Raw genomic sequence first — 137399 nt, 5'->3', positions numbered from 1 at the left:
TGGCCAGAACAGAGCCACGAGCTGAAATGCCACAAAGAAGGCGATGACCTCGTGCAGAAGGGCTGCAAGGAGGGGTCAGCTCTGCCCCTCTGCCTGTGCCCAGCCTTTCGAGGCACTTGGCAGCGTTTGGGGTGTCTGTGACACCCAGGCAGTGCCCACCTCTCCCTCGAGAGCTGCCAGCACACAACAGCAGTCCGTGTCTTACACTGAAAAACTGGCACATCCCTGGGAAAAAAGAGCCTTCTCCAAGTCTCTTTGTCTCCATGTAATTAAGCTCAATACAACAAAGCATCCAATTGGGGGAGCGTTTTGGAGGCTCTCAAGAGCCACAGTCACGTTTGTAGCACAGGAAGGTCTGTGTAAAACTATTGATCACCCATCCTGTGATTTATATTTCCCCACAAATATTGCCCCTCACGTTCCCAGATGCATAACGGGTGTCAAGTGTAAGAACTTTGGAAAATAAATGGAAAAAGTTACACTAGCAAATGGCTTGTTTATGCCATAATTGGTATTAGGCAATTAATGGTGGGATGAAACATCACAGTGCTGCTGAAAACAAAAAGCAATGCTGGGTAAAGAGCATCTAATGAGCACGTTTTATGTCGTCCTCAGCAAGTTTACTGCCAAGCCACAAAAGACATTTATACACACTCCCTTTTGTCTCTAATGAAAGGGTCAGGGCTACTCGCTTCTGGGGAGATTCATGAGTTTAAAAAAAAAAAAAAAAAAGAGCATAAATGTAATGTTTTAAACTGGAAATTCACCCCCTCGAAGGAGCAGTTGTTTTAGGTGGGAGAGGTTTCCTGGGCAGGGCCAGTGCCAGCACAACCAGGTGCAGATCAAACACCTTCCCACAGAAAGATGGGGCTCAGTGACAGCCAGCCAGAGGGACCTATTGTACAGCTCCAATAGCCAGATATGCCAAATATCTGACATTCCAAAATCTCCACTATTAATGAGGTGAGATCCTGAGCAACTGGGGGAAAAGGAGGCTGAAATAATGTATATTTTTGCCAGGAGTCACTACTCTGCTGTGCAATCCAGGGCAGGTTCCCAGCCTGTACAGAGGGGGATAATGCCTAAATCATTTTAAACCAGAAAAATTACCTGGTCTGCTGCTTCCCAAAACTCATTTTCTACATCTGTTTCTCCTGGGTATTTCAAACACCCCCCACTCTCTGCTGAATATTGGGAAAGGCCAAAGCCAATGCAGCATTTCCAACCATGGAATGTGCCAGGATGGTGGCATGGAAGGGACAGGGTCAAACACATTCCAGGTCTTTTCCCCTCTCCTTTCCTGCATCTCTGCCACAAGAGCCCATGGAATGCTCCCCACCTTCCTCCTCTTCATCCAGACCCAGCCCCAAGGCAAGGCCAGCACAGAGCCACGGGAAGTGCTCAGGAAAGGGAGCTGTTGTCCTTGTTTTCCTTATAATGAATCTTGCTTTTAGGTTTGAAAAAAATAAAAAAGACATTTCAGGCCATTTCTAGAAGGGAGCTTGCTAAAGTTCTCTGTCTGGGAGATACAGGCAGGAAGGAATGAGCTGCCAAGGGCCTGGAAAATGGTGTCTTCACAGAACTCCACAAGTGAGGTATCAAACACATGGGACCTCACAGAAACCTCAGATTCCTGCTGAAGAAAAGTCTGGGTAAAGTGTGAACATTTTCCTAATGAATTTATCCCTAACCCAGAGCATTCTGTATTCCTGTTTTTTTAACCATTTCTTCAGTTTAGGAACACACATTTTTTAGGAGCATATCCTGTTGCACCAGAGACCACAAAGTGAAAAGCCATGTCTTCTTCTCACATAAGTACAAAACCATCTCCAGCATTCTTCCAGTAAAATCCTTGGAGTTTGCTGGGGATTCATTTTGCAAGTTAAATATAAAATGCAATTTTATGGGCAAGTTTATCAAGGCAAACCCTCACCGAGCTCCTGCAAAAATACAAATCAACACAGAATGCCTGATTTTGCCACACGTGACTGGTCTGGGCTGCAGAAATCCAGCTAAAGAGCAGGCTGACAACATCTGAGATGGCAGGAAATAGCAGGAATTCAAGCTTCTCCCGGTGAAAACAGCAGAGGAAGCGATGGACAATTTGCAGCTGGTGAGGAGAGGTATCCTCTAATGACACACATCTGGCATCCATCGCGGGGCTGAAACCCAACACCCCTCACACAGCACAATGGCACGCCAAGGAAAGGCACAGCATCCCCGGATCCTCTTCAACTGCTGGGAACCCTCCTGGCCCTTCCTCCACTGCCTTTCTTACACCGGCTCGGTTATTTTGGCCCTTTGATCTCTGACAGTCACATCAGGACCATGAATCACAGAACTGACTCCCATTATCCCTGATTCGAAACAGCTCCTGGCCAGGGGAGCTCGGTTGGACCTCTGGGAATGGTCTAGCCAGTCTTTAAGCAAGCCACATAAATTTCTAAAGGGAAAGAATCCCTATTTTAACTGGCAAACGTGGGTTATTCTGCTTCTTTTTGCATCTGCAGCGGCGTCCCACCTCAAACCAAGGCTCTGCCACCTACAAGACCTCGTGGAGATGCCATGCTTGAAGAAAGGCAGACTTCCTTAGGGGGGTGAAAACCACCAAAAACTGTTGCAGCTGAAATAGCTGCTAATAAAGTCCAGGGTAAGGAAGCCAAAAGGGCTTTTGCATGGTGGAGGGATTTGGGCATGCCTTGTCCTTCTTTCTTCTTCTTAGCCTCCATCTTCTGGGTGATGTTGGCAGTTTTGGATTGGTTTAGAGTAGAAGCTCACTGTCTAATATAGGTGATAGGTATTAGAAAGTAATTGTAAATATTGTACACGTAGTTTTTCAGCATAAAAAGATAACACCACCCTGAGGACAGGCAGAGTGCCTCTGTCTGACCTGCTGAATGGACCTCGGCAGGCCAGAGAAATAATTTTATAGATAACAAACAATGAACAACCTTGAGAACGAGAACTGAAGAGTTCTGACTCCTTCTTCGACCACCAGGCTGGGAAAAGAGACTTTGTGACACATCTTGGGGTCACTGTGAGCAGCAGAAGCCCCAAGAGTCGTGGAGTCTGTTTATTCTGCCTAAAGAATAATTCAGCGGTGCCCGGACAGCTGCAGCGTGCCGGCTTTCCAGCCAACCCCCAGTGCTAAATGGAAAGTGAAACACAAAGGAATGGCTTCAGAGAGCAGCTCGGGGCCAGCAGCCTCAGCACCCAGCCCGTGAGCTCGCTTGGCCTCTTGGCATCCCGTGCTGGGCCTGCTGCTGCAGTGGGGAGTGGAAGATTTCCAGATCCAGGGTTTTATTGGCTTGGAGAGGCGGGAAGACAGGCAGTCAATATCCATTAATGTGCCGCAAACTAGAAACACCTGTTGGCCTCCAGAGCTGGGTTTTGGCTGGTTTACAGACAGCAAGGGTGGAACAGGTGCCCCTGTGGCCAGCAGGAACGTTGAGGGGGTGCAGAGGCCCCACAAATATGGAATCATGGAAGGGAAAAGCGTTCCACGCAGCACATGTGTCACCGTCTGCAAGCTGAGCCACGGGAAACTGCAGCCCCATAAAATTAAGTGTGTCTGGGAGGAAACCAGCCATGCTGGGGCTGGGGAATCTCAGCCCAGAATGGTGAGGGTCCCCTGGACTCTCCTTTCAGTCTAGAGATTCCTCTGCTGAGGAGTGTGCAGGGAGAACCAGTCCCAGGGCCACGGCTCCAGCCCCAGCACAGCTTTGATGGTCCTTGTGAGTCCCTGCCAACCCAGGATGCTCTGTAATTCTGTAATAATTCTATAATTCTGTAATTCCATGATAAAGAAGCTGCAGAGGAGCAAATTCCCTGAGCTGGTGCTTTGATCCTGGTGCTACTGTTGCAAGAGGAGTCCCATTTTCCAAGGCAACATTTTCCATTTGAACTTTGTAGAACAGTAAAAAGTGACCATAAAAAACTCCTTCACTGGCTGGTGCCACCTGGATTTCTCTGTGAGGGTGGTTAGTGGGAGATTTTCTTCCTTCTCCACTACCAGTCAACTTAGTTGGAATCCAGGCTGCCCAGAATATCAAGCTCCAGCTCAAGGGAAAAACACAACGGGAACATGCATGCACTGAAACCTGGATCAAGAACGTGTGGAAAGTGTCCTCCTCTCCTCACATAACTCACATGGATTAGACCTCTGGGGAGGGAACCCTCTGAGCATCTTCCCAGAAAAAGAAAAAGGTATTTGTAACGACTGGAATCTCCACATGTGGTTTTTTTCTGAATTATTGAACCCATTATTGTGTTGTGCTGAGCCCATGCAGCATGGGAGACAAAACAGAAACACAACAAACAGGGAAAAAATGAAAAGCAAACCTGTTGCTGAGGTGGGGAGAGGCTGCTTGAAAGATGTTATCACCTGCCAGAGAACAGGGCTTTCAAACGATGCCCCAGAGAAAGCAGCACTTAATGAATTAAAAAAATGTTTTCTCCAGCCTTTCCAAGCCCAGAAACGGAAAGCATAACATACCAAGGATTTATTGCAGAGTGGGCTGTGTGTTTAAGCATAAATTAATTCTACAAATTCCAGGCAGCTTTGCAGCAATGCTCCTTGTTCCTGCTGTTGCACTCACTCCTCATCTCCCTCTCCAACCCTCCTATTTCACTTGGAACCTGGCCCTTGTGCCCATGGCTAGTGTGGCTCCCACATCACTGATTTGCAGCAGATCCTTTGAAAACAGGGGAAGGTTTGGTGAATGATTGGATTTTATGGCCTTAAAGGTCTTTTGCAAACTAAAGGATTTGATGGTTCTGTCATAGTCAGGGAGTCAAGCTGTTTCCAGTAATTTTTCTTTTGTGAATCCACTGAAGACCTGAATATTTTAGCCTCTCACTCACAATCGTATTCTCTCTCATTGCAAGAAACCAGTAATTGGTGAGGAACTGTGAGCTTGGAATGGTCCTTGGCTACCTGACCAGGGGGATGGGCTCAGTCCTCTCCAGAAACAATCCAAGAATTCAGCTTTAATTCAGTCTCCTTTGCATTTGTGTAACAAATCCTTCTTATTACCAATTACACGATGGGATCCCAGCGGTCCAGTTACACTGGAGCATTTCACATTGCCTGGAAAATAATCCATTCTCCTCCATAAATGTCCCTTGACTCACCTTTGAGCTCACAAGCCTGGCTTTCCCTGGGTGATTTACAGGAAGAAAACACCTCGGGCAGACTCTGCCACTCTCAGAGCCATAAACTCTGCCCAGCCCTCACCCAGCTGGGGTTTTGCAGCCCTGGCCCCTGTTTAATTGGTCACAGCTGGCTGGGAATCTCCTTGCAGGGCGATTAGAGCAGGGGCTGTGGCAGAGGAGGGATCACGGGAGGCGCTGGGAGCTCCAGCCCTCACTGAAGGGGATGCAGAGCTTTGAGGATGCCATCCAGCACTTCACATGACTTGGCCCAAGGTACCCATCCCTCACAACAAAGCAGGGGTTTTGTCTTCTTCAAGTGGCTCAATGAGTCATTTCCTCCCAAGTTTTCTTACCCTTGGCAGATCTTAACATGAGGAGCAGTAAAGATCTGTGTGAACGTTTCAAATCAGTGGAAAAGATTCCACTCTGATTTATTTGCCAAAATCTAAGCAGAGGGCTACAACTCATCCAAAGGACTTGAGCCGTATATTTTCTTCATCCCAATATGATAATCTCTTTTAAATGATCATGAAATCCTTAATTCTTGAGCTCAGCCCAAGGAAAGCCTGAAAAGAACAAAGCCAGCCATATTTCAAATCCACCAGATTTGAGCTCTGCTTCACCCACTATCGTGTTCCTTTAAACAAATGGCCAGCAATACTTTTGCCTCCCCGCTCTCCATCACTCACCAATGGAGCTGGACAACATCACACACATCCAAAAGGCTGTGGGTGTACTCCAGTTCACCTTTAGAAGCTCAAATCATAGGAACCACTCAGTTATTCACAGAGTTATTGCCCTGCAGGAGGTGGTGCTGGGTGTGATGAACAGTGCCGTGTTTGACCAGCACACCTCAGTGAAGGGCTCTAGACCTTCACCCTGCAGGTACAAGTCCCAGGACACTTCTTTTGCAGGTACAACAACAGGCATTCCCCTGGCTCCAGCACACTCCCTCTTTTCTTCCAAACTGCCTTTACAAAAGCTGGTTTTTAGCTGAATAAGCCCCTGCATCGCCTTGGCTTGTTTCCTCTCACAGATTTCTTCAAAGAGCTCAGCCCTACCTGTTTGCCAGCTCTTAAATACCATGCTTGGCTGATGGACAAGCCGATAGCACAGGACGTGGCCAAGCTCTGCACAAGCTGCCCTTGTTCCACTGCCTTCCTGAGCCAAAATACAAGAAAATCCCAGCAGGAATCTCCTCTGGCCTCGCACTCCTCTCCCCTCCCCAGCAGAAGGCTAACCTTGTGAATCAGGAGGCTGCTTATAAATAAAAGTATTCGGACTTCTTGGCTGCTGGAAGAAGTGCTCTGCTTAATTTAGCCCTGGTATTATTAACCGTGGATTCTCTCCAATGAGCTGACAGCTGAAGAACAATTGCAGCCATTTAATTCCACAAAACGGATTTTACATTGGCCTCATGCACTGGAAGCATCGATCACAGGCTCTTGCTACCGTCACTCTGAGCTCTGCACCGGGCTCTGCTTGGGCTGGGGAAGTCACCTGAGTCTGAACTGGCGCTGTCACACGAGTCTCTCTGTCTTGGAAAGAGCATCTGGCTCCTGGATCCAAGAAAATACTGCCTGTGCTTTCCTTTGCTTCCAAAGGCTAAACCCTTCCCGTTTCAGCTTCCAGCACCTCGGAGTGTTTCGCAGTCCCACGTTGCTCTGGCCTCCAGCAAACCCCTCTCTCCCACCCCTAACACAGCCAAAGGCTTCCAAGTGAACAGCTCCAGAGAGATTAGCAGGAGACATCAGGTCCTCAGTCAATCAAACTGCACCTCAAAGGCTGGGCAAATGAGGGCAGTGCTGTAAGAGAGAGGGACAATACTGGTCTCCTGAAGCAGGGTTGTAGGAAAGGCATTCTGTGCTGTTCTTGTGAGCCAGCAAAGGCTTCCTGAAGATAAGGAAAGCCCCGTATCTCTCTCGAGGAAGACACCAAGGTTGTCACCATGGAGTCGTGATGAAGGAGAGAAAGTTAAAAACTCTATGTGGCTCACAGGGTGACGTGACTCCTTGATCACCTATTGAGAACTTTGTTTCTTTCTCATGACTAATGGGCAGTGAATGTGTCTGTTAAGTGAATGTAAATATCTTGTGTTGGGGAAGGTGAAACAGGAAAGCCTTATAAATATGATTGTCTGGCAAAAGATTTTGAGGATATAGAAACTATAAGCGAGTTTGAAATGAAAGCAAGCTCTGAGATCCCTCAGTTACTGAACAACGGGAAAACAATGGTGTGGCTGGCTGAAGGTAATCCCCTTGTGATCAAACAACACCCTCTGCTTGCAGGCAGGTCCAGGGGTCAGAGCAGACCCTGCTGGCTTGGCAGAAGGGCCCAAAGAGGAGTTTTTAGGGTTTAAAATGTAACACAGTGTGGTAATGTAATGATTCTTATAGGCTGTATGTAAATGCTGTAGGATTTGTATCTTGGACTAGATTGGTTAGTGAGAATTGGAATATTCAGCACAGAAGAAGATTTATGGTATTGTAACGGGAACCTCGCTCTCTTACCCTCTTACACCCTTATCCTCTCATCCTCTCTCTCTCTCATCCTCTTTCCCACTCTCTTTACCTCTCTCTGTCTTTTTGACCCTGCTCTGAGCTGTGGCTGGCAGCTCCCAGCAGGGCCCTGCACCCAGGCCCTTTGCAATGAACCCCAAGTTCCACGACCTGGCTGCAGAGATCTCTCATCTCTGTCCTTCCCTACCATCCTACCCCCTGACACTCCTACAATCTTGAAAAAGTATAAAAGCAACATGTTGCTCTAATAAATCCCTCTTATGCACCCTTCTGAAGGAGTCTTGGTGCTTTGTGCTGTGTCACTCACGGGGTGACAAAGCCACCCAAGCAGGCCTCCAGGCACAGGCACTGATCACAGCCCTGCTGCCACAGCTGACCTCTCCTTTGTGCCAGCAAAAGGAGGTTTGGGCTGGCCCATGCTTCAAAACACAGCCTGGCTAATTAGGAACAGCACAGTTCCCCCATCAGAGCCCCGGGAGCCTGAGTGTTGCTGAAACAACCCACTCTGCTGGGAGGCTCCAGGGAGTGAAGGGTGAAGCCCAGCAGCTGATTTCCAGCAGGACACACCAGTAAATCACACCAGTAACACCCACCTTCCCAGCCCCAGCACACACAGGTCCTGTCCTGCTGCACTCACTGGGGTCTGATGGGCTCACCACCCCAGACCCCAGAGCACTGGGTGGTCCAAGGATTCCCAGGAAGGCTGGGCAGGCTTGGAGCAGAGCCCAGGCTCCCTGACACCCCCTCCCTGCAGCAATGAGCCTGCACTGAAAGGTCATTTACATCCACCCCCCAAAAAGGAGCTCTAAAGGGAGCCTCACCCCAAACTTTGAATGCTCCATTTACAACCCTTTCATCCATCAAGGATGGAAGACACCAAAGGAGTCTCGGCTCTCAGGACAACTCAGGACACTCGGGACAACTCGGCTGCTTCCTCATCTGTGGTCACTGTAATATTCACAGAATTCACAGAATCCCCAGGGTGGAAGAGACCTTCAAGATCATCGAGTCCAACCCAGCCCCAACACCTCTGCTCAACCCTGGCACCCAGTGCCACATCCAGACTTTGTTAAACACACCCAGGGATGGGGACTGCACCACTTCCCTGGGAGCCATTCCAGAACTTTATCACCTTTCTGTAAAAACCTTTCCCTAATATCCAACCTCTATTTCCCATGGTGCAACTTGAGACTGGACTATTGTCCAGCTCAACCTCTGCTGCAGTTTGCTGCAAAGCAAATCTCACCTGATGGCAGGTGGACAGGCAGAGCAGGGAAAAAAACTATCAATTTCTACACTGACAGGATCAAAAAGCCACTAAGAGGCAGCAGAAGAGGTGTTGAAACCTGGACAGGCACATGGAGGGCTTCCTGCAAGAGCTCACACAGCCCCTTTCTGTAAAAAACTTTTCCCTAATATCCAACCTCTATTTCCCTTGGTGCAACTTGAGATTGGACTATTGTCCAGCTCAACCTCTGCAGCAAAGCAAAGCTCACCTGATGGCAGGTGGACAAGCAGAGCAGGGAAAAAAACATCAATTTCTACTCTGACAGGATCAAAAAGCCACTAAGAAGCAGCAGAAAAGGTGTTGAAACCTGGACAGGCACATGCAGAGGTTCCTGCAAGAGCTCACACAGCCCCAGCAAGGGCTGTGCCTTCACCACAGGGTGATTGAACCCAGAGGATGAGTGAATGTTCTGCCTGTCAGCAGCTCAGGAGAGCAGGAAGGACAGCACCTCACCCTGGAAGGAGAGCACTGGGGAGCTGCTGGCTGCCCAGCCAGGGTAAACACCCAGCTGCTGCTGCTCGGGGCTGGCCAGCAAAAATATCCCGTGCTGAAAGCTCTGATAGGAGTCTGGCCAGGACAGGGAGCGTCCTGCCTCTAAAGAAAACACATCTGTATTTCTTTCCAGGCAAGGAAAAATGGTTCCACTCGGATCAGACCCGGATTTCTTGGGGATGAGTGAGGCATGGAGTAGCACAGCTCTGCTCACATGGGTTATTTTCATGTCCTTTCACCAAAGATCCTTGGTCCTGCCCACATGCAGAGCCACTCCAGCCCAGTACTCACTCCATCCTTTCTCAAGGAGGAACCATCGTCTCACACAGCAGGATAGCTCCTCTGACAGGTGGCAGATAAGGAAAGAATGAGTCACTGATGAGGGGTCCCTCCCCATGGCAGCCTCTCATCCTATTAGGAAAATCCAGCACAAATGTTGACTGATGAGCAAAGCCAACCACCCAGAGCACTTTTAACAGTGAAAGAGAAGATGAAAATCCAGACAATTTGGTATTTCACCAGAAATTTGTCCAAAAAAAGTATCATTTTTGGAGTATCTTTTTAAAAGAATCTTTATTTGTCCAAAAAAAGTTCTCTTTTACCAAAGAGAACCATTGACAGGAGCCAGTAAGAAATTAAGATGAAGGGAAGGATGATCTTGTGACTGGGGCCTTCCTGTATCCTAAATCAGCACATTCTCTGTGGCAAGGACTGTGAGGTTTGAAAAATGCTACAAATAACCAAAGGCATCAAGAAAAAGAAAAAAAATAACACTAATTTTCTGCAAGCTAAGGCTAACACAGCTGTTTCATTTGTCTTTTGGAATTTTTCAGGGGCAACATCTCTTTAAAAGCAGGATGGAAACCACAGTTAAAATGAAACTGGAAAATCAGGAAAGCTGTCTGAAGGTCCTTGCAAAATGATCACTGTCCCCAGTCCCCTGTGCCCCTATCTGTCCTTCACCTGCAGGCAATGAAAATGCTCCAACCTTTACAAATGATAGGCCTGGGAAAGAGCAAAGTGTTGTCAGGCAGAAGGGGGTGGCAGGGGGTCATCTCTGCCCTGGGTGTGAAATATAAATCACCCTGGAATGAAAATAATTTGAGGTTGCAAATGCAGAGGAATGCTCCTGGTTCAGCTGAGCTTTCCTCTGCCAGAAGGCAACAGGGCAATTAATGCTTTACAAACTCAGGACAAGCTGCACAAAGAATGATTTATCCCCTCCACTTCACATTCTTGCCTGTTCCTTGTAATTAGTTCACTCCAAAACACCAGGGTTTGGACTGCTTACTGCCTTTAACTTCAGGTAGCAGAGCCATAATTTGTGTCCTCGTGTCTCCTTGGACATCCCTTTTTCACAGCCCATTCCCACCACTCTGCCAAAATGGTGACAGTGGGATCTGACAACAGATATTCAGGATCTCAGACTTTAATTTAAAATATTCTATTTAAAATATTTCCACCACTCTGCCAAAATGGTGACAGTGGGATCTGACAACAGATATTCAGGATCTCAGACCCTTATTTAAAATATGATACCCAAAGCCCCAACTTCAGGTCCCTTGTGCAAGGTGAGTAACATCAGTGCCACTCCAGTTTTTTCCTCTCCTCCAAATCAAGCCAACCACTCCAATCAAGCTGATCCTTCTTCACCTTCTTCTCTATGGGTTTGGGTGGTTTTGTGCAATTGGATTAAAAAGTCTGCATTGGGGGGCATGAGTGGATGGTTATTGGGTTAAAAGTACAAATAATTTAGGTGTCATTTCTTAATTAGACAGTTTATCCTTTAAAAACCTTGTAGAAAAAGAGATACAGCTCCATTTTGAGTTTGTTAGAGTGAAGTGCTGTAGAACTCCCAGTTTGTAAGACTGTAATATCGATAAAAACTAATAAACATCTGAGTCCCAACAAAAAATACCATCTCACACATTTAATCTCAACCCTAATTAAAAAAAAAAAGATAAAACACTGCACTGGAACTTGCAGACTCAGCAGTGAGAGGGAGGAGAGAGACAACCATGTGTCCCTGCAGCCCAAGGAACAAGTTCTCAGCCCAAGGAATATTCCAGCTTTTAGGGGTTGTTTGCTGTGGACTATCATGTTCCCAACCCAGAACATCTGTGAGCCACCAAACACAGGAACCTTAATAACCTTCAAGAGGGAGCTTGTATATCTCACAAAGGTTAATTAAATAAAGCTTAGCAGCCCCAAAATGCAGCCTGGCCAAAGAGATGAAGTTCCTTTCCGAGGTGGCCACGCTGCCCTGGGCTAGCTCACCCCACAGGCTGTGACCCCGCGGTTCCTTTGTTTGACCCAACTTTAATCAGCTTCCTTCTCTGATTCCAGCAAATCCCGCCACGGATGGCAGCCAGGAATAAAGGCTATTGTACAGCACGGAGCTGTGTTTCACAGCAAGCCATGATAAGTATTTCCTTTCCAAACATCCAAGCTCCCCAAGCACCACAAAAGCCAAGAGGAGATTGTTGGAGTTTTGCAGATAAAACAACGGCGACGGTTAAACGTAAATAAATCAGGGCATCCCTCGCTCCAAAGCCTCTCCTCTTCCAGCTCGGAATTAAAGGAGGAATTTGGCAGGGCTGCTTACTGTGCTGGCAGTGAGGGCCCTGGAAGCCAGAGGAGCAGTGACAGAGCTGCAAGGATCCCTCTTGGCAACTCCCACCCTTGAGACAAACACCGTAACCACAGGTGGCTGCAAGGAGGAGGATGAGGATGATCCCACACTCACCATCAGAAGGGCAAACACCCCATCCCTGGTGATATGCCCAAAGCCCCAGAGAACACTGGAATAGTCATTAAAAACACTGTTTAACTGTTGTTGGAGCCCTGGTCACTGAGAATTTCAGACTTTCTGTGCTGGCAGGCACTGACCCCCAGGAGAACACTGCATTTGACCTGAGGCTGTGAAGAAGGCTTCCAAAATTGATTGATAGCACTGGGATTGTGGGTGTGGAGTTTGAACAGATGTGTGCAATATCACAGGGTGGAAAACTTAAGAGTTTGGGGTTTTAGAATATAGGAATACATATAAAACAAGATGGAGGTTTTAGGGTGGAGGCTGGTCCTTCTTCTTCACCTTCTCTACTTCTTCACCTTCTTCTTCTCCTTCTTCTTCCCCTTCACTTTCTTCTCCACGGGTTTGGGTGGTTTTGTGGAATTGGATAAAAAAGTTCACATTGCAAGCATGGGTGGTTGGTTATTGGGTTAAAAGTACAAATAATTTAGGTGTCATTTCCTAATTGGACAGTTTATCCTTAAAAGGCCTTGTAGAGAGAGATACAGCTCCATTTTTACTTTGTTTGAGTGAAGTGCTGCAGAACTCAGGGTTTGTGAGACTGTAACATAGATAAGAACTAATAAACATCTGAGTCCCAACAAGAAATACCATCTCACACATTTAATCCTGACCCTGGCAAAAAGAAGTTAAGACTTGACATTTAACCATTTTGGAAAGTTGATTTTTTCTTTTGCTTGACAGCGCGGTGCTCAATGCACAAAGTCTCAAAATTTAGGATAGGAAGGAAATTTCCTCAGGGAATGCCCAAGAGCTTTCCTTGAGAATCACAGGAAAACATCAGGGCTGTGGTGAAATGATGCTTTTCCAGCCAACAAGTGGGTGAAACAGTCAGAAAACAACTCATGCAAGATCTCGAGGCAACAAACACAAGTTACTTGTGCTGAAACTGGAGGGATCTTTCTAGAACAGTCCACTGGGAGCTGCTCCCACCTCTGCACTGAGCTTCCCTGGGAGCTGACTGCCCCATCGTGGCGTCACCTTCGGGCAGCCCAGAGGGTGAAATGGAGCTAAACTGTAAGTAAGGCTGAGCAGCCACGTTTCTCTGTTCTCACCCAGCCGAGTGTAAAATGGACACGGAGACACAGAATGCTCAATTAGGCTTCTGAAATCCACCTTTCCAAATGGTCCCCATAAACCCACTAACAAGGTTGTGGTTCCTCCAGGGGAGTGTGTGCTTCTCATAACTCATGACATGCAGACCATGGTTTATATTTCCCACTGGGGAATGCTGATGTCAAAAGCAGAAACGTTGTGAACAGGGGCACTGTCATGTGTGTGGTGCTTTGTTGGGGGGTAAGGACGCAGAACAAGCATCCATCTTCCTCTCTAAATCTGTTTAAAGATTTGCACAATGAAATTTTCTCTCTGTTCACTGATCTGGACAGAGCTGTGGTGGCGGCCAGCTCCTCTCTTCATTCCTTTCCCCTCACCTCCTCTTTTCCTCCCACTTTTCACTGAAGAAACTGCTCCAAGCTCCAAGAGCAATGGGACTGGTAGGAATACATCTCACAAAAACCTGGCAAACCTGGGGCAAAGAGCATCAACTGATGACACAGAGCAAGATACACAGTGGTGGCCCCTGGTCCAGCAGCTCCCTCTCACCCATCCTAACCCTCTGCTGAGCCCAGGACTGTGGAGAGCCTTGGGCTAAGAGAAGCCACGGGGACCAATCTATTCCAACTGATGCATCCCAGGAAGGAGCACACTGCAGCCACCAATGGTGTCACAGGGCCTTCAGGTCAGTTACCAACTAAACATTCAGAGCTGTGATTAAATTACAGCCCTTGTACAATCTGGGACCACCTGGCAACAATTACAGCAGCACTGGCTGAACCGAGGGTCCCCCATGCACGTGGGCTGTGCTGGCTGCAGCTTCTCCCTCCTGCTTGCAAGTTGGGAGCCCCCCTGGCTTCTCTTCCCATTCCAGCTAAAGCTGTAACTAATTAGTGACAGAAAAAGCAGGTCTGTGATTACACATTTCATTTCGTGTCATTATAACTGGCACCCCGTGCAGGCTTCCAAAATGGCTCCAAAATTCTTGGCACAAAACCGCCCACGCCGGCTCCAAAACACTGATTGTGCACTCAGAGAAAAAGGGATCACAGATGGAAACAGTGCAAGGCAGGCATTGCAGTTTTGGGGCAGGACAGCTTGTGCACGCCAGGAGATAAATCTGCAAAGTTATCAATTGTCAAAGGCAACTCAAAAGTCTGAGGCAGCCACACAAAATCCAAGCTGGGAATGGGCAGGAATTACCTTCCCAAAAGGACCCCAGAGCTGGTGGGTGTCAGCTTGTCACGCCTGAAAAATCAGTTCTAACCCACTGTACATGGAAATTTAATAACCATGTTACTGTGTTCCCACTATTGAATCTCCCATACATCGAATATTGGCTCTGTTTTTTCCTACAGGAACACAATCAACTTCCTGATTTCTCCTCCTTGCTAAATCCTGCTCCTGGCTCACACAACACCTTCTGCCAAGGCTGCACTGACTGGGGAAGTTGTGATTAGGGAGGGTTTGTGATTAGGGAGGGTTTGTGATTAGGGAGGTTTGTGATTAGGGAGGTTTGGTGAGGGTTTAGGTGAATGTGCCGTTCTCCAATATTCCCATTTGCCATCAAAACACACCATCCTGCCAGACCTGCTTAAAGGGCCTTTCTTCAATCAATTCTTTCACCACACAGGGACACCCTGGGTTAGGCCAAGCCCCGCAAACTTTGCACCTCTGATGCCCTAGAGCTGAAATCCAGGAGCCTCAGCATTGGCTCTTTTAAGGACATGATGATTTTTCAAACCCCCTCCCTCCAGAAGAGAAGATTATTTACAACACAAAGGTAGCATTGAAGCCCAAACACTCTCTCCTGGAACTAATGAGCCCGTGATGAAATGCTGCTTCACAAAGCCAGTTATCTTCTCATCTGACACCTCAGTTGCTTTCCATGGCCACTATCCCTGGGGACTGCAGTGATCCCAGACCAATCCCCTGCTGGCAGAGCACTGGAACTTGGGAAGCTCTTGCCAAGCATCCTGCTCATCCTGATGCCTGTGGGTTGCAAATGCTTCCTTGCACAGCGAGGCAGGAACAACTTCCCATCTCCAGGTGTGTGCCAAGCTGTTCCAGGGCTGCAGTCTCCAGGTTTTCCCAGCTCTGCTCATGCAAGAGGGGCTGGTATTTCTCTTAGTCCTTTCCTTCAGGCACCGTAAGAGGGAATGGGTTGCCCAAGCTCTGCCTGCACACCAGCGGACAAAGCTGCACACTTCCTCCTTCATGCCACTCCTGGGAGCAGCTGACCATAAAAAAGGCATTAAAAAGGAGAAAAATCTCCTGCCCGTATTCATTTCACTTCACAAAGCCAGTTATCTTCTCATCTGACACCTCAGTTGCTTTCCATGGCCACAGATCCCTGGGGACTGCAGTGATCCCAGATCAATCCCCTGCTGGCAGAGCACTGGAACTTGGGAAGCTCTTTGCCAAGCATCCTGCTCATCCTGATGCCTGTGGGGTGCAAATATTTCCCTGCACAACAACTTCCCATCTCCAGGTGTGTGCCAAGCTGTTCCAGGGCTGCAGCCTCCAGGTTTTCCCAGCTTTGATCATGCAAGAGGGGCTGGTATTTCTTTTAGTCCTTTCCTTCAGGCACCGTAAGAGGGAATAGGTTGCCTGGCCAAATTACACAGTGGTTTGGTTTTTCCTGAATCTTTCACCTTAAACACCTAAAAACCATATTTTCATCAGGGTCCCAGCAGAGCCAGAACTGGCTCCAAGGGAGCCCAACTCACCAGCAGCACTCAGCTCCCAGAGCAGCTCAGCGAGACCCAAAGCACAACAATGGAAAATATTAGAAGCAATTTCAGCGACACAAATCAGGGGTTAGAAGACAGGGGTGTTATTCTTGGCAGTGCCCCAGATTTCCTGAATGAGCTGGACAATTCCCTGCTCTGTGCTGCAGGCTGGCACATACCGAGTGGAAATCATAATAACCTACTTCCCAGCCCGGGGGTGGGTGGGGGCTGCGGGTCTCCCCCTCTGTGCCCTCCAGGCCTCCTGCAAACGAGCTCCTAATTCAGAGCGACAGAGTTTAATGTGATGAAATTTGGGGAAAGGGTAATGACACTGTTCAGAGAAAGAATAAATTATGGGAAGCATCACCGCCTTCTGCTCAGAGGCCAGGCTGTGTCCTTTGTGAGAGCTCAGCCAGGCAGGATCCAAGGGAAGTCGGAGACATGAGACTGATTTAGGAGGAAGAGCCATGAAGAAAAGCAATGTTTGGGCTCCCCGAGGTACAGCCCCCTGCCTGGGCAGAGATGTGCTCCCAGGGGAGCTCAGGATGGACTTTACCCAGCACTGAGCTCCATCTCGGGTGAGAGGTTCAGGAGTTCAGCACAACCTTTCAGCTGACTAAACAAAGAGCCTGCAGCAGCCAGGAGGTGATGGACAAAGCAAAGCTGCCTCTCAGGGAAATTAAACTGCCAGCTGGACACATTTCCTGCCGAGCTTCCAACCTGCAGCACAACCTGAGCTGCCACCCCGTGATGGTGCACATGGCTGGGCTCTGGGGCTGTGCTGGGCTACAGGGTTGTGTTGGGCTTCAGGGCTGTGCCAGGCTCCAGGGCTGTGCCAGGCTCCAGGGCCATGCCAGGCTCCAGGGCCATGCCAGGCTCCAGGGCCGTGCCAGGCTCCAGGGCCGTGCCAGGCTCCAGAGTTGTGCTGAGCTCCAGGGTCATGCCAAGCTCCAGGATTGTGCTGGGCTCCAGAGCTGTGCCAGCCTCCACGGTTGTGCCAGGCTCCAGGGCTGTGTCCAGCTCCAGGGACAAGCCAGGAGGCAGGGACATGCCAGGTTCCAGGGCTGTGCCAGGCTCTCGGACAGAGCCAGGCTTCTAGGCTGTGCCAGGCTCTGGGGTTGTGCCAGTCATGAGTGCTGTGCCAGGCTCCAGAGTTGTGTCAGGCTCCAGGGCCATGCCAAGTTCCAGGGCTGTGTCAGGCTCCAAGACATGCCAGGTTCCAGAGCTCTCTCAGGTTCCAGAGCTGTCACAGGCTCCAGGGTTGTGCCCAGCTCCATGGACATGCCAGGCTCCAGGGACATGCCAGGCTCCAGGACATGCCAAGTTCCAGAGCTGTGTCAGGTTCCAGGGTTTTGCCAGGCTCCAGAGCCATGTCAGCTCCAGGGCTGTGCCAGACTCCAGGACATGCCAGGGTCCAGGGCTGTGTCAGGTTCCAGGCTGTGCCAGGTCTGAGCACCCTGTCAGGTTCCAGGGACAAGCCAGGCTCCATAACATGCCAGGCTCCAGGGCTGTGCCAGGTCTGAGCACCCTGTCAGGCTCCAGGGCTGTGCCAGGCTCCGTGGTTGTGCCAGTGGAACAAGGACAGCAGATCCCCAGGAGCACTCCTCCTGCTCACCAGGTGATGGGTGAAAACCCAGTGGAGTTGGCAGAAACAAACCCAGTCCAGTGTGGGGAAACTCACTCTGGAGCCTTTGAACAGGCCATTTGTGACTAACAGAAGCTTTTATTTTAATGGGGGGATTACAATTCAGCTGCTTTCTGCTCAGCCTAGGGATGATCCCACGGCTTCTCATCATGTCTCAGACTGATGCCTCCTCAAATGAGCATTAATTCTACTTCCTAGCTAGGAGGGAGGAGAATTAGGGCCAGGTTTTACCTCTACCTGAGCTGAAAATCAGAAGACAGCAGGACCTCACCTGGATAAAAACTTGATTTCAGGACAACTTTGACCAGCTTGAGACCAGCAGCTCAGGCTGAGCTTCTCCAGGCCACACAGTGACAGTGACACCCACACCAAATCTAGTCATGTTTTTTTCCTCTTGAGGCTCTCCACAGCTCTCCTTGGTGCCTTTGTGCCTCACCATGCCCTTTTTGAAGGTGCCAGGGGCTGGCCCAAGAGCACAGACAGGCTGGGGGGTGGCTGAGCTCCAGCTCCTCCACGCACATCAAGAGTTCCAGACTCAGCTTTTCAACATCTCCAGCTGAAAGTGGAGATCACAGAGCTTAGCAGACATGCAGGCCCCTCACCTAATCACTGAGGGCTTTACCTGAGTTATTGAACCCAGGTGGAATTTAAGCAGCATCTCAGAGGCCACTTGAAAGCAGGCAGCTCAGTCTGAGAGTTAAACTATCAGTGATCAGGCAGGGAAAGAACCTGATGCCATCCCAAAAATGCAAAGGGTGCCTTGACTCCTGCCCCTTCTCCTTCCCAAAGAGATGAACTGAGGACAATGGAACAGGACAGAGGGCAATGCAAGGCAGCAAATCCTCACCCTCTGCTACCACCAGAAGAGAAGGGACAAAAGACAAAACCCTGCCAGGGTGAGGGCTCCCTGCCTTCCCCTCTGACAGCCCTGGGGGTGGCAGGAGCAGGGCTGGGTGTCACCATTTCAGAGGGCACAGAGGAGAGGAGCAAATCCAAATATTCTGTGAGACCAGCCAGGTCTCTGTGTCATTTTCCATCTGTTTCTGAGCTCTTTGCTCCGTGCAGAGCCCACAGTCTCCCAGTACTGTTCTGGGGACGTTTCTTCACCTGTAAGAGCTCAGAGACACAAATTGCACCTGAGGAAGGGCAGGACAGCCCAGTCCTGCTTCAGCCAGCCTCCAACCTGTGCTAACAGTGAACACCCCCAGTGCAGGGGCTGCAACAAGGCAAATTCCTCTTCCAGGCACCAGGAGAGCTCTGAGAGCCCCCACAGCTCCCCTGAGCTGGGACAGGGTGCTGGGACCTCCCATCCCTAGTGCATAGGGTCACCATCAATGTCAGACAGCCACGAGCTCAAACAAGGGCTGGCACAGGGGGGTTACACACCAGCCTGCAGTGCTGAAAACTTCCCCTCACGTGGGCTGGGGTGTCACTGCCACCCTCAGAAATGAAGGGATGGGACTACTTTGGGGCTAAGAACAATTTATTGCTCAGATCAACATCAGTCTCAGAGGCTGTGATATTTTAGAGGAGCAAGCACTCGGCCATAGAAGCTCAAAAGCAGTCACAAGGTTTTTGTTACAACACAATATAGAACTTTCTAACCCAATTCAGCTACCACAGAATTTATTTTGCTTTTCTAACACATCACCTTTACTTACTTCTGCTGCACTGTGGATACTTTTGTCCAATGGCTTCTGTCTCACTTGCACAGAGTTATATAACTATATAACTCTATATATATATACACATATATATAGAGTTATAGTTATATATATATAGTTTTATATATATAGTTATCTATATATAGTTTTATATATATACATATATATATGTTTGTGTATATATATACACATATATACATATATATGTGTGTGTGTTATATATATGTTATATATATTAAAAACATATATATCTATATAAATAGATAAAAAAAACATATATATCTATATACATAGATAAAAACACATATATATCTATATACATTATATATATATATATATATATATGTTATATATAAAAGATGCTTCTGTTTATAACTTCTAAACTTTTAGCTTATTCCACACAACCACACCCTTACATTACAAACCCTTCACCACTTTACCAATACAGTTTCCCACTTTCTTAAGGCATATTCTTTCTTACAACTACAGAACATAAATTTATGATTTTTCTGCCTAATGTCTGTGTATTGTGTTTTCACATCACCCCAAGCTTCTTCCAAGGCTGCAGCTCAAACCCTTCAGTGTCTGTGGAAGTTTCTGTTTTTCCCATTCCCACACTGGGGTATTTTTATTTTGAAGGAGAATGGATGGCCAGCAAAGAGCAAACAGAACCCTGCAGTGAGGAGATGCCAGTCCCCAAGGGAGAGCAAGATGTCCCCACTGGAGAGATTCCACTGCCCAGCAGCCCTAATTAAACTGTCAGCCCTTCCCCTGCTCCATCCTGGAACACCACCAATGATCTCTGCAGGCAGAGAGGGAGGGCCACAGATCCTGCTGACATGTTCTGGCACAGCTCTGTGGCATTCAGCAGGGCCACAGCAGCAAGCACAGCCTGACCCCAGACTCCACACACCAACCAGAGGAGCTTCCAGCACCCATAAATGCAGGAATAAATGCAGGAATAAATGCACACAGCCCTGCCCCAGCACCTCCCTGATGGTCACAATTCCCTCCCAGACCTTCCTCCACCTCCTCTGCTCCACAAGGGCACACTGAGGAGGCCAAAGCCACCAGCAGGAAAAGCCATCACACCCCTGCAAACGCACAGCCTGGGATGAGGGTTTAGTTACACAGAGCCCAGGCACGCTCCCTGACGTGGGAAATAGAAATAAAATCTTTTAAAACACTCTCAGTTATCTTGTCTCTGTAAAGCTGGGAACAATCCCTGCACCTGGGGGCACCTGCAGGGGCCAGGCATATTGGATTTGTGGGGTGCAGGAATGATGAATCTGACTCCAAGTGCTCAGAAGGCTAATATTATATATTATATTATATTATATTATATTATATTATATTATATTATATTATATTATATTATTTATATTATATTATATTATATTATATTATATTATATTATATTATATTATATTATATTATATTATATTATATTATATTATATTATATTATATTATATTATATTATATTATATTATATTATATTATATATTACTAAAGAATACAGAAATGATACTTAATGAATGCTAAAAGATAATAATGAAAACTCCTGACTCTCTCCAGAATCCACACACAGCCTGGCCCTGATTGGCCAAAGAGTCAAAAACAACTCACACCAGAATCCAATGAAACAATCACCTGTGGGTGAACAATCTCCAAACACATTCCAAAGCAGCAAAACACAGGAGAACCAAATCAGATAATTATTGTTTTCATTTTCCTCTGAGGCTTCTCAGCTTCCCAGGAGAAAAATCCTGGGCGAAGGGATTTTTCCAGAGAATGTGAATGCCACAGAGGTAGAGCTGTCCCGTCTGCCCATGGGATGCTCCTCCAGCTGCTGCCTGTGGGGGTCTGGAAGCAGAGAGCACAATTCCCACCTGAGCCCTACTGGTGAGGTGGGAATTCCCCCCAGCTAACCTGCTGGCTGCTCTGCTGCTGCTCTCAGGGGCTCAGAAGATGATTCACAGAACAATATAATTTTATTTTATGCCCTCTGCCTGTGCTGAGGGCTGGCAGAGATCAGCTCCCTGTTGTGCCTGCAGCACTGAGGTACATAAATACATATTTTTGTGTTCCAGGAACAAGGTTACAGCATGTCCTGGGTGGGAACCCAGGGGTATCCAGTTGGGTTTGAAGGGCTGAGTGGGGACTGTGCTCACTGTCTCCAGGTCATGATCCAGCTCAACCTCCCAGCAGCAACTCCTGCAGGAGTTTTTGGGCTGGTGTCACTCTGCTTTTGTCCCTCTCTTCTCCCCTCCAGCCCAGCCCTGCCGTGAGCAGCCCCTGAGGACCACTCCCAGCCCTGCTGGTGGGAAGGATGAGTTCAGAGCATGCCCTGAGCAGCTCTATTTCCTTTTCTCTGCTTCCTTCCTGCATGGAATTACTCACTTCCTTGGCAGGAAAACTCATTACAGAAGGTGCTTCTCTGAGTTCAGCTGAGGTTATTATCTGCTCACTGACAGGGGTTACAAGGCACCTGTGGAGCTTCCTCTCCCCTGTGGGTTGTTCTCCTGTGCCACAGCTTGGAATAGGAAGAATAAAGCCTGGTTGTTTGACACACCTTTTTATCCTTTTTTTTTTTTTTTAAATAAAAAAGCTTTGCTACAAGCATCAAAGCCCAGGGAAGGCACAGTCAGCCTCTGCACAGAGCAAAAGGCAAGCAGCTGTGAGAGACACCTTCCTGCCTTGGAGGTCAATCCCAACCCTGAGTGCCTCCACAAGGAGCTGGCTCTGATTCCCCCCATGGCAGGGCAGGCCAGACCCCAAAATGCTCTGCTGCTTCTCCTGCCTAGCACTCAAATCACTAAAATCACTAAAATCCAAAGCTGCTTTTCTGGGGGAAGGTGGAGACCACCTCCAAGGTGTAAATCAGAGAAGAACCAGGCACTGAGGTTGTATGGAATAAGCTAAAAGTTGAGAAGTTATAACAGAAGCATCTGTGTGCAAGTGAGACAGCAGCCACTGGATGAAAATATCCAGAGTGCAGCAGAAGGAAGTGAAGGTGATGGGTTAGAAAAGCAAAATAATTGATCCCACAGCACCAGGAGGGTGCAGGGCTCTGCACAAGGCAACATTTGGTGCTGCACATAAGTTTGGTTCAGTTCAGGAGGTTTTTCCTTGCTCTCAACACCTCAGAAGTGGTTCCCACTGAAATGTTTCCCCAGCTGGACGTGGCTGCAGGGTCTGGGGGATGCCACAGCAGCTGCCTCCTGTGTCAGACAGAGAATCTGGAGGGAAATGGGGAACGTGGGACCCGCGGGGATAAAGCTGCCTCTGTCTTCCTCAACAACAGCAGAAAATCGTCTTACAGGCTGATATTTGCACATCCCCATCATGTGCAAACCTGAATTCATCTCACAGCCCCCCCCCACAGCTGGGGAGGACACGCTCCCCTGCCTGTCTGGCAGGGAATTGCCCTGGAAGAGAGCAGGAATCCAGCCACAGAATCCCAAAGCCCCAAGTTCTGGGTCTCCACACCAGTGCCACCCCTCCCCTGTGGCTGTGTCCCCTCCTCCAGGCTACCACTGCCCTGGAATCACCAGAACCACCACCCTGAGCCCAGCTCTGGATCCAGGAGGGAGCAGGCAAAGGGAGGATGCAGAGATCCCAAACCTCTCTCGGGGACAGCTGCAACTCAGCCAGCCCTAAAATAACAAACCCAGCCCCTGAGAAACCTTCTCAAAGCAGCTTCCAGAGCTTCTGCCAGTGGCACCATTGGAAACACCAATTTGGCCTTGATTTTAAACATTTAGCAGCATTTGGCAAGGGGATGAATGGCTGGGACACTCTGAATGTAAAAATTCCCAGGAATGGAAAGCACTGCACAGTGCTTCCCAGGAAGCCAGAGCAGCATCCTTGTGATGCAAGAAAATAATAATAATAATAATAATAATAATAATAATAATAATAATAATAATAATAATAATAATAAATTGATGTTTATAATATAATATAATATAATGTAATGTAATACAATAGAATAGAATATAATATAATGTAATATAATATATCATCATATGATATCATATCAACAATAATAATTTTATAATTATTGCTAATATTAACAATAATAATAATTTTATAATTATTGCTAATACTAACACTGTCACTTATTCATTATTACTATTATTAAATTATTAATAAAATTATTAAATTTATTATTGTTGTTGTTGTTGTTGTTGTTGTTACACCAGGAAAAAAAACTAATAAAACCCCATGACAGTTATTTTTCAGCACATTTTTAAAGACATTTAAAGACATTTTTAGAGCATTTCCTGCAGGCACAGGACTTGAAATGAGCCAGACCCCAGGAAGTTGAGCAGAGCAGAGTGACACTTACTGTGCAGGCAGCCAGCATCCCCTGCCAGCTGGGACCATCCTGGGCAGCACCTGTAGGTGGTCTGGGACCTCAGCTGGTACACCTGCCTGTAGCCTGTGTAATACACAACCCTGAAACACAAAAACCCAGCCAAAGTCAGCTCCTGCAGGGCAGGGAAAACGGGAAGAACAATAAAAGGAGGTTTGCAAAAGTGCTGCCATTGTTTTCCACGTGGCCTGGCAGTGATCACTGATGCTAAGAAAATACTCCTAATTTACTCTAATTAGGAACACAAGGGACAACACCCAGGTTTTCACAACACCCCAAATTATTTTTTTTTCTCCTTTTCTAGACTATTCACAGCTCTGAGCTCCTCCCTTACACTGCTTGCTCTCAAAGGAAATGTAAATTTTAAGAACAGGTGTTTCTGCCTTAGTGAGGAGGAGCAGGTGTCTCTAAGGGGCTGCTGAGCTAAAAAATCAACATAATCCTGCTGGCTACACCAAGCTACTCCAGGAGTTGTGCTGGACACAGCAAGGCTCCACAGCTTGGCAGGGAACACTGAGGGTCCCTTTAACACTCCCAGGAGCTCCCTCCAGGGTGGGAGCTGGGGGAGTAAAGCAGGGACTGATCTGAAGCGTAAATAAATAAAAGCGACACATTTTTTGCCCAGGAAATTTGGTGTTGTGTGTTTGTGAGAATTGAAACACAGATAATACTTCTGAAGCTGATTTTTAAAAAGCTCCCTTGGCAGAACATGAAACTGCTCCACCAAATCGAATCAGGCAAACAACAACAAATATTTGGCACGACAGATGTGTTGTGCATGTCCACTGAAAATATTTATCCTAACTCAGACGACTTGTTTGATTTTGTCTGGATGTTCCTACAAAAAAAAAAAAAAAAAAAAAACAAATAACAGTGAACCTTTAATCCCTGGGAAGGAAACCTTCAGCAACTCCTGCGTGCCAAGCAGCACGTGGAAACACAGCTGAGAAAAATAAAAGCAGATATCATTTTTTTTTGTTTGTTTGTTTTCTATGAGCTGTTAACAAATTATGAAGGAAATTGTTGTGTTCCAGAAGCAGCTGAGAAAGCATTTCACAGGCACCAGGCTCCAGCCCACTGAGATCCTCCTGGTACCAGGAGCTCTCTCCAGCCCAGCCCAGGAAGGAGAAGGGGAGATGTTGGATGCAGGGTGGTGTGAACATGACAAAGATGGGGAGGAAAAGCTCAAAATGGTGATGTGGGACAGCTCAGGGCTCCCTGTGCCCCAGCAGTGCCCTAAGCAGCCACATCCCACCCTCCTGGGTGGCTCTGTTGGACACTCCAGACCCCTCAGGACAGGCAAATATTGTGACAGCCTCAGTGCCTCTGGGTATCTGGGTGCTGCAGACGGGAAAGAGCCACACAGGAGATACTTCACCTTCAGTGTTTCTCTCTTCTTTTGTGTTTTAAGGAGTCCCTGGCACAGAAAACGGGGAATGAGCCAGAACTAATGGAACCCAGGGAATCCTGCTGTGTCCTGCTGCTGGAAAATCCCCTTCCAGTCCCTCTGGGATAGCACTGGGATTCCTTCAAGCTTGGTTATGGAGGGCTGAGCAAAGCTACCTGCTGTCATTACTCGCTGGGAAGCTGCACAAAGGGATGCACAAACACCCCTTCCCCAGGAACACAGCTCGAGGATGCTCCAGCTGAGCAGATGCTGCTTTTCCCAGTCACCTCCAGGAACTCAAAGGCCAGTTTCAGGCCAGATCCTGGAGTTGTGAATGCACTTCCTGAGCTGCCAGAGCTGGGTCCAGCTGGAGCAGCTCCAGCATCCCTGCGAGCGCCGACACCACACGCTCTGCTGCCCGGCACAAGGGAGCTTGGCAGGACAGCTCCCAGCTCCTGGAAAAGCTTGCTGCAATGGGAACTCCCAGTTTAGAGAGAGCAGATCTGGGACAAAACCTTGCCCAGGGAATGTTCTGCTGATAGTCTTTTCCCTGTCTGGATTTCACAACTCCTCAGGTGAGATCCCTCAGTGGCTTCCCTTCTGTGCTTCCATCAGGATCAGTTTTAGCACTGGATTGTTCTGGTATTTGTAATGCAGCAGAACTGAAAGTTATTTCATTTCAGTCCCTTGATTTGTGATGTCAAGCCCATCCTTTAAGGAGCTGAAGGGACTGCTAGGGCTGAAGACTCCCAGCCTTTGAAGTGGAAGCAGACAGGGCACCCATCCTTTCAAAGCCTTCCCTGCAAACACAGCCAAGAGTCAGACTCTGTTTGCTCCTTTGTTACCAGGACACAGATCTCATCACCAGGGTAATTACTGGCAATTACAGGTTAGGAGGAATTCCTAAAGACAGGACTTAAAAGCTGTCTTGAGTCCAAGATGTTTCTTTGAAACGACAACTATCATTTTTATTCTGCAAAGGCTTGTAACTCCCTAATGAGGCCGGAAGAGCAGGTGGAGGGTGGAAGCAGCTTGGGCACGTTGTCGTTTGGCTGCTTGCTGCACAGGTAAGAAAAGTTCCTTTTTATTGTATTTGCAGGGTGCCCGTGGCAGGGAGGAAGGATGAATCTGATTCCATGTTCTCAGTAGGCTAATTTATTACTTTATGATACTATGTTATATTAAATACTATACTAAAGAATACAGAAAAGATACTTATTCAATGCTAAAAAGATAATAATGAAAACTTGTGGCTCTCTCCAGAGTCCCCACACAACTTGGCCCTGATTGGCCATTCAGGGGCTTTCTGCTACTAGAGATTTATTATTTATTATTTTATTATTCATTATTATTATTTACTACCTCTCATTATCATAGGCAGTTAACGTTTTAGAATCACTCCCTTTTCCCTCAGCGTTAAGAAAAAACCCACAACTTTATAGTACTAAGACTCTTCTAAGAGAAATCCTTAATGTTTTGGAAGCACCTCTGGAAGTTTCCATCCCTCCATCTCCCAGCAGGAGCAGGGAGGAGCACCCACCTGCGCTCGTAGCCCGCGCACCAGCGGCGGCCCCCGCAGTCCTGCTGCCACACACGGGCGGCGCGGCTCAGCGCCTGCACGCACGGCTGCCGCAGCCCCACCACCCCCAGCTGCTGCTCTGCACACACGTTCGGCCTGGAAAAGAGAAATGCAGGGGTGTCAGGGATGCAGGGGAGCCAGAGGGATGCAGGGGGTCACAGCTGCCGCAGCCTCATGACCCCCAGCTGCTGCTCTGCACACACGTTCAGCCTAGAATACAGAAATGCAGGGGTGCCAGGGATGCAGAAAATCCAGAGGGATGCAGGGGAACCAGAGAGGTGCAGGGGGTCAGAGTTGTGAGGGGCTGCCACAGCCTCACGACCCCCAGCTCCTGCTCTGCACACACATTCAGCCTGGAATACAAAAATGCAGGGGTGCCAGGGATGCAGAAAACCCGGAGGGATGCAGGGGAACCAGAGAGTTGCAGGCAATCCAGAGGGATGCAGGGGATCCAGAGGGATGCAGGGGGTTAGAGCTGTGAGGGGCTGCCACAACCCCACGACCCCCAGCTGCTGCTCTGCACATACATTTGGCCTGGAACACAAAAATGCAGGGATGGGAGGGATGCAGGGGATCCAGAGGGGTCCAGGGAATCCAGAGGGATGCAGGGGATCCAGAGGGGTCCAGGGAATCCAGAGGGATGCAGGGGATCCAGAGGGGTCCAGGGAATCCAGAGGGATGCAGGGGATCCAGAGGGGTCCAGGGAATCCAGAGGGATGCAGGGGATCCAGAGGGACGCAGGGGGTTAGAGCTGTGAGGGGCTGCCACAACCCCACGACCCCCAGCTGCTGCTCTGCACACACATTTGGCCAGGAACACAAAAATGCAGGGATGGGAGGGATGCAGGGGATCCAGAGGGGTCCAGGGAATCCAGAGGGATGCAGGGGATTGAGAGGGGTCCAGGGAATCCAGAGGGATGCAGGGGATCCAGAGGCGTCCAGGGAATCCAGAGAGGTGCAGGGGATCCAGAGGGATAGAGGGGATCACAGCTGTGAGGGGCTGCCACAGCCCCACGACCCCCAGCTGCTGCTCTGCACACACATTTGGCAGGAACACAAAAATGCAGGGATGGGAGGGATGCAGGGGATGCAGAGGGATGCAGAGAGTGCCTCAGGTTTAGCTGGGAGATCTCTTCTGTCCATGGCCACTGAGTGTCCCTGCAGGGCTGATCAAATTCCACCATCCCATGGGGAGATGCTCCGCCAGGGGAGGAGCCAAGCATTCCTACCTGGATACAATCTGACCTGGGAACAGCACAGCAGCCTTTGCCCACTGCATTCCCAGAGGAGCAGCTTTCTCCTGCCCTGCATTCCCAGAGGGAGAGCAGGCCCATCTCCAGCAGCCCTGGAGCTCCAGAGGAAAACTCCCCCCTTGTGCAGGATCCCTGCTCCAGCAGAACCACAGCTGGCACTGCAGGAGGGCTGAGCCACCATGGAATGGTACTGCTGCCACCACCCTGACACACAGGGTCAGCTCCTGCTCTGACTCTGCCAGTGATTTGTTTTCCTTTTTTTTTTTTTTTTTTTTTTTTTTGGTACTATTGCATTTGTATTTTTAATTTTCCTAGTAAAGAACTGTTTATCCTATTCCCATATCTTTGCCTGAGAGCCCCTTAATTTCAAAATTATAATATTTCAGAGGGAGGGGGTTTGCATTTTCCATTTCAAGGAAGGCTCCTGCCTTCCTTAGCAGACACCTGTCTTTTCAAACCAAGACAGGGGTCACAGCTGTGAGGGCTGCAGTGTTCCCACTGCCTGGATTTCCTGCTGGCAGGGCAGGAAGGGCTTGGGCAACCTCCTGCATCCACCCCCTCAAGGAGTTAATCACTGCAGGGAAAAGAAATAGTGCCAGGCCCACCAGCCACAGGGGTGGTTTCATGCTCATTCAGAGCTAAGAGCTGTGAGGCTATTCCAATAAATCAAAGAAATGTACTTTGTTTCTTCTCTAATCCCAACTCCTTCTCCAAGCACAAGTCAGTGGGTTTAACAAAGGATGAAGAGTGAGACATTTGTCCCTGACTCCATGAGCCACTTGGTATTTGGGGCTGATTCTGCCGCTTCCAACGGGACCCAGAGTTTTCTTAGAGAAACTTTCTATTAAAAAAAAAGTGAAAATAACTCATTTGGACGTGGTGAAGCTTAGAGGTCACAGCTGGCATCTGACTTCTCCAGGCTGCTCAATTCCAACCCTGGCGTGCTGGCACAGGGCTCTGCTCCAGTGCCCCGTCCAAGAAGTCCTGAAAGTAACTGCCAGGGCAGGAGCACAAAACCCTGACGTGGGGAGAAAAAGCTGCTTCTTCCTAAACCTTTATCTTGTAAAGGACATGCTTTTTTGTAAAGAATTAAACCCCTCAGGGAGGGCGGCTTGGAGTCTGCACCCCTCACCATGGACAAAGGGAATTACAGTGATCCCCTGGCTCTGAGAGACCATCTTCTGGCAGGAGGCCAAATTTGCAAGGAAGTCTTCCAGAGTAGCCAAATGATTAACACCAAACTGTAACTGTAAAATGTAATTAAAAAGAGCAGCCTACGTGCTGCTGGAGAAACAGCAGCAGGCAGGGAGGAACGTGGAATAAGAAAGATTCGTGAAGTGAAATAAAAGCAGCAGGTCTTGGAAGAAAGGGCAAAGTATTCACACAGGAATCATTTCTTGCACTCAGACAAGTTTCAGCTAAACCAAGGAGTTCCCTCTTACAAGAAAAGACTATCTACATTTACAATTTTCTATTCCCCTTTCTGCACATCTAGAAGAAAATAAAGAAACCCACAACAGCTTCCTCCCCACTGCCCCTTCACTCTCTGATTTGAAAACTGCATTTGGCTCCTGCTTTTCCACTCCCTGCCCGACAAAGCCCCTCCGGAGCTCTTTTCTTCCTACTCACATGTGGGGCTGCAGTTTGCTGCCAGCAGCCAGCGGGGACATTCGCAGCGCCACGATGAGTGACAGTGCCACGGCAGGAAACTCCATCGCAGCTGCTGCTCTCCCTCCAGGTGCTTCCAGCGGTTATCCCGGGAATCCCGCAGCCTCTTCCAGCACAGCTCCACGGTTCCCCCTCCCCACACAGGCTCCTGCTCCCAACGTGCCAGTGTCCGTCTGTCCCTGCAGAGGACAAAGCTGTGGGAGCACAGGGGAGTCCTGGCAGGAGGAGAGCGGATTTATCCTTCCTGGATGCTTCCTCCCTCTCGGGTTCCGCTCAGCGACTTTCTTCACTCCACTGGAAATTACAGCGCAGGTTGCAGATGGATTTTTCCCCAAACCAAGCCTGGCTTCTCACGCTCGTTTGCTCGCAGGGAAATGCACTGAAGTGACTTTTCCTCCTGGGATTTCCTTCCTGACAAAGCCCGAGGATCTGGGGGCTCACAGGACCTGGGTTGTGCCCAGCAGAGCAGCCCCATGCGAGCTGAGCTGCTCCGGAGCTGCCATCCCCTTCGCGAGGCACTTTGAAATCCAGCCCTTGGCAAGGGGAAGGAGAAGGAGGAAGGAGGGGTGTTCTTCTGGCAGGAGAATCTCACCTCGCAGGGGCTCTTCCCGAAGCAGGCAGGGTGATCCCTCACTGCATCCAGAGAGGTGCGGGCATCCTCCTGCCGCAGCTCCGGAGCCGGGGGAGAGGAACTCCGCACACACACACGCACCAGAGCAGCTTGCCTGCGGGTCAGGGCAGTAACAAAACTTCCCCCTGCCTTTCCCAGGTCCAGCTCCTTTCCCTCACATGCTCTCCTGCCTCTTTCCTCGCTGTCAGTCAGAAATCCCTCCCACGAGCTGTGCCCAGCCCCAGCAGAGGAGGGGGAGGATGCAGCGATGGAGCAGCGGTGCCTCGGGGCTGCTTCTCCACACGCAGCTCTCCTCCACTACCCAAGGCTGTGTGCCCAAATCCCTTTCCCAGAAGCTCGAGAAACATCCCACAGTGATTCAATCTTGCCCATGCACTCCAACAGATAACTGATTGCTTCCCAAGGAAATTCTGCTGGCAGGGACACCTCCAACTGCACACAGCAGCTGGCACAGCAGGATGGGGAGGAGGAGAGCAGGGGTGCTGCACTAAACATCTCAAGCACCTGCCAGCAAACCCTCCCCAAGGGCCAGGAGGAACCAGAGCAGCAGCCTGGCACCTCTGAGCTGCCCCAGGGCCCTCCAGAGCTCACTTGGCCTGGGGCAGGTGCTGATTTCCATCAGAGAAGCAGGATAAGAAGGAGGAAGGCTGGGATAGTTTCATGGACAAATTTTGTGCCTGAAGGACAGCCATTAATCAAGACTAAAGTCTCCAAGGGCCATGCCCAAAAGCTGCTGGCTCTTGGAAAGAACTGAAGCAGCTGCTCCTTACACCAGAACCCTCCCAAGGTCACAGCAGTGCCATAAATCCTCAAGTAAGAGAAAAGAGCAGGTGAGGGGGGTTAATGCTTCCACTTAGCAGTAAAATGTCAGCCAAGCCTAACGGATGGGAAGAAAACATCATTCATTCTTCCTTGAGAAGAAAGGCAGCTACATAAAGATGTTTTATAACAACAGAGAGAGCTCCAGGATACAATAAATCCAAGGCCTCTCTTTTTCTGTCTGGGATTAAAAAGTTAGAACTTTCTTACAGTAGGAAACAGGCTGCTCCCAGTTAGACTTCCAGGGATTGCTCCCAGTGGGCAGGGACTGGGCAGAGCTGGGAGTCGGGCTCCCTCTCCAGGACACGGCTCGAGGCCAAGGATGGGGAGTGATTGGTCCAGCCACAGCTCCCACGCTGCCCCAGGTGACAATCCTGGCTGTCACACAGGTGGGACACAACTCACTGCAGGGGCCTGGCTGGCCACTCTTCCAGCCACAGCCACCGCAGCCAGGCTGCCTGCAGGGAGAAGGGGAAAGTCCAATGGGAAGAGCTGCACTTTGAGGGGTGACCCAGCACAAACTCAGCTCTGCAGTCCTTTTAAAGTCCCTTTCAAGCCAGGAGTGAGGTTTCCCACCTAAAGAGGCCCATGTGAGCAAGGGCTGTGAAGAGCTGGGGATTCATGGGACACATGTGAAAGACAGATATCTGAAACCCTACCCTGTCTGTGAAGTCAATTTAGCATGTTTTCAATTTTATATCATTTCCCAGCACAGCCGCCCGCCGAGGATGTCATCCTCTGTCTCTGTGAAAAACAGCCCTGAAAGTGGTCCAAGATATGATACAGCTCCATAAATACTGATGATAATATCTGCAGTCATGCCAGAGACCACAGAAACTGAAACATTAACGTGCCGTTCATTCCCCAGCATTATTTAATCTTTGCTATCAGTGTGCTGGATGTGATATGGGCGCCAGGGCTCTCCATGCACAATCCTGTCCCTATCCCACCCTCCTGTGGTACCTTCCTGAGCTCTGTCCTGATGATATTTAAGGACCGTGCACATCTGACCCAGATCTGCTTCCCAGCAGCTCTGCCTGAGCTCTGTAGACCCAACATCTTGTTCCTTTTTGGGTATACGAGAGTCTTATCCAGACCACCTGGGCAGAGCAGAGCAGAATTTTGGCTGAGCTCAGGGCCTCCCACTGTACACTGTGTGATGTGTGTGGGTTCTTGTCCTAGCCCTGAAAATCCACAGCAGGGCTGAGACATGCCTCAAACACCTCTGGGTGCGCAACCATGGTGGCACGTGGGACCACATACAGCCCCAGGTGTGTGACAGCAATGACACCTGGTACCTGATACAGCTCTGGACATGGGATGTGACAGCACCCACCACCCGGTACAGCCCCGGGTTTGTGATGGTGACAGCGCCCAGTACCTGGTGCAGTCCCAGTGTGTGACAGTGATGGCATCTGGTACCTAACCCAGCTCTGAGCAGCAATAGTGACAGCACCCACCGCCTGGTATAGCCCTGCCGTGCGATGGTGACAGCACCTGACACCTTGTACAACCCAAGCGTCCGATGGTCACAGCACCTGACACAGCCCAGGCCATGTGACAGTGACGGTACCTGGTACCTAATCAGCTCTGAGTAAGGAACACTGACAGCGCCCACCGCTTTGTACAGCCCCGGGTGTGCGATGGCGACGGTCCCGGCAGCCGCCGGTATGTGACGATGACAATACCGACACCAGGGCCTCATCGCGCATCCCATCCCTAGCCGGGTCCCGGCGAGCATGCCGGGCGGGGCTGCAGTGCCGCCTCCCGGCCCTGCGCGGAGCGAGAGGCGGCTCCGGCCGCTCCGCCCGCCCCGCTCCGCCCCGGAAGGCTCCGAGCGCCCGCCCGGCGCCGCCGCGATGCTGCAGCTGCGGGACGCGGACGAGTCCGGCCCGGCCGGCGGCCCCGGCAGCCCCGGCAGCCCCGGGGCCGCCACGCTGGTGCCGGGGGGGGCCGGGCCGCCCTTCGAGCCGGCGGCGCCGCCGGCCCGGCAGACGCTGCGGCCGCTCAGTGTCCGCACCGCGGGCCGCGCCGGCCGCCTCCGCCAGTACTTCGTGTTCCGGGTGCGCGCCGGGAGGGGCGCGGGGGCGGCCGCGGGCACCGCCCGCACGCCCTGACCTCTGCCTTGTCCCCCTGCAGCCCGGCACCATCGAGCAGGCGGTGAGCGAGATCCGCGTGGTCGTGCTGCCCGCCGAGGACGGGGAGGTGCAGAGCGTGTGGCTGCTCACCGAGTGAGTTCCGCGGCCGGACGGGACGGGACGGGCGCTGCGGGAGGGGGAGAGGAGAGCCAGGGCAGCCTCGGCCCCGCGGGGCTGGTCCAGAGCCGCACAGCCCACAGCGCTTGTTCTGTATTAAACCTGATGAATATTAACGTGCGCACAAGGCCCGGAATAGCCCAAGCTGGCTGCAGCCATCATTATTTCATTATTTCTTTATAACCCTGCCCTCCAGATCAACACTCTAGAGTTAACCCCTTACCAAATCCAGTCCCATAGAGAACCCACTGCTGCAGTAAAGCACGGGCATAGCGTTACCAAACTGACCCAAAGCCCCGTGTGTGCAGCAGGGCACAGACCCTCAGCCCTGCAGATACAAAGTGACAGAAAATACAGCGGCACCAAGACTGCAGATTTATTCTCCTCAGCAATTCTCCTTTCTGCCAAGCTCTGGATTGTTCCTAGCCAGGAGTCAAAACCACTTAAAGCTCAGTGGTGTTCTCTCTCCAGAATCGATCACTGGAACAACGAGAAGGAGCGCCTTGTCCTCATCACAGACTGGTCCCTCCTGGTCTGCAAGTACAACTTCATCAGCCTGCAGTGCCAGCACGTCACCAGGATTGCCCTCAGTGCCGTGGACACCATCTCCGTCGGGGAGTTTGTGTTCCCACCCAAATCTCTCAACAAGTAAGCAGCCACAGGTTATTGGGAACAGATTGAGCTGTCAGCCTGACCACTGGAGTGGTCTGAGAATTCTTCCTTTTGTTTGCTTAACTTTGCAAACAATTCCTGAAGCTTTACTATTAGTCCTCAGGGTAGCTGCTGGTTTGCTGGGGTAGTAAGTAGTTGTACTAACAGCAAGTTGCTCAAGGATTTTCAAGATAAGAGGAGTAGATTTGGGAGCAGAAACTCATCACCATTACAGAATGCAGTAAGTAGTAGTAACACCACCTCAGCATGAGTAGAAAGCTGTGAGTGGCAGGTCCCCACCTCAGCATGAGTAGAAAGCTGTGAGTGGCAGGTCCCCTGCACACAGGGGCTGTCACAGGCTGTGAAGGATGGCCAGGGTGTCTCAAGTGCTTCACCTTCTTGCTCTCAGCTCCTAACAATGTCCCTTTGGACATTCTAGGGCCTGAATTATTGCATTTCTTTCCTTCAGTAAAATTTACTATCACTTGTATTTCAAGATAGCTTCTGGTTCCAAGTAGATTGTTTTCAGACAAACATTTTTAGTTTTAGTTTAGACAGAACATTTTTTAGTTTTCAGACAGAACATTTTAACCTTGCTCAAAGCCAAGTTTTACCCTGTTCATTCTGCACTGTCAGGAGGGAAGGTGTCGGTATCCGCATCCAGTGGGACAAGCAAAGCCGAGCCTCCTTCATCAACAGGTGGAACCCCTGGTCCACCAACATCCCCTACGTGACCTTCACCGAGCACCCCATGGCAGATGCTGACGAGAAGATCTCGTCCCTGTGCCGGGTAAGGAGCTGCTCCAGGCAGCTCACTGAGCTCGTAGGGTACACAACTTCAACACAACACATCAGTTGATCAAACAAAATCAGTTACATCAGAGGTGGAACTGGGAGCTCCATCTCTCCAGTCTCCAAATTTTGATTTGCAAGGTGGCCCCACTGCCCACTTTTGCCAGCCACCCATAACTGGATGAAACACAGAGGAAGCCAAAACTTCCAAAGGTGCAGAGTCCTGTAAAGCCCAAAAGAAAATGGATCTTGGGCTGTTTCTGCTCTTACTTACCTGATAGGCTGATGGACTTTTCATCTAAGACTGCCAGCTAATTAAAAGACAGTTTAATTGCTCACTGAAAACCTTCACTGAGGTGGTTCTCTGTTCTTTTTGTAATAGTGCTTCCCTCTGAAGGTTTGCCTAAAATTAGAAGACTGTTAAGCACAACACATCAGTGAGCAGGGCAGAACCAATCAGAAATAAGCATCTGGTCACTGATAAATCTTTACCCTGTTTAAGTCACCCATCAGCAGTGTCCTGTGTGAAATATCATAGCCCATAGAGCCCTGACAGTTACAGCTTTAATGCTAATCCTTCACCATTCCCTATCTGCTTAGTAGCTTGTAAAACAATGCCAAAGCAAGGTGATTTCTTTTCTTCCAGCTGGAAAACTTTCAAACACAGCTGATCCAGGCTGTGAAGAAAGCCCACAAGGAGGGCCCAGTGCCAGGAAGTGCTAACGGGGTGTTGGTGCTGGAGCGGCCCATCCTCATCGAGACCTACCTGGGACTGATGTCCTTCATCAACAACGAGGCCAAGCTGGGCTACTCCATGACAAGAGGCAAAATTGGATTTTAAACCCCCTTGTGTGTCACCTGTTCAAGGGCAAGTGAGTTGCTGCTGGTGGTGCCCTGGGGAGAGGGTGCTGAGGGCAGAGCACGTGATAAAGTGCAGTTGTCAGTGGAAGGAAAGGAAAAGAAAGGAAAGGGGGACGTTGTAAGACAGTTCCCAGGTTGTTTGGGGAATGCACAGGCTGGATTTGAAGCAGACACAGGGTGGTGTCAGCCTTGTATTTTGTACCTGATTTACAGCCCTCACTGGTCCTTATGCAGGGTGAATGAGCCGTGGTGTGTTCTGTGTCCCAGAGCCTGCTCTTCCCAGTCCATCAAGTGCCACTGGAACCTGCTGAAACCCCCAGAGCACAGCAGAACCTTGGTGCCACAGCCCTGCTGTATCCCTGTGTACGCTGTCAAATCCTGTTGTGTGCTTGGGACTCCCTTGTGTTGTTTAGGAGGAACTGCTGTTCCAATCACCATGATCTCAGAGCTCTGATTAATGCCTGTTAGGAATTTTCAAAGCTGTCAGTCAGTCTTTAACAGTACTTGCTAGCTTTTGCTAAAGCTGCACTGTTCCACCTGCTCAGCAGCAGTTTGTGAACTCAATATGCATTTCTGAGCTTCTTGTAAAAATCCCTCTAAGAACCTACTGGAACTTCCTCTCTACTTCTGTTTCTTTGCTGCAGCCACAGAATGAAGACTGTTGTGAGAGAACATTGCCAAAAGCCTCACAAACACATTTGCCTTCAAAGCTGTTCTTTGTAGAACTGAAAAGGAATTCTATTTTGGTTAGATTGATACTCTTAGCCATTTTTTCTTAAATCTACTCTAGTTTGGGCCAGGACTTTTTAATGGAGACAGAGAAAACTTTCAGCACTGTGTGTCAGCCTTAGTTCATACATTCCTGCACTGAACCTCTCATCCAGGGATGAAATTCAGAAGAGATTACAGCTGTAATTGCTCAGGAGGTGACTCTAACAAGCGTTTTCCTTGTGCATGACCTTCTCTCCAAGCCCTTTCATCAGAGCTGGATGAACACTGTGCCACAGTGGTGGGGTTTTTTGATCTTAATGTAGGTGAGTGTTTGTGAAACTCCTGTTGCAGTCAGTCCTGACTCCAGCTTTCCAAGCTTCTCCATGCATTTTCTAAGTTACCTGTTCAATTTTCATTAACCTTGCATTAAAGTTAAAATTTCAACTCTTACTTGGTATTTGTTCTTCATTTTCTGGAGACTGAGGCTGTGAAATTGGGTAACAAAAGAAAAAACGTCCAGTAAATTCCTAGACAAGAGGTTCCCTCCTTGGAAGGACACAGGGGAAAAGAAGGAAGGATATCCAACAGCTCTTTCCCTGCCAAACCATCCACTCCTGTTTGGCACCAGAGCTGGGACAAAAACTCCCATTTCAGTTACTTGTAATTCAGCATCTTGAAGTGTCAAATTGTGATGCCTCTGGCAAAGATTCCATGTAATAAATGCACGGTGGCCCAGGCACAGTTACTGTCACCCAAAATTATTTGTGTGCAAGTAACAGTTTCCTTGTGCTGGGATAAATCACTACATCATCACATCACTGATCACACTGAAACAGACTTCCAAGTGCAGAGGTGCAGGTTTATAGTTTGTAACTATCAAAATATTTATTGGAAATAGAAAATTTAAATAATAGCTATACATTATATATACACAGAGCTACAGATTTAAAAAATAAGGGTTCAGAGTTGAAAAAGATCAACTCCCTCAATATTCAGGTTTTCTTGCAATAAACACTCATTCCTTACATTTCACTTGCTACATCACTTCATTCAAATGCAGTCACAGTATTTCACACACTGAGCTTGGAGCTCCTTCAAATAAATAACTTATAAATACAAACACTTCAGACTGGGCAACAGGTTTTCACTCCTTTCCTCTTTCTTCCTCAGACTTGGGAGCAGTTTTAATGCATTTTAGTTCTTTTATTTTACCTCTTCTCTTTCCAAGTAACACACACAGAAGTGGTCCTTACTCAGGAGCAGCATGGAGTCCCCACTGGAATGCCAGGAGAGAGACACGATCTGGAAGTCACCTGCAGGAAGAGATCAGTGTGTCAGCCAGGAGCTGGCAGCCCATCCTCCTGCTGGAGGAAAAGGCAGCTGGAATCAGCCACACAAATCCCTGCTGGCCCTGTGCTGTCCCTGAGACATTTCCTGTGTCTCACTATGAGCTCCTCTTTCCCTGAGGGTGAAAACACCTGTTTTTAAGCAGCTCCAACAACACACCTGAGCTGTTTCCAGGATAGCACTCAGATCAATTTATAAATTGAATAATATTTTTCATTGAGTCCAGATTCTTTACTTCTTTTCTGTCAGGGTCAGGATTAAATGTGTGAGGTGGTGTTTCTTGTTGGGACTCAGATGTTTATTAGTTCTTATCTATATTACAGTCTCACAAACCATGAGTTCTACAGCACTTCACTCTAACAAACTAAAAACAGAGCTCTATCTCTTCCTCTACAAGGCCTTTTAAGGAAAAACTGTCCAATTAAGAAATGACACCTAAATTATTTTTACTTTTAACCCAATAACCAACCACCCATGGCCCTAAATGCAGAGTTTTATATCTAATTCCACTAAACCTGAGAAAGGAGGAAAGGAGGAGCCTCCACTCTAAAACCTCCATCTTGCTTTATATATATCACTATATTCTAAAACCTTAAACTCTTCAGTTTTCCACCCTGTAATATTACACATTTCTATTCAAACTCCACACACACAATCCCACTTCTATCATTCCATTTTGGAAGCCTTCTCCACGGCCTCATGTCAGATGCAGTGTTCTCTTGAGGAGAAACTTTTTCCAGCACAGAAAGTCTGAAATTCTCAGCACCCAGGGTTCCAACAACTGAGCAGCTGCTGAGAGGTTGTGTGCTTACCTTCCCCAGGCACCTTCACAACGACACAGCCAGCTGGGGACCAGAGGTACACTCTGCTGCTGCCCGTGCACACAGCCAGGCGGGGCTGGCAGGGGTCCCACTGGAAGCACTGGATCGTGTACAGCTGCTCCAACACCACTGCCAGCTTCAGCTTCCTGATGTCCCAGATCCACACAGCGTTGGGGATGTTATCTGCAGAGGAAGCAGCAATTGTGTGATAGCTGGAGGATTAAAGGGTCACATGTGGTTTTTCTAAATGCACAGGAATAAACAAATTTGTACGACACAAACCTTTAGGTACACCCTAGGGTTAGCACCACTTGAGTTTTGCCAAGCAGAGCCTTCAGGAAATATTGCAAAAAAAGGTAAAAGTGATCTAGTCCATCTCCCAGACCTCCCCTGGGTTTTATCACATTTGTCTGTCTGATGGGTTTTGCACCTGACCCAGAGCTTTGGCATCCAGGCACAAACAGCCCCTCAGGACCAAAGGGAAAAATGGAACATTAATTCCATGAGTTTCACTATTCAGGAAGTCAGAATTCCTCCTGCTATAGGTTGTGCAGAGTTCTGCCTTTTAGGAGACCCAGGCTGTAAGTGGGAAGATTTGTTTCATTTTCAGTACAATGTGCTCATACAAACTTGAAGAAATATAAAACCCCACTATTTTCATTAAATACAGAGCCAAGGCTGAGTTCATGCCCTGATCAGCAGTTCTGGCAGCTCACAACAGTTAACACACACTAGGAAACAGGCTGGGATTCCTCTGTAGTTACACATCTCACAACAGAGCTGATTTTACAGGGCCATGACTCTTTTTATAGTGCAAAGGATCATTTCTGCTAAGGAAAGCCCCACATGCCCCACATGGTTTCCCCTCTAAGGCAGGGCAGTCGGAACTTACCATTTTTGGTTGCCAGGAAACAGTTATCTGCACTGAAGGCCAACATCCCAACTCCCACTTTGGGATTTGCCTTGTCAGCAACTGGTTTGATGTAGTGTAAAGAAACTGGCACTTGGCAAATGTCATCTGGAACAGGAAATAAAAGTATTTCACTAAGTGAGCCTGGATGGACCATGCATTTATATCCAACTGCTAAAACCCCTCATCTCTGAAGTGACAGGACCACATTTTACTCTTCTCCAAGATATTCCAATCAAAATTTCAATTGCTTTAAGATACTACATCTTCACACAGCCACCCTACTACTATTCCTGCCCTCCTACAGAAAAGGAAAGGCTGGAAATTCAGGCAAGACTGAGATTAAATCAGGAAAATGAGGAGAGATTAATTTTTCAATTACCTTTTAACTAGTATTTCAAACACTGTTAATCAAAGGTGATTTACAGTGCCACAAAGACTAAGACTGATTTTTACTGCACTAGAGAACATCCAGGGGATCTGTTCCACCATCCAAGGGGCAGAGTTCACCTACAATGTTTATTTAAAGACTTCCCAAGGCAAACTCAAGTGTCTGGTTTGAGTAAACTTTGGCTTACATTTACTCTGTGTGCTGAAGAGAGAACTAGCCAATGCTCTTGTTGGAGGGAAAGAAAGTCTCTCTGGGTCAAGAGTTGGGGATTTCTCCACTTCTTTATACACAATCTACAAAGAAACAAGTGAGAGCTCTACAGAAGGGCCTTGGAGAGTTTGAACATGGGCTGTTACCAAATACCCACATCCCACTGGCTCATTTGCACATTTAGTACACCTCAGCATCCCCTGGTTGATCCACAGAGGAAAGGGCTTCAGTAGGCAGATCTGGAATCCAGCATTCCCAGTGAATCATGGGCCATTTGGAACCTTGATCAGGAAAAACACTCCAGAGAATAAGCCCCAAGGAGTGCACCTCGTTCATTATTTCTGACAGCAAATTAAATCATCCCCATTACAGCAGGAACATGAATCTCATTTTTACAACCCAAAATCTTTAATCTGATTCTGTCACAAACAAAGTGCAGCACTGCAGAAGGAAAATAGCAAAAATATTTTAGTGTGCCTGCAACATATTCCTGAACACAAGCACCAGGATAAAACACAGCAACTGCAATTCCTGTCTGTGTAGTGGAGATTAACAGAGCTATTTCCATTTGTTTTCCATGACATATTTTACACCTAACTGGAAGTTAAGGCATTTTTCAGCCGTGAGAAGCTTTGCTGAGGTGCTTTAATGGCTCGTGCCTGGCTTCTGGCTAAGAGGCAGAGTCATGTGAATATTGCAGCCTTACAATCCACACACAAACTCTTCCAGGAGGTCTGTTAAGTCCCTCTGCAATGGCAAACAGCACCACACACTGTTCTCATTACCTCCAGGGATGAGATCAGCTCGGGATTTTGGGAACAGCAGCTCTGCACCTGCTGCCAACAGCCCAGAATCTGTCAGGCCTTGCAGGTACAGGTATAAAGGATAAAAATCAATGCTGACAGATGTTCCAGGAAATGCCCTTTAGGTGAGCTGGATAAGCCTGTCCACACAGGATGGAAAATCTGAACACAATCCAGTTCCAGCACTGTTTAAAGGTAGGAATTGTACAAAGCTGAGACAAATCTCTCCTGTTCAGTTTTCCAGTTTGCCATCGGCTGCACACCCAAATCTGTAATGCAGCCACCACCTACACCCAAATTACATTGGCATGTGACAGGAGCATCTGAGAATCTATTACTGCTCAAGAGAGATAATCACAGACACGTACTCCATCAAATTTGAAAGGATTCCCACTTTTTTGTTACATTCCCAGGTTGCCATGCAATTTCCCAAGCCCTGGCAAGAAAAAAAAAAGTCTCCAGAATTAAATGGATTCAGCAGCATCCTTCAGATACAAACAGCAGCACCCAAGCTCTGCTAAGGACTCCATGGATTTGGGATCCACACTTACAGTCTTTTTGCTGGTAATGACTGCTGGATGCTCAAGCTCTGTGATCTTCTTCCAGGTCACATGGTTCAGGATACGCACCTGGCTCAGGAAGTGTGGCAAGGGGAGACTGTTAGGGCAAAGTTCTTCAAATGGTTTAGATAAAAGAGGCAGGAAACATTTCTCACCTTTTCATCAAAGCTGCCAATGGCCAGGAACTGGCTGCTGGGACTCCAGGCAATTGATTTGATGCCCAGGGGCCACTCGTAGGCACGGTAGGAGGAGAGCAGCCGCCCATCCAGGGAGTACAGCAGCACCTTGTACTGAAACACAGCACAGCCACTCTGAATTCAGCAATGCTGATAAAAACCACAGGCAGGCAAATCATCCTGCCAAACTCTGCCTGTTTATCATGCAAGTTAAATGCAAAGGTACAAATGGTCTCTTATCTATGAGTAAAGAGGCTTCGTTGCTCTCTTTTTGAATGAGTGCTTTCAGTAACTGTAAAATCACTGTGCAGTGCAATGTCAGTAAAGCTGCAGAAAACTCTTACACTCTTCCATTGTTCTTTCATTATTTCAATAGCAGCTTCTGCAATGTTTACAATTTTTTTTACAAGATAAATTAGAAATAATTTGCTGTCACTGAAGGTTTAAAGAACAGCAACATGCACTTGCAAGGACACCCATCCCCAGCACAAGTGTAATATTTAACAAAAGCTGGACTCACATCCTTTTATGTTCAAAAGAAACATTTTAAACACTAATTATTTTAGTCACTGCTTTATACATGATGGCCAAAGACCAGCTTGAGCGCTTCAAGAAAATAATCTGCTTTTCCTCTTACCTCCAGGCATGAGTCCCATGCTGCCAGCACACAGCCATTGGGAGCCCATTCAATCCCAAACAGATCCTGGGTTTCAGTGTCAAAATGCTGCCCACAAAAGAGAAACCACAAAACCATTTGAAACATGTCAACAAATCTTGTTGCATCTAAGCTGACAGAATGTTCAGTTTTAACCTTTCAAGGGCTGCCACAAACACAAAAGAGCTTTTTGGATGCCAGAGTAGCAACAAAAATATTTCCTCTTGTAATACATGCTGCATTCAGTGGATCTTTGATCCCCTCTACAGAAAAGCTGAAAGTTTCTATACCTTCAAAGGAACAGCATTTCATAAGACAATTAGATTAGTTACACTGAATCAGTCAAAAATCCAGGAAACCTAATTCCTTGTCTTAAAGCCCAGTACAGGACTACATAATTCCAGAACAGTCTGAGCTGGAAGGGACCTTACAGCTCATCTCATCCTATGGGCAGGGACACTTTCCACTATCCCAGGTTGCTCCAAGCTCCATCCAACCTGGCCTTGGACACTTCCAAGGATGGGACAGCCACAGCTTCCTCTCCAAGGTTCATTAGGGAAGAGCTCAGGAACATGACAAACATTTAAGGGTATTTCCCAAATTTTCTCTCAGCTTCTGGTGAGGCTCAGAATTCCCAAATTAGAGGTGACACAAGATACAGACAAGTTCTTAGTGAGGTTTAATTGCCCAGATCCAGCCCGTGGCCAATGCCACCCTCCATGGACTGATCCCATGTGTGAACAGTTTATATCACATGTCCCAAGTACCAAGCATGGAGTGGTGTGCAGTATGTGCAGGTAGCTCCAGAGCAGAGGGGGAGCAGAGGCAGTGCTTACCCTGAGGAGCTGCCAGTTTCTGCACACGAAGATGCTGATGAAATCCTTGCAGTCGCGGCGCTCCGCCACGGCCATGTAGCGCCCGTCCTTGGTGAAAGCCACTCCTGCCATGGGACAGATTAATTGAAACTGGCTTAAATTGAAATCAGACAACAAGGCAGAAGAGCTGATGAGTCTCCAGCGAGGCACAGTTACTCCCAATTCAAAGCAGAATTAAAAGAGGAGACAGAATCTCTTCACAGAAGGTCACATTAATCAAGGCAAAGCACAGTGTTACTGATTCATTGTGTCAGCAATTTTTAAGCTCAGAATGTACAATTTCTCAGGATGCAGAGCTCCAGTGTGCTTCAAAACACATCTAACCACTGACAGTTGTTATATAAACCCAACAGATTTCAAATAACCACTTCATTTAGCCTGGCTAAATGGATCAGTTATGCAACTATCAGGTCTCCACCAACTCCCAGGCATTGCTCCCCATCCTCCTGGATTTTACATGGAATACATAATTGTCTTTGTCATCTCTGGGATACAAGCCTTGGGCAGGAAACTGCTCACCACAGCCATGTGGTCTGACAGCCCTGACACAAGCTTCCCTTTCCAGCCTTTCCATATGCAGAAGATGACAAAAGTCACTTTGGATTAATGTTTTTCATCACGAGCACGTCCAGCATAATTTAATGTCTTAAAGGATCCTTCAGAGGCAAGCACAACATAGATGCACATGTGAAGAGCAGGCACATGGATGAGCTGGAATCCTTCACTCAGACACCACAACCTGGCTGCAGGTGCTGCTCAGAAGGGTCAGGACCAGACCCCGTTCCCAAAAATGGGGTTTGTCATCACATTAAAGTCATTTTCCCTTTCTGCCACATTAAAGAACCATTCCCAGCCAGGTGTGTGACACTTACCTTGCTGGCATGCTTTGGGGTACTTGATGTAAGACACAGACTTGGTGCACAAGGACCACACCGTGATTCGCAGCTGGCACAGAGACAGGGAGCAGTTTTGGTTATTTGTGTACATTAAAAAAAAAAAAATTAACAGGAAAACATCAACCTAATTCAGCAACACAAAGTGGATCAATGAAACTTTTGTGATTAATCAATTCTGCAGCTATTTGGTATAACACAATGACCTGGGAAGCAGCTATGAGGAATTCTTTCCCCATTTCTGGCAGTTAGCAGGGAGTTTACCCAATCTTACACGAGTACTCTAGATGGGGATACAAAATTCACATCACTGATATGGAGAAAACCTCTTCACAAACACTGAAGTTCCTGACATTAACACAAACATCTTCCCAATCTATTTCCCAGAGTAACTGTGCAGTTGGAAAAACAGAATCTGGAGGAGAGATGGGGAGTTTCCTGCCTTTATGAATGGATGACAAGTTACAGCCCCTGTATCCCTTGGGAAAAGGCTATCAAGTATGAACATTGAGCTGGATTTTACAACATTTAGAAACCCTCAGCTTCGATGGCTGATTTGTGTTTTGCTCTTCCCTCCTCAGGCACAAAGAAGGAGGCAGCCTTACAGAATTACTGAAAAATTCAGACACCCAAAACCTGCTATGCAAAGCAAGGCTTTACACTGGTGTTTGGGGGATTTCTGGAGAACTGTGCCTCCACAAGCACCAAGGCAGACCCAGCCTCCCCAGAGCTCCCCAAGGTCACAGCTGCACTGCAGGCCCTGCCTTGCCATCTGCACATTACCCAATTAAAAACAAATACTCCTTCTCCCTTAGCAACGGCAGCCCCAGACACATGGGCATTCACCAGGATGGCACGTGAACCTTTGCATTTGGAGCTGGAGCAAGGAATGATTCCAGGCTCAGGTTTTGAACTTGTGTTTTCCTGCATTTTACTGCACCAAGGAACAGCTACAGGTAGGACTTTTTCTAGTGAAGCACCTCTATCACAAAACTTCCCCTGAATTATTGAACACCAGAATTAATTCTGATCCATTATGTAAAACACCAGCATTGTGCCCATTTTCTCCTCCTCCCACAGGCCACACAGCCCAGCAGCACCCCAGCAGCCTCAGGAGGAAGGTTCTCCTACACCTTTTTGCAGGTATGTCCTCAACACTGCTTTCCCTTCCCTGAAGTACCTGGCACTGCCCAATGGTGACAAAGGATGCTGAGGGAGCAGCAGGATGTGCTTCACTGGTAACGCTGCAGGCTCTGTGTTGCAACAGAAGTTGGAGGTTTTTCCCTTGCTGACACGATCAGTTTTGGTGGGAAGCAGAATTTGAGGGATTTACAGGGTTCAAACCAAGCCTCAGAACCCCAATAAACACTGCCTCCCCCACCAGAGATCCATGAAATCCCAAACAGACCCTCCTGCCTTACACATCAGGAAACTTCTGGGATTTGAATAAATAACACAGAAATCTTTTTCCATAGAATCACAGAATGATTTGGGCTGGAAGGGACCTTAAAGTTCATCTTGTCCCAGCCTCTGCCATGGACACAGACACCTTCCAGTAGACCAAGTTGCTCCAAGCCCTGGCCAACCTCAGAGGAAAGGATTTCTTCCCAGTATCTCACCTAACTCAGCCCTCTGTCAGTAGCCTTGCCCTGTCACTCCAGGCCCTTGGAAAGTGTCTCTCTCCATCTTTCCTGTAAGTTCCCTTCAGGCACTGGAAGGCCACAATGAGGTCACCCCAAAGCTTCTCCTCTGCAGGCTGGACAATCCCAGCTCTCCCAGCAGAGCTGCTCCATCCCTCTGATCACCCTGGGCCCTCCTCTGCAGGAGCTCCAGTCCTTCCTATGCTGGGACCCCAGGGCTGGAGGCAGCTCTGCAGGTGGGGTCTCACCTGGGCAGGGCAGAGGGACAGAACCTCCTCCTCCTCTAAGTTCAGCAGCTCCTGGAGGAACCCACGAGATGAACATTAATCAACTTTTACTGATTAATGACCCTGGGGCTGCTCACTTCCGGCCACCCAAATCCAGCGCTGTCAGTCTGCTCCTCAGGCAAGATTTACTTTAAAAATACCAACACAATGCCTCCACACATTCCTCTGCAGCAACTGCAGCACTGAAATGCTGCTGGGGACTATTAATTGCATCCCTAAATGCACTGGCTGCCCTGCCTCCCCTGAGCAAAACACACAGCACACATTCTCCAACCACTTAATACAAGCTTAGCAGCTGCAGGCTTCGAATGCTCAGGGCTGGATCATCATTTTTCCTGACAAAGGCATCTGAGTGCTGCTACTCAGCCTCATGAACAGCTCCCCTGGCCTGCTGGGCATCAAACACACTCCCATCCTGGACCACACTGCCTGCTCCAAGCCTCAGGGGGCCAGCACACATTTCGTGGCACAGTCACACACACAAAAATACACCCGCAAAAACCCAGACTACAACTAAACGAGATTCCTCTAAGTGTCTGAAAAGCAAAGCCCTCATCTTCACTCCATCTGTCAGCCACAACACACCCTTAACCATCTAACAAGATCACAGAATCACAGCCAGGAAGGGACCTTAAAGATCATCTTGTTTCAAATCCTCTATTCACAGATTCATTGAGGTTGGAAAAGACCACCAGGACTATCAAGTCCAATCCAACCTGTGCCTGATCCTCACCTTGTCACCCAGCCCAGAGCAGCAAGTACCACCTCCAGGGATGGGGACTCCACCACCCATCGCCCTGGGCAGCACCTTCCAATGCCTGACCACCTTTTCCATGAAGAAATTCCTGCTGATGTCCAACCTGACCCTCCCCCGGCAGAGCTTGAGGCTGTTTCCTCTCATCCTGTTGTTGTGTGTTCCACTCTCTCCCCTGCAAGGGCTGCAGGCTCAGAGGGAAGCACACAGATACAATGGAATTATAGAATGTTACTTCTCATCCAACTCACACAACTGGATGGTTTGGTCTAGTGCTAGGAACATTCAAAACCAAATAATTTTGCTTCCTGAAAGTAGGATCCTTTTCTGTTGTTCCATTTGTGCCCACTCAGACATTCCTACACAGAAACTCACATTATGTGCTTAATGTATGGATTTCACACCCCCTTCCCTTAACGTTGTGTTTACAAGTGAATTGTGACAGAAAGGGAAAACCTTCATATTCCCACCTGGAACATTCCACAGTCTCATTTAAGTTGCCAACATAAATGAGATGAAGAAGATTAGAAGGATTATGCCACAGCTTGAAGACAGGATCAGGAGCAACAGAAACAGCAAACACAGAGGGTGAGAAAAGAAATCAAACACTTCAAAAATGACAGGAAATTTCCATTGCTGCTCGTTGCCTTTCTCAGGGAATTCATGGAGAAGGGACAATTGTTTTTATAGAAGGAGAACAGCCCATGATTAGGTAAGTCTACAGCAAGCCCTTGTCCACTGCTCCTTTTGGGGATACTTTCTCTTCAGCATAGATGACTCAATTGAGTGGAGTTGTCAAACTCAAATCCTCACAATAATGGTGTCTGAAAAGTTTTCAGCTGTTGTTTTGCAGTGGAAAAACAAACCAAAAGCAGAAGCATTTTTAAAATAGCCTAAAAACAGCTGAGAAATAAAAAGTATTTAGATGGTAACGTGATAAACAGTGGCCCAGGACCACGGCCCGATGTTGACAGCTCCAGGCAGGTGTAAGACTGGTGATTTTCAGCAGACAAAAACACACTTTTAAACAACCTACAGCTCAAATGACTGTCAACTCTTGTCCCAGACTTGACTGGGTCACTCAGCCCCCTTACATAGCAGTGTCTGTCAGCACTGGATTTCAGAAGATTATTCAGAGTACATTCCTCGCCAGGAAGCATTTTTCAGCCAACGCAGCCACGCACAGTTACTAAGGATTAGCTGGGATACACACAGAAACACACACTTCTCCCTGCTGCTGGAGCTCCAAAGAAGCTCCTTAATGCTTAATGACTTGACATGGAATGAGACAAAGTACCAAGTATGTCCTTTGTAAGCACAGCTCTTCAGAGAAACACTCCAGAACATCTTCACACTATTTATCCCAAAATGTGAGGGTCATGAGGAAGCAGAGAATCCCAGGATGGCTTGGGTTGGAAGGGACCTTACAGCTCATCTTCTCTCACCCCTGCCATGGGCAGGGACACCTTCCACTAGGCCAGGCTGCTCCAAGTCCTGTCCCCTGGCTTTGAGCACTTTCAGAAATGTGAAGAGAATCCATTTGCTTTCCTTCAGATCCTTTACCTGCAGCTGTTGGTTAAGCTCTACCTGTGCCTGTAAATTTTGGCATTGGAAGGAGTCACACGGGGTTCAACACCTTCCACCAGACACATTGATAATGTGGAACTGCCTCCCAGAGTGGATTTCAGTAGAGGAGGAACACAAAGAAACACTACAAATTAGGTGATGAATTCCAAGTGTCAAAGGATGGTGCCAGACTCCTTTTTTAGGTGCCAGTGACAGGACAAGGAGTAATGGCCATAAACTAAAACATGAGTTTTCTATCTCAACCTGAGGAAGAATTTCTTTCCATGGAGGGTGGCAGAGCACTGGAACATCTTCCCAGGGAGGGCAGGGAATCTCCCTCTCTGGAGACATTCCAAACCCACCTGGATGCATTTCTGTGTCACCTGCTCCACGTGACCCTGCCTTGGCAGGGGGGTTGGACTGGATGATCTCCAGAGAGCCCTCCCAACTCCAACTATTCTGGGATTCTGTAATGATTTTTCTGAGACTCTGGTAAGTACAGATTGCTAGAAAAAAATTAGCCTAACCATAAACTTTAAAAAACTCAGGGAATAAGAAAGTTCCTTGTGAGCTCTCAGTGGAGCTCACACATTGACCTGAGGAATAACAAGTGGTTACTTGGTGCTGTTTGGAAGTGACCAAAGCCCAGCTGAGCTGGCTGACAGGGAACCCCCAAACCCTCCAGGCAATCAGTGGATTTGATAAGACACTGATATTAAATATCCTGAGCACTGCCCACATCCATCCCCCAGACTGTGGATTTAGGAGGGAGAGAATAAACACAGCTCCAACCACGGCCTGGCCCTGGCAGCTGTCTGACAACAGCTAATTTAGCAACCTGTTTACAGCTGGAAAGGAAACTTATCCCAGCACAGATGCCAACTTGGCAAAGGCTTAATGAAATCCTCTAAGGTCAAACTGAGTTCTGTTGGGAGGCAATAAATCCTCCCTGGTCCACCCCCACATGCACGTGCCACGAGATCTTCTCTGGGAGCCTCACACAGCCCCAGCCTGCAGTTCTGCCTCCTCTGCTGCTGGCTGACCAGCAGGGATGGCTGCTCTGCCTCCAGGCTGGAATTCTGGCCTTGGTTTTAATTTTTATTGCTGCTATCAGGGTAATTCACACCTGGGAAAACCAAGGCCTAAACTTATCACTACTATCTAGAGGGATGGGGGAGTGGATCTGAACACATACACACACTGCTGTCCACAGCCAGCACTGCAGCATGTGAATTCTGTGCTAAGCAGTGTTATGGCACAAGATCCTGTCATCTAAAACCCTTCCTCAGGTTTGGAAAGAGTAAACACAAAAAGAAAGTTTCTCACATGCTGTTCTTGGCTATTTTCTGACCCTTCATCGTTGTACTCAATAACAGGAATCATCAGCTCTAATCCAAAAGGTGGAAAAGTCAGAATCCACAAGCCTTCCAACAAACTGACCACCCACAAACCAATTTGGATTCTACATTAGTAGCATTCCCCAATATGGGTCTTAACAAGCATTAAAGGTGTTATGATTTTAATTTCAAAAGTGGTTCCACCAGCAGTCTGGCTCCTGTGTGTCAAATCAAACAACTGGGAAAATATTTTCAGGATCTGGATCTAAATCTCATCTCACAGATCAATAAGCCTAGAAGTTTTAATTTAAAAACACTCTGAAATGTTTATGGTTTGGGTTTTTAACTAGAAATCCTGGGCTTCTCTCACCATGCAACAACATATTGGATTTCTAAGACTGCTGAGATGAATGCCATCAAAATCAAAAACATCAGGATATGTTCTAAACCACACTATTTTACCTTCAAACTTAAGTCTCCATTTTCTACCTTCTCACCAGAAGCAAGAGGACAAAATGTTAGTGGAACAACCAACATCTAACCTGGAACAAACCCGAGTTACACACAGGAGTACAGAGCTGCATCCGTGCTCTCCACCACCTCTGCAGCTTTAAGGGCTCTGGGTTATTTTAGGAGGCAAAGGGCAGACAGTAACATCTGACACCGAGGGGAGCAAGCCTGCCTGCACACTCACATGGAACTCGGTGGTGTTGAGGATGTGACGCCCGTCCGGACTCCAGCATGAGGCCACCAATCCCGCGGAGCCCTCGTCGATCTTACAGTGCCACTCCGACTGCTCCAGGGACCAGACCTGGGACAGGGAGCAACCACACAGTGCAGGAGCATCAGCTCAGCCAAACCTCTGCTCAGGAGGATTCCCTGCAGCTGGCAACAGGCTCCTGCATCCCAGCTCAGGGAGCTCAGCAACGCCCAACCATCCGCAGCCATGAAGGACTGGCGCTGGATCCCACTGCAAAAGTGAGTCCCATACCTCTGGGTGGGCATGGAAATGGCAAATGATGTGGGGTTGGATTTTTTCTGTGATAAATATACTGAATATCCAATATTTAAACAGGTTTAGTCTATTTAACAAGTTTGCATGCTGTTTATTTCCGTAAAATAATCTCTGATTCTGATCTGTTTTGATAGATTTTTTTATCCTAAATATTCTTTCTCAAACTAAGATTTTTGTTGTGCCTTTCAAAACCCTGGCGTGCTGGGTTATCCTCAAACTACTATCAATAACATCAGGTGCTTCAGCAAAGCCTCAGACTAGTGCTGGCTGTTAAGCTCTCACTCACATCTCACCCAAACCCCAGCAGGACACACGCCCTGTGCTGCTTTCATCCTCACCTGGACAATGCCCCGCTTGTACATGGCACACAGGATGAACAGGGAGTCCGAGGACCACTCGATGTACTGGATCTGATCCACGCAGCTGTAGAGCTGGAGGATCTGCAGGGAGCTGGCATCCCGAACCACCAAGCGGTGCTGCACACACGAGGCCTGGGGGGGACAGGGACAGGGCTGAGCTGGGGCAGGATCCTGGATGGAACCACCAGGGCTGTCCCTGCCAGGCTCGCTGTGATGGCAGGTTTAGTTCAGAGAGGGTCAATGTTGTGTTTAAAAAAGAAAAATTCCTCCCTGTGGGTGGTGAGCCACTGGCACAGGGTGCCCAGAGAAGCTGTGGCTGCCCCATCCCTGGAAATGTCCAAGGTCAGGCTGGACAGGGCTTGCAGCAACCTGGGATAGTAGAAGGTGTCCCTGCATGGGACTGGATGAGCTTTAAAGTTCCTTGCACTCCAAACCAGTCTAGGATTCTGTATTCTATTCTATCCTACAGTTTGAGCTCCACTGCAAACTACAGTGAGAACTAACCCGGGGGAAAGGGGGTTTTAAAGCAGTAAATAGAATCCTCAACTCCATCACTGCTGGGCAAGTAATGCCAGTTTTAAAACATTACTTTCTGTCCTATAACTTATTTTATTTCATAGAATCCCTTAATGGTTTGGGTTGGGAGGGACCTTAAAGCCCATCCAGGGACACCTTCCAATACCCCAGGCTGCTCTAAGCCCTGTCCAACCTTGCCGTGAGCACTTCCAGGGATCCAGGAACATCCACAGCTTCTCTGGGCACCCTGTGCCAGGGCCTGCCCATCCTCACAGAGAATTCCTTCCCAATATCCCACCTAACCCTGCCCTTTGGCAGTTTGAAGCTGTTTTCCCTGTCTCGCCTCTCCAAACCGTTGTAAAAGGTCCCTCTCGCATGTTCACCGTAGGCTCCCTTCAAGTACTACTTAATTTAAAGTACTAATTCATCTAACCGATTGAGGTTAATTTAACCTAACTCAGGTCTCCGGTATTGACCCTTCGTGCCTCAAAGCCTCTCGGCAGCAGCCTCTGAGCTCAGGCCCGCAAGCTCCGGGGCTCCATCGCTGCCCCGGAGCGTCTGCCCTCAGCCCGGCCGGGCCCGGGGCCCCGCGCAGCGGCCGCTCGGGGGCCGCGCCAACCGCCCCGTCCCGGGCCGCACGGCCCCGCTGAGCGCTGCCGGCACTCACCAGGCATTTTCCGTCGGGGGAGAAGCGGCCCAGGAGCCCCGAGAGCTTGAAGAGCTCCGAGAAGTTCATGGCGGGCGCGGCGCCGCCGGGATTCGAACCCGCCGCGCTCCGCCCGCCCCGCTCCGCTCCGCCGGGGCCCGCCGGAACGGGCGGGGCCGCGCGGGAGGGGCCGCCCCGGGGCACGCCGGGAGTTGTGGTTCCCGCGCCGGCCCGGCAGGGGGCGCCAAGCGGCGGGAAGCGCGCGGGAAAGGCGCCGCGCGAGCCGCATTGGTATGCAAATGAGCCGCTAATGAGCCGGGTAATGACGCGGTTAATGAGCTGAGGAGCGCGCTCCCCCTCCTCTCCCTGTCCTCAGGGATCCCTCCCTTATCTGGCGCCTTTCCGCGGGCAGCGTCCCGCGCCCGGAATAGCCCCGACTAATTAACCGGCCCTTCTGGCTGATTATTCAACCCTTCGGGCTAATCACTACTGCCGGCTAATTACCGACAGCAGTGGGAGCACAGGTGGGATGTCCCGCCAGATTCCCCGGAGAGGACAGAGGAATTAATAATTGGAATAGAGATACCCCAGAAAAAGGATGTGAACTGACTGGAACCAATCAGTCAATCAATCAATTAATTAATTAATTAATTAATATAGGTACTCTAGCGGTAGATCCCAGATAACCCCTCTCAGGGGGCATATGCCTTTGGGAAACAGCCCCCTCCCTTCCTGAAGGGAGGCTGTACACAGGTGGGGTCGGTCTCTCCCACCGGGCAGCACTGACAGAACCAGAGGACACAGTCTCAAGCTACCTCAGGGAAGAGGTAGGTTGGATATTAGGAAGAAATTTTTCACCAAAAGAACAGTAAAATACTAGAATGCTCTTCCCAGGGAGGTGGTAGAATCACCATCTCTGGATGTGTTTAAAAAAAGCCTGGCCATGGCACTTGGTGCTACAGTCTGGGTGAGGTGTTAGGGCACAGGTTGGACTCGATGATCTTGGAGGTCTCTTCCAACCTCATCATTCTGTGATTGGGTTTGCAGCAACCTGGGACAGTGAAAAGTGTCCCTGCCACGGCAGGGGTGGAACCAGACGATCTTTGAGCACCTCTCTGACCCAAACCATGCCCAGACTCTGTGGCTGACTAAAGCCCAGTGCTGCTGCCGGGTTGGGGGTGTCCCACTTGGGTTTCTCTGGGTCTGGATTGAAGGCACTTGAGACAGTAATTCATCTTTGGACTCAGGTGTTCATTATTTCTTATCGGTCAAACAGTCTCACTGCTGTGAGTTGGGCAGCTTTTCTTTACAAGGCACAAAATGCCCAACAATCTCTTGTTCCAAGGGCTTTTATGGCTAAATTATCCAATTAAGAGCTGACACCTGGATTATTTCCCCTTTTAACCCAAGAACTGATCACACAGAGCTGCAGTGCAGACTTTTCTGCCCAGTTACAAAATGCCACCCAAACCCATGGAGAATGAGGAAGAAGAAGCATGAAGAAGAAACCCAGGACAACACCCTGTGCCCTCCACCTTGCTTCCATCCACAACATCCTAAAAATCCCAAACCCTCAATTTCTCACCCAGTGACACACCTGCACTGCTCTCTATAATCTATTTCACACTTTTGTGGGTTCCAGTCTCTCTTGAAGTCTGGGAAACTTTCTCCATGGACGAGGGTCAGAGTCAGTGCTGCCCTGGGGGTCAGGGCACCCCAGAGCAGACACAGAAATATCCCCAGTGCCCTGGGTTCCCACACCGGGTGGCCTCACTCCTGCATCCCGCACAGCCCAGCTTGCCCCAGCGTCCCTCTGGCGCTGGTGACCAGCTCTAATTCCCTGGCACGCTTGGCTGAGCACTCCCCACCCCCTTCGCAGCTGCCTCCTATGGCAGGAAGGAGCGCAGGAGCTTTTGCCTCACTTCTCACTCAGCATTCAGCGGCTCCAATGTCATTGCCTTGGCGACCGGGACGCTACTCCCGTGCAGGGCAGTAAATAACGTAGATCCTCAATCCCAGGCCACTCCTGCCTCCGGGAGACCTCCGGGGGAACTCAAAACTCAGGTAGGAGGAAAAAAAAAAAAAAAAAAAAAGCCTACAAAAGGAAGCCCCTGGCTCTGGGGGTGTGTGAGTTTCTCGGTAATGCAGCTGGAGGGGGATTTGTGGCGGGGTTGTGACACAATATTGAAGTGATTCTCTCTACTGAAACTTTTCTATTAGTTTGCCTTCTTTAAAGTTTCTATTTCATGCTCTTTTCCCTCTTGCTTTTACAAATGAAAAGCAAGCCATGCTTCTATCTTTTAAGGGAAAAAACTCCAGGTACCAACTGGACTGGTGCTTTTTCTGGAAAACTTTTTTGGAAAGTTTGCTCCCAAGTGCCTTAACTCTGGAGTGAGAGCACTTTTGGAGGAGCCTTGAATGGGAGAAGCAGTGGAGGGGCTGGATGCTGGTGGGATGCAGGCGCTGGCTGGCCCAGGGCCCTGTGCAGGGCTGCCAGGGAGGGAGGGGGAGCAGCAGCCTCAGCCTCCTGCCCCATCACGAGAGGATTTCTGCCTCCAGCTCGGGAGAAACTTGTTGAGAAGCTGGTGGACCCCATGGAAGGGCCCTGAGATTCAGGGTGTACTGCAGGAAAGCTCCCTGGCTCTCCATTGCTTTTACAAACTTCATTTTGAATTTCCAGTCTGGGACAAATGAATGATAGCACAGGGCAGCCTTGGCACCGTGGGACTGGCAGCATTTTTTTCAGGCATTAAATTGTTTGCTGTGGGCTGGATGAGCCTGATGGGTCTCCTTGTGAGGATGAGAGAAAGGCCAGGGCCAGTTCCCAAGTCATGGAGCAGCTCCATGTCAGAGGTGGAAACAGCTCTCAGAATTCCTGCTCTCCCAAAGGGTCCTTAGGAATTAGTTATAACCCTGTTATATTGGGTTTGTGCATTTATCTCCCCTTCAGGTGGCTGCAAAATGCTGTCATGTTTCCTTCTGGCCTGTTGGAGTGGTGGGATAGCAGTGAATAACAAATTCTGAGCATTTCTGGTGCTAAACCTGAGCCCTGAAGTTGACAGTGAGCTCAGAAATGCTCCTTCCAGAGAGAGCAGAAACTCAGTGGGCAAACCCAGCCAGTTCCCAGCAAGGCTGAGAGCCCACAGTGCCCTTCACCTCATTGTGATGAAACACATGGCTTATAATCATTCCAATAATCTATTAGACCTTATTAATCATTCTAATATTTATTAGAATTTCTATTTTATTTATTGTGTGACCTCTGTGGTCGCAACAATGAGTGAGGCATGGTTGGATGGACTGAGGTTCATCTCTGCTTCTCCAGGGAGTTGTTCTCCAACACTGGGGTGGCTGTAGGGACCTTGCTCCCTGCTTTTCCTTCTCCCTCTGTCTCTGGGGCTGGGTTTCAGCAGCACCGTGCAATCTGAGCACGTGGAGCTTTTCCATACTAATCTTTGGACATTATTTCAGTGGCCATTCACAGGGAAGCTCCACGGGCAGAGGGAAGCAGAGCTCCCGCATCCCGGGGCTGAGCCGGGTCCCACGGGGCCCAGAGGTGGGGCATCGCCTCTTGGCAGGTTTTCTCTCCCCGCTGCCGGGCTCTTTTCCCGTGTGCAGCCTCCCTGCAATGCCCTGACTAGCAACAGAGGGAAGCAGCAACCCAGGGAACGCTGGAGCACAGCTCTCCCGATGAATGCCGGCAAATCCCACCGGCAGCCCTGGAGCCCAGCACCAACCCCTGGTTTGCACTTTTCGGTCTGTTTTTCCCTTAGAAACCCGCAATAAATCCAGTGCAGGTCCCTCCCGAGCTGTGCCAGCCGTGCCAAGCATCCCTCACTGCCTCCTTGGCACATTGAGGTAGGAGGGATGGAGAATCTTTCCTTGCTGGAATTCTCCTTGCTGCACCCTTTTCCTGGGAGAGGAGATCCCCACTTTAATGAGCAGTTTGGGGTCTCTGCAGGTGATAATCCTCCTGGGGGAGTCTGGCTGGAGAGCTCTTGCTGGAAGAAGTGAGGATGACCCCCCCCAGGTGTTCCCTCTGGTGACAGCAGGGAGCTGAGCTGGGCTGTGGCTGCTCCTGAGCTCAGCCCCAGGTGCCATCTGCCCAGCCTTGGGCACAGGAATTGCATCCCAGCCACCAGGAATTCTTCCAGAGCTATGCAGGATTAGGCTCTAAGGCTCCTCCCAATTTACCTTCGATTTTGGTGCTGCACAAAGCTCCCACTGCTTCCCACAGAGTGACTTTACCTTCTGCAGCACCTCACCATCACATCACTATTTTAACATTTATTTATCACATTTATTTATCGCATCACAGTGCTTTCCCAGCTTCCCAAACGTGAATGCCTCCACCAATCCCTGAAACGGGGCTCTACATGGCACCTCCTTTCAGAGGGAATTAGATCGGCACCAGACAAATTTTGGGGAACCCTATTTGTAGGTAAATTGGTTGGCAAATTCTTTACCAACCCGGGTGCTTGCTGCTGGGCTGTCACTCTTGCTGCAGAGGTGATGAGCAGGGATCAGAGCAGCACGGATGGCTTTAACAGCACCCACCCCCCTCAACTTCCCCTTGTACCCCTCAGTTCGGAGCTCAAACACAAGAAGAAGCTGGCCTGGCTTTGCACAGCCACACTGTGCTTTGAAAGAGTGAAAGGGAACTTCCGAAACGCCCTTAAAACAGTCAGATTTCTTCCCTTCTGAAAACGAGAGCAGCCACGTGGTTAGAGCTGGTGTCACCCGTGATGACCGCACAGCCGGGGCGGTGCAGAGGTGCTTTCTCCTCGGGAGGAAAAGGCCTGGCTACTTCCTGAAGCTGCTCTGGGCCAGGAAAGGCAGCATGGAAGAAGGGTAAGAGCGCCAGCAGTCCTGTTCTGTCACCTGCATCTGTTCTGGGCTTCTCTCAGAGCTGCCCGTGGCTCCTTTCATTTCCCTCTGTGTGTCACACATGGGGTGAGGAGGGACGGGAGGGCATCAGACTCTGCTTTTAGCTGTCCCTGACATGGGACCCGTGGGGAACGAGCCCTCCTGTGCCCTCCTGTGCCCTCCTGTGTCCTCCTGTGCCCTCGTGTGCCATGGGAATTCCTCCAGGCAGGGTGGCTGCGGATGCTGTGCTTTGTCAAAACTGATGGGGAAAACTTCCCTGCTTTCATTTTAACTCCCTCCCCTGCAGCCAGCAGGTCCCCAGCTGAGTCCCAGGGGCTCCACCCGAGCATCCCATGCTCAGGGAGCAGCTGCCCTGCAGTGGAGCATCCCTGGCTCAGGGAGCAGCTGCCCTGCACTCTCCCCAAGCATCCCTGGCTCAGGGAGCATCCCTGGCTCAGGGAGCAGCTGCCCTGCACTCTCCCCAAGCATCCCTGGCTCAGCCCTGCACTCAGCAGCTCCCGCCCAAGGAGGGAAGGCAGGAAGTGTCAGGTTTTCACTATGAGATGGGATGCCAACACCAGCGTGGGGAAAAGGGACAGCCAGCTGTGCCTGGGGGTGTCAGCCAGGGCAGGGAACAGGTCCTGCTGCTTGCAGGGAGAGGCTGAGGGAGGAGGATGATGTTGCCCAGAGAAGGCAGCACGAGGCTCAAGATGGCTCCGTGAAACTTCCGGCTGCAGCTGCTGGGTCTGAGAGGCTCTGGGCACTCGGGGAGAGCTGGGCTGGGCTGCTTTGCTCCAAGAATCCTCCTGCAGGGACAAAGGGAATGGACTGGACTGAGCGTGGCTCTGGTTATGACTGTGCAGCAGCGTCCAGGAGGCTTTGGGTGAAAAACAGATTAATTCAGCTGAGCTTGGCTCATCCCTGCCTGCTGCCCTGGCCTGCGCTGCTGGGCTGTGGGCACTGTCCCCCACCATGGGCCACGGGGGTGCCCAGTGCTGTGGTCACTCAGGATGGGCTCTGGGGGGCTCTGCTCCTAAGTGTCCCTATGATGGTTCTGGGGGAATGTGGTGCTGGGTGTCCTCCATGATGGTTCTGGGGGTCTTTGATTCTCTGTGTCTCCATGATGGCTCTGAGGGTCTCTGTTCCTGGGTGTCCTTCACATTGGGCTCTGGAGGGCTCTGGTCCTGAGTGTCCCCATGATGGCTCTGAGGGCCTCCCGTCCTGGGTGTCCCCCACATTGGGCTGTGGAGGTCTCTGGTCCTGAGTGTCCTTCACGATGGCCCCTGGGGGTCTTTGGTGCTCTGTGTCCCCATGATGGCTCTGAGGGCCTCTGGTCCTGAGTGTCCCCATGATGGTTCTGGGGGCTCTGGTCTTGTGTGTCCCCTACAAGGGACCCTGGGGTCCCTGGTCTGTGTGTCCCCTGCCATGAGCTCTGGGTCTCTCTGCTCCCTGCTGTGCTGCTGGGAGGGAGTTGGGATTGAGGGATTCCTTTGAGAGCTGCTTTGCTGGAGTGAGATGTCACAGCACAGCATGGCACAGCACAGCATGGCACAGCACAGCACAGCATGGAACAGCACAGAGTGGCACTCTGGCAGCACTAACCCTTCTGTTTCCCTTGCCCCCAGGGTGATCTATCCTCTCTCAGACTCCCCTGCTGTGAAGATGTCCCAGCCATCCCCAGCTGATGAAGGCCCCACCTTCGAGCACCTCTGGAGCTCACTGTAAGTGGGGTGGGCTCATTCCCCATGGGGGGTGCTCAGAGGCAGCAGTGGCTCTTTGACAAAGACAAATTTCCTTTTGCATCCTCTCCTTTCCACAGACACCTTTGCCACCTGGCAGATTTTGGCTCCCTGGTTTCAGACTCTGCTCATGGCATTCCATTTGCCACATCTGTCCCATGGGTAGCAATGCTCCAGGGCAGCATGGGGACAGTGCCAGGGTCCGAGCAGAGCTTCCCTCAAGCTGGGACCCTTAATACCAAAATTAAACATCTTCCAGCCCCACCAAGAGGTTTGCAAGTCTTCTGGCATGCTCTAATCCAGCAAGGGAGAAGGATTGTGCTTCATTTAATCTTCCTTCCTTGGTGCTCTCACGTAAAGACACCCCAAGGTGACAGATATGCTGGAGTAGCTGGGTGGATGCAGAATTTCCTACGTCTACATCTCTGCCAGGTGGAAATAAAAGCAGAGGATGGAGGAAGGAGTTGGGAAAGGGACAAGGTTTGGGAAAGGGACGAGGTTTGAGGGGACTGTGAGTTTCTGGGGGGGTGGTGGTGGTGGCACAGGCTGTGCTGGAGAGCTGGGAGATGACTGTGCCCTCACCTCCTGCTCAGGGAACCAGACAGCACCTACTTCGACCTGCCTCCAGCCAACCCCAACAGCAGCAATGAGGTCTCCAACAGCACAGAGGTCACGATGGACGTGTTCCAGATGAGAGGCATGACTGACTCGGTGATGGTGAGTGTGCTCACACGGCAGGGATGGGGACCTGAGCCAGGCATACACTGGAATTCCCTGCAGAGGTGGGCTGGGGGCTCTGGGGGAGAAACCAACCTTGCTGGTGCAGCACTGCTGGCACTGGTGGAGGGTTAATCAATGGCACAAGGGTCAGTAAAACCGGCTATTTACTGTTAGATAGCATCAGTGCAGGCAGCAGCGGGGCCCCGGAGCCCTCGGGGAGTACCAGGACAGCAGCGGAGTGTCATTCGCTCCATCGGAGTGTCATTCGCTCCGGGACAAAAGCCACTGCGGAGGTAGAGCTGCTGGGGGGGCACTCCATGCTCCCAGCACAGCCCCAGGTCCGTGCCGCTGCCTTTCCTGCCAGAAGCCTTTACTTCTGTCTGAGACAAAGTCTTGGAAAAGCATCGCAGCCGTGCGAGACATCCCGGCCGCTTGGGCGTGTTCGGCGATGCCCGGGAGCATCCCCGAGGCTGCCTCGGCTGTTGGCTGCATCTCCCTGCGGGGAGACGCTCTTTCCCTCCAGAAAGTCGCTCTTTCCCTCCAGAAAGTCGCTCTTTCCCTCGCCGACAGCTTGCGTCCCCTCCCCCAGCCCCTTTTCCCTCGCTTTCCGCTCGCTTTCCCTCCCTTCCCCGGCCTTTCACAGCGGGCAGGAGCAGGGCAGAGTGCTGCTAATTGTGCCTGTGCCCCTCGCTGAGCGAGCCTCGCCTTTCCCCTCACTCCTGCTGTAAGCAAAGCCGAGCCCGGCGGGGCCGGAGCAGCCTGGGGTGCGTGACAAGAAGGGCTCTGGACAAGAAGGGCTCTGGACAAGAAGGGCTCTGGACAAGAAGGGCTCTGGTAACGGGATACCAACAGCCTGAGGGGAAGGCAGGAGAGGGGAGGGACCACTCAGTCCATGCTGATTCCCGCTGCTCTTGGCACACATCGGTGCCACAGTGGTGCTGGTGCTCAGTGGCACTGAGCAGGTCACCCCAATGCTCTGTCAGGCATCTGTCCCTAACTATTGCTGTCTGTCCCTCTAGACCATCCATCCATCCATCCATCCATCCATCCATCCATCCATCCATCCATCCATCCATCCATCCATCCATCCATCCATCCATCCAAAGACAACTCCACATCTCCCAGACACGGAGCTCTCACAGAGCCACTGCCCTGCCTGCTCAGTGCCAGGGTGGGCACCTCATTGTGCTGGTGACAGCTGCCAGCCCAGCAGGTCTCCAGCCCCGTGTGGCTGGAAGAAGCTTTGGGGAATGGGATCCGGGCAGGTTTGGTGGTGGAGCTGGACCCCTGCTCTCCCTGCAGTGGGAATGGTTGGTATCGCCCAGTCCATCACTGGGCAAGCTGGGGCCTGCCCTGTGCTTTAATGAATAGTCATGAGGGACAGAAGGGGTGGGCCCCGTTTTGTTGTTGGATGCAGCGAGTTGACAGAACTAAGGGAGATGAAAAAAGCAAAAAAGCCAACAGACGGCGGCACACGGACGGGTGGCCAGCGCAGCATCCCTGGCGCTGCCCGCCCGGCCCCGCTCCCGCTCTCCTTCCTCCCCCTCCACCCCTCCCCGGCGGCCGGCCCGACCCCATGACTCCCGTGGCAGGAGGCTGCCCCGCGCTCCGTGAGCCCCGAGACAACTAAAATGCTCTACATCAGCGACCCGATGCAGCATTACACCACGGTAGGTGCTGCTTGCAGCGGGTGGGCTTTGCTTGATGCTCTTCTTAGAATTATCCTCCACTTCTGCTCTGGCTCTGCTCGCCCAGCCTGGTGCTGGATGCTCCAGGGGTTGTCCCAGTGCACTCCTGTCCCTGTCCTGCAGCTGCTGGAGGAGCTGGAGCTGGTCCAGCCCTGCTCGTGTTGGTGCAGGATGCTGCAGCCTCGGCAGGCAGTCGCTGCTGCTCTTGCTTTGCTCCATCTGCCTCTTGCAGAGCCCAAGGTGTGAGTTAAAGCTCAGCTGCTGGGGGTGCAGCGTCCCTTAGCTCTGTGTGCACAGGTGGGAAGGGGGTCAGCCACAGCATCCATCCAAGGAGCACCGGGAGGTGCTGGACACCTCCAACACCACTTTGTCATCCACTGGGGACCTCCTCAGCTGAGCCCACAGGCACACCTGCCTCCCCAGGCAGGCTTTCTCTCCCTGGTGGAAATCCCTGGGAGGGCAGGGCAGGTGATGCTGTACCTGTGCTGCAGGTAATACATTTCCAGCCCTGTCCTCAAGTGCTGAGATTGTTTCCTTAGGGAAAAGGGGTTGTGTCTGTCCCTGGGATTCAGAACAGTCCAGCACAGGCACAGAGGGAGTTGGAGATAGAAGGAAATCCCTTCATTCCTGGTTTTACCTTAAGTGTGTTGGTACCAAGCCCGTGTGTCCCATTGTTGGGGCTGTTCCACGGGAGGTCGTTGCTGCAGTTGTGTGAATAATTATCCCTGTGTGTGTATGTACATATTTACACACAGACACAAAGACACTCCTGCCTTCATCTTTTAGGGGAATTTTTCCACAATTTCATCAATTTTGAACAGCAAGTCTGTGGTTTTGCCCACGCACCTGACTCTGGGGGTCTCTGCCAGCAGATTCCCAAAGTCTGGGCACTCAGGGTGCTGCCTCCTGCTTTGTGCTAAGGCAGTCCAGCCTGGCAGAGGTGACACCCTGGTTCTCACATCTCACCATTCTTCCTGGGGGAAGGTTTTCTCCCACACAGAGCTCGGGATGCTCCATTCTGTGGTGGGTCCCCCTTCACCTGCCCATTCACAGCCACAGGCTGCAGCCATGAGCGCTCCTGTCTCTGAGCATGGGAGCAAAACAGCTCAGCCCTGATACTCCTGGATCAGCTGGGCTGTGAGCAGCTCCATCCAGCAGCAATCCTTTTTCCCTTGCTGCTGTTCTCCTGGTTGATCCCTCAGCTTTGCCTGTGCCACCTCAGTGGCTCTGCCCTGCCCGCGATCCCTGCAGCAGCTGCATTTCCCAGTTGGATGGAAAGAGCTTTCCTAACGTGCCTGTTTTGCCTGAGTTTCTCATAAGTTTTTCTCCAGGTGAAGCCTGGATTAAGGAGAGCTTGGCTTGTCTTTGGCTGGGCTATTTATAGAGCTGTGAGGAGGAATAGAGGGATTTAGGCACATATTTTAGGGGAGAAAATGGCTGGATGTGTAAAAGCAAGCCAGATCTTGTTCAGCATTCCTCCAGTTAGTCACAGGCTCCAACGACCTTGTGAGAGATGCAGGCAACAGGAGAACTTCCCTGGAGAAGGATGATTGCCTTTAAACCATTCCACATCGAAGAGGGTTGGGTGAGGTTGGGATCCCAAGTTAAAACATGTCTCCTGATTCCTGAGCCGTGAGCCTTGCAGCCCTTTGGAGAAGGCTGAGCCTGCTGGCTGTGCCCACGGCTGCTTCCACAGCTCTTGGCTTCCCAGAGCTGCCCCAGAGGGTGCTGGGGACAGGGACAGTCCCCAGCACCCTCTGGGGCATGAGGGCAGTCCAGAGGGGCTGTGTCCCTGCTCCAATGCCAGGAGCCAGGATGACACACGGCAATGCATCCAACACTCTGTATGGTCACCAGCACTGCCATTGCTTCTGGGGCTGTAGGGTGAGAGCAATTGCAGATTTCTGGGGAGAAAAAAGCCATCCCCTGATCTGTTTGGAAATTGCAGATTTCTGGGGGGAAAAACCCATCCCCTGAGCAATTTGGGAATTGCAGATTTCTGGGGGGAAGAAACCCATCCCCTGAGCAATTCGGGAATTGCAGATATCTAGGGAGAAAAAACCCATCCCACTTGCTCTGAGAAACAGTTGTCTTTGAGTCTGATTTTCTAAGGAAATACTAAGATTTCTTTAGCCACAGAGCTCTTGGGAATGTCACCGTGTTTGGGCTGTGCCTGTGGGTAAATGAGCTGCCAGCTCTTATTGGAAGAATCTGACAGTAATTGGTCAGAAGAGAAATAAGGAAAAAATTGTAAAAAGTCATTATTTGGTCCAACAGGTCTGCAATAAGAGCCAGGACCTGCCTAAGTGAGTCCATTTGCCCTGTGACTTTGCAGCAGTGCTGTGCATCGCAGCCTCCTGCTTTGTAGGTTTGAGGTTCTCCCCAAATTAGAGCAGCATCAGGCACTGGGAGCAGCCATCCCGCTGGGAAACCAGCTACAAACCACTCCCGGGAGTGGTGTGGGGAGGTGTAAGTGACCAGTGAACACACCAGGGACAGGCTGGAAAAGAGGTCGGAAAACGGGACGGTCGCTGGGAATCGCCGTGGTGATGGAGCGATGTCATCGCCAGGGACTGCTGCTCACCTTGACAGGGTGGCTTCCCCGAGCTGTGCCGCTCTGGCTGCTGGAAGGGACAGCGGGGAGCAGAGCCCTGCGTGCAGGACAGGGCTGTCACTCCCCACCTGCAGCGGAACATTTCCCACAGCTGAGCAAACCCCACCACACGCCTGCCTTCTCCCCACTGCCAGAAGCGTGGCTTTCCCGAGGCAGGTGCTCTAGAAATCCGGGACTGGGGTACCTCGCTGCCTCCAGCGAGGACGGAGCAGCTCGAGAGGGGTGATTTAAGCACACGAATTTCATCCCTCACACAAGTGGCGACCTGTCAGAAAAGCCAAGCCACCCAGACCAGCTCCTTTGACTCCCCTCCCGCACGCTGGCCCTTTAAGGAGGCTGTAACAGGACACCCCAGCCCTGGAGAAAGGTGGCTGAGGTTTCCCAGTCTCTAAACTGGCTGGTGTTTTCTTTTTTCCCTCCTCCCCTTTTCCCTTCCTCCAGTCCCAGTTCAATTTGCTGAACAACAGCATGGATCAGAGCATCGGCAGCAGAGCAGCCTCCACCAGCCCCTACAGCTCCGAGCACACCTCCAATGTCCCAACGCACTCGCCCTACTCGCAGCCCAGCTCTACCTTCGACGCCATGTCCCCGGCCCCCGTCATCCCCTCCAACACCGACTACCCTGGTCCCCACCACTTCGAGGTGACCTTCCAGCAATCCAGCACCGCCAAATCAGCCACCTGGACAGTAAGTTGTGTTCTTCTACCTTGGCTGGGGAGATGCTCAGCACGGCCGAGCGCGTCCTCACCGCCAGCACCCAGGGTGGTGGTGGTGGGGAGGTGGCACAGGGCAGCTGCGGGATGCAGCCACCACTGATGGGGACTTCACCGGCACAGGTGGTGGCCCTGGGAAGGGAAGTAGCTGGAAACATCCCTGCTTGCTTTCCAGGGGGTTTCTCCCAAAGGGGTGTGAAGCACAGCGGATGGAATGTCACTTCTCTCGTGGAGGTTCCCTAAATTGTGGGTAAATGTCCTCCGAAAAGGAATGTCCTGGGGAAGTACCTGCCTTGTTCTCACGGTGCTTCCCGGCGTATTTGCCAGCGGGTGCTGTCAGAGGCGAGGCCGAGGACGAGAGGGACCTTTGCTCGTGTCTGCCGGCACCGTCCCCAGCTGTGCTGTGCTGTAAAATGTCATTTACAGTCCTTCTTCATCCCGTAAGAGAGGAGTAACTTAATCCCTCCAAGTCACAGCAAATAACAGAGCAGGATTTTAAGCGCAGAGGTTTTGATGCCCGGAGGGGTGGCTGCACAGCCCCTGCTGTCGCTCGGGAGCCGGGATGCAGGTTTGCTCCACGGCTGCTCCTGCTGCCCGGCACGGGGCAGCTCTGCAAGCAGGGACCCAGGGGCCGGGCAGAGCGCACGGGAAATGCTTTGCTTTTTGTGACAAAAAACCCTAAATTCTCAGCCCTGCTGCTGGCTCAGTGCGGCGTTTTTAAGGAGAGCCAGCACTTGTGGCCAGTGGCACAAGTGTCAATCCTGCAGCACAGCGGTGCCTCTGAGGGAGCAGCTGACCATGCTGGAGCCGGGCGGGTTTTCTCCTCCGGGAAGCACTGGCAGAGCAGGAAGGTTGGGATGGGACCGCTGACACCCCGCAGGAGCAGCAGAGCTCCCTCCGGGCTGCGGTTTGACATTGCCATGGAACGGGCAGAGCAGCCCCGAGGTATTTAAACCCAGGCTGTGAAAATGACCTTTGTTTGCGGAAGGTGACGTGTTTAATTGCCAAGACAGTCCCTCCTGCGGGAGACACAAAGCATCCTCGGATGCGGTCGTGCAGGGACACCCCGGGCAGCTGCCGACGGGTTGCTCCCGGCTGTCCTGGGGAGGATTCAGGACGGGACGGGCTCCGCAGCGCTGGGGCTGCGTCCTGCCGAAGCCAGTGGGTGCCTGCAGTGGGAAAGCAGCAGCGATCGGGTGATTGAAAGCAGCCGAATTGCGCCTGGTGCAGTCCAGCAGCTTCTCCGCGGGCGGTGGCTGCTGCTTCACAGGACCGGGGACTCGGGACAGCGCTGTGGTTGAGCGCCCTGCCCTCGCAGGGGTGGTTAAATCTCCACTCTTTCCACTTTCTTCCCTTGCGGCATTTCATTAGGAAGTGAGTAAAGCGGAGGTCCTGGGCCAGGATGTGATTCCAGCTCCTGTCCCTGCTGGGAGATAACTCCTGTCAGCCGCAGGTAAAAGGACCTGCCCAGGGAAGGGAGGCATTCCTGTCCTAAAACGTCCCGGTGGAAACCGAAACACGGCACTGCAGCGTGTCCTGTCCCGGCACGTAGGGATGGGGGCCAGAACGTGTCCAGTGCTCGTTTGCCACTGTCCCCAGCTAGGAGTGGGATGGCTTTGGGGTGGAGCAGACCCAGCGCAGCAGGGCTCCCCTCCTGGAAGCCATCCCATTCCCCGGGGTCTTTCCTCAGCTCTAACTAAAGGGAGCTCAGGCTGTCTCGCATCACTCTGTGCTGACCATTCTCCTCTAGCTGTGTCTCACTGGGAGCTCGGCTCACCAGGACAGGTTGTGGCTGTTTTTCCCAAGCCTTTGTGGGAGTCCAGGGCAGGCAGTGCCACACGATGCCCTCCCAGCCCCGGGGGAGCAGCTGGACCCGGGAGCTGCCCGGAGAACGGGCTCATTCCAGGGGTGGCTGGGAGCATCTGTGGAGGATGCATCCACCAGCTAGAGATGGGAGCCACCCACGGCTGCAAGGAGGGGTCCTGGGAAGGGTCCAGAGTGAGGATTTGAATGCCTGAAGTGACTTTAACACTTGGGAAGACACTCAGTGAGAGGTGTATGGTCCTCTGAGCCACAATGCTGAGGTGGCTGCACCCCCCAGAGCAGGTTGGCTGCAGGGCCAGTGCCCACCTGCGCTGGAGCTGAGCCTCATGGAGAGCAGCAGTGGGTTGGCAGCATCTGGCACCCTGGAGAGCACAGGGGATGTTTCGTTTGCAGCAGTGATTCCTGCAGGATTGCCAAGGCGGGTGGAGCATGCCACGGTGCCACCTGAGAAATGGTCCTGCTGCAGTGACACCTGGTGTCACTCCCTGTCCTCCTGGTGTCCTCCTGGTGTCCTCCTGGCTGTGGCTGTCACAGGCATGGTCAGTGCTGGAAGATGAGGCCACTGCCTTCCTCCAACTCATTGTGAGCTCTGCAGTGCCACTGCCACACCTGAGAGCTCCTGCTTTAGTGGGGAAAGGAGCTCAGCAAAACAAATGTGTTCTGTGTTATCAATGAACTCACAAATAACTCTGTGTGAGCCTCCCCATGAGCTGGGAACACACACCTAAGGTAAGGAAAAGCCATTGGGGAATGCAGACACTTGGGAAGGGAAGGTGAATGTCTGGTCAGTTGGGCTGGGGACAGAAGGGGACATCTGACAGAGCAGTGATGGCCACACCATGCCCAACAGCACCAACCATCCTGGTGCTCTGCTTTGGGGCAGCACTTGGGAAGAACCAACCCAGCCTGTTCCTCCTGGGGAAGCCTCCTGGCTTTTGGATACTCTGAGCTTTACTGCACCCAATAATCCATGCCAGGATGGTTGATCAATTGCCACCAAGCACTGACCACAAGCTCAGCAGAGCCAACATGCTGGGCAGCATTTTGGAGCAGCAAGGGGTCTGCTGCACTGGAAGGAGCCTCAGCTGAAAGTCTCCTGCAATCTGGGGTTGAATCATGGAGGATCTGGCCACAGAGGAAAGGACAGCTGGTGAGCAGGCAATGCCAAAACAAATGGTTTGTGTGAGTCATCTTGTCAAAAGATTTGGCATCATTTTTTGATATAGTCACGAGCTTTGGTTGATGGAAGTGTGTAGCCCAGTGGCCTCCTGGTTTTGAAGGGTTTTGACTTGAACCTCTCTGGGAGATGTGGCATTACCCATTCTCCCTCACTTAGAGCTCCTGAGGACCAGGTGAGCTGGCCCCTGTAGAGTGCTGCACAAGCCCTTGCTCTGCAGGGCTGGCAAATCAGTGTCACCAGGGCAGGGGTGTCCCCAAGCCCTGTCCACACATGGTGCTCCTGCCTACACTTTAAACCCTCTATTGACAAAACAGCCATGGCCTGAGAGGGAGATGTGAAGAAAATGAATAGTTTGGAACAGATGCCTTGTAAAGCAATACCACAGAAACGTTCTGCATGGAAGATCCCCCCAAGAAGAGCAAGGGGGCTCGATCGAGGTGTGCCCAGGAGATGGTTCCTGATAGCAGCCAGCTCTTTAATCTAATAGCAAAAGAAATAATGAGATCCAGCACTTGGAAGCTGAAGCCAGGCAAATTCAGACTAGAAACAAGGAGGCATATTTTTTTTTTAGCAGTGAGGATAATTAACCATAGGAACTATTTACTAAGGAATGTGGTGGATTCTCCCAACTCCTGAAGGATTCAAATGAGGAGTCTGCATATCTCTCCAGAGATAAGACGTGCTTTAGCAGACACCCCTGACTCAATGCAGGAGGAAGAGGAAGGGGTCTGAAGGTAGCAGTCTGGGCAGTGGGACCAGAACATCATCAGCTGCTCTCTCTTGTTTCAAAATGCTGATTTCCTAATTTTAGAAAAGAGGTGAATGGAGAAGGGTGAAGCCTTGGGACTGACATTACCCAGCTCTGTCCTGGCAGAAGGACTCTGGGCAGTGATGGGTGACACTGGTGTCCCCACCCCCGGGTACCCAGCTCTGTCCTGGCAGAAGGACTCTGGGCAGTGATGGGTGACACTGGTGTCCCCACCCCCGGGTACCCAGCTCTGTCCTGGCAGAGGGACTCTGGGCAGTGATGGGTGATACTGGTGTCCTGACCCTCGGGTACCCAGCTCTGTCCTGGCAGAGGGACTCTGGGCAGTGATGGGTGACACTGGTGTCCCCACCTCCGGGTACCCAGCTCTGTCCTGGCAGAGGGACTCTGGGCAGTGATGGGTGACACTGGTGTCCCCACCCCCGAGCTGAGCTCTGCCCAGCCCTGGACAGCAGCAGCCGCGCCCGCCCGTCCTGTGGGAAGCCCTCCAAGCTGCTTCCACCTCTCTTTTCATTTTTAATGGCCTTCTTATCGCAGAGAGCAACGGCCAGATGCCGAAAATAAGCTTTTCCCTGCGGGTTGGAAGCCCCCCTCCGGCAGGCAGAGCACCGGGAGCTGCGGCACGGCAAGACGGGGCACGCCGGCATCCTGCCCGGCCCCGGCGGCACCGCGGCTCCGCTGCCCGGAGCTGCCCGGACACGCTGCAGCCGCAGCCCATCGCCGTGGTTTTCTCGCCGCAGCCCCTCGCCACGCCAGCCAGCTGGTAACTGGCGGATAATTAGGATTTTTCTCAAGTCGGGTTGGCGGCGGAGCGGGGCTCCCTCCAGGCCGGACGCTGTCGCATGTGCCAGAGCTGCGGAGGTGTTAATGGGGTCTTTGGCCTCCCGCGGCCGGGCTGCAAAGGGACGTGGGGGCTCCAGCTCGGTGTGGGGCTCACACGGAGCCCCTGGAGCCGGGGGGAGATGGACAAACCTCCGAGCAAGCAGGGAGGGGAGTCTCTGATACAGCCATGGAGGGTCTGAACCACACCCAGGGTTGTGTTGCTGTTTTGGGGAGCAAAGAGCCTGGAGAGGAAGGCTGGACAGGAGGAGAGCTGCTCCTGCTTCCATGGATGGCTGTCCAGCAGTCACCCACAGCAAACCAGTCTGCATCCCAGTGCTCAGCCAGTGGGAGATGGCAGCGTGGAGCTGGTTCCATTTGCTTGATAGATCTTGCAGCAGGAGCATGAGCGCTGGGGAGCTGAAATGTTTTCTCTGGTCCTGACTGAATGAGGAGGATGGTGGGAGTGTGCTGGGAGGCAGGCTCTCCCTTGCTGGTAACTGTCTGTGGCCTTTTGGGGTAGAAGCAGGTATGAAGAGGAGGGAAAATACTTCAGGAGCATCTCTGTACTACTGATCCTCTCTGCAAACTCTGGCACCTTCCCATATCCCAGGGAGGTTGCTGTCCAACAGTCACGGCCTGGAGATGATTTGGGCAGAAACAGCTGAGGACAGCTGTGCAGATGAGTGTGGATATTTTGGCATGCCAGAAGTAGGAAAGCAACCTCAGCACCAGCCTGCTCCAGAGCCCATCGAAGCCAACCACTGGAGGCTTTCCATGAGCTCTCTCAGGGTGTGGATGAGGCTCCAGGAGCTCCAGACACAATGGAATTAAGAAAAAAGGCAAAGGAATTCGGTGTGTGATGTTCCAACACGATCCTGCTATCAGTTCCACTATCTTGAACGTGTCTGGTATGCACAGGTCAAGGGAATGGCTTCCTGGCAGTGCTGCTCCGTGGGGAAGGCAAAGCTCCCTGGCAGGAGAGGTGGGAGAGGGCTGGGAGCCCTGATCTCTGCTGCATGGGAGGGGGAAAGGATGCTGGTGTGCCCTTGGCAAACCCACACACTGTCCATGCCCACCCCAGGCAGTGGCTGAGAGAGAGCAGAGGAGCAGCCCCTCCTGCATAGCACAGCCCTGGTGTGCTCCAGAGCCTGTGATTTCCCCCTAAATCCTGCTCTTGCTGTGCTGGTTTTCACATTTCCTTCCCAGCAGCAATTCCCAAGGCCAGCTCAGCCTCCTTTTCCCTTCCCTCACCTCCCAGCCTGCTCCCTGCGTCCTTGGCAGTGTGAAGTAACCTCCTTGCTGGATTTGTGGCTTCCTTTTTTGAGTGGGAGGGAGCTCTGGGCTGGCTTGGACAGGGGATCTGAGTATCCACCACACAGAGGGAGTCAGACCTACCAGAAGAGATTAAACCCTCTGAGTGCCAGCGTTGGATCAGCAGTGAGTGAGAGAGATCCCCGCTGGAAGTTATTTTAAGGATGTGCTCACTGGGGAAGGCAGGGAGAGGAGTCCTTTGGGGATGAACCAAGGAATTTTAATTAGCAATAATGGCATGCTAATTAAGGTAGAAGAACAGAGGCTGGAGCACAGGGAGCCTCCCTGTGCTGCTCTGCTGCAGGGCCCTGAGACCTCAGCGGTCTGTAGGGCTGGGAGACCTGTGGGGGACAGAGGTTCCCTGCAGCTGATGATGGCTGGGATGATCAGTGGGCTCTGCTGAGGGCCTTGAGACCCCCTGTGCTGGGCACAGCTGGTGGTGGCTTGGTGTCACCCCAAGGCATTACTGCCATGGTACTGGGACCACAGGGAGGTGAGTGTTGGGCATCCCTTATGGCCATCACTTAAACCCATCATTATTGTAGCACAGGGAATGGAGGCACAAGAAGATGGGTTTGGGGGCATTCTTCATGGCCATCACCCCAATCCATCACTGCTGTGGTGCAGGGAATGGAGCCATGGGGAGGTGAGTGTTGGGGCATCCCTATGGCCATCACTTCAATCCATCAGCACTGTGATGCAGGAACTGGAGGCACAGGGAGGTGGGTTTTGAGGCATACCTTATGGCCATCATCCCAATCTATCACTGCTGTGATGCAGGGAATTGAGACATGGGGAGATGGATTTTGGGGCATCCCTATGGCCATCACTTCAATCCATCAGCATTGTGATGCAGGGACTGGCTCACAGGGCACCAGGGTACCTCTTACAGCCATCCCCAGGGCAATATCCCTATGTTCAGCCCACCTGTGTGCTGGACAGGTACCTCAGGCCCCACTGGACACTCCCCTCTCCTCTCAGCCACCGGTTGTACTCAAACCTGGCTCATAGTAAATGAGCAACAAAGTAGCTTGGGGAGGAATTTCCAGCTCAGTGAGGAGTTTACAGGCCGGTGATTAAAAAATAGTTATTAAAAAAAAATTAGAGAGAAAAAAAAATTAGCTGTGCCGCCGGCACGTCTTCCAGGATCTGTCGTAACAGATTCGTCCGAGCCGGTTAACGGTATTTGCGGTTTGCAAGATGCTACATGTCTGGGGAAGATGACAGACACGTTATTATCACCTCTCGCCTGAGATCTGCCCCAACCTGTCCCAGGATGCAGCTCTGCAGCTGCTTGCTGGGGAGTGCAAGGAAATTAGCAGCCGGAGGCAGCACTTTTCTTCTCTCTCCCTTGCCAGGCCAGTGGCTTTATTGGGGATCCATTGACTGCAGTCCTGGACACGTCCTGAGTAAAGCTAATGAGAAGCCTGGAATGTAGGAGAAGAGGAGGAGGAGGAGGGGAGGATTTGTGGAAAAAGCAATTGTTGAGCAAATCATTTCCTTCTAGAGGGAAAGGAGGCCTTGGCTGCGCCTTCCCCAACAGGCAAGTCTAGACGCTTAGGTGTCAACAGTTGAAGATAAATAAGATTTTATCAGCTCCAAATCTGTTGGGACACATCCTCCTAGCGGTTCTGCTGCCCAAGGACGGCCGGGCGAGATGGACTTGGCCAGGAAGTCTTTCCAGCCGAGGACTTAGGTTATTTTTTGTGTGAGGCTGTCAGCATCCATGGGGAAAACCACCTCTCCCTGCTCATTTCCTGCCTGGGGAGGCAGCCCTGGGGCTGAGCAGCCTCTGGAGCCATCTCCTGGTGCTCTCTCAGGGTGGGCAGTGATGGATGCTGAGACTCCATGTCAGCACTGCATCCAGGAGCCACTGTGGGCATTCACTCAGTGGAATCTTGTGGTGTCCAGAAGATTTCCTTGGGCCAGCAGCACCAGGATAACCATGGTGAAGCCTCACAGTGGCTGGTGGCACCATGGGGTGACTGGTGGCACCATGGGGTGACTGGTTTTTGTCCTGGCACCAGTCCTGGTGACTGGTTTATGTCCTGTTCCATCTGGCAGTGGTGCAGCATGGTCTCATCTCACCAAAAAGCAGCTGCATTTCAAACACATCCAAAGACCCTTTGTGGTACCAAGCTCTTGGGGAAACAGAGCTTAGAGATGATATGTTGCAAGGAGTTAAATAATTTGTTTTTTCCATTTTTTTGCTTATTCCTAGTACTCTGGACAGACAGCAGTAGCTGGGAAGGGACAGAGACAAAGCTGGCATCACAGTATCAGCCCAGAAGTTGAGGGTGACACTGAAAGCTGCATGAAATCCCAAAGGAATAGAGGTTTTGTGTGTTTCCATAGGCGCCAGGGGAGACTGTCAGTGCTGCTGCTGCTCTGTGCTGGTTCAAGCAACCCAGCCTCCACAAGCCACAGAAACCATTTGTGTTCCTCAAACACATGGCAATACTCAATAACAGACGTCTCCAATGTTTTCCAAGAACAGAGATGACCTGAGTCCTAATGTAACCATGGAGACAGACACCAGTGGTCCCCAGGGTAGAAGAGGGTGTGGAGACACAGACAGGAGATGCCCAGGTCAGAACATACCCTGGCTTCTTTGTAGGTGGAAAAGGAATCCTGGAGCTGAGGTCTTGACATGCCAGGATGGGGTTCAGGTGCCCCAGCAATGTTGTTTCTATGCTCAGCAGCAAGCTGGCCCCAGCTCAAGTGACCTGAGCTTTGGCTGTGACCCAGCTGCCACATGTGGCCAGTCTTGAGAGGTCAGTTTGTCTAAACACTGCAGAATGGGAAGGAAGTGAACAGACTGAGGTTCCCCTGTGCAGGTGGCAGGAATGCAGCCATGGCACACAGAGAGCCAAGCAGCAGTGCTGGTTTGAGATTAAATCCCAGCATTTTGATCTCTGGGTTCTGCTCTGCCACTGTCACACTTGAGGAGCACATGATACCTGTGGTCCCTGCAGGGTGCTGTGCAGGGTATGGATGTGCTGGGAGGTACCAGGACCTCAGGTTATGCAGCACAGCTCAGCAGAGATGTGCATGGGGCTGATAATTATCAAATACAGATAATGGAGAAAAGAGGTGTCTGCTCAGGGGTTTGCTGTCCTCTACAGAGAGTGTGCATTGCCAAGCTGGGCATGCAGAACCTCCTGGCATCACAAAAACACAATGCTGGTTGTCCCGGTGGCCATGAGCATCCTGGGTCTGTGGGACCTCTCAGCCCTGGCTGCAGCTGGAGATGTGGCACAGGACGGCTCCACACGGAGAGGAATCAGGAGCACGGCTGCCCAGGGCACAGTCTGGACTTTTCTTGCCCAGAATTATCAGCAGGGAGTTCCTTAAAAGAATAGTTTGTTATTGTGGAGGGATCTTTGAAGGCGATCCCGGAGCTGTTGGGACACGATAAGGTTATCAGCAGAGGCAAGTCTGCACGGAGCGGCCGCCTTCCCCCTGCAGGGCATCACTCTGCTATTTAACAGAGATTTATCCATGTCATAACATGGTATAATGAGAGAATTTGTTACCAAAGAACTTGCCATAATGCACCTCTGCTCTTCCAGAGCAGTTATAGTTCCCAGGCATGTTGAGGGCTGCCCGGGAATGTCTACATGAAAAGATCCTTTGACAGGAGTTGTCAGTATTTTAACACCTGGCAAGGAAGAGCCCCCTCCAAATAACCCTTGTTTTGCCACGGTGGCTCCTCTAAAGGAGGGTGTTAAACCCCATTGTGGTGGGTGAGTGGGTCCCGTGGGCTGTAGCCACATGGGAGTTTCCAGCCAGGCAGAGCAGAGTCACCACGTTGTGAGTGGAGCCCACGCTTCCAGCTCAGGCCTGATCCCTGAGAATCCCTGCTGGGGATGCAGGATCACACCCAGGAAGATAACCTGGCCATGAAGTCAAGGTGTAGTCAGCATCATCCGGTATGAGTGCAAAATTTTGGGATTTCAGTAGGGGTTTCCAAGCATCCTCTCTTGTTGGATGAGTCCAAGTGCCTACAAAAATAAGGATTAATTCTTGTTGTCAGGTTCAAGTGCATGTTGTGACACCTCTCAGTCACCATTCTCCAGTGACCACAGCATCTTCCTGCTCCCCCAGCACTGAGCAGGGTGTGATCTTGGGACACCCAGGACACACTGCTGAGCTGGTACCTGCAGCTGGCCACCACCTGTGCAGTGCTAGAGGAGCTGCAGGAGTTGCTGCTGTTTGCCTTGGCAGATCCTCTGCCCTTTATGTCTTCCCAGAACTTCCACAGAAACCACCTAAATGAGACAAACCTGGCAATGGTTTCTGTTGTTTGCCCTGTCTCTGTCCTGGTGGTGGGAGCAGCTTGCTCAGCCACAGGTGGATCCACTCCTGCAGCCAGGGCAGCAGGACTGGGACACAAATCCTTCCTTCCTCATCCACAGCTGCACTGGGACATGCTCAAAGCCAGGAAAAGTGGGGAGTGAGCCATCACTGAGCTCCTGAACACCCTCCAGCCCTGTGCTGAGCCCCTGTTTTGGGCAGCCCAGCTCAGGAGCCGCCTGGCACGGGGAGAGCAGAGCCTGCCCTCGGCACACCTGTATTTGGATGGCTCAGGACAAGCTTTAACATCCCCACAAACGCTCTGCACGGTGGTATTTTTTTGGCACCGGGCGCTGTGTTGTGGGGATGAGATAAAATACCTGGAGCAGGAACATGCCCTGCCATGCAGGGACGGGCTGCTCCGAGCACAGGGGTGGGCTGGTGTATAGCAAACACATTCCTTGCGAGATGGAAAACAGCATGGCACAGCTGAGGTGGAAGGGAATTGCACATCCCCACACCTGGGCAGTTCCTGGAAGGTGAAGGACAGGCTCTCCTTCCCCAGTTCTGCTCTGGAGGGGCACATGCCACAGCGCCCAGAGCTTCCCCCATCCAAGGGCCTTGTGAGACAAGTTTGCCACCAAGCAAAGCCCACTGTGTCCTCACAGGGAGGAATTTGGTGGCCACACACCATTTTCTACTCAGGAGTGTCTCCAGCTGCCACAGAGCATCCTCCTCCCACAGCCAGCCCGGGCAGTGGTCCCCATCGTGTCCCTACCCTGTCTCCTCCATGAACCACTGCTGCTGCAAAGGATTGAGTAAGAATCAGGACAAACCCATCTGTGTCAGAACTAAACTCCCTGGTCCTGCCTAATCAGCTGTGACACTGCTAATGGCACCAAGCATGATTTCCTCGGGCTGTGGTGTGTCAGTGCTCTGAGTGCTCTGTGTGTGAGAACAGACTTGGGATTGTTTCCAAGATGGGCTGAGTGATGCATGAATGAGGGTTTTGGTGATTTCCAGTGAGATTCCCTCTGTCTCAGTGCCCTTGCCCATCTGGGAAACCCTTTCCTGCCCCAAGAGGTGGCTGTATCTGGTTCCACATGGAAACATAGTGTGGGTGAAATTGCCAGATTTCAACATTTCCAGGGAAAAGGAAGAGAAGGAAGCCCTGCCTTTACACCAGAGCAGCCGAGAAAGCCGAGGTTGGCCAGGGGAGCACACTCCACCCCACCAGGGATGCTCGCCTGAGGGATGTCTCCTGTTTTCTAGTACTCCCCGCTGCTGAAGAAGCTCTACTGTCAGATTGCCAAGACATGCCCCATCCAGATCAAGGTGTCCACCTCACCACCCCCGGGCACCATCATCCGGGCCATGCCCGTCTACAAGAAGGCAGAGCACGTCACCGAGGTGGTGAAACGCTGCCCCAACCACGAGCTGGGCCGCGACTTCAATGACGGTGAGGGCTCTGGGGGCTGCATGTCCCTGGTGTCACTGCCCTCGTGTGCTCAGGATGAGCCATGGCTCTAACTGCAGGTTTTCCTTGCAGGCCAGTCAGCCCCTGCCAGCCACCTCATCCGGGTGGAAGGCAACAACCTGTCCCAGTACGTGGATGACCCGGTGACAGGGCGGCAGAGCGTGATGGTGCCCTACGAGCCCCCGCAGGTACCCCGCTGCTCATGGTGGGGACAAGGACCAGCCCCTGCCTCCCTGGTTTGGGCTGCTGGGCCCAATGTCCTCCTTGCCCTGGCACATCTGAGACCACTCTGTGCTCGTCCCCGGCACTGGTGGCAGCTACACTCCAGAACCTGCAGCTCCCAGCCCTGTGAAACATTCCAGAGCAGCCTAGTCTTGGGAAGTGGGGTGTACAGGATATCCCTGGGGTACTTCCACAGGTACTTGTGGAAGGGAGTACCTTTACCCAGGTACTCCTTCTCTGGGTGCCCCCACAGTCCTTGTAAAGTCCCCTTTTTCCAGCTGGGACCATCCCCAGTGTTCCCTGCCCCATCCCCCTGCTCATCCTGCCAAAGCACCAGCCCTGTGCCAGAGGGTCCAGCCCTGATTCTTCACTCCCCGGGATCCCAGCCTGCCTCCCCTCCTCTTCTTCACTCCCGGGGCTTCCCAGCCTGCCTACCCCCATCACTCCCCACTCAGCACCTGCTCTCCCCTCCCGGGCAGGTGGGGACCGAGTTCACCACCATCCTGTACAACTTCATGTGCAACAGCAGCTGCGTGGGAGGGATGAACAGGAGGCCCATCCTCATCATCATCACCCTGGAGACGAGAGAGTGAGTGGCTGCGGGAGCAGGGTTGGGCATCCCTCCCACCGCGGGAAGGCTGGGGAAGGAACCCTCCCCTGCAGGGAGCATCCCCAGGGAACGGGATGGGGCAGCCCCAGCTCTTTGCAAAGCAATGCTCCCCTCTGCCAGCTTGGAGAGGGGCTGGCACGGAGGGACCAGGGACTGGTCAGCTGGAGCTTTCCTCTGTCCCAGGAGCCAGCTGCTGAGGGGCTCGCTGAGGGTCGCTGATGTGGTTTCTGCCCGGACCGAGGCCCGGTGCCCTTCCCAGGGGGAAGCAGGGCCACTGATTGCGCTGTTCTCCCAGCGGCCAGGTCCTGGGGAGGAGGTCCTTCGAGGGGCGGATCTGTGCCTGTCCCGGCAGGGACAGGAAAGCCGACGAGGATCATTTCCGAGAGCAGCAAGCCCTGAACGAGAGCACGGCCAAGAATGGCAACGCCAATAAGCGCAGTGAGTCCCCTGACAGGGGTGGGGGGCTCCCGAAATCCCTGTGCTCCACAAGTTTGAGCTCAAATCCACACTCAGGGATGATGCTTTGCCTTTTCTCCACTAAATCTCATAATTAGGACCCCGCCCCTCTCCTTGCAGAGCCCAAAGATGCCTGAGCATGGCTCTTATGGCCAGAAAAATTTATTCATTATTGACAATAACAAAGGGACACTCCCATGCCAGGCCCCAAGGGAATGGGTTTAGCATCCTGCATAGCTTGAGGTGCTCCCTGCCATGTCCTGTCTCCCACGACTCTACCAATTCTCTCCCCCTGTCCTTTCCAGCCTTCAAGCAGAGCCCCCAGGGCATCCCAGCACTGGGCACTGGCATTAAGAAACGGAGGCATGGGGAGGAGGAGATGTACTACGTGCCTGTAAGTGTGGGTGCTGCAATGGGGTCAGAAATTGCTTAGGACAGCGGTGGGACATCATCCCCTCTGCCAGAAACACCTTGGGGAGGGGATGTCGGGCAGGTTGGGGCTGCACAGGCTCCTGTAGGACAGCAGGGGCCTTGGGAATAGGAGCAAAGGTATCCATGGACACACATGTCCAAGGGACTGCGGCATCCCTAACAGTCCCTGGCCACAGTGACAGTCAGTCTGGGTGGAAAAAAGGGAGCATGAGGAATTGGCCAGGTGGGACAGGAATGAAGCAAAGTCCTGGTCTTGTTCCCTCCTCCAGGTGCGAGGCCGGGAGAACTTTGAGATCCTGATGAAGATAAAGGAGAGCCTGGAGCTGGTGGAGCTGGTCCCACAGCAGCTGGTGGATTCCTACCGGCAGCAGCAGCAGCAGCTCCATCAGAGGCAGTGAGTGCTGCCCCAGCTCCTGAGACCGTCACAGGCCCCAAGACCCTCAAAGTTCCTGGGACCCCTACGGCTCCTGAGACTCCCACAGTCCCCAGGACCCTCACAGCTCTAAGACCCTCACAGTCCCTGAGACCCTCACAGCCCTGAGACCCCCACAGCCCCTGAGACCCCCCCATAGGCCCTGAGACCCTCACAGCCCTGAGACCCCCCCCATAGGCCCTGAGACCCTCACAGCCCCTGAGACTCCCACAGCCCTTGAGACCCCCACAGGCCTCGAGACCCTCACAGCCCCTGAGACTCCCACAGCCCTTGAGACCCCCACAGGCCTCGAGACCCTCACAATCCCTGAGACCCTCACAGGCCCCAAGGCCCCCACCGGCCCCAAGACCCTCACAGCCTCTGAGACCCCCCCAATCCCTGAGAACTCCCCCAGTTCTCCAGGCCCCTGCAGCCTCCTCAGACTCCCACAGTTCTGAGACCTCCACCATCACTGAGGCCTCCATCATCCCTAAGATCCCCACAGTCCCCCAGAACCCCCGAACTCCTCAAGGCCCCCACAGTTCCTGAGACTGCCACAGTCCCTGAGGCCCCTACATTCCCCCAGACCCCCACAGCCAGCCCCTGAGCACCCTTACTAGGGAGGCTGGATGGGCTGGAAGGGAGCTTCAGGCCTGAGCAGGGCAGCTCCATCCCACTCACCCCAGTCTGACCTGAGTGTTCCCCCCCCAAACAGGAGCCAGCTGCAGACACCTTCCTCCTACGGCCCCGTCCTTTCCCCCATGAATAAAGTCCACGGAGGAGGAATCAACAAGCTGCCCTCTGTGAACCAGCTGGTGGGGCAGCCTGCCCAGCATGGCTCCAGTTCTGCACCCAGCCTGGGCCCCATGGGTATGTCCTCTGTCAGCAGGCTGGGCTCTCCCTGCCCAGGAGTGGGGGTTATTATTGATTTCTTGATTTCTGGGCCCTTCCCTGGGGGTTTCCCTGTAGGGGGGAGCCCTCCTGGAGCAGCTCTGTGTCAGGAAAAGGAGATGCACTGGATTTTTTTGGTCTTCAGCTAGATGTTTATTATTATCTTATCAAAACTTCAGCACTTGTCTACACCAGACTTTGCACACAGGAAAAGCACCCCAAAAATGGCTACAGATGTACAGTTTCAAGGTCTTTTAAAGTTGCCCCATCCAAATAACTTTTAAAACACACTTTATTTATTTGTTTTTTATTTTTACCTATCTACCAATAACTCATCCCTTGTCTGTCCACGTAACCTAAAACTGCAGCTTTCCTTGACCAATCACCCTGTGCCACCAACACTGCAGAAAATGGAGTAGATGAAGAAGAAGAAGGAGAAGCTTGGGACAATGCCCAATGCCCTCTATCTTGCCTCCATCTACTACATACTAAAAATCCCAAAACCTAACTTTCTCACCCAAGTGACATATTACACTACTCTCTATAATCTGTTTCACACTTTTGTAGACTCTAGTCTATCTTGAAGTCCTGGAAGTTTTCTCCATGGGTGAGGGTCAAAGCCAGTGCTTCTCTGGGGGTCAGAGCAGACAGAGAAATATTTCCTGTGCCCTGGGTTTCCACAGGTTATCAGGTCTGGGTGGTGTCTAATGGGTGCATTTGTTGCCACTGCCCAGGACCTGGAATGCTGAACAGCCACTCCATGCAGACCAATGGAGAAATGAACGGGGGCCACTCCTCCCAGTCCATGGTGTCGGGGTCACACTGCACCCCCCCTCCACCCTACAACGCCGACCCCAGCCTCGTCAGGTAGGCAAGGCACCTGGTGTCCTGTCTGTCTGTCCTCTGTTCCTTGCTGTGTCCCTCGCTCTAACCTTCCCATCTGTCTGGCAACTGGTCAACTGGCCACTGGCCCCAACTGAGAAATCACTGCTGTTCCTCTCACCTCAGCAACCAAAGCCCAGCTACCAATCAGGCAGGAACCCCCACTGCCCTCATACACCTCCCTGATCTCTGATCAATTAGAAATTAAGTACATCCTAAATTGGGTCTTGTCCTCCCTGTCCAATGGCATGTAGCTTTATGAGCTTCCCCCTTCCCCTTCCAGTAACACCTGGAAATGGGTCCATGTGGCTTATTTCAATCAGAAATGCATTAACAGCTCTGCAGGTTTTTAATGTTTTCACCTTAAAAAAGACCACGGACATTTTGACAGACCTTGGGCCAGCATCTGCACAGGGCAGAGCCCTGGGCATGCCCTGATCCCCCTCCCCAGTAGTTTGAGCTCCCTCATATTATATGAGTTCCTGAGCCAAAATCTCAGACAATCAAGAGAAAAACATGTGTAGTTTTAGGAATGAACACAACCCCACACTGTGCTTTGACCTTAGTGCCAGTGGAGCACCCATGGGGCTCTCCACATCCCCCACCTGACATGGTCTGTCTCACAGAGATGGGACACAGCTGTTGTTCATGAGAACTTAATGCCACTTTATTTTCCAAACTTTCTCTGCAGTTTTTTAACAGGATTGGGGTGTCCAAACTGCATCGACTATTTCACCTCACAAGGGTTACAGAATATTTACCACCTGCAGAACCTATCCATAGAGGTAAATGCTTTGGGGAGATCTGTTCTTACCACTTGTTTCCCACAGCTGTTGGTCTGAAAAGCAAAACTGAGAGTGATTTGGAGGAAGGGAAACCTGTGCCCCAACCCCTCACAGAGAATGTTCTCCCAGGATTGATGCCTGTCATTCCTGCCCCCTTGTTGGTCCTCTGGAGGTAGCTATTGCTCAGGCCTTGGTGAAAATCACAACCAGTCCCAAAAAAAAACACGACCAGTCTCAACTGCTTCCTCCAGACTCTCAGAAACAACAGGGATCAAAGATCCTCAGGCCAGAGCTCAGGGAGATTTTCCACCTAACACAGAGAACACAGCTGAGGTGCTCAGTGGAACACCCCATATGCCACAGAGCCAGCAGGGACACCCCAGTGCAGCTCAAGGAGGTTTAATCTGGTCTCATCTCTTCCCCTGCTAATCTTTAGAATGAAAGAGGCAGAAGTCTGGAATGAAATAGTCCAGGTCAGGCAAAAGCTGTCAGAAAAAGCATGGAGGGGATGCTGGAAATACCTGTGTGTGCCCAGAGCATCAGCCTCTGCTGCTGCCACACTCTGGTACTGGTACCAGGGGCAGCACCAGAGCTGTTCCCCAGCCCATCAAAGGAACAAGAAAAAGGAAAACAAAAAATAATCCTGAACCCTTTGATCCATGGAAAACCCTGTAAATCTCCGAGTTGGTGTTTTGACTGAGACAAAGCTCCTGCCAGACCCTGTTTTGACCTCATTTTGCCCCAGGCAGGTATAGCAGTGTCTCTACCTGGCAGCTACAGCATCCCTGCTAGAGAGATGATGATTTGTCACTGGTGGCTGGGGCCAGTTGTGTAACCTGAGCCTGGTTCTGGACCATTTGCTGAACTAACTCCATGATTGCCTGTTAGCTGTCCACGGGGACGTTTAGGAATGGCCAAAACTTGTGTCAAGGCAGAGCTGTGTGTTTGAGTCGGCGTTTGTAGCTACTAATTGCATACTCACTGTCTGCTCCAGTTAACACTCCCGTGAGTCTCTGTGCTGGCATTAACACGGATCCCTGGCAGCTCCCCCCTGTGCTGCTGTATGTCCTGGCACATGTCCCCAGTCTGAGGTCACCTGCCTCTCCTGCTGTCACCCACCTCAGTGCTCGAGGCTGGTGCTGCTCCAGCCTCCTGGGCCAGGACCAGAGCAGAGGCCATCCCAAGTGCACAGCCACGTGATGCTCCACACAGTGCTCTACAACCTGTGTTCAAGGGGAATGATCCCTTCCTTCCCTCCCATTTCCACGTCAGTTTGATGTGAACCCCTCCCAAAACAACAAAAATCTCCAACCTGCAAACCTGCGGTTGAGCAACTTGGTCACAAATGAGAAATAACCCAGGGGATGAGGTACCCATACCCATGCCAGCCTGTGTTCAAGGGGAATGATGCCTTCCTTCTCTCCCATTTCCACATCAGTTTGATGTGAACCTCTCCCAAAACAACAAAAATCTCCAACCTGCAAACCTGCGGTTGAGCAACTTGGTCACAAACGAGAAATAACCCAGGGGATGCACCCATGGCCATGGGTGCACCATGATGCACCTGCGGTCATGGCGGGAGGTCCAGCCCCACTCTGTTGGGCATTGCACCCATGTTTTCCCCCAAAAAACAACCTGGGGCTCTCTCCTGCTGGTCCAGCCCCACCTCTGCCGGCCGTGCCTCAGTGGCGTTGTCCTTGCAGGATCTCGCAGCACTGAAGATCCCGGAGCAGTACCGCATGATCATCTGGCGGGGTCTGCAGGAGCTCAAGCAGAGCCACGACTACGGGGCCCAGCAGCTGATCCGCTCCAGCAGCAGCAACGCCTCCACCATCTCCATCGGCAGCTCGGGCGAGCTGCAGCGGCAGCGGGTGATGGAGGCCGTGCACTTCCGCGTGCGCCACACCATCACCATCCCCAACCGCGGCACCGCCGACGACTGGGCCGACTTCGGCTTCGACCTCCCGGACTGCAAATCCCGCAAACAGTCCATAAAGGAGGAGTTCACGGAGGGAGAGATCAACTGAGGGGCTCCTGAGGTGGCAGCGAGACACCGGTGGGGTGACAAACCCCCACCACCCCTCAAAATGTATTTGCAGCCTTGGGCACCTGGAGAAGTTAAGGTTTGTTATATCCAGGGGAACTGCGGGCCCTGAGCCAGGCAGGAGGTGCCTGCCTGGGGAGGAAACTGGAGGGTAAGAGGAGGAGGAAGGAAAGGAGGAGGGCAGCCGAGCCAGCTCAGCAGCCAGACTGGGATTTCTGCCTGCCCATGGCACAGGAGGCACTGTGTGGTTTGTGTTTTCCTGGAGCATCCCTGCATCCAGCAGTGTAAGGACAGCACATTTTTCTCATCCCTGCTCGCCATCCGTGTTCTTCATGGTGTCCCAAACTGAGAGGGCTTTGTCACTGCAACAGACTCAGCCCTGACCTGGCCTGTGCAGGCATTGCCAGGGACTGGTGGAAGCCACAGCCTGCTTTTCCATGGACTGCCAAATGCACCCTGTCCTGCTTTTCCATGGACTGCCAAATGCACTCCTTCCCTCTGTAGAGCCAGGAAGACACTGTTTGTCCATTACCAATGTGTTCTTGTACTTAAAGGTTGGTGTATATAAACAGAATGTACATACAGTAAACTCGTTGTGCTGTAAGGAGAAAGAAAGATTTATTTTCATGTAAGCTATAAAAATTGATACTGACTCCTGAGACACCGCAGTGTCAAGCAAATTAATTCCATGTTGTAGCATGTAAACATGCAGACAATCCTGTCTCCAGCCTTATCTATTCAAAACTCAATTTTTTCCCTCCTCTGAGTCTCTTGCATGCAGTTGTGGAGGAGGGGGAAAGCCAGTGATTGTCCTGGGAAGCCAGAGGTCTGGATAATCCTTCCCTGCTCCCTTGGGGAGTTTTGTTGACAGGTCAGACCTGACAAGCTGGAATGTCATGGTGTAAATTCCATCCTTTTGGAGCACAGCATGGACTGGCTGCCCAGTTCTCTTCTGTTCCTCATCATTTTCCCCAGCTGCAATTCCTCTGTTGATTCAGACTGGGAAAAAAGCCTTCACAGAAAGCAAGGACACAAATAGGTGTGTTCCCTCCCTGATTGTTTATTCCCTACACTTTTGGGAAGGCAGTGTCCCACAACAGGTCTTGGAAAGGCACTGGAAGTCCCAGGAGCTGTCACTGTGGGAGGGAGGGCAGGGAGCTCCTACATCAGCCCCCTCAGCCCTGGGTCACTGGAGATTTTGGGCAGCCTGAGGGAATCTGCACAGAGATGATGCTGCCCAGCCCCTTCCCACTGCTGCACTCTCCCTCTGGAAGCCTCCAAAGGCAGCCCTGCACCTGCTTCCCATCACCCCCAGGCTGGGGAAGGGGCTGGATACCCTTCCCAAAGCCCTGGACCCTCTAAGCAAGAGCAGAAGTGGTGAAATCCCACCAGGGCTCACCTGAGATGTGACTTCTCCTCCAGGCAGCCAGTGGCTGTTCCCTCTCCAGGGGGGGACAGGAGTATGACCACTGGATGTGCTGCACCCACAGCCCTGGGCTGGGACCCTCCTCCAAGGCCCTGTCCGGGTGTCCCACAGCAGCTCTGAGCCTTCAGCACACAGAGGCTGCCTCCTGTCCTCCTCTCCCTCGGGGACTGGTGAGCTGCAGGTGCAGTCACCATCCCTGAGTCCATCCCACCCCTCACACCACAGGGATTGGGAACCTTTGGGTTCCCACCCCGGCATGGATGACAGTGATCTGTATCCCCACGAAATGGCTCAGTAAAGCACTTTAATGCTTTAAAGCTTTTGCAACAACCACTCACATTTCCAGCGTTCCCAGGGCTGTTCCTGGCAGTATTAATGGATCACTCTGTGATAGGAACTGTATTTTTTGTAATGTTATCTTTGGAAAATGTGTTATTTTTATAGCTGTGGTTACTATTTTGTTTTGTTTTGTTGGTTTGTTTTTGTTTTTGTTTTGTAAAACAATAAAAGCACAGGTGGGAATTCTTGCATCTGGAAATTAAAACTGGACAGAAAGTGCCCTCTTAACCCAGAGTAAACCTTCAACTGTAGGACCTCAAAGGGCCTCAAGCTACTGAAACAAAAAAGAAACCCACCATTGTGTACTAATCTGCTACAGCAAGTACAGAGAGGCAAAACCCAGCTTCTGGATACATAAAACTTTTTTTCTCAATAAATGGCTAAAAAATAGTGAATGGAATGGAGAACAAGCATTAAAACAGTTTTTCTGAGCTTGAAAAATGATGCTGTTAAAAAAAATTTCCCAAAAATAACACAAATTTCACCATTATTTCTAGTTTTAGGAGTATATATTCCACAGGTAGGAATTGGAAATTGATTCTTGCAAGAAGTTTATAAACTAATGCCTTGAAATGGAAGAAGTCAAGAATGTTGTTGTAATTCAATAAAAATAAAAAAAAAAAGGTTTCAAAAGATCTTGAAAACTGGCATGTGACAGCCAGACAGGAACAGTCAGAGCCACACACCTGCAGAGAGCTCCACACATGACAAAGGTCCAAAGCTCCTGGCAGAGACACTGCCTGGCCTGTGGCTCTGCCTTCCGCTGGGGCCTGTGTCCCAAACAGGATCATGGACTCCCAGACTGGTTTGTTTGGAAGGAACCTTAAAGCTCATTCCATCCCATGCCCTGCCATGGGCAGGGACACATTCCACTATCCCAGGTTGCTCCAAGCCCTGTCCAACCTGGCCTTGAACATTTCCAGGGATGGGGCAGCCACAGCTTCTCTGGGAAATCCATTCCAGCCCCTCACCACCTTTAAAGGGAAGAATCTCTTCCATATATCCAATCTAAACATACTCACAGATGCTCCTGTGGTTTTTTGAGCATTAAATCACCTTCCCTGTGGCACTGCCAGGAAGGTGCCTGTTTGTGACTTCTCCTCCAGGCAGGCAGTGGCTGTCCCCTCTCCAAGGGGAGACTCCTCCCTCATCCCAGCTATTGGTGGTCCTACACCACCCTGCCTGGCCTGAGGAGCACCACTCTTCTCCCAGGAAAACAGAGCTCTGTGGCAGCACCCTCCAGGAGGAAAAGCCCCCGGATGAAACCACATGGAATTTCTTGCAGGCTCTGGCTGACAAGGTAGGAACCCTGCCCTGCCTCAGCACCAAGTGCTCCTGGTTCAGAAGTGCCTCTGTCTGCTGGGTATTCCCAGTGGGAACACCAAAACCACCATCCAGGCTTCTGTTGAGGCCACTGGGTGGGAGTGGCTGTCACACGAGCTCAGCCTTGACCCCAGGCAGATCTGCAGCACCGCTGTGCAAGTCCACGGCAGATCCGCTCCTCCAGGACTGCTCGGCTGCTGCAGCGACCTGGATGGTGCAGAGGAACTGCTCCTTGGTGACCACAGGGGGCTCCTGGCCTGTGGGACAGGAACAAAGCACTGCATGAAGCCCGTGGTCCTCTGTGAGCACAGATCCCACCACAGCACTGGGGCCGCAGGACTTAAAACATTTCAGCCCCTCCTCCTGCCCTGTCAATGCAGCCACAACAACTGAAATACTGTTGAACAAAAATAGCTTGGACCAGATGATCTTCAAAGCCTCTTCCTACCCAAGCCACTCCATAATTCTGTGATTTTTATCCCTTCTGGGCAGCCAGGACTCTGTCTGAGGATCTCTTGGCTGTCACAAATAGCTGCTTTCATCACAAAGTACAGTAAGGTCCAAGGCAATTTCCCCTCCCACCTCTCATTTCTTCCCAGCACAGAGTTTCAGATGATCATTCCCCACATCTCCATGACCTGACACAGTGCATCCCCTAAGAAAGCCAACCCAAAGCAACACCAGCCATCCATTTAAGCCTTGTCCCACCTTTGAGGGTTCTCAGGAAGTGCCGGAAGAGTTCCCTGTATGCATCTTTGTAGCGCTCAGCTTGGGTTTGGAGACAGATGGACACAGAAGTGCCATGCTCTGTGATGCCCAAGGGGTTCTGGTTGTCCACTCTTAACGTCCCTTGAGACCCGTGAACCTGAGGGAAGAAGCAAAAGAGAGAAGAAAGAACATTTTGAAGTTACCACACTTTCAGTCTCATACACTTGGCCAGGTTAGAGAAGCCCTGGTTTGTAAAATAAAGACAAAAGTATGTTCTGAAATGAGGAGTCACATCTGCCCCAGCCCTGGTATGGCTCAGACACAACAGAAACACCAGGGATGTGCTGTAGTACGGTGACTTCCACTTGTCTGATACCTCACCTGAGCAAAGCCCCTTTTACAAGTGCTTAACAGAAATTCCTCCCCAAGACCAGCCCCCATAGTCATAATTATTCATTACTGTAGGAATTTACACTTTTCTTTCCCTTTCATGTGCTGGACTCCTGCTACACAGCTGAGACCACCCTGGAAAGGACAAAGGAAATCTGCACAATTTCAGCCTCAGCAGAGCTGACACCAGTTCTTGCTCTGGTATGATTCATGCAGCTCTTAACACCACATAATGCATGGGACAGAGAGAAAATTTGGGGGAGAAAAGAGAAAGTGGATTGTAGATTGAAAAAGGACAAGAAGCCACTGCTGCTGAGGCAACAGCCAAACGAACACATGTGGCACTTAAAGCTCTGCTCTGGGTGACAATGTGAGGATTGGTGACAGGTTGGATTTGATGATCCTGGAGGTTTTTTCCAACCTCAATGATTTGGTAACTGAGGGGTTTTGGGAAATGTGCTGCAGGCACACTCAGAGGAGTCAAAACAGACTTGACTGAGCAGCAGGACCCCACCTCCAGCCGCTGGTCACAGCTCCTGGTGCAGTGCTGGCTGACGTCCAGAGTGACAATGGCTCCGCTGGGGAACTTCATGCTGATGGTGACCATGTCCATATCCCTCAGGCAGCCCATGTCTGGGGACAAAACAGGCCTGGCTCATCCAGGAACAGCAAACCAGCACAAACTACACCTAAAAACTGCTGTTCTTCCTTGGGGAGGCAACACTGGCTTTGTGACAGCTTCCCACAGGATGCACTGGTGACAGCACCCCAGCTGCTTCAAAGCATTCCTGATGTCACAGGCAGTTCTGCAGGAACACACAGCCCCAGGCCCAACTCCACCTTCCCAGCCCACAGCTCTCTAATGAGGGCACCTACCTGTGCTTCCAGGATCAGGCAACTTCCAACACATTGCTGGAGCAAGGCAGAGGGTACAGAACTCTCCTGGAGGGCTCTTGTTTGCTGCATCTCAATGCTGTGCATGCAAGAGAGCCCTGCATCCTGCCCCTCCTCACCCCAGCCAGCCAAGCTTGGCAGCTGCTGAAATTACCTTAATTAAAACTCTGCATTTCCATTTCAAAAATGGCAGCTTCCACCTTTTATTGTTCATTTAAATGAGTGTGGTAACCCAGAGTGTGCACGGCAGCCCAACATGACCCAGAGCAAAGGCACAGCTTTGTGCTGGGATCCACAGAGAAGGGTCAGAGAAAGCAGAGAATGAACATTTCATTCACACTCTTGTGAGCTCAAACCTTTGCTCAGTTATTTTCTGCACTCTGGTTCCAAATCTGGTGTCCTGCAGAGGCATGTTCAATGATAATTCCACTTCACATCAGGAGGAGATTCACCAGATTCAGAGATCTTCACCAAATACCCCCAAGGAACCTGCCTTATGTTCCACCAGCCTGTTTATTCAACTGCTCCATGATGGAACAACTGTCATGGCTATAATGCTCTCAATTCCTTATTTCTTCCTAGTTTTAACCCTGAAGTCCAGAGGTACCCAATAAACCATCAAAAGACTCATTCTTACCTGCACAGAAGGCATGGCCCAGGGAAAATACTGTATCTGGCATACTCTCTCCCAACAACAAACTGATAATGTCTATGTCATGCACGGCAGCATTGTAAAAAATTCCACCTGGAAGAACCAAAACTGGACATTAATGCCTCCATATTGAAACCCACAGCCAATTTACATTTCTGAACTGCACGGGGATGGTATAAAAAGCCCCCACAGTGAAGAAATAAAGGGACAAAAAAAGGCACAGAAATGAAGTTTGGTAAAGAAAACACTCCTCCAAAAACACTCTTCCTCATGGATCTTAAGGCTACATAAATTCAGGGGAATTCCCACAGAACATAGAGATATTTCCAGGACAGGCTTTGGATCAACCTTGTCTGGTTAGCGTCTCTGCCCATGGCAGGGGGTGGAACAGATGAGCTTAACGGTGCTTTCCCACCCAAACCATTCCATGACTCTGAGTGAAGGGAGCTGCTGGGTACCTGAGGCTTTCAGCAGGCTCAGAGAGGCTGCAGGATAGAGGCTGCTGATTGTTGATATCCGGTGGATCCTGCCCAGGGCCCGGCTGTCCCGCACCCTCTTGTACAGGAACTGCAGGGCTGGGTCAAAGCGCCTTCCAAGGGGAACAAGGATGAGGTTGTTAGGAAAATTAATCCACAAACATCAGAGGTTTATGTCCAAAAAGGAGACTAAGGAGTCCTTTTTAGTTTATTCCAAAAAAGGGAGAGGGCATGGGGCATTCCCCTGGGATCTCTCCAATTTTTGGAGGACACAGCCTCCTTTTTATCCCAGTTTGCCAGACACATTTCCCTTCTCTCTTTCCCCACTGGCTGAGAAACTTGAGAGGTTCAGACTTCCCAGAACACCTGATCCCAAAGGTTCCCCTCTAATGTACAACCCTCCCTTTTCATTTTTAATTCTTATGGAATTTAGGGGTTTTTCTTCCCTATTGTTTCTTTCATTTTTCAATGTCTAATTTCATTTATCAGCAAACCTAAAGTTTATTTGTAAAAGCAATTATCTTTTCCCATTCATCAATCAGTGGAATCCTTCCCATTGTTTCTTTTATCTACCAGCAGACCCACAGCTTGTTTGCAAAGACAAATCCACTATTCCTCTCAAGGTGAAACCAAGCTGATTTGAGGACAAGGCAGGAGAGCCTGAGGAACCAGCGCTGTTTCCAGACATGGGATTTTAAAAAGAATAAATCACAGGAAAACCAATGGTCTTACTTGTAGAACCCACACAGGAGTGGCCTCCCACACCTGTCAGCCTCATCGAAACAGGCTTCTGCTGTCTGTCTGTCCAAGCTGGGCAGCCCCTCGCAGAACACACCTTTACCTGTGCAAAACAGGACACACACGGGGCTCAGGGGAGACACAGCTGCACAAAACACCTTGATCTTGCAGTAACAGCTCATTACATTCCAGGTTTTGATGGCATTTACCCCCTTCTGCCTGCCTGCTGTGGTTTCAGCTGTCCCAGACCCCAGGAGTGGGACTGTTTTGGTGACAGCTTTCCTGTGAATCCTGCTGGGATTACAGGATGAGACACTGCCCAGTCATACTGCGACCAGCATAGCACAAACTCCACTGGTGTCCAGCCATTAACATCAGCAGGGATCTCAGGCACTTTATTACACAATTTGAGAGTGTGCACAGCTCCAGGGCTGCTGCTGAAACACAAACACACAAGTGCACATCAATGGGCATAGAGAAAAGCTGAATGTGCAGCTGCTCCTCTCACCTGCTCGTAAGGCATCTCTTACCATCTCAGGGGCTTTGTCAGGTGGGGAACAAATAATGGCTCCAGAGACTCTGCAGGAATCAAGAGAGATCTTCAGTAAGGACAAGGTTTTCACTAGATCAAACAGTGCTCAAAACCTCTATTTGGTTACAGTTAAAAAACACTAAAACCCCATTCCTCTGGAAGAGCCAGCTGGGTTATAGAAGGAACTCAGTGCTTGCTTCAAAGATGAAATGTAGTGACACACACAGGTTAAAATCACAAGTGGCACAAAGGAATTGTACTGCTCTTCCTGCATCTTCAAGGAGAAAGTCTTTTAAAGGTTTTCTTTAAAAAGGATTTAAATCCTGTCAGTTAGCACACACAGAGAAATCCAAAGTATTCATGTGGTAGAGCTGCTGATCAATGCATTTTAGCTTCCTGTGACTCTTTACTTTCTAGTATCAAATCTGCCTTTCCTAAAAGCTCTGCCTTTTGCTCCTGCAATATTTTAGACCTGACAACAACAGCACTTTAGTGATGTTACAGTTGTACAGTTCAACTGTAAAGCAAAATGCCACAATCCTCCCTATTTACACCAACCCTCGCTTATCTCAGAGCACCAAGAGCCACCAAACTCAGCCAACTGCTCTGAGACAGGGAAACTGGCAGGCAGCAGGGAAGGTGTCATTTATTATTGTTCGGTGGGAATGGAGGAAATTTTTTTTTTATTTCTCAAAAAATCTGCCTGTACCTAAACACCTCCAAGTTTCCATTAATCTGGGTGTGCAAGCCCAGTTAACCTTCTCAGAGACTCCTGAAGGACCCATGGGTAGGTGACAAAACAGCCCCTCACTCCCACACGGAGGGCCAGAGGCACAGTCTGGGGCTGCTACAGAGCTTCCCAGAGGGAAAGGCAAGGCTTGTATGGAACCCCCAGGCCCTGAGCAGAGCCACATGCGGGAGCTGGTGGCCATCAGTACCGTGGATCGCTGAGCGCGATGGTGGCCTCCTGCTGCCGCAGCACCCTGGTGCCAGCCGGGACCTCGGTGCCAAAGGCACGTTCCACCTCCTCCAGCTGATCCTCCAGCACGTAGAGCAGGCAGCAGCCAGCTTCCTCCAGCAGGTTTTGCAACAAGGCTGCGCTCACGAGCCCTGCGCCAAAGAGCATGAGGCCAACGCCGCTGCCACCATGACACGAGGAGGGTGTTGGGCTGTTGGAGGCATCAGGTGCAGGCCCACTTTGGCCAAGAGGTGCAATCCCGGTGTGGAAGGTGGCCAGCGGTGAGGGGTGGCTGGCAGAGGTGGAGGGTGTTGGGTCGTCCCTGTGTGTGGCGGGGATGGGGTGGTGGGGAACCAGCAGCTTGTGGTAGGAGGGCTGGGAGGGGACCATGCTGTAGCCAGTGCTGGATCCAGTGGTGATGAGGAAGGAGGGATGGGAGATCAGGGAGGGCATGTCAAGTGGCAGGGGCAGGCTCAGGCTCAGGCTGGAGTCGGGACCTGCAGAGCTGAGGAGACAGAGATCAGAAGATCAGAGAATCAGAGAATATCCTGAGCTGGAAGGAACCCACAAGGATCATCAAATCCAACTCTTGAGAAGAACACCCTACATAAGAACACCCCAAGAATGCCACCCTATGTCTGAGGATGTTGTCCAAATGCTTCCTGAGTGGAGTCAGGTGAGACAGATAATTAAAAGAATCATTAAGGTTGGACAAGACTTCCACAATCATCAAGGCAAACCTTTGACTGAGCACCTCCTTGTCAATTAAACCACAGCACTAAGTGCCACCCACAGCTCCCTCAGCCATTCCTCACAGCACTGACTCCCCAGCTCCATGCCCTTCTCTGGACACACTCCAGCCCCTCAATGTCTGTTTTGTAGTGAGGAACAGAACTGCACACAGGATTCGAAGGGCCTCAGCAGTGCCCAGCACAGGGGGACGAGCACTGATCCAGCTGGGGACACTGTCCTGGGGCCGGGTGAGGCTGAGATGGGGCAGATGAGGCAGGGAAAGGCCGGGTGAGCCGGAGCAGGGGTCGGTCGAGTGAGGCAGGGAATGTCTGGGTGAGCCTGAGCGGGGGTCGGTGGGGTGAGGCTGAGATGAGCGGGTGAGGCAGAGAAAGGCCGGGTGACCCCGAGCAGCGCTGTGTCCCTCACCGGAGCCCCGGGGCGCGCAGCCCGAGCTGCCGGAGCAGGCGGCGGTTGCGGCAGTGGCGGCCCGAGCTGAGATGCTCCAGGATGCGGTCGCGGCGCACCCTCAGGGGCAGCTGGCACGGCGTGCAGAACAGCGTCTCCACGGCGCCCGCCGGGCCCGGCCCCACCGGCTCCCGCCGCACCGACAGCTCCGAGAACTCGGCCGCGTAGTCGTGCAGCGTCTTCCTCCTCCGCCCCATGGCCCGGCCCCGCTGACTCGGAAGCGGAAGGCCCGCCCGCCTCACGCCGTTGCCCGGCAGCGGCCCCGCTCCGAGCCCTGCAGCGCCGAGAGAGACCAGACCCGGCCCGGCCCCAGCCCCAGCCCCGGGCGATGGAAGCCGATGACTCGCAGGGAGCAGCGCTCGCCGAAACCATGGAAGAGCTCCGGCAGGAGCTGCAGAAAGCCAAGGATGACCACAAAATGGCCATAGGTACCGCGGGAGGTGCCCAGAGCACAGCTTTACCTGCCTAGGTCTCATTCAATTCGGCTTCTTTCACCTTGGAAACATTGCAGGGTGTCGCTCACAGGCTGAAAGGGCTTGTTCTGAAAACGCCTTCTTTCTACCCTTGGAAGTGAATAACGTGAGAAAACCTAGCAAAGAAAGCGCTGAGCAGAGTGGCAAAGCGGGGCTCGAGGTGCCCACTCTGCATGTCCTCAGAGCAGTGCCCACCTCAAAGGCGGGTTGTTTAATACATATGGAATAACAGAATGGTTGGGGTTGGACGGACCTTAAAAAAATCACCCAGTGCCATCCCCTGCCATGGGGGTGGCACCCCCTTAAAAATCACCCCCTGCCACCCCCTTCCACTATCCCAGGTTGCTCCAAGCCCTGCCCAGCCTGGCCTTGGACACTTCCAGGGATGGGGCAGCCACAGCTTCTCTGAGAAACCTGTGCCACGGCCTCCCCACCCTCACAGGGAAGAATTTTTCCCATATATCCGCTCTAACCCTGCTCTCTATCAGTGTGAAGCCATTCCCCCTTGTCCTGTCACTCCAGGACCTTGTGAACAGTCTCTCTCTTGTCAGCTCCTTGTAGTACTGGAAGGCCGCAATTAGGTCACCCTGAAGTGAAACCACCCTTTCTTCTCCAGGCTGTACAAAGCCACATCCCACAAACCACATTATCACCCAGAATTACTGTGGCTGCAGCATTAATGTGACCCAAGTCTGGTCCCAGACTGTTCCCACAGTGGCTTTGCTTATGCTCACCTGAAAAAAGCAGCCACAGGGCATTCAGCAAGGATTTGCTTTGCTAACAGAAATATTCTCCAACTTTACAGGTACCATCTCTTCCTTGCAAAGACAGATGGAGATCCAAGAATCTGAGCTTAGGAAAATCAGATCTGAAAAGGAATTGCTCCAGAAGCAGCTCAGACTGACAGAAGTCGAGCTCCAAGCTATGTCTGACAAGGTACGGCCCAAGAGCGTGGTGGCCATGGCTAGCAGGAGACACAGCAGCTGGGAATTTGGGGTTTTTGCAACATGTCATAGGCAGGAGGGGCACCTGTAGCTGTGAAACTGAAGTATAAAATATTCTCCTTCCAGTTTTACAGCCTGACAGAAAGACAGAGGCAGGAAGAAGCGGTGGTGATGATGGAGGAAAGGAACCACGACCTTCAAGAGGTGAATCCGTGCAAAGCCTCTACAGAAAAGTCTGGTGTTTGCTGCTTCACTGGGCTGGTTTTTAGGGCTGGTGGCATTTGGCATATAAAACCCCCACTCAATCCAAGTAGTTTTAGAGAAAACACCAAATAATAACAGCTACCACTACTGGTGAGATTGTCAGTCCATAGATTCTGCCAAGGAAACATGTGGACCAAATAGTGGGAAAATGAGGCCAAACTTGCTCACTTTCTTCTCCCCAGTGACAGCTGGATTTCTGTATCTGCTCAGATTGTTACAGAACAGGAATTCCGGCTGGCTGAGCACGACAACATCATCCGTGAGTTAAAGAGGACAATCAGCCAGCTGCAGGCTGAGGTTGTGACCACCCGCCGCCACTTTCTGGAGCAGAAACAGGCCCAGAGGGAGACCCAGAGCAAGTTTGAGGCACTGCAGCACACGGAGCTGCAAACCAGAGTGGCACTGGAGCTCGTCAGCAGCAAGGTAAGCGTGGCCTCTTTCACCTCAGAGCCCTGTCTCCCTCTTGGGACACACTTGGGAATCTCAATCCATTTGCTCCCTAGCTGTGGAGCAGGCAGCTCTTGTACCTTTTAAAAAGAAAAGAAACCTCAAATATCAGAAACTTGAGAAAGGTGAGTTCAGGTCAGATTTCTAACATCCTTCCAGACCCACAATAACAAGAACCACCCTAAAGTCCTCTGCAGGCAGATGTGCTTGGTGGCAGGGAAAGAGCCTTGGCTCACTTAGACCCACATGATTACCACAGCTCTTTCAGTGAAGCCCAAACTGCCTGTAATTTCACATAAACACTTTTCACATCATCATTCACCAGTCCTTTGCCCAAGCCTGACAACAAAGTCTCTGTAAATCAGTGCAAATGCCAAGGAATTGCACATAAAGCCTGAACACACCTGCTCTCCTCTTTTATCCAAAGTTTGAAAGGTATAGAAACAAAATAATCCAGGCTACGTTCAGCGTGGAGGGCATCCAGGACCCCCAGGGCGAGCTCAAGGATGATGAAGTGCTGGAGGCAATGCAGGTATGTGGCTCTTCCAGACAGCTTCCAGAAGCCAGGAAGGGACTGCTGAGGTAAGAGAACACTTTGCAGTGCTGCTCCCAGCCTTCCCACCTCTTCACATGTGGCTGATTTTCAGAAACTCTTCAACGAGCGGACAGAGTTCCAGCAGATGCTGAAGAACAAGAGCAGCAGGACATCACTGCTCAGCAGTGACAGCAGCACAGCATCACCAGCAAGGAGAAGGAAGTCCTCCAGGGTGGAAAAGCTCTGATGGCTGAGCCAGAACCCATCACCAGTTCAGGCTCTGGGCTCTCAGCTCGGAGCTGGTGCCTTACAAGAAATTAAACTCATTTTACTGACACCAAGTTCTGTGGGAGTATCTGATTCAATTGTTTCAGCCAACTCAGAGCACAAGTCACTGAAAGTCCTTATTCTGTAGTAACACTTGACTTCCCAGAGAAGCCTGAAGCACAAGGATGGCTTGGCTATTTTTGCCTTGGGAAGTTTGTAATTGACCTGACTGAACGTCCCCCAATGCCAAAATGAGGGACAGTGCCAGGGCTGCAAAAGCTGTTTTATTTTTCCATTGCATGTGCAAGTCCCAACACGGGGATGTCTCTGACATAGCAGCAGTTCAGTTAGAGCTCTGAGATATCATTTTTACCAGAACAGAGTCAGTCTGGGGGTCACCCTGGCTTAGGGAGAGGTGTGAGTTTACACCAGTGCTCACCCACACATATAGGTCACCCAGAGACTGCCAAACAAGAACTGCTCCAACCACCTGTATTTTGGAAGGCAAAAATACGTGGGTGGGACAGAAAGCTCCAGGAGAGTCACTCTGGGCATCAGTGCCTGTACTCTGGGGGGACAGGGAGTTCAGCAGTGTCAGTTGGAGGCAGCTCTGAATAGACCTGAACCTCCTCAGCAAGAACAAAGCCAGTGCTCAACCACAGTAACTCTCTGGGCACACACAAGGTCACCACAATTCCCACAGGGATGGAGGATAGCCCTGAAATGCACTGAGACACACAAATCCTGCAGTTGACTCAACAAATCCCTTAAAAATGGAAGCTGTGCTTGTGCCTGAACACAGAAACCGTCACTTTAAAATGCATCCCTCAAGTTCTGACAGCAATTAAATGCTTCTGACAGCAACTAAATGTTCACAGTTACTCCAGATAAAATTCTGCAGAACAAGATGTCAGCAAAGTGCTTTGGCATTCTGACTCCAGGTTGTACCCAGCAGAGGACCTCAGTTCCACACTGACTGGATTTCTCTGCTGCCACAATAATGATCCAGATGAAACACCAGGAGGAAAAAGTGATCTTGCAGAAAAATGTGACTGTGCTTGTTTTAAACATTGTAATGATTTTCTCTACTGCATTCTGACATCCAACAGCTTCTCTGCCTTCAGTCCATGTTTGAAGATGCTGCTCTTTTGCACAGGCCTAACATGGATGATCTCTCTTTAGGATGAAATATCCCAATTCTCCTTGCTGTAGCATACCAATCTCTGAAGCCATTGCTTTCCCAGCAGGATGCTCCACATCTTTTCTTTAAAAACCCAAACCATCTCACTGTGCTCCAGCTGCATTGTTGAATATACAGAAAAAAACCAAAATCAAGGCAATGGAATCCTCTCTCAGCTCAGGCAGCTGCTAACGGATCACAGTCAGCAGAGAGGACACTGTGGCCAGGTCTGTTTTTGAAGGATAAAGTACTTTCAAGTTCCCATCCGTGTCCACCACTCGCACCTGCTCCACCACCAAGGGCAGGTTCAAATTCCCTGGCCCACAGAGAGCATCTGATTCCATATCTGAACCAGAGCCTTCCTTGTTCTCCAAGGCAGATCTGTTCAGCTCTGCAATTTTCTGTTAAAAGCAAAGTACAGAGAACAACATCAATTCTGTGGCAGGGAACAAAGAGAGGGAGTAACAATACTACCAAAATACAAATCAGCTTCTGTGCTCTTCTCAATGCATGTGAGCAATGACACATTTGGTAGGAGCCCCCCCAAGAACAGAAGAATATTTTCCTGAGCTCCCTACCAGGATAAGAGTGTCCATCACATCTTTGCAGATCTGTAAACTGGTATCACTCGTCACTTCCAGAAACAGGTCCCGGGTCTCTTTTCTAATCTGTAAGAGTTTCAGAGATGAAGCAAGTCAGGAGTCAGAGCACCTTCTGCAGAGCAGCCCCCTGGACATGTCCCAGCACACAGAGTTGAAGGCTTTCACTCAGTTTAATCAGGAGCAAAGCTCTGCTGTTCTTTACAAATCAAAAGCCATATTCTTACCCTTCAACAAAGGCTTTGCACAGGCAGGCTGGTGCTTTGGAACAGATTTAAAAAGGTAAAACTGTAACTCCCAGATCCCTCTCAGTTTGACAGAGGAGCCCATATAAATTGTAAGAGTTTATACTTGGACTACAAGCATAAGTTTCACAGAACTGCGTATGTCTTTGAGTTAAACATCTCTCAATAGAAAGAAACACTGCTTAATTATTAATGTATTTCCATGAATGGGAAGTACCTTTGTTTTCTCACTGTTGGTAATTGGTGGGAAGGAAATCACAGCACCTTCAGCATCCACCAGGCACGGGTAGTTGTCTTTGCCATCCAGCAGCTGCAGGTACCTGCCACGAGAAACAAAACAGCAAGAAGTGAGCAACTGAGAGAGCAGCTGGACACAAGGGGAGGAAATAGTGACAAAAAGGAATTAGTGTGTGATCTCAGCACAGGGCAGGGCCACACACTGCCCTACAGCCCATCTGCCACTACGTCAAGTTTACCTCATCCCTGATTCCCTTAGCTCACAGCATGTACACCACACACCCTTCAATCCTCTCTGCTTCCCTTCTATCTGCTGTTCTAAACACATCTGTCACATCCCCAGTGCAGTCACTTAAATGTATGTGGGAAAACCACAACAAGGCACTGACTTGTGCAGCCCAGAGACGTTCTGACGCTTCTTCTGCTTCCGCTGCTCCTCAGCCTCCAGCTGCAGCTGGCGGAGAAGATCCTTTGCCTTGATCTCCTTCCGACCCAGGGGCATGATCTGCACCACACAGGAAAACACAACATTTTAACTGAATTCCACTCAAACACCAGGGTTACAACACTCCCCTGTAAGCAAGTCAATAATTAAACAATATTCCTGCATGTTGTCATGCCTTTTTCAGCATGGAAATACTTTCCATTTCACATGGACTGCTGTAACACCCACTTGAAAAACAGGCTCAGTCACTAGTACTAAACCAGGCACCTGGTACAGCAGGACAGCAAGGAAATCAGTACAACATCTAAAGTTCCTGGAGTTTGTTTTCTAGGTTCTATGGGGTAATAAAGCACTCTTAAGCCCTACCTTGAGCTCATCAGGAGGCTGAACATCATATGTCAGAGGAGCTTTGACCAGCTGCAAGTCGTGGGTGGCAATGGTGGCCACTGTGCGCTTCTCACAGATGTCCTCGTGCAGCTTGGTCTAAAACATAAAGGATGCCATCAAAACAGATCAAAAAGTCAATGTAATTTATCCCTTCTACGTGCAGATTTGGGAGCACTACCAGCCAGGTGACTAAAGCAGAGCCCTTCCCTTCACCTGTATCTCCATTACAGCCCAAATGCAAAGGTAGCAAAGCAAAGGTGACATGTTTCTCTACAGGGACACCAAATTCTAAGTCAGAAACCAATCCAAAATACTCAAGCCTTGTAACCTGAAAGCAGCTCCCACCTGCCACCTAAGGGACAGGTGAGCAGCAGGCCCAGGTACAGGTCTGTGGGCAGGATACCTCAGTCAGGAAGCTGGGTGTGTAACATGGTTTTAACAGATCAGGGAAGCTGGAGCCAATCCAGGGGATCTCTACACAGAGATACAGGGTTATTTTTAGCTTTTAACAGGTTCCACAGCACTAACAAGCTGCTGTTACAGTCACAACACAAATGTGAGTGTGTCCATTGCCCTCATGGCAATACCTGAGCTCATGGGTCCTTCCCAAAATCCAGTTCTGCTGATTTCAGACAGACTAGGCATGTGCTGCTGGCAGGAACAACTCACCCTATACCCTTACACCTGCTGGGTGAGGAGCTCACCTTAAGTTTCACAAACTCATCTGCTGAAAGAGGCCTAGAACAGTCTATTTCCAACTCTGCCAGCAATATTCCCATTCCAAATGAGTACCATGAGGCTGCAGCTGTTACCTGCATGGTCAGGAACCTCTTGAGAGCATTTCCTGGCTTTAAGTTCACTCCTTTCAGCACACAGCACACAATGAAGGCTCGCACATCTTTGACGCCCGGGCTCACTTTGACCACCAAAGGCGCTGGGTTCTCAGAGACATGCAGAACCTTCACCAGTAGCTTGCTTGCCTCTTCCACCTCATCCTGCTCCCCATCCCCACTGTCCTTCTTCTGCTGCTTCTCCCTCTTCTTCTTCCTGACGTCCTCTCTGCCACTCTCAGCCTTCCCCTTCCCACGGCCACCGGCCCGTAGGTACTCCAGAATGGCCTTCGTCTGGCACCCATTGACCATCTTCTCCAGCCGCTTGTCCCTCAGCTGGTTGCCCCTGAAGTTGGCCTCCTTCAGGCGGGGGCAGTCGGCCAGCGCGGCGGGCAGCTCCCGCAGCTGGTTGTTGGCCACGTCCAGGCTCTGGAGGAGACAGAGATGGGGCGGTCAGGGCTGCGCCACGGGGACGCTCTGGAGGAGACAGAGATGGGGCTGTGCCGGGGAACCCGTGCGGGGCGGCGGGCTCGGCTCCCACCTTGAGCGCCGGCAGCGCCGCGATGTCCGCGCCCAGCTCGGCCACCTCGTTGTCGGCCGCGTCCAGCCGGCTGAGCAGCGGGAAAGGCGCGGGCGGCCCCTCGGGGGGCAGGAGCCCTCCGGGCAGCGCCCGCAGCCGGTTCCCGGACAGCAGCAGCTCCTGCAGCTGCGGCGCGGCGCGGGCGAGCCCCGGGCCCAGCTCCCGCAGCCGGTTCGCGCTCAGGTTGAGGCTGCGCAGCTGCGGGAAGGCCGGGGCCGCATCCCCCGCGCCGCCGCCCGCCCCGCCGAGCGCGGCGGGCAGCGCCTCAAGCCCGTTCCCGGACAGGTCGAGCAGGCGGAGCGCGGGCAGGGGCCCACCCAGCCCCGCGCCCAGCCCGGCCGGGCCCAGCGCGTTGCGGCTCAGCACCAGCGTGTGCAGCGCGGGCAGCGCGGCCGCCACGCCCGGGCCGAGCTCCCGCAGCGCCGCGCAGCCGCTCAGCTCCAGCGACTGCAGCAGCGGCAGCGCCAGCAGCGCCTCCGGCAGCCGCCCGCCGCCCGCTGCCACCCGCTCGGCCACCGCCGCGCCCGCCAGCGACAGCTCCCGCCGCCGCTCCCGCGCCGCCGCCTCCAGCTCCGGCCACGGCTCCGCCGCCGCCGCCATCGCGCAGAAACCCCGCCCGCAGCCGCCGCCGCCGTCCAAGGGCCGCCCTCGGCACGGCCCCGCCCTCGGGGAGGGTCCCGCCGCCACCTGAACCGCGGCGGGAACGCAGCATCGGGAATGCGGCGGGATGGGATCACTGCTTCCAGGAGCAGTGATACCTTAAACAAGGGCAAAACACGGGACCGCATCCTGCTGAGCCGCGCGTCTGCCCAAGCGGTGCCGCACAGGTCCAGGCACAGCTTACACCGGTAAAGCTCACACACGTACAAGTCACAGGTCCAGTTACAGCTCACACATGTGCAGCACACCCTGGTATCAGTCACACAGGTCCAGCCACAGCTCACACATGTGCAGCACACCCTGGTATCAGTCACACAGGTCCAGCCACAGCTCACACATGTGCAGCTCACACACATTCAGCACACACAGGTACCACAGGTGCTGCAGGAACCAAAGCCTCACCCCACTCTGTACCCAGTTCCATTGTTGCGGGTGGAAAATGCAGACATTTCCTCCAGATTGGGTAAAGTAATTTATTAAATATGTGCAATAAAAATAGTTGACATTTAACACAAGTGACTCATTTTCCTGATAAAATCTCCCAGATTTCAATATGTGATTTGCTCATCCAGCACTTAGGAACATGTAATCAGTATAAATTGCTCTCTTGGGGTAGTGGACCACCAAGAGGTCTTTTGGGATGAGATCAACTCCTGTATGCATGGACAGGGGCTGCTCTGGAACCATCTGTGCAGTGACACATGAAAACACCTCAGCTGACACTCAGGCACAGCTCAAATGACAGAGATCACTCAGGACCACACTCCTTCCTTGCTTTCCTACTGAGGCCCCATTGTAGCCAAATCCAGGCTCCAGTCCAATGCTCTGCAGACCTTCTTTCACTGCCCAGACCCACAGCTCTGCAGTGGATTTTCTCTAGAATATTTTGCTCAAGACTTGGTGGCACAGCACCAAACCTCATGGTGTTTTTCACTCCAGTGTTTATTTTGCCACTGCAGCAAACCCAGGTTGTTAATTAAGGAGCAACCCCAGTAAATCCACCTTTAAACGTGACACTGGTGGTACTACTGTACTCCAAAAGGGTCCTTTCACATTCTAAAAAATTGCTATTTTATCACTACTAAGTTATTTCCTTATTGTACCACAGAGTAGTTTTTATCCTTACACCTCTGAGCAAGATCAATGGCTATTTTGAGACATTTATTATTTATTTAGCACAGAGAATCAGGCCCTCAAATAGGAATCCATGTCACTAAAGGGAAAATAAAAATACCTATATATGTTCCTAATGTGTGTATAAATATTGAAATATGTATTTGGAAGAGTTAGAGAAACAATTTATACAAAGAATTTTGAAATCCAAGCACACTGATCTACCTGGAAAATCGATAAGCTGGTAAGCAAGCTGCAGGCAAACTAAAAAAACTGTATTACAAAATCAGCTCTATAAATAAAACACCACAAAGTCACTCCATGGGAGCAAAAACCCCCAAATTTCCCCTCATATTATCATGACCACTCATTCCCATGCCCATGGTACCAATTCCACACTGGAAAGCAACAGCTGAAATGTTAAAGAGAGAATGTTAGAGATGTGAGAATGGCTGCTTTGGTACAAAGCTTCATGCCTTGGTCTTAATAGACTTTATCTCTCTGAAGCTGTTCAAGACACGTGCTCCAGTCTGTGGATGGTTATTTTAATCAGTATCTAACCAGAGGAGCTCAGTATTTGAGCTGAAAGTGCACTAAAGCAGGCAAAAAGGGCTAAATTTACTAATTCAAGCTCTTCAGGACCCAACCAAGGTAATTTTTTCATCTCTGTAAGGGGCCATTTCTTAGGGACACAGACTTGGAGGATTTAGTTTAACCCTCCTGCCAAGTGGGCTCCTAAGGCACTTGGTGCACAGTGAGAGAGGCCACAATGTCCTGTCACCTCCTGCACAGTGGCACAACCGGGAAAACATCCAGCCAACCCTCTGGCTTTTCCATTTGGTGCAAATTCCTGGGATTGAGCAGTGCTCTGGGTACAGCTCTGCTGCCTTCAGAACCCTAAATCTGACACACACACAAGGTCAGGCTTCCCCCATGTGTGGTTCCTGTTCCTTGAGGACCAGGAAAGAGACTTCTCTCCCCTGACATAATTAATGTCTTTGAACCCATTAAATTACTTATATGGGATTGGAAAGGAGACCACAGTTATCTGTCAAAATAATGTTTTTGTCCCAGAACATTTGGTATTTCCAACATGAGCATTCCTAGCAAAGCAAAGCCCAGTGCTGCAGTGACAGCAACGCCGTGGGGACCACACCAGGCACTGCTCAAGGCTAAAAACAACCCACATTAAAGATGATACAAGTTGCCTACAATTTTTAAGTAGCTCAGAAAAGCCATGTGCCCAGTTATTCAGACAGAGGAAGAAATACTTGTCCTGTCATCGCTTTGAGTATGTTTTGCCAGTGTTTTTATTTGGGCCCCCTCGAGTTCTGATCTTGCTTCCTATTGAAGGAGATTGAAACCTTGCTCCTGAAGGACCTGGTCTCCTTAAATAGTGGCCAACTGCTTTGGCTGCAAAGAGAAAAATAGAGATCATTATTACAAGCACATCTAGTCCCAGGAGTGAATTTAATCCACTGCTTTGATTCCCAAGACCTGTTAAGTCTGAGTGACTGAAGCAATCAGCAGCTGGCAGGCACTGAGCCTCAGCATGCTCCACACCAGCAGTGTTAGACTGAATGGTCAGGGCTCCTTTCCTACCTCTAGGAAATAGCTCTGGAATCAGAGCTTATCCCACCAGGATTTGCTTCTGTTTCCAAATTCTAAGCAGCAACAAACTACCAACCTACTGGTATCTCATTAGCCAGTACAAACAGCAAAGCTAAGGACAGACAGGATGGGGAGCCAGTTTAACACTGGAAAGTGCTGAGTTTAAACCCCATGATTCACTTAGGTCAGCTGGGATGGGCAATTCCACAGCTCTTTCCAGGAACCTGGGATGGTGACATGCAGACAGGAACAGAGCACAGCTCAGAGCAGGTGAACTCAACACACAGCTGACTAGAAAACTCCAAAGTCTGAAGCAGGAAAGGTTTGGATGTTACTGGCCAAAAGTTCTGGTGCTGCAGACAGTTTGTTTAACTTCTGTGTTCTGGAAATAAAAGGATTTTCCATGCTCTTCATAAAGGCAACTGTTGATAAAAACACCACCTGACATCATCAATGTCTCTTTGATGGTGAAAAAGCTGTACAATGATAAATCTGTCAGGTTCTTGAGTCTGGACTGGAAAGGAAAAGCAGTGCACAGCACTCACTGTTCAGTTCACCCTGTAATTAGGATCAGATTAGCAACCTTTGATTGGACACTAAAAGCTAAATCAGGCTCTGGTTCCCTGTGTCAGCATTCAGGAGCTTTCCAGAACACTGTTCAGCTGATTGTTCTATTCATGGTCATCTTGTTCTGCAGAAAAAAAATCCCTGAACTGATCAATTTATCAAATCTACCAGCTTTCCCCACCAGCTGAGCTCATGTCCTCCTTTGAACATAACTGTGATTGCATGATTTTGAGAATTTGCTCCCCAGGCACACTGCTCCAGCACAAGAACCATCACTTAGCTCACCCAAACGCAAACCAGGAGCTGCACAGACCCAGCTCTTGGGGATATAACACTTCCCTTAAGCAAAGGCAACACAGTAAAAAGTACAAATGTTATTATCATTAACTGATGTCTCACCAGGCTGCAGCAGAATGGTTTTGTTCAGGAGGGATGTCCTCCTCTGGTTCATTTTGCAGCCATCTCTGCTCATCAGGTGAGATCTCCAGGCCTGAAGGCAATTACAAAAGCAATGATAACACAACTCCAGCAAAATCAGCATTAATTGTGTACAGACTTTATATCAACAGCACTTTCATCTGCTTTTTCAAAGTATGAGTTCCTTGCTATGAAATAGAAATTAATATCTCCATTATTGTAATATATCCTGAAAGGTCCATCACATTAAACCAACCCATAACATCATCTGCCCAATGTGAAGGGTGGCCTCACCTCTTCTCCAGGAGGAAAGTTCTCATGGCACAAAGGGCAGTGGTTTGCCACATTTTCTGGTTTGGCAGCTGAAATTGTTTGAAAAATAATATAAGAATTACAAAGAGAGACTAATTTCAGACAAAAGAAGAGAATCTGCAGAGTAAGTAGCATAAAACCACCCCATGTCCAACCCAACTCCTGCCCTGTTCCCATTAACTGCTCCCAAAGAAGAAGAAGCCCTGTGCTTAATCATCTTCATCAAAACAAGATCAAAAGGAATCTCAGAATCCAGAATCACATGGATTGGAAGGAACCTTAAAGATCATCCTGCTCCCCCTTGTGCTGTCACTCCAGGCCCTTCTAAACAGCCCCTCTCCACCTATCTTGTAGCCCCTTCAGCTCCTACTGGAAGGCCACAATTAGGTCACCCCAAAGCCTTTTCTTCTCCAGGCAATCCCAATTCTCTCAGCCTTTCCCCACAGCAGAGGTGACCCAACCCTCTGATCAACTTGGTGCCTCCTCTGCACTCACTCCAGCAGGGCCATGTCCTTTCTGTGCTGGGACAGTGCTTAATCTACAGGGATATGGAAGAGATTTCCCAGTCTTTTCACTCACCCTCCCAACACACACTCACAGAGGCCAAGCACCAGAAAACTCAGGCATTTATCCCACATCTTTTCCCTCCTGAGGATTTACTCAGATTCCTAAGTCTGAAACACAAGCAGCCTGACTCGCCAAAGATCCCTGGTGTTTGCAATCTGAACTTCTGATGTTCCACCTTCCTGTCTGGAGCTACTCACGATTGCAAATCCTGCTCTTTATGTGTCTGGCCAGCTCATCCCTGGGCACAGCCTCTCTGCAGCGTGGGCACCTCCCAAAGCTGTCCCTTTTGTCACAGTCAGTCAGCAGGTGCTCTGTCAGGCTGCAGATCTCCAGCATCTGCAACACAGCCAGCAAGGTTTGTGCTGAGCAAGCAGAGATGGGATTCATCAGCTCAGCCTCACCTTCCAAAATGACAAAGGGAAAATTCAATTAACTCATTTTCTATTGGTGCTCTTTGCCAAAAGCACTACACAAAACACATGGGTGTGTTCAGAATTCACCTGCCCATGTGTTAAATCTTGCAGTGCCTCTAAACCAGAATCACAGCAGTCCATGATTTAGCAGCTCTGGGAATTTCAGTCTGACCTGTTTGCAGTGCTCACAGCGGGTTAACATGGGGCAGTGCTTCCAGTAATGCAGATCCAACCCTTCCTCAGTGAAGGACTCATTCCTTTCACCACAAAAAATACACAAGCTGGGGAAAAAATACAAACATCAGTGACATCAGAGAGAAATAGATGAGCCCTGTTCCTTCTGTTCCAAGCTGTTCTCAAAAGCATCCAATATCTTGAAGAGTTTCTTTCCCCTGTGTAGAGCTGAGCTTAGGATGGGGCAGGTACTGGCTTGTAATTTAGGGTAAATACAACTATAGAGCATTTTTTCTTAGAGAATGATTAATTCTACAGAAGTTCTGAGAGCACCTCATCAAAACTGGCTTTCCTGGCTCCAGAATTTCCAAGGGCTTCTTCTATGCCCTCACCAGACAACACCCAGCAAAGCCACACCATATTTTTCCCCTATTTCACACTGGCAGCTGAGCATTAAACTGTAGCTATTTCTTAGCCCACAAGCAAATACTCAGAAAAAAAAGTACGAAGTCACACTATCTAAGAACTTCAAAGAAAAGCACAAAGGATTGCCTGGTGATCATTTCAAATCTGTTAGAAGAGATTTTAGTCTTTATTGTTTCACTGCTGAAGGAATTAGCTTTGATCTACTGGAAAAATGTTATTACTGTTAGGAGCTCACAGGTGACACCAAGGGCTTAAGGTGATTAGAGGCTCATCTCACTTACTTATCCAGGTAATTTGCAACAGAGGAAAGTTCCTCCTGAATCTTTGCTGCTGAAGCTTCATATACCTGGTAACCTGTAAGGAGAGAACTATTAAACCAAGATCACATTTTAATTAATCTACATTTCTTAACTCTTATTTGAAACTACCTACCTTGATTCTCTGTCTTCTGAAAAGAAGATTTTTTCTCCTATCAAACAAAGAAATTTAACTCAAAAATTTGCCTTCCAGAGAGAAAGGGAACACACTATATTCTGATTTCTGTCTGGAATTTAAAATTTAGCAGCACAGCCAATGCACTACAACATTCGTGCTTCTGGTTCTAGGAAAAATCTCATGTATTAAGGTATTATTTTATATTATAAAGGTATTATTGCTTTTTTATAAAGGTAATATATATATATTATATTATAAAGTTATATTATATTATATATTAATGTATTATAAAGGTATTATTGTTGTATTATAATAAAGAATCCAAATTTTACACTATGTTAGGAAGAACAACACCCCAGATTTTAAGCTGGACTGCTGAGGAGAAAAGTCACTCAGGGTATGTCTAGAGTTCCTCACTCTTCTTAATAAGACAACACCAATGCTCATTAACTAAGTCCATGATATCCAAGGAGCAAAGGATTAAAACAACCTTAAACTGAAACATGCTCACCTCTTCAGCTTCAACCTCTGCCTGTAACACTAATTTGAGAGCTCCTGGGTGGCTTTTGAGAACTTTCATTTCTTCCTTTGTCTGTTTCTCTACTTCTGTTGCTGCTTTTCTCTGTGCCTGGCAGGAAATAAATACTCTGTCAGTTCCAAAAGGGATGGCTTTGGAACCATCCCTCATACACAAGAGATTGCAAAACACATCAGCACAGAACTCATGGTTGATGCAGGAGAGGAAATGTCCTGCTTGGTTAAGTGATGGGTGTGATACAGTGACACCTCCCTCTTCCCAAATTCCTCTGCACTACCTGAAAGGAACATTTGGCACAGTTTTTGGGCTTACTGTTCCCAAGGACTGAAGCAGAAAACAGCATTTGTGCATTTTCCATACTGCTTGTCCATCTCAGCATTCCTTGTTGGCTTTAGTCCCAGGAGTGAGCACAGGGAATACACTCAGCTATCCATGTAAGGAACACTAACCACACACCTGGAATGAGGCAGAGGTCCATGGGGGAGTCTTTCCCCACAGGAAGAATAAACTCTGTGGTGCAATGCCCTTGGGAATTGGCTGGGGGAGAGAGTTCATGGGATACTACACTCTGCTACCCTGCTCTGTCCAATCCAGCCATGAAATCAGGACAGCACTCAGCCAAACACCATTTTGGCAGTCATATTTTCTGGAAAAATCCCTTTGCCCAGGATTTCTCTCCTGGGAAACTGAGAGGCCTCAGAGAAAAAGGAAAACAATATTATCTCATTGCTTCTCCTGTGTTTTGCTGCTTTGGAATGTGTTTGGAGATTGTTTCATTGGTTTCACGTGAATTGTTTTGACTTATTGACCAATCAGGGTCAAGCTGTGTCAGGGCTCTGGAAAGAGTCACAAGTCTTCATTATTATCTTTTTAGCCTTCTATAAGTATCCTTTCTGTATTCTTTAGTATAGTTTAGTATTGTTTTCTTTAATATAATATAGTATTATGAACTAATAAATGAGCCTTTTGAGAACATGGAATCAGATTAATCATTCCTTCCTTCGTCTGGGAACCCCACATATACAATCCACCATGCCTGAAGTAGCCCTGTAGGTTCTGCCTCTCCTTACATACCCTCACTTCACTTTCAGAAGGTTTCCCATCGATTTTGGCAAAGCCCTCAAAGAGAGTTTTGTAGCGCACGGTCCTGCGGGCGCCGGCGTCGTCCAGAGGGAAATACTCCAGCACAGCTGCCCTGTGCTCCCTGTACATGGCAAAGATGATCCTCAGCACCACCTCACGCACCTCTTGAGCCCTGTGCTCCAGAGCTCCCGTGGCAAACTGGAAATAATGATAAAAAAATTATTGTCTCTCTTTTCTCACATTTTTAAGGATTGGTTTATTATTCCAAGACTCTCCTGCAGCAGGAGAAATCTTCCTACAAGACAGGTTGTTGGAAACACTTTTTAACTCATTGGTTCTTTTTTCCAGATATTAACATCTTGCTTCATAGAATCCCAGAATGTTTTGGGTTGAAAGGGATCTTAAAGCTCATCTCATTTCGCCCCATACCATGGGCAGGGACACTTCCTACTAGACCAGGTTGCACCAAGCCCTGTCCAACCTGCTCTAAAATTACCAGCCTACTTTGGTAATTACCAAATTACCTGTTGATCAGGGGAATATACCTCTTCAGGAATTCTCAAGCACTCAAAAAAAGCCAGACAAGCCCCCAGAAAGCCACCAGAAAATCCTCCCTGTGCTGGAACCTCGACCTCTTACCTTCATGACATTGCTGATGGTAAACCCAGAGTTTTCAGTACCCATGGCTCCCAAGAGAGATTCCACCAGTTCCACATGACTCATTGCCAGGTGTGTTGGGGAGTTTGCTTTTAATGTTTTAACAAGGTGCACTGGAATAATCTGGAGAGGTTTTACTTCAGGACACAGTGCCATTTCCTAGAAACACACAGAGTTAGTGAGCACACTGGATAAGGACAATTACCTGCCTCTGCAAAGCAGAGTTTTCTCATCTCTGTAGGTCACTTGCAGCAAAGAACACAAGAGTCACAGCTGCAGCAGCAACAAGTACCCCCAGACTGCTCCAGGTGACCCTGATTTGGCAGGGGGTTGGACTGGATGATGTCCAGAGAGCCCTTCAAATTCCAGTTATTCTGTGATAAATTTCTGTGATAAGGTGTAATACTTCACAGCAGCCAACCCTGGTCAAACAGTCCATTCTGATCAGGTGTTTCTCACCTAGGAGCTCCATAATTTGAAGGGAAACACCCACCTGGATGAAGGTTGAAGCCAGAAGACGAAGACGAGATGAAGAGTCTCCTGTTCTAGAAAGCAAATGTGGCAGGGTTGCTTCCACACAATGAGAAGTTTCTAGCTTCCCCAGTTTGTGTTTTGGTATATATTGGGTAATGATCATCTTTAGAAGTTTCAGGGAAGCCTGAAAAACCTAAGTTAAAAAGAAATAGGAACCACTGAGCACAACCAACACAGAGCCCCCTGTTTTCAGACAATACAGTAAAATCTATTCTTAACCTGGAATTACAGTGGTACCCTTGATGGAAGCTACTTCAGAAAACTGTCTTCCAGAAAACCCGTTGCTAGGACTTAGGTAAAAGGCTTCAGAAATTGTTTCATAAAGAGTACCAGCTCAATTTTCTTCTTTTCTTCTTAAGGTTTATTTGATGCCCAAGTGTCCTTCAGCTGAGTGCAGTACTTTGAGCTGGAAACTAGAAGTTATTTCATTGTTGTAGTTCAGATTTAGCAAAGAAAAAGGTTCAACCTCACTGCTCATTTACTGCATCAGCTCATGGCTCAACCCAGGGCAGTTTTCTCCATCTGTTCAATGACAGACATTGCCCAGTTGTTATGGGAGTTTTGAGGGGCTTTGTTTTGATTTTGGGGTTTTTATTCAACAATAGCTTTATAAACTATTTGTTCAAAGTATCCTAACCCAAATTCTGCAATTTTGGCTGCCAGTTCTTCACTGGAGCACCAAACTTATCCCAACTTACTGAAGATACAGTGTCTTTGATGGCCCTCCTCACAAGGAAAACAGCAGCCCTCAGCATGCTCCTTAAATCTTCCTTTGGAGTGTCCACTGACACCTCCATCAGCTTCTCATACACAGCCAGTAAAGCCTCTTCTCGACACGACCAAGTTCTGGAATATGCTCCTGAAACCTGAGCACAGAACAATCTATCTCTTAAAAGGTCTCTACAGATATTTCAATACATATTTAACACTTTTATAAAGAACCAGCCTCAACAGAACATATGAACTGAAGCATGAAGTCCCCAGGTGTTCCCCACAGGAATCTGGCTTTATTAAAAGCACACATTTTGAAATGAGATGAGTGAAATGGAATTAACAGGTCAGGCTCATGGAGCCCTTCCAGGCACAGGGAGGGTTTCTCTCCCTCCAAAAGACAGTGGCAAGTTATGGGTGTTCTGGGTCCATACCCTAAAGCACTCTGCTGGATCCTGTCTGTTTATCAGCACATCAAGTAATCAATCATCAAAGCTACAGATTGGTAAAAATGATGTAAACAGGCATTCATAGAGCCAAGGTCAAATTTTAAGCTCAGGTTTCAAAATAGCAGCTCTAAACACATAAAAATCCTCTTAACACAGAACACAATAACCCATGGGTTTCTTTTACTGTTTTTTACCAAAGTCTCTCCAAAAACTTCCACAACAGGGCTGGCTTCCCTCAGTGCCTTCTGTGTGAGTTGTTCAGGCTCCCCAGCATTGCCAGTCCTTGGAGCATCACCCACATCCTCCTCAGTCACCTCTGGCTCAACATAGGCAACAGCTTCATCCACTTGCTTGCAGATGGCTGGGAGAGGTCTCTCATCATAAGGTAAAATTTCAGCCTAGCAGAAAAGATAAAACTTGTTTTTCTGGAAATGACTCAGATGTGAAGTGGTTTTATCACTAATTGGATTCACCTCAATGCAATTTTCTCACATCAAAGCAGCATCCCACCCCAGTTAACCATGAGAATAACCACATTATTTGGAAGGCTGGACATCAGACTGTTTGCTCTGACAGGTTTCTGTAGTAACAGAGGGAACACTACTCACATTTTCCTTGGAAAACGCTTCCTTGGAGGTTGTGGGCTGAGTCTGAGAAGAAAGAGGGGACTGGTAGGGAACAATAGGCTCAGAAGAAGTGGGATCCACCAACTGCTCTTCCAGCACAGGCTCTGCCCTCGGGGGCCCTCCTTGGGGTGGGTCTGCAGGCTCAGGAGGGGAGCTCTGGGGGCTCTCAGTGCCACTTACAGATCCCAAGGGCAACACAGTTTTTCGGATCTGAGAAAGGGGAGAAGATTTTTACAGCAAGGCTAAAAATGTGCTAAAATCTCTCAGTACAGCTACAACTCTGTCAACGGGCTTCTGGTGATTTCAAGTAAACATTGAACCTGGCTCACAGGTGTGTCATCATTCCCACTGGATGCAGCTTCATGAAACAGTCAGAAAATAATTCTGTGTGGGTGTATGTGTGGAGAGATTATAAAACTTCCTCTTCTGAGAACATTACATAATTGCATGTATATAAAAAAATCACATGGATTCTGTATGGTTAGCTTTGATACCACCCCAAGCATCCTCTACCCCTCCAAAATATGAGAAAGTACCTTATTCATCTGCATCAGGTAGTCTTGAAATTATGCAAAACGTTCAGGATTCTAATGCTATTTTCTTGAGATCTCAACAGTTTAATGGGATTTATGGAGAACCAAGCATGTTCATAAAACACCACATTGACAGTCTTAGGTTGGAGAATTCCAAACTCCAAAGAGAAAACTGAAATGCTTTAGTAAATCTCAAAATTTCCATTAACCTGTGAATGAAGTTTGGCTGCTCTGCCATTTCTATTTAGAACACCCTCCTGAGTTTGGACTAACAGCACCCACCAGGAGTTGTGCATCGAGGAGGTCGTGCAGCTCCAGCTGCTGGTACACCTTCAGCCTGTACTCATCCATCTGCTCCTTCTTCTTCTTGGCAAGGTCATAATCCTCCTTCTCCACGGCGTAACGCTTCTCCACCTCGTACCGGCCGAGTCGCTCGCCCACCTAGGATTGGTACAAATCACCTTGGAATCATCTCACTGAACATTTCTTGGAATCATTTTACTGAGCACTTCTTGGAATCACCCTCCTCTACTTGTTTCATTGCATCCAGACAAATTACTCAATCAAGCGATTTGATTTTAAAATTAATCTTTTGGGAAATATATCAAAAATCATTACGATTCCACAAAAAAAGGAAGGCCCTGATGGGCCACTGGGGCTTTGCTCCACTTAGGTGTCAAAGATCTCCCAATATCACCTTCTGCAAGTCTGCAATGGCCTGTTTGAGTTTCTTGGCGTGGTCATAGCACTCGAGACGCACAGCTTCCCTCTTCTTCTCATCCAGCCTCCGGATTATCTGAGCCACTTCTGGGTCCTGGTACATGTCAAAGGCCAAATCGTCCAGAGGTGAAATGGAGTCACGTTTCCTGAAGGCACAAAATGAATAAAGTAAACCACAATAAGGTAGGCTTCTCTTTTCATTAGCAGGGAATTAACAAAACACAGAGATCAACCAGTGCTTTACACCAAGCAGAGGTTTTGCCAGGGTATATGCAAAGAACAAACTTACCCAAGGTAAGTTCCATCTAAGGCAGGGTCATCCAATTTAATTCCCAAGTAGTGATCTATCAGCTTCTCTCTGGAAGGCTTTGGAAGGGTGGAAAAAGAAAATCTTAATGCACATTCACCAACATCAGGTGTGTTCTCAAGACAGAATTCTGACTTGTCACAACCAACATCAGTTTTGCAACTCAGAGCACTTATGTTTCGGGGCACATTGAAGCAAGACAACCTGGAGAGAAAATGTCCCAACTGATCATATTTTAAATTTTGTATTGCCATATTAGGCTCAACACTCTTGCTTTAAGAGAACATTAAAATTAAATTAATGCAACACAGCTCTGCTGATGAATTGGCACAAGACAAGTTCATCCCATTACTCCAGGAACCAGTACTTGAAGAAATGGAGCATCAGTAAAAGGACAGGGATGTTCTGGACTTACACTGCTCATGCTGTCAATGCCATAGTCTGCTGGATCCCCAATGATGTTCACAGCTACCAGGGCAACCTGCAGAAATTCACAGAAAATGGAAATGTGTAAGCTCATTCCTCTTTTCTTGAAAACAAAAACCAGGGCCTGTGGTCAGGAGGGTGATATGGAAGCAGAGAGAAGCACTGAGTGCTAAATGTGCCTCCTGCTCCATTGAAGATGTATCACCAAATCTACAACCCCATGGTCTGAAACGAGTCCCCAGAACTGAGGCAGGTGTTTGTGTGTCTGCACCATGGTGGCTGTGCAACATCTTCACTTAATGGCACAACAGGTCCTCTAAAACACTCAGAGTGGCTTTGTGACCCCAAAGCTGCTCTCAGAGGGAATTCCTTTTCCTCAGCACAGACCCTGCTGTGTGGGCTAAACCTCAGCACAAACAAGAGTGACAGAATGTGCCCTTGACTCGTTTGTTCTGATACCAACTCTCTTCTAACCTATTATTTGTGTTTTGTGCTTTAAAACAAACTTAAATAAACATAGGACCTTTCAACCAACATTTTTGTTTCCATAAATCAAGGGAGCAGATTTCTGTGCCTGCTCGTGACTATGAAGTGTCCCCTAGGCTACCACGTAAGGACTTCTAACTCACCTGCCCGTACAAGTTGTATTTATTGACATAATTTTTATGGAAAATCAGCTTCAGGTACTGGCCAACTGCATCCATGTACACAGATTTCAACTCTCGAGCTCTGAAATCAGTCTTCTCATTGTCTGAGAGAGGGACATAACTGGGAAGGAAAACATAATGCATGAGTAGAGGATACATCCAAACACACAGGTGGATTTCTGACCCTCGGGTTTAAAAGTCCCTCACAAGTGAAACAACTGTGAAACCTCCCTCATAACCTCACAACTGAAATAACTGTGTGCTGTCACTTGGCAAGGCAATTCACCTGCATCTCCAGCTTTGTCACAGATCTACACAAGTCCAGGATCTCCCAGCTGCTCACACAGCATGACCACATCACACACAACCCACACTATTATTTTCCCCTGAAGCTTTTCTGATTAAGACATTAAACTGATCCAGAACTTTCTGTCTCACCCGAGTCTCTGAAACCTCTCTGACTGATAGGGAGCAAAGTATTCAGGCAGACTTTCACTGATGTAGAACTCAATTTTGCTTGCAATCATGTACTGGTGAGCGAGCAGCTGCAGCTTCCGGATCCGACACCTCTCCACCAGCTGCAGGGTGATTTCCTGGGGGTACTGACAGAGCCTGAAAGAGACACAGTTTCTGAATTCAACCATCATTTTAAAGCAGATTTCACTTCCAACTTGAGCAACATTTCATTATGGAACTTTCAAGCTGTTAATTGCAAGCCAAAGGTAAAAATATTGTAAGAATCCCAAGAGTGGAAACACTTTTCCCTTTCCTTTACTGCGTGCATATCTTCAGGTGCCCCACACATGTTTAGAAGATGTGCTGAGTCAAATGGATTTTTCATACTAAGCCAGAGCAGCTGCAAACTCAAAGACTGCCAAGAACAAAACTAGTTCCCATTTTCATTTTCCAGGACTTTATTTAAATACAATGCAGTGCCTTTAGGTGTTAACGAAGGTGCTTTTTTCCCCCAGGATGAGGGTTCCATGGGATTAAAGTAACTTTTTTTGCTTTATCAGTTTGGTTTGGGATACTGTAAACTGCTCGGACCACGCATGGTACATCTGCCACTCGTTTTAAACTTGGTGCTTCATAAATTCAGTGCTCCAAGGCCATCCCCTCACAGTACCTGGGCGAGCGCCACCCGTTCACTGTCGGTGCATGAACCATCAGCTCCCGAGCACTGAACCCATCCTCGTGTCCCGACGAGCTGACCACCGTGAAACCGATCTTGTGTGGCATCCTGGGCAGATGAGCTGGTCACAGCCACGGCCTTCAAGCTTAAACTCATCCCTGGAAGGGTGACAAAAACCCACGGAGGCACTACAGTCAAAGAATTGCATCCTGAGGTCAGTAGAGTCAGTAGATGATGAGTGCAAATATATTAACATTGGCACCATAAATGTTCTTTAGGCACAGGTTTGATTAGTGCTGAGCAAAAAGAGGATTTAGATCATTTGCAGAGCAATCTGCCAATAAATGAAACCTGCTAACCCAAGATGGAACTTGAAACCAAGAGTTCCAAATGCATACAGGAGCAACCTGTACCAAACCTGTAGCTGCACCATGCTCTGGGCATTGGAGTCAGACGAACAAAAAGCAAATCACAAGGTCAATTTAGTCTTTTTGGGAAAGCCACGCACCCACCGCGGCTGCTGCTGGGTACACAAGCCCCGGGAGCACCGCTGCCCACCCTGGGCCGCGTTATGGCACCAACACCGGCCCCGTCCCTCCCTCCCCTCGCCGGCCCCAACCCCGCGGGCGGCGCAGGCCCGGAAGGGTCACGGCCGCACCGCTTCGGGAGGACAGCCAGGCCGGGCGGCGGACAAAGCACGGGGGAGCCTGGCGGGACCTGGGAGGTCCCCGGGGCGGAGGGAGAGCGGGGCGCGGGGGGAAGCGCCGGGCCGGGCCCCACCTGGCTCAGCGCGGCGCCATCGCCGCTCTCATGGCAACGCGGCCCCGCCGCGCAGGCGCGACCGCCCCGCCGGCCCCGGGGCGCCTGCGCGGGGCGGCCCCGGCCCCGACACCGACGCCGACACCGACCCCGGCCGGGGAGCGGCGCCGGCCCGGCCCGGCCATGGCGGAGCCGCTGCGGCCCTTCCGCCTGCGCGGGTGCAGCAGCCCGCAGAAGTTCGGGATGGCGGCCGGGAGCTTGCGAGGGTTGCTGAGGAAGGGCTGCCGGCTGCTGCAGGTGCGGGACGGTACGGGACGATACCAGGCTGGGATGCTGCTTACAGATGCCGGGCGGATCTGCCGATGCTGGACGGGACCGGGACTAGCGGGTGCCGCAGCTCCGGGCCGAGGCTGGAACTGCCCGCCGAGACGCGTGCGGAGCTGCAGCCGCTGCGGTCTCGCCCGCCCGGAGCCGGGGTCTCGCCCGCCCGGAGCCGGGGTCTCGCCCGCCCGGAGCCGGGGTCTCGCCCGCCCGGAGCAGGGGTCTCACCCGCCCGGAGCCGGGGTCTCGCCCGCCCGGAGCCGGGTTCCGCCCGGAGCAGGGGTCTCACCCGCCCGTGGGGCAGCTTCCCTTGGCAGGCAGCCGCCTCTGCCTCTACGAGGACGGCACGGAGCTGACCGAGAGCTACTTCCGAGCGCTGCCGCCGCAGACGGAGCTGGTGCTGCTGGGCCCCGGGGAGAGCTGGCAGGGCTGTGAGTGCAGGGCCGGGCGGGGGGCGCGGGGGCAGCGCCGGCAGCGGGGGCTCAGCCGGTGCCGCCTCACCTGCCCCAGGTGCCAGCGACATCGAGCGGCTCCTGGCCGCGTTCTGTAGCCAGCAGGGCGCTGTGGTGGAAGCTGCGCGGAGGCTACTGACGGACGAGCGAGCTCCCCACAGGCAGAAGCTGCTGGCGGATCTCATCCACAACCTGAGCGAAAACATCCTGGCCGAGGACAAGGAAGACGACAAGAAATGGTTTGAAGGTGCGTTTGTTGCCGTAGGAAGCTGCTACGGGACTCCTGGGTCTTGCTCTGCTCTGAAAAGTCACTTCTGTCAGTTTTGTTGCTCTTAAAGCAAAGTTTGGGAGCTCTTCTGGCTGGTGGGACTGGGTGCTGGGTCAGGACTTTAGTTATCCCTTCCATTAGCACGTGTCTTTAGGTTTCTTTAAAGTACATGCACATTTAGTATCTAAAGCTAAATGTGTTAGTAGATTAGTATCAAAGCTAAAATGTTTTTTTTTAAATGGTGTTCCCTATTGGTTTAATAAAGATAGCTCTGGAATGCATTTCCCCCATTAATATAAATCTGCATTTATGATGTTCTAATGATTTGCTAATAGTATATGGATAATTGCGACATCTCTGCCAGCTTTATGTTCTCTTTACAATCTACAAGTCTCCCTTCCCATTCCCAAGCTGTTACTGCAGTTCTTCCCCAACAATTGTTTTCCTTTCACAATTTCTTGGTGTTCCACATATACAGAGTAACAAGAAACGTAACAATACCAGCTCCTGCTCTCTCAGTAGATGCTCTCCAGCATCCTTTTAAGGGCTTAAGAGCAGGGTAGTCCTGAACCAGTAAAATAAAAATGGGAAATTAAAAAACCTGTGGAACCTGATGTAGTGGAAAGCCAGCATGAACTCCCAGCTGGGCAAGAGCTGTGCTGAGGTACAAAATAATCTCATTCCCTCCAGGGCTGGAGTCTCGGTTCAAGAACAAATCCAGCTACCTGCGGCATAGCTGTGAGAGCAGAATGCGGGGCTACATGAGAGAGGTAAAAGTTTCTGTTGAAGTAACTTATGTCAAGCTGTAACAGTAATTCTGTAGCTGCAGGAATATAAAGTATTTCTACAGTTGTGACTGTAGAAAAGAGCCTCAGGCTGCCACAGGAACGGAGGAGTGATTGCTGTGTTTCCCCCCTCTAGGTTACTGGTTTTATTTCAAATGTTCATCCTGCAGCACGAGATGCCTACAGAGGGATAATCGACCTGATGTCAGATAAACTGAAATCTGTGAAGTACAACGGGTGCTACTTTGACAGAAGGGAGGAGGAGGAGGCAGCACGCCTGTGCACTGCAGAGGGGTGGTTCTCTTGCCAGGTACCTGCAGCCTTCCTGAAGAATCATGGAACAGTTTGGGTGGGAAGGGACCTTAAAGATCATCTCATTCCACCCCTGCCATGGGCAGGGGCACATTCCACTAGCCCAGCCCCATCCAGCCTGCCCTTAGACACTTCCAGGGATGGGGCAGCCAAAGCTTCTCTGGGCAACCTGTGCCAGGGCCTCCCCACCCTCACAGGGAATTTCTTCTGTATACCTGACTTAAACTTCCCCTTTTATCAGTTTGATCCCATTCCCCCCTCAACATGAGAGGAAGGAAACAGCTTCCTGTATGTAGTGTCAGGCTGGGGGGGATGTGGGTGCAGGATCTCTCTGGTTCACTAGCATGTGGCAGGACCAGGCTGGGGTGACAAGTGTGACACCTTTCACAGGGACCTTTTGACAGAGGTGACTGCCCGTGTAAGCATTCCATCAACCCCTACAGCAACAGGGAAAGCAGGATCCTCTTCAGCACCTGGAATCTCGACCACATGTATGTACAAAGTGTTAATCCAGACCTACCTGCTTTGAGGCCTTCAGCTTCACCAGAAAGGTTCAGCCTTAGTCCCTTTCCCCTGCTGTGCAGTCAGCTCTGCTGTGAATATGTGGTGAGAAAAGGTGCTGGGATGCTGCAGCTGCTGTGAGAACAAAACTCAGAAGACAGATGAAATGCTGCCTTTCATTAGCTGCTTTGCTTCTGTGCAGATTTTTTGTGTATGGAAGCAAACCCCTCCTCACTGCACTATCTGTGTGAATTCTCCTCTCCAGCAAAATCCCCTCTGAACCATTTCAAATGTTGGTGTGAAGCAAACAAGATTTGCTAAACTAATTTCCCTGGGGGAAAAAAATCATATGCCTAGTAATGGAGAAAGAATTCCAGTTCTGCCTGGCTCTGAAAGGAAGATAGAGGCTTGATTACTCTGAAAAAACTCCTGATGGCAATATTGTCTTCTCTTTTGTGTCCCCAAGAATTGAGAAGAAACGTGCTGTTGTCCCAGAACTGGCAGAAGCTGTCAAAACACGAGATGGGAGAGAAGTGAACTGGGAATACTTCTATCAGCTGCTGTTTACCCTGGATAATTTAAAACTCGTACATATTGCTTGCCATAAGAAAACCAATCATAACCTCAGCTGTGACAAAACCAGAATTTACAGAAAAAGGAAGCAAACCCATGAGATTTCCTAGTGCTGTCTCTGGAAGGGACTTGCTGCTTTTTTCAATCACGTCAGTCTGTTGTTTTTAAATAGCTCCAATTTCTTAAATAAGAACTATTTGAGAATCCCTGGCACAAGACTGGCTGGGTAACCCAGCCAGAGCCTCACAAAGCACACTCCAATATCCCATTTAATTATCTTCTCCTGCCTTCCCACTCCTTACAAGCTTCCCTCTTATCAAGCTCAAATCAAGTGGGGTAAAGGTACAAAATGAGCCAGAGGCTGACTCTGATTCTACCCTGTCATCTCAGGCCAGTGTTGGCCCAAAATTCACAGTACACAGAAATGAAACTTGGAGAAAACATTTTTTACAAACTAACCTGCAGGGGCTCATAAACTCCTATTCCTCTGGAGATTAAGCCAAACAAAGAGGAATTTAGGATCATGTTTTATCTGTGCCTTTTGCAGGTAGCTTCAGGAATGCCAAAGGTGATGCAGCAGCAGAGCTGCCACCTCACCTGTGCCAAACTCCTGCCCTCATCCCCACCTGCCCCTTTGCCATTGCTTCAGATGTGCATCTCCTAGAAAGAAGAGCAAGGCCATGAGATTTATTTTTGCTTTTTCCACTTTTTTTGCCATCTTCCCTGCTGACTTCCCTCTCCTTTCTAACACTTTCTGCCTCCAGCTTGAGTTTTACTTGATGCACCACCAGAAAGGGCAGCTATAATGATCATGTTTACACTAATGTTTACTCACTGCCTTGGAGAATATTGCTTTGGTAAAACATTTCCTACCTCAGGCAACAAATCAGGAATAGTTCAATTTTTTACTTGAATTTTTTTTTTTTTTAATACCAGCTGATAGCAACTGAACTTTTGGGATTGTCAATGTAAATCATGTGAACATTTTAAATAAAAAAATGCCCCCACATCTGTGTGTGTGTGAGTACATGAAGGTGCACGAGACATTAAGCAGGTTGATAGAGCAGGAAGGGAAATGTGTTTATGAATTGAGCACCAGCTACTTACTGCTCTGTAAATAACTAGAAACTCTATTTTCCCTCATATTGTTGGTCCTGGACCAGTTAGTCCCCATTAAATTGTGTGGAAATGATATTTCTGCCTGAGCCCCAAATTACTGGGTCTTGGAAGCTTTGCTACATAGAGTATTGATTTACTTTAAACAACAAACTCAGTCCCCTCCCAAACAGTGCAGTCTGAAAAGCAAGGAGGTGCATTTTTAACACAGGATTTCTAATTCCACTGCATGGAATTGATCCTTCCAGCTTCCCTTCCTGCATGGTTTGACACTGGGGAGGGCAGCACTGGCAGGATTCTGGTGACAAATCCAGTGTCACCTGTGTGGCACATGTCCTCCAAACTGAAAATGCATTTTGCAAGTAAAATGAATGTCTGTGTGTGAAACTGTGTTTGCTAGAAAGAGCCAGCAGCAAACACAGCACTGATGGAATGCTGGGAGGAGCTGCTGCAACACAGAGCTGGGCTGCAACTATGAATATGCAATTAAAAAATCTGGATTTTTCCGTGTTACAGAATTAGAGGGAAAAGGAGCCAAGAAATATCTTTGACAGAAACAATGCATCAGCTGGAGTGGAAATGGGAATGCATTACCCTGCCATGCATATGCAATTTGTTTGCCTTACAACTTTTGAATGTTTAACAAGCTCTAGCTGTAGAAATTAATATTTATTTAAACCATCTGCTGATAACATTTTCTCTCTATTTTTAGAAACATAGAAGAAGCTATAACAATAAATATCTAGAAGCTTATTGCATAATCACACTTTCAAAGAAATATTCCCAAAAACACTGGGTGAATTAACAGTTTCTGGAATTGGCTGAAGTTGCTCCTTTTGTTTTTTTAAACGTGCAGAGGGGGCTGCCCCACAGCCTCAGCAATCTTCCCCTGTCTGTCAAATCCAAGGGACAGTATTTGTTGTGTATCACCACCAAATCATTTGTTTCTAAAATCCCTGCTGGAAACCAGCTGGAAACCAAGAAGGACAACACTTAGAGCAGCAGGTGAAGGGAGGAGGCAGCACCACAGGGTGGCTGTTTGGGGAGCTGATGTGCAATGCAAATGTGCTGAACTTGCGGAGATGAACACACTGAATCCAGTCTGACATCCTGCATTTCATTTTGCCAGCAGAACTGCATTTTAGAGGTTTAATTGGTCCTGGGTTAGGTGTAAACAACCCACACAAGAAAGACCTTTGACCTTCTTGGTACAAGGGAGTTAGTTTGCTTCTTTATTACCTGGATGCCACAGACATTGCAGAATTAAAAAGAACCTTGCTCCAGCATCCTTTTCTTGACTATTTTGCAAAAAAAGGTGTGAAACCAAATACTTTCTCAAGATAGAGGCTCAAATTTACAAAAAAGCCATAAGAACTTCCATATTCCCTGGGGTTTTTTCTTAAATATCAGTGGTAAAGTGCTCAATTATACTTTATTTCCAAACCACTGAAAATTCAGTATTTGCCCCAGATAATCACTGGAATACTGTATCTGCCAACTCCAGCAAAACAAACTCTCCCAGTTCTCTCCCTGAGAAAAGGCAAACAGACACCTCATGTTACTGGCACAGCCATCGCCATGTGGTCACAAAGAGAATGAAGAAGGGTTTAATTTGTTCACAGTCTGTTGTTAGACATCATCCTCTTCCTCCTCCTCTTCATCATCTTCCTTTGCAATGAAATGGAGCTTCCTGGCTTCTCGCCTGCTTCTCGTCACACTCGGGAGCACAACTTCTGGGAGGTGCTGGAGGGAAAAGATCAAATCAACAAGGAAAGTCTGTGGAGGCAGAACTCCTACCTCCACCAGCTCCCATCCTCCCTCAGCTGACACAGGAACCAACCCTCAGCTTGGCAGCAGTGGCACAAAGCTAAAGCTGTGGGGCTTTGAGGGGAGTCTGCCCAAACCAGATCCATGGGCAGCCTCAGGGCTGGCATTCCTTCCACTGGTATGAGGAGAACTGGCAGAGGGTGAAGGGCTCCCTAAACAAATCCCCACTAAATACCACAAGAAACACCTAAAAGGTGGCAGCATCACTTGCCCCAAAGTTATGCTTGTTAAAGGGATTCAAATGTAAAGCTCTGGCCCTTGGGTCAGTTCAAAAGCTGAGGCAGACAGAAACCGGGAAACAATCCCAATGCAGCAGGGCTGGAACTGGGTGATTTCTAAGATCCCTCCAACCCAAGCTGTTCTATGATTCTGCTAAGAATCAAAGACCAGCAAAAGTCTATTTTGCCAACAATACTGCGTCTCCATAATGTCGTTATCAGTTAAAATACCTATCTCATGGAATTGGACTAAAAAGTATAAAAAGAAAGATTTTACACCTGAAATTAATTTAGCTGGGCAAGTAATTTCATCTCCGATGGAGACAGTTTTATCTGGGGTACAGGGCCCAACAATACTGGCCGAATTCACCAAGAGTTTTGAGGCAAATTTTAAGCAGACCAGGGCTGGGTCTAAAGCAGGAACAGACTCATCATCTCACCAGTTCAACATCTCCAAAGAAGCGGTGCACTGGCATGGGCTGGTTGCTGTCCTCATCCGAGAGGCCACTGCTGTGCTCCAGGAGCATCGGCCTCCGTGGGTGCTCTGCATCCTCCGAGGTGGCCCCGTCAAAACTCCCACAGCTGCTCTCCTCTTCACTGAATACCTGATAGTGGTGCAGACATCCACCCATTTTTAATGGAGCGCCGCTGGATTTCACTGTGTGTGGCTCCAGAGAAACACCACGCTCCTTCTCCGGCTTCCCTTCATCAGTCTCTGGAATGCTTTCATCTTTTTCCTGTTGGATTATACTGCTGTCTCTTGGATCTTCTGAACCTCCATCCTCATCAGATGTTTTAGGTGTTTCCCCCAGAGTAGCAAGGTTTCCACTTTCACATGTGAGTCCCTCTAGCTCTGATTTTAGATTGCTTTCTTCATATTTCATCCTCTTTGCAGGCTGTCCTTCAGCAGCTCCATGTGATGAACGCTGTTAAGAAAAAAAAAAAGACAAGATCGTAAAGCTCACTTGAAATAAAGAAGAATAAAATCACCTCCTCTCTTTACTTGCAAAGGAACAGAAGGGCTCCATCACACAAGTGGCATTTTGATCCAAACCTTCTAAGACAAGTAATTAGTATAAAGTACATGTAAAGAGAGGAAAAGAGGAGCAGACAGCTTACATAAACCACAATGTACAGTCCATCACCAGCAAGAAAAAACCACTTGGCTCAGAGAATAAACTAGCACCGTAAGAGGTGAATCACCATGTTCTTATTTTTCTTAAGGATGATGCTAATGGGAATTACTGTGCCAGGCCTGTCAGCACCCAGCACGGCAAGCGGCTAAATTTGCTCTGTATTTCTGCAGCGGCACAAACAACGTCGTGGGAGGAGAGGAAACGGCAATAAATTTACTTCAATTATCCTGATAATTCCCACATGATGATGCTCAGATTGTAGCTGTTAATAATCACCTGCGATCCCCCCCCGCTCTGTGACCGCCCAGCCCCGCGGCCTTTCCCTCCCATACCATCCCACCCGGCCCCGTCCCTCCTACCGGGCTCGCCGTGTCGGCTGTTTCCCCGGCGGGCTGTGCGGGGTCGGCTGCCGGGGCCGCTTCCGCGGAGCGCCGGGCCCGGTGCCGTGGCCGGGCCGGGCGAGCGGGGCCGTGGGTGTCCGAGCGCCTCCGGCCCCGCGCCGCGCCGCCCGCCGCCATCTTGGGCCGCGCGCGGGCCCGCGCTCGCCATCTTGTGGAGCTCCGTTCAGGAACCCCGGGGCGAGCGCGGGCTCCGGGCACCGAGCAAAGGGCTCCGGGCACCGACAAAGGGCTCCGGGCAAAGGGCAGTGTCATCCCACCAAGCGAGGGCGGGGAGCCCACGGCCCTCACACACCGAACCACCTCACACACCGGAGCCCCTCGCGCGCAGGAGCCCCTCACACCCAGCAGCCCCTCACATGCCACAGTCCCTCACACCCAGCAGCCCCTAGCTTGGACGACAGACAGCATCACCTTAACGGAACCTTTGGCAAAGGGAGCACAAAGCAGCTTGTCACAGGTCACACAATGGGGTGGGTTGGAAGCGACCTTGAAGATCACCAAGTCCCACTCCCCGCCATGGCAGGGACCTTCCACTATCCCAGGCTGCTCCAAGACTCGTCCAGCCTGGCCTTGAGCACTTCCAGGGATGGGAAGCTGCAGCTTCTCTGGGCAACCTATGCCAGTCCCTCATCACCTTCACAGCCAAGAATTTCTTCCCAATATCCAATCTAAACCTATCCTCTATCAGTTTAAACCCATTCCTCCTTGTCCTGTCACTACATGGTTTGGTAAATAGTCTTGCCTCATCTTTCCTATGAGTTCCATTCAAGTATTGGAAGGCTGCAATTGCAGTTTCTGAAGGACCTCCCTCCCAGCTGCTTGGGGAAAAACCCAGCCCCATCCTGCCTGGGAGCTATGTAGCTTATAAACATTTGAAATCATTTGCTTCCCATTGTGTCTCACTCTGGAGCAGCACTCGCTACCATTCAAGACGTGGTCGAAGAGTTATTATTCAGATGTTCTTCTCTCTGCTTTCCACAGCCCTCAGGGAACAAATTATGTCAGTAACTCAAATCCCTCTTTAACTTCAAGGACTCTGAGGGTAGCAGATGAATTTCTGTGTAGTAAAGCACCCAGATTTAAGTACGTAATTATCCTGTCTGATGTTCCCGGGGAGGTGCTGCAGGGAGCGATGGCAGGTATCCGTGCCCTGACGGCCACGTCCCCACGATGGGGCCCGCGGGCTCCATCCATCACATTAAACACTGCTCCTTCTCCAGTTAATTCAGTGCTTTGGGGATGCTGTGGGGATTTTTATAATTCTGTCCATCTGAGGGCACAGGAGCTTGTTTCTTTATAGCAGCCTTTAATGTTCTTGCTCATTGTAGAGTTGTCCCATGAGTCTCAGTGGTACCTGTGCTCCTCCATCCAACTTGGCTGATTAAATGCTTGCCCGTTCAGCCTGGCTTTAAAAAACAGAAGCAACAATTTAAATCGCAGAAATAAGTGGCAAGACTGTACCTATGGGGATATTCAAGAAATACATTTTTTCTCAAAAGTATAAAATCCCCCAGTTAAACCATGCAGGTTTGGAGACTCGCCTGCACATTGTTGTGCAATTTCCCTCAGTGCTCAGGGTCCGTCTATGCTTTGTTCTCCGGGTGAGATAATTCTTATTCTTCTCCAAAACCTCCTTGACTTGCTCCACTCTCTCACAGTGTTGTTGCTTGCAGCCATGGAATACAGATGATTGTTTTTATTAGGCAGTGAAAACTTATACTGTCTTGTAAACAGCCGCAGACTAAAGCTGACTGAAAAGCAGCATTTCTGCAGCTGGAAAACGTGGTTCTTGTTTTAATTTCCACAACAAACTGAAAATAGTAAGGAAAATCTAATTCTAATAAACACTTTTCACAACACTGTATGGTTCTGGGGTTTTATGCTGCTTTGGAAAGCTGATGTGACTGAGCACTGAGAAGGGGGTGGCAAAGCCCTGAGCAGTCCCATGGCCTTCGGTGACCAGGCGTGGGGTGAGGTACACAACTACAAGCACATGAGGCTCTGTGGGGTGGCCTTGGACACAGGGTACAAGGGACACAGCAATTTAGATGGAGCTGGGATAGCAGGGCTCCGTCCAGAGCTCTCATGTCACACTCTCCCTATTCCCTCCTTTAACCATGTTATTTTGGGGGCAGGTAGTGACAATTTCACAGCTTCAGATGTTTTTGCACATTCTGAAATATGGCTGAGATAAAAACTGTCACATAGCGCAGGAAGCACCCAGGAGAGACTGTGGATCCCTCTGAGATCCATCCCCATCTCAGCAGCAGCGACTCCCAAGTGACTTGAAAGGCAACAGGGGGACTGCCAACAGCCAAGAGCCCTCTGAGAGAATCAGAGCAGCACGAGCTATTTACATTAAACCCACATTTCCACATAAAAGGGGGCTTATTCTCCATATTAAAAAAAAAAAAACAGTTATATTAGAATCTGTTGTCTAAGCAGGCAGGGAAGAAAAAATAAAAAGAGGGTTTTGTGAGCTCCATCATTCCTGTGAAGACTGGCGGCTCTGCAGCAGCAGCTGATGAGCTTATGGAGCAGGAAGGGAGAGCTGGGCTGTGAAACTTGATGTGCAAATGAGCTTCTTGCAGCACTTGTCTCTGCGCCTGTCACTTGCACCAGTGTCCCTGTCTGTTATAATCCTCCTAGTTCATTTGGCTAAACATGACTGACATGCCAGGGACAGCAGCCAAAAAAAATGTTGCCTGTAAACATGCTGGCTGTTAACTGTTGAATGTGAGGTCTGTCATACTGAACAGCCATCCATCAGGAGTGCTGGCTGGCCTTTTCCTGCCACGGAAAAGGTGGGTGGGGTTCAAGTGGCTGAATTCTTCTGTGGAGAAAGCAGGAGGAAGATCCACTTCCCAGTAACCAGGACCAGGACCCTTGTTCCCTGTTGCATCCTTCTGGCTGCCTCCTCTGCCTCCTCAGCAGGAAGAGTTGGTCTTGTGTTGAAGATTTGAAGAAAAAATGTTTAGCTGCTGTTCCCTTCCATCACATGGTGTTGTCGTGCCAGCTCAGGTAATCTTGGTGAGCATTGAGGCTGGATGGGGCTCTGAGTAACCTGCTCTAAGGAAGGTGTCCCTGCCCATGGCAGGGAGTTAGAACTGGATAATCTTCAAGGTCCCTTCTAAGCCAAACCATGATTCTGTGAACTGCCATTTTGGGCTCCCAGAGGCACTGTGTCCTGGGAAATACTCTGGGAGTTGATACCCCATCTAGAACTGAAATTCACAAGGATCTGCATGCAGCTGCTGATCTGAGGACCTTTGCACCACTCACATGGAATAAACCCCTTATTTCCATCTCAGAGGAGTGCTCACATCAGGAGCTGGTGAGCCTTGACACAGAAATCACAGGCAATTTACAGTACATAATGAAACTTTATGCTTGCCATGTGAGAAATCTCTTTGAGTCTTATTTTGGATTTCTAGCAAGTGTTTTATCAAGGACCAAACATGGAAAGGCAGTATCTGAAGAAATTAATTAACACAACGGAGCTGTACGTGGGCTTTGTGAGAAAGAGCAACAAAGAGGAAACCTGTGACATTCGTTAACGACAAACCATAAGGAACATCAGAGAACAGAGAGTGCAGAGAACCCAGCCCAGCCTGGGGGGCTGCAGTGCCTGTCTGAGGGACTGTTTGGGACTGAGCTTCCTGTGATAGGTACAGCTGGAGCCCTGCCAGGACTCTGCCCCAAACCCTTCCTGGAGCCCTGCTGTTCATGCTCTTGTCCCCCTGCTACTGATGAACTTTTTGTAACCATCCCTTATGTTTACCTGGCAAATCCTTCCCAAGGCGCCTCCGAACACTGCCCCGTGAATTCCACCTGCCCCAGGTCTCCTGCCCTCCCTACGCCCCTCTTGCTCCTGGCATATTGATTTTTAAAGTGTTTCACAAACCACAAGTAAATCTCTCCCAGCACAAAGCATCTCACTGGGTCCAAATCCTTACCTTTGCTCCAAGAGACTGATTACAAGGATTTTAATGATTTGCTGGCAACTTGGCCTGGCTGTTAAAAAGCATCAGCTACAGAAACCTTTTCCTGGTTCAATTTAACGGCTGCAGTAACTGTAGCCGTGGGAACAGGCGCTCCCGCCCCTCCGCTTCCCGCTTTGTTAAGTCGCTTTGCTACAGGCTCTAATTAGGGATTAATTAGGGTTCCATTCCCATCGAACTTCCAGGCCGGGGCAGCAGCTCGGGCTCAGCCGCCGCCCGACGCTGGGGGTCAGTGTGAGACCAGCGGTGTGGCCGCGCCGCTCGTGGACTCGGGGACACGGGGGACATGGGGGACACGGCAGGACACGCAGGGTGGGCGACATGGGGAGATACGGGGGAACGTGGCGAGATAAAGGATGTGGGAGGGACAAGGAGTTCTCTCCGTTCTCATGGGAGAGGCTCAGCCCCTACCAAGCCTGTCTGCCCTCCTGCCGGGAGCCCAAATCAGGGACGCAGGATGGCTGGGCTGTGAGGGACATTAAGGCTTATCCCGTTCCGACCCCTTGCCATGGACAGGGACACCTTCCACTATCCCAGGGTGCTCCAAACCCTGTCCAACCCGGCCTTGGACACTTCCAAGGATGGGGCAGCCAGAGCTTCTCTGAGAAACCTGTGCCAGTGCCTCACCACCCTCACAGGGAAGAATTTCTCCCTAAAATCAAATCTATATTTCCCCTCTTTTAGTTAAAAGCCATGCCCCCTTGTCCTGTCACTCCATGCCCTTGTCCATTGTCCTCTACATCTCTCCTGGAGCCCCTTTAGGCACTGCAAGAGGTTCTAAGGTCTCCCCAGAACTTCCTGTTCTCCAGGCTGGATACCCCCAGTTCTCCCAGCCTGTCTCCATGGGAGAGATGCCCGGATTTTGCCTGATTGCTTTGCTAGGCACCCCAGGGAGCTGGAGCAGTTGTGTTCTGCAGCTCCGAGTGTGCTGCTCCCAGCTGGAACAGGGCATCTCAGGAACAAACAGCTTCTCTCTGTTTCCTCCAGCTCCCCTGCCTGCAGGTAGCTGAGCCTGGTCCTGGCATTGCCACCCTGCCCAGCTGTCAGAGGGACAGGCTGGGAACACCACACTCAGCAAGGCTGAACTTCATCCAAAAGCTGAGCCCAAGCTGCTCTCAGCATAATTTGCTTAGTTAGATTTAAAATAATAATAGTTTAAAAATGCCCTTCCTCTGTCCTACATGCCAGCGAACATCAGGCTCACCGAGCCCCAGCCTGATTTTCCACCAGTGACAGGTAACATTTTGGTGAGTGTTGTACATTATTTAACACCATATCTTTGGGGAGATAAAAATTCTTTGAGTGAATGCAAGTGTCTTCTCTACATACCTGACAAGGATGGAAGTGGCTGTTTTACACAAGGCTCATTAAATATAAACCCACCATGTTGATTTCAGCATTTTAAATTACTTAAGCCAATGTAATGGGATAAATATTTGATGGTGAATTTTATTAAATTTCCACCACTATTATGTTACTGCTAAAAATATAAAGATTTCTTTTAAGCCTGCTTGGTGGTCTCCAAAGGCACATGATTGGAAATCTGACTCAAAACCTGCCTGCAGGGATTGCTTTGGGGATGGGAATGAATTATCTCCTTCCCTCTGTCCTCTGCAGGTAACAGCAGATTCTTCCTGCTCCCAGGATTAGTCAGTCCCTGAAAATAGCGACAGTATCCTGGGCCAGGCCCGGGGCTGTGGAGGGCACACAGCCAAGGCTGTGCCCACCAAGGGTGGCTCTGCCCAGGGTAACCCTTGGGAGCAGTGAAGGAGGGCAGAGAGTGTCCCTACAGGAGGGTGACTGCAGGGTGGCTGCTTGAAGTCTTCATTGGTTTTGATCTCAGAATCATGTTTGTCTCCTCTCCCAGCTTCTGCACTTTGCAGTTCTGCTTGGAAGGCAGAATGGAACAGAAGTATCATGGTGTGGTGGGAAATCACCCGAGAAATGAGCACCTGCACAAGCTGTGCGTGTGCCCCAAATCTGGAGGGGCCGGGGCACTGTCCCCACAGAGCTGGTGGTGTGGTGTGGGCAGGGGTCACCTCAGTGACCACTCACAGCCACTCTGCCAGCCATGAAGAAAGGGAAATCCACCAAGGGACTGAAAAGAGGACATTTGCAGGATGTTTTTAAACTCTGATTTGACAATATCCTACCAGATTTTCTCTCATTAGCACTTGCCTCTGAACACAGCTTGAGGTGAGACCTACCTTTCAGCAGAGCTGTGGCCCACATCAGAGCCCCATCCCAAAGTGCTGCCCCGTGAATCAGTAGCACATCTCGAGTCAGAGCACAGCAAGTTGTGCCATCCTGAGTCTATAAATATTTCTGTTTGCCTTTGAAAGGATTGCTGCACAGTGGCACTCTCTCCCTGTCACATAATTAACTCTTGCTCACTTTCTGTCACTTGTCTTGCAATAATTCAATACGTAAAGTTTAAAACCCTTCAACAATTTAATTCTTGGCATATAAGAGTTGCCAATTTCTGGGCAGAGGAAATCTCCCAGGACAGAGCTGATCCAAGCAAAGGCACATGCCCATGGATGAGCACCTGAGATGGAGAAGGCAGCTGGGCCAGGTAACATTTTCTTAGCAGAGCAAGAAGCTATCAGCATTTTCCTGAAGAGGTGTCTCTTTCCCTGGTATCCTACAGGAGGGGAAGTTTAAGCCACTGCAGGAATCTCATCACAGTTCAGTGGCTCCCTGAATTAAAAAGGGATAATTACAGCTGAAACACCCTGAAGCAGGGCCATGGAACATGCTATTGAGGTCAGTCTCTTGTCCACTCTCACGACTTCTTTCAGAACCAGAGCAAACTGTGCCAAAAGATCCCCACTTGGATTTATTTCTTTTTACCACAGGTTCTCAGTGCCAGAGGTTACGTGTAAAGAGCTGTAACTGCACCTCAGAGAGGACCTTCTACCACTGGGGATCCTCAGACAGCATCTATCTTCAAAAGAGCAGGAAAAAACAATCAGAGGAGACATGTTCTGTTCATGCAACAGCAAGCAATATTGTTCCATGGGTAGGAATCACGCTAGGACAGCGGCTCCAGTGGCCCAGTGCGGCGTGCTCTTACGCATTCCTTCCATCTGGGGACTGCAGTGCAACAGGAGCGATTCCCTTATCAGCCCTGGGAGGCTCCAGTAATGAACCCACATCCTCATTACAATCTGCTTAAGTACTTCCTACATCAGGTATTGCCTCCATCAAGCACCGCTGCTGATCTCCTGTGTCCCGACTCTTTTGAAGCAGGTTTTCCAGGAGCAGCTCCATTACACGATGCCACAGCTCTGAGTCATCTCCCACCTCTCCACAGGGCCGGCTTCATGCCCTTGTCATCCACACTACTTGCATCCTGCACAAAAGATGTCACACAACTGTCCAGACACCGTCCCAGTGTGTAATAGCTGCTCTTCAGAGACAGATTAATCATGTAAGCAGAGAAAGACTTCAGCCGGGCACTCCTGCTCAAGGAGCACGTTTCTAGGGCTCTTTTCTGCATGCACTGATAGTGCTTAATGTTTAACACAGAGTCAGAATTAAAAACCGCCCAGGAAGAGGGTTTAGGGCTCGGAGTGTTCTAATAACACTGTCACAGAGCCAGAAGCTTGACTGCTACATCTTCCTGTCCCTTTCTGTTCTTCTTCCTGGGGCAGAGGGGTGACTGGTGTAATACCAATCCTCCCAGATTCCAGTAGAAGTGCCTTGGTTTCTTCTTACCATTGTCTTGGGTTATTTTCTTCACTACATGACCCCTTGCTGGTTATTCTTTTCTGCTAAAAATACCTGCTCCTCACATGTCCGTCTGGTGGGCAGGAGCTGCCGCTGGAGTGCCGAGCATGTTGTTTTGACACTTTGATTTGATCCGAGGACACACGAATAGAAAGCCACCAGTGAATAGAAGAATAAATCTGTATGTTCCTTGCTGTCACTTCAACTAGAAAGCAAAGCTGGCAGCTCTCGCTCTTCAGGGAATCTGAGATTATTTGGACAAAGGTTTCCCCATGGGTGGCACACTCACAGGAACAAAGGAGCAGGGTTCACAGGAGGAACAAGTGTCCTGCAGCCAACGTGATCAAAAGCAAGCCCTGGAACCGTGTGTACACCGGGTTGGGTAGGAGAGATTGAACAACAATCAGGTGCACAAGAAAACCATTCAGAGAGAGGGTTCTGAGGGAATTGAAACAAGCGTTGGCCCTGCTTCATCTGCAGATAATAGCACTGTTTAAGGAGAAACTCCTACACTGTGTGGCTGTGCTTTTGTTATCCTGTTTAATAGGAAAAAAAGTAAACCAAGTTCATAGGCAGTGCCCAGAAAGGTGGTGGGTAACTTACCTGTGCACTACTGGCGCAGTTTCCATGCCCATCCATATGCCTATGTTTGTCATTGTTTGTCTAGGTCCTGCCAAAACTCAGCCACGTCACCAGAGACTTCTGCTCTTGTGCTTAACTTGGTGCATTCTGGTATCAGAAGTGTTTCAGGATACATTTTAGCAGGGGGGAGAGAGAGAAAGCACTGACCCCTGCTCTGGCCAGCTTGGAGCAGCCTGCACTGCTCCAGGGGCCAGAGACAGCAGCACTGTCAACTGTGCACCTTACTGTCCCACCTCTCAGACCTCCTGTCCCACCTGCAGACTGCCAGTCCCACTTCCCAGACCTCCTGTCTCTCCTCCCAGACCTCCTGTCCCTCTTCCCAGACCTCCTGTCCCACCTGCAGATTACCCATTCCCCCTTCCAGACACTGTCAGGCTCTTCTCCACCGGCATCAGAGCCAGCAGAGCTGCTCTGGCCCTGGAAGTGAGCCTGGCCCTGTGCCAGCCAGCATCCATGGCAGGGTGATCCTCTCTGTAATGGATTTCTTCCAGCAAGGGAAAGCAGTGCAGTGCCCCTTGTTGCTCACACACAGCTGAACACCGGCTTCTCCTCCTCTCTAAGCTCTCCAGAGACAAACTGCGCCAGCCAAGAAGGCAGGAGGCTGGAGCAGCCCCTGCATTTCACTATTCCCTGGGGACAGCATTGTTTTTACCACTGCTGATGTTCCTGCTGTGTTGCCAAGGTCGAGCTTCCCTCGCTCTGTGTGCAGCTTCCCTGCGTGACCCGCGGCGATCTCTGCGTTTGCAGCCCTGCGGTTCTCAGGGCTCTTTGGTCACACTCCTGCACGGGAAACAGGCACATCCCTTGGTTTTGTCTCCACACTCAGTAACCACGGAAGGAAAAAACCCTGAAGAAGTGCCTAGGTTGCATCTTTGGGCAGCAGAACTGTACAGGTGTGCACTTCCAGAAGTACTGCAGACAAGAGTTTATTAGATTCCACTAGCATGGCAACTGCTGCATTACAGATGCCGGAGTCTTTGGAAGGAAGCCAACCACCAGTTTCTCAAGGAATATTTTATCACCATTGGGCTGTGCTGAGTGAGGATTCTTCTCCTCAAAGCAGGGAGAGCTGGGCGGGAGGAGGAGAGGGGCCACCACAGTCAAGTTGAAGCAATTCTTTCTTCTGCAGTTTAATCCTCTTCCCTCCCCTTGACACTCAGTTTATTTAATTGCGGAGACAAGATGCATTGCTTTCCTGAGGGATTGTGGGAGAATATTTGTAATCCAAGGGCTGTAATTGAACTTGGTAATAATAATTATACTTCTCTTCATTAATATGTCTTAAAGCTCATTACAAACTATTTTCGTGCCAGCATCTTTGCCAAATCCCTACAGGGTTAGAGATAACTTCTTATTCCAGTACAGCAACGACATTAAGGACTCTCACAGGGCAGCAGCAACAGCCAAACCCCTGAGCTTGCTTTTGAGGCCAGGGAAGTGTGATCCCAAGGGATATGAGGAACTGACCAACACTGTACAGCTGGTCAGGGGATGGCCTAGGATGGGGAATCCCCAGGCTTGGTGCCATTCAGCCTGCAGCAGTTTTACCGCTCCCCACTGGGGATGGAGCACCTCTCCTCTGAGGAAAGGCTGAGAGAATTGGGATTGTTCAGCCTGGAACAGGCTTTGGAGTGACCTAACTGTGGCCTTCCAGTACCTGAAGGGAGCTGACAAGAAAGATGGAGAGAGACTATTTACAAGGGCCTGGAGTGACAGGACATGGGGGAATGGCTTCACATTGATAGAGAGCAGAGTTAGATGGGATAATTGGAAAAATTCTTCTCTGTGGGGGTGGTGAGGCCCTGGCACAAGTTTTCCTGAGAAGCTGTGGCTGCCCCTAGATCCCTGGAAGTGTTCAAGGCGAGGTTGGATGGGGCTTGGAGCAGTGTGGTCATGTGGATGGTGGATGGTGTCGCTGCACACATCAGGGCGTTGGAACAAGATGAGCTTCCAACCCAAACCATCCTGGGATTCTTGTGATTCATCTGCACTGGGGTCAGTTGGGCTCTGAGAATGCTGTTCCAAGCTCAGTAGTCAGTCATGGCATAAAAAACCCTGCTTGAATCTGCCTGTCCAGAGAAGGGGAGCCATTCCTGGGCCATGAGGCTTTCCTGAGCTGTTCTGCCTGGCTGAAGTGCCTGCAGAGCTATGCCTACCACAGGGATCCAGCTGTGCTCTGACAGGCAGTGCCTGACACGGGGTGCCTGTGTCATTGTATGCCCCAAGGAGTGGATCTAAAAGCGGATGCTTTTCAGTACAAGAATGCCTATTCCAGATCACAAGTATGCAATTAAAATGAAAAATTCAAACTCATTTTACTTAGACAAGAGGTATGAGGGACACAGTGCATTAAGATGTGTTCCAAACTCTCAAATCTCATTATCACTGTCATGAGGACTCAGTGCAAATCCCAATGTGCAGAGGGCAAAATGCTCCCTAGGTTTAAGATAACATCCTGCCCCTCTCCAAGGAGGGGACATGGCTCTTTCAGGAATGCTACTCCTTCAATATTTAAGCTCAGTCTGTGCGACACGCGAGGTACCTTAACATTCATTATCCTGTTTGTGCCAGCATCTCTGCTGAGTCCCCGGTGCACTGGGGAGAACCATTTTCCTGCTACAGCAGCAGCACTAAGGTGTGCTGTGGCAATTACAGGGAAATATAAATTTTCAGCTCTCCTGAAATCGCAGCACTCCTATTAAAGCAGCCCACTGGCTATGTGCTAAATTTGCCCAGACAGCGGCAGGGCCAGACAATGATGGCCTGTGGAGATCCTCCGGAATAGGCCATGTGCTGCTGGGTTGGCTGTGGATGAAATGCACTCCTCTGTCACCGGCTCTCCAGCTCAGAGCAGTTCCAAGAGAAAAAAAAAAAAAAAAAGAAAAAGAAAAAGGAGCAGAACAAGTGACAGCAGCACAATAGGCTTTCTTTGAAGCAATTCTTCCAGGTATGTGTGCACTTGCTCCCTGGATCTGCAAGTATTTGTCAAATAAATTCAATTAATTTTCTCAAACAACCCTTTCTGCTTTTCATTGGAATCTCTCCCATCCAGCTCACCCATGACATTTGAAGTTCCCATTCCCCAGAGCAACAATAGCCAGGAGGAGCAGAGCTGCAGTGTCCCAGGGGTCTGCTGGTCACCCAGCTGGGCACAGTAGGAGACAATTCTGCCACTTTCCCTCTGCAGAGCCCTCACTCCATGAGCAAGAAAAGCTCTGAGCTGGATCATCAGCGGGTAGAATTTACAGAGACAGAAGAAAAACAGATGACAACAGAAGAAGTTTGGAGGTTTAAATGGCAGGCACAGACACCTGGAGAATCCTGCCTTGGAGCAGAATGGAGCAGAGGTCATGCACATAGCTGTCCTGGCTGGGGGGGGACCATCCCCTCCTCCCCATTGCCCTGTGGCTTCACATCCCTGAGCTCAGACCCCAGGCTCACAGGGAATGTCACAGAGCCCCGGCAGCAGCCAGCATGGCTGAGGGCAGCAGAGCACAGAGCAGCAACTTGGAAATCATCTCTGCCTGTCTCAAAGCTGCCTCTGTGCTGTGAGAGCAGCTCCATGCGGGAGCCAGACAGCTGGGATCAGACAGGCACCGCACCGCCAGGCTGGTGCTTGTCAGCTCCTGCCGAGGCATGCGGGGGAGCACACGCCGCACGCCCCCGCTCCCGCTGGAGAATCCTCCTCTGCGGCTGGAACCGCGCAAGGGCTCGGCTGAGGGATGGACTCACCCTCCTCCTCCTCCCCTGCCCCTGTCCTGACGGGAAGGGGGGTGGAAGCCCTCACAGAATGGCTGCAACCACAACACGCCTGTTCCCACATCTTCCTCCCGAGCCCTTTGCTTCTGAGAAGATTTTTGCCTCTGAGTTTCTCATCTCCTTCCAAAACATGACACATCCCTTAAACTGACTTGAATGTAAACGATGCAAATGCAGGGAGAAAGTAATTAGTCTCTGGAGGCTACAACTGGGTTTTAAGCAATGAAATCATTGGAAATGGGTTCTATTTCACCTCACTGAGAAAGGAAGAAATCCCTCAAGAGCTGGTTTGGGGAGGGGTAGGTTGCAGCCCATCGCTGCTGAAAGCTGCCACCCTTCTCTTTCAAGAACTGCCTTTGATTTAACCTGCCTGTGAGGCTTCATTCCCCAAAACAGGACAGGAGGAGGCTCAGGCAGCAGCCCCCAGTGACACACACTGTTCCCATCTCCATCTGCTCAGCCCATGCAAACACACCACCCCTAAAAACCCCCAAATGCTCTCATCCCCTGTGCCCTGACGTTCACCCCGTGGGTTCTGCCTCCCTGCAGCACCAGCTTGCCAAAACCCACTCCTACTCTTGGCCACAGAGGCCTGAAAGTCATTCCTACTCTGGCCCAGGAGCTGCAGCTGCAATTGCCTGGCTGGGCTCATATGTTCCAAATCACCCTAATGGCACTTCAGAAATGCAAATAAAAGTGAGATTATGATATTTTACGTAAATAAGCAATGTGGCAATCCCAGCCTGGCTTGGCCTGCCAGGCAAATTCACTGGAGAGATACTAACATTGAAATATGTGAGCGTGTTTGCATGGAACATTTATTGTATAACTCTGGGCTCCAATAAAGCCTTGTATAAATTATTCATTTTGGAATCGAGATGAAATGCCAAAACCCACCCACCAAGGGACTGCTTTTATTACTACCAGAGATCTAGTCTTAGTTAGCAGCTGAGCTGTTAACACAGCTCACAAGGTAATTCCAAATGGGGAATAACCCATTGCCTTTGTGTCACCACATGCCCTGTGCTGAGGGCAGCAGCTGGGCACCTGCACACCTACACACGCTGCTTTAGGGTGGAAAACCGTGTCCTGAAGAGTGTAAACTCCATCCTGCCGTGCTCATCTGGGGAGCTGGGAGGGCAAGGAACTGTTTGCAGAGCTCAGACAAGAGCCTGTCGTGCTCGGAGCTGCAGCCGTGAGCGGCAGCCTGGCTGCGGGCTGGGCTGCGGGAGCATCCGGAGCACAGAGGCCAGGGCAGCCCCGCGGGGGTGCCCACGGAGCGCAGCAGGCACCGAGGGCTGGCTCAGGGCAGGAAAGTGTGACTGCGGGGCACACGCAGCGCCAACACCTCCGGTACCAGGACACGAAATCCCGGGTAGCAGTTGCCATGGCAACTCCTCTTCTTAAACACTGCTGTTAAACTGTTGCATCAAGGCCTCCGCGAGCCCCCTGCGAGCATCATCACTTCGGGGCTACAGTAATGACAGGACCCTGTCCTGGTCCTGGTCCTGGTCCTGGTCCTGGTCCTGGTCCTGGTCCTGGTCCTGGTCCTGGTCCTGCCCTGCTGCATGGGCTTGTGCTGCTCACACCGTGCTGAGGCATCACCACAGGTC

The 137399-nt window shown here is 50.3% G+C and overlaps 10 protein-coding genes across 14 annotated transcripts; 4 read left to right on the top strand and 6 right to left on the bottom strand.

Moving 5' to 3' along the window:
* Positions 1 to 23545: 23545 nt before the first annotated feature.
* LOC132337794 (multiple epidermal growth factor-like domains protein 6) lies at positions 23546 to 30446 on the bottom strand. The gene is made up of 3 exons (XM_059866685.1): positions 29590 to 30446; positions 26670 to 26804; positions 23546 to 23825 (listed from the first exon to the last, which is right to left on the bottom strand). The coding sequence occupies exons 1-3, from the start codon at positions 29673 to 29675 to the stop codon at positions 23639 to 23641; spliced, it is 408 nt and encodes a 135-aa protein (XP_059722668.1). The 5' UTR covers positions 29676 to 30446; the 3' UTR covers positions 23546 to 23638.
* Positions 30447 to 32904: 2458 nt separating this feature from the next.
* TPRG1L (tumor protein p63 regulated 1 like) lies at positions 32905 to 36798 on the top strand. 2 transcript variants are annotated; one of them, XM_059866448.1, is made up of 6 exons: positions 32905 to 33141; positions 33218 to 33309; positions 33805 to 33981; positions 34621 to 34774; positions 35423 to 35648; positions 35872 to 36798. In XM_059866448.1, the coding sequence occupies exons 1-5, from the start codon at positions 32938 to 32940 to the stop codon at positions 35615 to 35617; spliced, it is 822 nt and encodes a 273-aa protein (XP_059722431.1). In that variant the 5' UTR covers positions 32905 to 32937; the 3' UTR covers positions 35618 to 35648; positions 35872 to 36798. The 2 variants fall into 2 exon arrangements, with proteins under 2 accessions (XP_059722431.1, XP_059722430.1); XM_059866447.1 differs by having other exon boundaries at positions 35423 to 36798.
* Positions 36799 to 37207: 409 nt separating this feature from the next.
* WRAP73 (WD repeat containing, antisense to TP73) lies at positions 37208 to 52278 on the bottom strand. The gene is made up of 12 exons (XM_059866446.1): positions 52131 to 52278; positions 50927 to 51079; positions 50268 to 50384; positions 43969 to 44041; positions 43058 to 43161; positions 42204 to 42290; positions 41546 to 41680; positions 41382 to 41459; positions 40005 to 40110; positions 39409 to 39534; positions 38508 to 38699; positions 37208 to 37661 (listed from the first exon to the last, which is right to left on the bottom strand). The coding sequence occupies exons 1-12, from the start codon at positions 52197 to 52199 to the stop codon at positions 37552 to 37554; spliced, it is 1350 nt and encodes a 449-aa protein (XP_059722429.1). The 5' UTR covers positions 52200 to 52278; the 3' UTR covers positions 37208 to 37551.
* A 4575-nt stretch (positions 52279 to 56853) lies between these two features.
* Positions 56854 to 83518, top strand: TP73 (tumor protein p73). Of its 2 annotated transcripts, XM_059866941.1 has the most exons (14): positions 56854 to 56960; positions 58601 to 58696; positions 59308 to 59431; positions 64178 to 64423; positions 75921 to 76107; positions 76198 to 76313; positions 76827 to 76936; positions 77253 to 77395; positions 77719 to 77807; positions 78115 to 78239; positions 78973 to 79127; positions 79883 to 80015; positions 80722 to 80815; positions 82519 to 83518. In XM_059866941.1, the coding sequence occupies exons 1-14, from the start codon at positions 56950 to 56952 to the stop codon at positions 82840 to 82842; spliced, it is 1953 nt and encodes a 650-aa protein (XP_059722924.1). In that variant the 5' UTR covers positions 56854 to 56949; the 3' UTR covers positions 82843 to 83518. The 2 variants fall into 2 exon arrangements, with proteins under 2 accessions (XP_059722924.1, XP_059722925.1); XM_059866942.1 differs by lacking the exon at positions 80722 to 80815 and having other exon boundaries at positions 82519 to 82675.
* On the bottom strand, positions 83453 to 95151 carry LOC132337917 (myo-inositol 2-dehydrogenase-like). 3 transcript variants are annotated; one of them, XM_059866945.1, is made up of 9 exons: positions 95025 to 95151; positions 91276 to 91800; positions 90314 to 90384; positions 89800 to 89908; positions 89050 to 89180; positions 88577 to 88684; positions 87560 to 87678; positions 86656 to 86812; positions 83453 to 86204 (listed from the first exon to the last, which is right to left on the bottom strand). In XM_059866945.1, the coding sequence occupies exons 2-9, from the start codon at positions 91746 to 91748 to the stop codon at positions 86056 to 86058; spliced, it is 1317 nt and encodes a 438-aa protein (XP_059722928.1). In that variant the 5' UTR covers positions 91749 to 91800; positions 95025 to 95151; the 3' UTR covers positions 83453 to 86055. The 3 variants fall into 3 exon arrangements, with proteins under 3 accessions (XP_059722928.1, XP_059722927.1, XP_059722926.1); XM_059866944.1 differs by lacking the exon at positions 95025 to 95151 and adding an exon at positions 93700 to 93831; XM_059866943.1 differs by lacking the exon at positions 95025 to 95151 and adding an exon at positions 92454 to 93246.
* CCDC27 (coiled-coil domain containing 27) lies at positions 93777 to 95496 on the top strand. Its single transcript, XM_059866947.1, has 5 exons — positions 93777 to 93901; positions 94036 to 94113; positions 94384 to 94596; positions 95048 to 95152; positions 95268 to 95496. The coding sequence occupies exons 1-5, from the start codon at positions 93797 to 93799 to the stop codon at positions 95400 to 95402; spliced, it is 636 nt and encodes a 211-aa protein (XP_059722930.1). The 5' UTR covers positions 93777 to 93796; the 3' UTR covers positions 95403 to 95496.
* Positions 94883 to 100531, bottom strand: LRRC47 (leucine rich repeat containing 47). Its single transcript, XM_059866946.1, has 7 exons — positions 99887 to 100531; positions 99328 to 99774; positions 98495 to 98611; positions 98073 to 98188; positions 97664 to 97766; positions 97181 to 97270; positions 94883 to 97003 (listed from the first exon to the last, which is right to left on the bottom strand). The coding sequence occupies exons 1-7, from the start codon at positions 100523 to 100525 to the stop codon at positions 96791 to 96793; spliced, it is 1725 nt and encodes a 574-aa protein (XP_059722929.1). The 5' UTR covers positions 100526 to 100531; the 3' UTR covers positions 94883 to 96790.
* A 513-nt stretch (positions 100532 to 101044) lies between these two features.
* On the bottom strand, positions 101045 to 115839 carry CEP104 (centrosomal protein 104). Its single transcript, XM_059866430.1, has 22 exons — positions 115764 to 115839; positions 114978 to 115141; positions 114290 to 114463; positions 113834 to 113972; positions 113194 to 113259; positions 112761 to 112837; positions 112449 to 112617; positions 112034 to 112192; positions 111201 to 111428; positions 110787 to 110990; positions 110131 to 110298; positions 109392 to 109565; positions 108881 to 109057; positions 108233 to 108439; positions 107132 to 107248; positions 106618 to 106654; positions 106467 to 106539; positions 105758 to 105866; positions 105370 to 105508; positions 104588 to 104655; positions 104276 to 104366; positions 101045 to 103111 (listed from the first exon to the last, which is right to left on the bottom strand). The coding sequence occupies exons 2-22, from the start codon at positions 115088 to 115090 to the stop codon at positions 102978 to 102980; spliced, it is 2823 nt and encodes a 940-aa protein (XP_059722413.1). The 5' UTR covers positions 115091 to 115141; positions 115764 to 115839; the 3' UTR covers positions 101045 to 102977.
* A 19-nt stretch (positions 115840 to 115858) lies between these two features.
* DFFB (DNA fragmentation factor subunit beta) lies at positions 115859 to 119961 on the top strand. Its single transcript, XM_059866427.1, has 7 exons — positions 115859 to 116039; positions 116368 to 116494; positions 116574 to 116762; positions 117474 to 117553; positions 117705 to 117878; positions 118271 to 118371; positions 118848 to 119961. Exons 1-7 carry the CDS (start codon positions 115926 to 115928, stop codon positions 119062 to 119064), a joined length of 1002 nt encoding a protein of 333 aa, XP_059722410.1. The 5' UTR covers positions 115859 to 115925; the 3' UTR covers positions 119065 to 119961.
* A 757-nt stretch (positions 119962 to 120718) lies between these two features.
* C23H1orf174 (chromosome 23 C1orf174 homolog) lies at positions 120719 to 123769 on the bottom strand. Its single transcript, XM_059866428.1, has 3 exons — positions 123611 to 123769; positions 122556 to 123041; positions 120719 to 121813 (listed from the first exon to the last, which is right to left on the bottom strand). Exons 1-3 carry the CDS (start codon positions 123767 to 123769, stop codon positions 121700 to 121702), a joined length of 759 nt encoding a protein of 252 aa, XP_059722411.1. The 3' UTR covers positions 120719 to 121699.
* Positions 123770 to 137399: the final 13630 nt, after the last annotated feature.

This window comes from Haemorhous mexicanus, chromosome 23 (assembly GCF_027477595.1).
Source record: "Haemorhous mexicanus isolate bHaeMex1 chromosome 23, bHaeMex1.pri, whole genome shotgun sequence".
Classification (NCBI taxonomy): domain Eukaryota; kingdom Metazoa; phylum Chordata; class Aves; order Passeriformes; family Fringillidae; genus Haemorhous; species Haemorhous mexicanus.
This window is presented reverse-complemented; position numbering and strand designations above follow the sequence as displayed.

Coding starts and splice junctions, on each gene's coding strand:
- LOC132337794 (XM_059866685.1), bottom strand. CDS start 29,675: ATGGAGTTTCCTGCCGTGGCACTGTCACTCATCGTGGCGCTGCGAATG. Junction 26,805..29,589: donor AGCAAACTGCAGCCCCACAT/GTGAGTAGGAAG, acceptor TCTCTTTTCCAG/GCCGAACGTGTGTGCAGAGC. Junction 23,826..26,669: donor TGCGCGGGCTACGAGCGCAG/GTGGGTGCTCCT, acceptor TTTGTGTTTCAG/GGTTGTGTATTACACAGGCT.
- TPRG1L (XM_059866448.1), top strand. CDS start 32,938: ATGCTGCAGCTGCGGGACGCGGACGAGTCCGGCCCGGCCGGCGGCCCC. Junction 33,310..33,804: donor AGCGTGTGGCTGCTCACCGA/GTGAGTTCCGCG, acceptor TTCTCTCTCCAG/AATCGATCACTGGAACAACG. Junction 33,982..34,620: donor CCACCCAAATCTCTCAACAA/GTAAGCAGCCAC, acceptor CTGCACTGTCAG/GAGGGAAGGTGTCGGTATCC.
- WRAP73 (XM_059866446.1), bottom strand. CDS start 52,199: ATGAACTTCTCGGAGCTCTTCAAGCTCTCGGGGCTCCTGGGCCGCTTC. Junction 50,385..50,926: donor ACAAGCGGGGCATTGTCCAG/GTGAGGATGAAA, acceptor TCCCTGTCCCAG/GTCTGGTCCCTGGAGCAGTC. Junction 38,700..39,408: donor TTTCCTGGCAACCAAAAATG/GTAAGTTCCGAC, acceptor CTTCCTCTGCAG/ATAACATCCCCAACGCTGTG.
- TP73 (XM_059866941.1), top strand. Junction 59,432..64,177: donor GCATGACTGACTCGGTGATG/GTGAGTGTGCTC, acceptor CCCTTCCTCCAG/TCCCAGTTCAATTTGCTGAA. Junction 76,108..76,197: donor GGGCCGCGACTTCAATGACG/GTGAGGGCTCTG, acceptor TTTTCCTTGCAG/GCCAGTCAGCCCCTGCCAGC.
- LOC132337917 (XM_059866943.1), bottom strand. CDS start 92,968: ATGAGACCTAGGCAGGTAAAGCTGTGCTCTGGGCACCTCCCGCGGTAC. Junction 91,801..92,453: donor CTGCGCGCCCCGGGGCTCCG/GTGAGGGACACA, acceptor CTGTCTCCTCAG/CTCTGCAGGTCCCGACTCCA. Junction 89,181..89,799: donor CTCCTGTGTGGGTTCTACAA/GTAAGACCATTG, acceptor TCCCCTTGGAAG/GCGCTTTGACCCAGCCCTGC.
- CCDC27 (XM_059866947.1), top strand. CDS start 93,797: ATGGAGATCCAAGAATCTGAGCTTAGGAAAATCAGATCTGAAAAGGAA. Junction 94,114..94,383: donor GGAACCACGACCTTCAAGAG/GTGAATCCGTGC, acceptor GTATCTGCTCAG/ATTGTTACAGAACAGGAATT. Junction 95,153..95,267: donor AAGTGCTGGAGGCAATGCAG/GTATGTGGCTCT, acceptor GCTGATTTTCAG/AAACTCTTCAACGAGCGGAC.
- LRRC47 (XM_059866946.1), bottom strand. CDS start 100,525: ATGGCGGCGGCGGCGGAGCCGTGGCCGGAGCTGGAGGCGGCGGCGCGG. Junction 98,189..98,494: donor AGCCTCCTGATGAGCTCAAG/GTAGGGCTTAAG, acceptor TGTGTGGTGCAG/ATCATGCCCCTGGGTCGGAA. Junction 97,004..97,180: donor TGATGGACACTCTTATCCTG/GTAGGGAGCTCA, acceptor TGCTTTTAACAG/AAAATTGCAGAGCTGAACAG.
- CEP104 (XM_059866430.1), bottom strand. CDS start 115,090: ATGCCACACAAGATCGGTTTCACGGTGGTCAGCTCGTCGGGACACGAG. Junction 110,991..111,200: donor AAGCGTTTTCCAAGGAAAAT/GTGAGTAGTGTT, acceptor CTTTTCTGCTAG/GCTGAAATTTTACCTTATGA. Junction 104,656..105,369: donor AAAGAGCAGGATTTGCAATC/GTGAGTAGCTCC, acceptor AAACAATTTCAG/CTGCCAAACCAGAAAATGTG.
- DFFB (XM_059866427.1), top strand. CDS start 115,926: ATGGCGGAGCCGCTGCGGCCCTTCCGCCTGCGCGGGTGCAGCAGCCCG. Junction 116,763..117,473: donor CGACAAGAAATGGTTTGAAG/GTGCGTTTGTTG, acceptor CATTCCCTCCAG/GGCTGGAGTCTCGGTTCAAG. Junction 118,372..118,847: donor ACCTGGAATCTCGACCACAT/GTATGTACAAAG, acceptor TGTGTCCCCAAG/AATTGAGAAGAAACGTGCTG.
- C23H1orf174 (XM_059866428.1), bottom strand. CDS start 123,769: ATGGCGGCGGGCGGCGCGGCGCGGGGCCGGAGGCGCTCGGACACCCAC. Junction 123,042..123,610: donor CAGCCGACACGGCGAGCCCG/GTAGGAGGGACG, acceptor TTTTCTTAACAG/CGTTCATCACATGGAGCTGC. Junction 121,814..122,555: donor TCTTTGGAGATGTTGAACTG/GTGAGATGATGA, acceptor TTTTCCCTCCAG/CACCTCCCAGAAGTTGTGCT.